At 47.4% G+C, this 103,315-nt stretch overlaps 4 protein-coding genes across 10 annotated transcripts; 2 read left to right on the top strand and 2 right to left on the bottom strand.

Moving 5' to 3' along the window:
• Positions 1–10,349: 10,349 nt before the first annotated feature.
• NKPD1 (NTPase KAP family P-loop domain containing 1) lies at positions 10,350–33,503 on the top strand. 4 transcript variants are annotated; one of them, XM_083753819.1, is made up of 5 exons: positions 10,350–10,617; positions 20,261–20,747; positions 22,273–22,543; positions 29,595–29,726; positions 30,646–33,503. In XM_083753819.1, exons 2-5 carry the CDS (start codon positions 20,703–20,705, stop codon positions 32,373–32,375), a joined length of 2,178 nt encoding a protein of 725 aa, XP_083609945.1. In that variant the 5' UTR covers positions 10,350–10,617; positions 20,261–20,702; the 3' UTR covers positions 32,376–33,503. The 4 variants fall into 4 exon arrangements, with proteins under 4 accessions (XP_083609945.1, XP_083609942.1, XP_083609943.1 ...); XM_083753817.1 differs by lacking the exon at positions 10,350–10,617 and adding an exon at positions 14,400–14,765; XM_083753816.1 differs by lacking the exon at positions 20,261–20,747 and having other exon boundaries at positions 10,351–10,617.
• A 5,386-nt stretch (positions 33,504–38,889) lies between these two features.
• On the bottom strand, positions 38,890–88,654 carry PPP1R37 (protein phosphatase 1 regulatory subunit 37). 2 transcript variants are annotated; one of them, XM_083753672.1, is made up of 13 exons: positions 86,265–88,650; positions 60,086–60,183; positions 58,545–58,590; positions 56,980–57,080; positions 54,807–54,926; positions 52,340–52,490; positions 50,397–50,552; positions 49,317–49,429; positions 47,058–47,199; positions 46,763–46,929; positions 43,136–44,111; positions 42,771–42,861; positions 38,890–41,864 (listed from the first exon to the last, which is right to left on the bottom strand). In XM_083753672.1, exons 1-12 carry the CDS (start codon positions 87,019–87,021, stop codon positions 42,779–42,781), a joined length of 2,910 nt encoding a protein of 969 aa, XP_083609798.1. In that variant the 5' UTR covers positions 87,022–88,650; the 3' UTR covers positions 38,890–41,864; positions 42,771–42,778. The 2 variants fall into 2 exon arrangements, with proteins under 2 accessions (XP_083609798.1, XP_083609797.1); XM_083753671.1 differs by lacking the exon at positions 42,771–42,861 and having other exon boundaries at positions 86,265–88,654.
• A 381-nt stretch (positions 88,655–89,035) lies between these two features.
• Positions 89,036–102,239, top strand: GEMIN7 (gem nuclear organelle associated protein 7). 3 transcript variants are annotated; one of them, XM_083754454.1, is made up of 2 exons: positions 89,036–89,274; positions 101,818–102,239. In XM_083754454.1, exons 1-2 carry the CDS (start codon positions 89,269–89,271, stop codon positions 102,196–102,198), a joined length of 387 nt encoding a protein of 128 aa, XP_083610580.1. In that variant the 5' UTR covers positions 89,036–89,268; the 3' UTR covers positions 102,199–102,239. The 3 variants fall into 3 exon arrangements, with proteins under 3 accessions (XP_083610580.1, XP_083610582.1, XP_083610581.1); XM_083754456.1 differs by lacking the exon at positions 89,036–89,274 and adding an exon at positions 100,745–100,899; XM_083754455.1 differs by lacking the exon at positions 89,036–89,274 and adding an exon at positions 100,787–100,937.
• Positions 92,603–98,258, bottom strand: LOC310851543 (bone morphogenetic protein 4-like). Its single transcript, XM_083754075.1, has 3 exons — positions 98,021–98,258; positions 96,271–96,611; positions 92,603–94,946 (listed from the first exon to the last, which is right to left on the bottom strand). The coding sequence occupies exons 1-3, from the start codon at positions 98,047–98,049 to the stop codon at positions 94,051–94,053; spliced, it is 1,266 nt and encodes a 421-aa protein (XP_083610201.1). The 5' UTR covers positions 98,050–98,258; the 3' UTR covers positions 92,603–94,050.
• Positions 102,240–103,315: the final 1,076 nt, after the last annotated feature.

Raw genomic sequence — 103,315 nt, forward strand, 5'->3', positions numbered from 1 at the left:
CACCGGAGTGGTACCTATTTATTTACTTGCACTTTGACGTGCTAGGTTGGCAGGAGCAGGGACCGAGCAACGGGAGCTCACCCCGTCACGGGGATTCGAACCGCCGACCTTCTGATCAGGAAGTCCTAGGCTCTGTGGTTTAACCCACAGTGTCACCCGCATCCCAAATAATGGATTACCTGACCCCCAACTGTAATTTTTCACATTAAGAACTAGTTCATGACTGTTTGTTTGTTTGTTTGTTTGTTTTTGCTTGCTTGCTTGCTTGCTTGCTTGCCTGAAGCATTTCTAGGTAGTCTTTCAACAAAGTTCCCAGGGTGACTAACATGAACAGAATATAAAACCATTACACACACACACATCACACATCACAGAATAAAAGCAGCAACAATCATAAAATGTCACCCAGAATTACAGGGATACATATACACACCTGTAATTCAGGACGATATTTCATGCATCTGGCAAAGTAATCTGTAATCCATGAGAACTTTTGCCACACACAAAAATTGTTGGCCTTTAAGCTTCCACAGGACTCTGGTCTTTTTCAGAGGACAACTACTTTATCGAGAATTAGTCTGGATTTGTTTGCACGTTTGGAAGAGGTTAGATGACATTGGCTGTTTAATGAAGGTGAATGCTCATAGGTGAGGTTACGTGACGTCAAAACAGGTTATCCCACAAGTCCCAGCGCATTTCCCCATCACTTTCTCTGTTGCAAAAAGTCTGATCTTTTGAGGAAGGAGGTCTGTTGCACAAGAGTTCCAAATCGACTTCAGTTGTTCAGCCTGAATTTTCCAGTGTGTGAATGAATCCTAGCCAGGGGGGTGGAAATGGTCTGGAAGCACCCTTTGTTGTTTTTAATGCAAAAAAGTTAAAAGCCCTGGACTGGATTACCCTAGGGGTCCCTTCCAACTCTGCAATTCGATGATTTGCTCTCAGCAATTCCATTCCATGAGTGTCTCTCAGGTACTATGGTCACCTTTCAGCCTCATCACCTTTGGGACGTGGGTGGCGCTGTGGACGCGGGTGGCGCTGTGGGTTAAAGCACAGAGCCTAGGACTTGCCGATCGGAAGGTCGGCGGTTCGAATCCCCATGACGGGGTGAGCTCCCGTTGCTCAGTCCCTGCTCCTGCCAACCTAGCAGTTCGAAAGCACGTCAAAGTGCAAGTAGATAAATAGTTACCGCTCTGGCGGGAAGGTAAACGGCATTTCCGTGCGCTGCTCTGGTTCGCCAGAAGCGGCTTAGTCATGCTGGCCACATGACCCAGAAGCTGTACGCCGGCTCCCTCGGCCAATAAAGCGAGATGAGCGCCGCAACCCCAGAGTCGGCCATGACTGGACCTAATGGTCAGGGGTCCCTTTACCTTTACCTTTGGTTAAGCTTCAAGCATCAAGTTACACTGAGGCTGAGAGCACTGCTTTAATGTTCAGCAACAAAGACCCTTCCTATCTTGAGACTGGCCTCCTGTGGCATTGTGCATCACCTCGGCTGGCTACCACAACTCCTCTCCCCCCCACCCACCGGCCATAGCAAACCTCACAGATCATGGGGGCAATAGGTGCCTTCTGCCAGCTGCTTAGCAGTTTTCCTCAGTCAGCTCCCAACAAACAAAGGCTGCCCCAATCAAGGCTATGAAAACTGTTCCTTTCAATCCCCTCCTCCTCACACAAACACTCACACACACATTCGGGCTGGTGGGGTGTAACATGTAGCTGGGATCCATTATCAGCGGCCATCAATGGACATAAATTCCTCTCATCCAGGTTCCTGGCTGCCAAAATGCACAAGAGCTATTTTACATAACTACTAAAGACACGGGTAGCGCTGTGGTCTAAACCACTGAGCCTAGGGCTTGCCGATTGGAAGGTCTGCAGTTCAAATCCCCACGACGGGGTGTGCTCCCGTTGCTCAGTCCCTGCTTCTGCCAACCTAACAGTTTGGAAGCACGTCAAAGTGCAAGTAGATAAATAGGCACCACTCTGGCGGGAAGATAAACGGCGTTTCCGTGTGCTGCTCTGGTTTCGCCAGAAGCGGATTAGTCATGCTGGCCACATGACCCGGAGGTTGTCTGCGGACAAACGCCGGCTCCCTCGGCCTATAGAGCGAGATGAGCACCGCAATCTCAGAGTCATCCGCGACTGGACCTAACGGTCAGGGGTACCTTTATCTTTACTAAAGACCTCAATGGCAACAATTTGTTACAGCGGGGGGCAGGGATTCAAGCCGAGTGTGTTGCTCCCCCCAAAAAAAACTTTCCTTGACTTCCCACGTGTACCTCCCAAATCAATCCACATGGATTATCATTGCTCAGCGCCATTTCAGGATGTTTGCAGGTCTCAGTGTGAAAGTGTTCCTTGATGGTTTCGTGGTTGAGATTTGGCGAGATCACCTTTGCAGACCAGAATTGGTTCGCAGTCAGGAAATGGCAACTCAGGGAAGGGGCTGTAGCTCACTGCTAGGACGCAGGGCTGGCTCCAGACATTTTGCCGCCTGAGGCAAAGGGCAAGATGGCGCACAAACATAACCCATTCCACGTACAGATGCTGACTGGACTCACAGCTGAATCTTACTTCAACAATTGAGCTACTTTTGCCCAGATTTTTTATTTATTTATTTTTGTATAGGAGGAAAAAGCAGCTGGAGGGGCATGTTTCAGGTGAAAAAACAGCTATACAGCCTCTTCCCTACTCACCTTTCCTCCACTCCTGATTGTAGCCTCCAAGAGCTGCTTTCATTTAAAAAATAATAATCAAAGGAAAAATTACGCAGAAATCTGGGTAATGTGTGGTTTGGCATCAAAGCACCTCTCTAAGCAGGCTTTTGAAGAGGGGTGAAAGTTTGGATTTATGTCGCCACTCCTGGTTTTATTTGCAAATTGAACTCTCCATTTTGTTTTATGTTGTTTTAATGTTATTGATTAATGTTGGTTATATTGTGTATGTCTCCACCCTGGAACCTTTGGGTGAATGGTGGATTAGGGATACTTCAAATAAAGCAAACAAACAAGCAAGCAAGCTATGCTTCATACCAGGTGACTAGCGACCGGTCAGCTTGATGTTGATACCAGGAAAGGTCCAGGAACAGATAATTAAAAGGTCGGTGTGTGAGCACTTAGGAAAAGATGCTGTGATCACTAGGACCCAGCTTGGGTTTCTCAAAAACAAGTCATGCTGGACGAATCTCTCTCTCTCTCTTTTACAAGTTTGGTGGATCAGGGGAGTGCTAGTGCCAGGGACTGGCAGGGTGCTGGTGTGTGCGCAATGGGGGAAGTGAGGTTGGAATCTGACTTGGGAAAGGGGATCTGTGATTTGTGGGGAACTGTACTGGCCAGGAGGCAAAGGTCAGAAGCAGGGACAGCTTAGGATCAGACAAGTGATGGGACAAGTGCGTCCCCACTTTCTCCTGCACCATCATCTCCCAGAACCAGGAGGGGTTTGAAAAGCGACGAGCAGAGGACATTGCCTCGCAGGTGTAGTCTCTGGCTGTGTGTGTACAGTTCATCAGGGGAAGGTACATAAACTGGTTGAGACGGAGTGGTCCCGTTTTTGCAACTGCTCCATAGAGTGTGGACCGGGGAATAGCTGCTCAGATGCTTGAATAGTGTGGATAGGTATCTGGAGATGTAGAAATGACTGTGTTATCTTTGACAATAAAGAGCTAACTATCTGCTGTGTGCATTCCGTTGGCTCGGGAGCATCCTTGACAGCTGCGGTCTCTTGATTTCAGCAAGGCTTTTGACAAAGTCCCCCATGATATTCTTGTGGAGAAACTGGTAAAGCTGGACAGGGCAACCGCTAGGTGGATTTGCAGCTGGTTGACTGACCAAACCCAAAGAAGAAGAGTTTGAATTTGATATCCTGCTTTATCACTACCCGAAGGAGTCTCAAAGCAGCTAACATTCTCCTTTCCCTTCCTCCCCCACAACAAACACTCTGTGAGGTGAGTGGGGCTGAGAGACTTCAGAGAAGTGTGACTGGCCCAAGGTCACCCAGCAGCTGCATGTGGAGGAGCGGGGAAGCGAACCCGGTTCCCCAGATTACGAGTCCACCGCTCTTAAGCACTACACCACACTGGCTCTCCAAAGAGTGCTCACTATAGTTCTTCGTCATCCTAGAAAAAAAGTAACAAGTGGTGTGCCACAACGTTCTGTCCTAGGCCTGTTGTTGTTCAACATTTTTATAAACGACTCTGATGAAGGAACTGAGGGGACGCTCATCAGATTTGCAGATGACACCAAACGGGGAGGGCTAGCTAATGCCACTCGGAAGATGGAGAAAGTGTGTTTTCTTTTGTGAAATAAGACTTTTGCAAAACACTCCAAGTTTAGTCATCTGGAGAAGATCCTTCATGGTTACAGGTGAATAGGTGAGTAGCTACTTGCTACCCTAGATTCAAGACATTCGCATTATTTCTGTATTAACCGGTCACATGAAATACCTTTCAAGAATATATAGAAGCCTATGGTTGTCAACCCAAACATATTTACTTAGAATCAACTACCACTGAAACCAAGAGGATTTACATCTCAGTCAACACACTGACTGTGCAGTCTTAACCATGTCTACTCAGTGGGTTTGGGAATGCATCCTTAGCCTGCTAGTCAGTGTGGTCTAGCAGTTAGAGTGCTGGACTAGGACCTGGGAGACTAAGGCTAAAATCCCCACTCAGCCACGAAGCTCACTGGGTAGCCTTGGGAGCCAGTTGCTGCCTCTCAGCCTAACCTACCTCACAGGACTGTTGTGAGAACATAATCAAAAAGGGGGGAAGAGAACCCTGCACTCCTCCTTGAGTTCCTTTTCGATGCTTTTCGAGATTCTTGTTTTTATCTGTAAGCAATCTTGAGTCCTGTCAGTAATAATAATACACACAACAGAAAGCTAATTGTTATTCCCAATCAAGTCCATGTGCTTTTACCACATCCGCCTCCTACATATGGGCACATTCCAGGTGATTCCATGAGTCAAATCTGCAACTTCCCCCTTCTTTTGCCAATCCTGTAAGTCAGCAAGACAGGGCAGTTAGCAGAGGCACCTCAGCCCTCAAGTGTTGCTGCTGGAAAATGAGTGTTGGAGAGGCTTGGCTGTAGAGTTGTGTAACATAACTTTGGTTCTTTAATGCAGTCTCCTTACTCCGCCAACATGCTTTACATTTGCAAACCAAGAGTGCATAACTCAGGAGCTCTTAACAGTGAAAGCGTAGCAACTCACCCGTTAAATGATTCTGAGCGATCTGTTGTTGCTTAAGGGTAAGGCTCGAGATCAAAGTCCCACCTTCCAAGAAATGACTTGCAAAAGGCCAAAAGCACTTCCAGAATGACACTCTTTTCAGGTGGGATTCAATCACATACCAGCAAATTGAGGCTACACGGTTATAGTTGCTTTGCTACTCGAGTGCAATAAACCCACTTCCTCAAAATACTGGGCTCTAATTCTGGTGCTGGAGGAGACTCTTGAGAGTCCCATGGACTGCAAGAAGATCAAACCTCTCCATTCTGAAGGAAATCAGCCCTGAGTGCTCACTGGAAGGACAGATCCTGAAGCTGAGGCTCCAATACTTTGGCCACCTCATGAGAAGAGAAGACTCCTTGGAAAACACCCTGATGTTGGGAAAGATAAAGGGCACAAGGAGAAGGGGACGACAGAGGACGAAATGGTTGGACAGTGTCCTCGAAGCTACCAGCATGAGTTTGACCAAACTGCGGGAGCAGTGGAAGACAGGAGTGCCTGGCGTGCTCTGGTCCAGCGGGTCACGAAGAGTCGGAGATGACTAAACAACAACAACTACACACAATAAGGGAAGTGAGGGAGAAACATGCTAGAAAGTGCAGGATAACTGTTGCCTGATGAAGTCATGTAACCTCCTTGCAAACAAATCAGAATGGATGCTCAATAAGCCATGTTGTATAACAGGTGTTGGGAACCCTTTGCCCTCCGGACGTTGCAGAACTGGCCATTGGTCATGCTTGCTGGTGCTGCTGGGAGTTGTAGTTCAGCAATGTTTGGAGGGCAAAGGGTTCCCAACACCTGTTGTATAATCTGCATGCAAACTTTGCACAAATTAGTGTGAATGCTCAATGAGCAGGATGCCTGGGAGACTCTGAGAACCAAACACAAGCCTGCTGGATCCTTAAAGTCCTATGTGGCCTAGGACACTCGTACCTACAGGACCGCCTCTCCTGGTATGCCTCGCAGAGGACCTTAAGGTCCACAAATAACAACACTTTGGAGGTCCCAAGCCTCAAGGTCTGGGATCTGGAGAGCCAGTGTGGTGTAGTGGTTAAGAGCGGTAGATTCATAATCTGGGGAACCGGGTTCACGTCTCCGCTCCTCCTCATGCAGCTGCTGGGTGACCTTGGGCCAGTCACACTTCTCTGAAATCTCTAGGCCTCACTCACCTCACAGAGTGTTTGTTGTGGGGGAGGAAGGGAAAGGAGAATGTTAGCTGCTTTGAGACTCCTTCGGGTAGTGATAAAGCGGAATATCAAATCCAAACTCCTCCTCCTCCTCCTCCTCTTCTTCTTCTTCTTCTTCTTCTTCTTCTTCTTCTTCTTCTTCTTCTTCTTCTTGGAGGTTAGATTGGTTTCAACTAGGGCCAGGGCCTTTTCAGCATTGGTCCCAACCTGGTGGAATGCTCTGTCACAAGAGACCAGGGCCCTGCGGGACTTGAGATTTTTCCGTAGAGCCTGCAAGACAGAGCTGTTCTGCCTGGCCTTTGGTTTGGACTCAGTCTGACCCATGTTTTCCTCCCCTTATGTTTTATCAGCTACTTTAAAATGAGGCTGCATTTTAAATTGCATTTTAACCTGTATTTTAAATTGGGGGTTCCCCCCTTTTTTCCTCCTATTATGTTTTTACTGTGATTTTATTGGTGTTAGCCACCCTAAGCCTGGCTCTGGCCGGGGAGGGTGGGGTATAAATAAAATGTATTATTATTATTTATTATTATCAGGTCAATGGCCCACATAGTCCAGCATCCTGCTCTCACAGAGGAAACCAAATGCATGTAGGAAACCTGCAAGCAGATGTCTGTAAAAACACACAGAGAGAGACGCATTCGGTTTCCAGCATCTGATATTCAGAACCATTATTTTCTCTGACCATGGAGGCAGGGCATAGCCATCCTGAAAGCAACCAAAGACATTTTTTTAAAACCAATAATGCTCCAACTCATGACCGTACAGTTTGAGGGAAACTTTGATTCAGAAAAGGGACATTTTTATGCTCAGGGAATATACCTGTGGACACTAGTTGTGGTCAGGAACTCAGTGGAACGGAGGCAGATTCCATGTTTGTGCAACATTAAAATTGTCAGCTTTTTTTTCTGGCCTGCTCCTATGCCGTTAGAAGCAGCCTGGCATGCAAAAATGTAGCAGGTGAAGCTTTTCCTAGCATAAAGATAACAGGACAGGAAAAGTCTTGCCTGTTGCATTTCTGCAAGCCAGGCTATTGCTAAAGCGTATTGGAGAGAGTTGTAGTTAAAAAAAAAAAAGTCTGGCAGCCATAGGTGTCTTGCAGCTAAGGGGTGGGGTGGGGCACATTTAAAGTTGAACCTGCCTAATTCACACTTTCCACAATAACACACCAACTGAAACACAGTAATTTTGCAATGCAGGTCTTCGCATGCTGGAGTGACCTTGTTACCATCCTTTTACATTCAGGTAGGTAGCCATGTTTGTCTGACACAGTCGAAATAGATATAAAAATAAAAAATTGTCCAGTAGCACCTTAGCTACAGTGAGGGGGGAAGTATTTGATCCCCTGCTAAATTTGCCCATTTGCCCTCTGGCAAAGAAACAACCAGTCCATAATTTTAATGGTAGGTTTATTGTAGCTGCGAGAGACGGAATAACAACAGGAAAAACCCCAGAAACTCAGAAGACAAAAGTCAGAGATTGATGTGCGTTATAATGAGTGAAATAAGTATTTGATCCCTTTGCAAAATATGACTTCGTCAGAGGGCAAACAGGCAAATTGAACAGGGGATCAAATACTTCCCCCCCTCACTGTAGATTCAGGTAGGTAGCCGTGTTAGTCTGACACAGTCGAAATACATATATAAAAATAAAAAAATGTCCAATAGCTAGATTCTTATTACCATCTGTCTGCCTCAAGAGACAATGGAAGAGTGTACCATCGGGGGCGAAGTCTAACTATTGGAGATTCACAGTGCCTGATGGGACTGTAAAGGCCAATATGGGAGAGACATGTTTTGTTGCAGCTGGGGCAGAAGAAGGCGTCGGGTTTTGCTGCTATAGATGCACCATAGCATTTCTTCTCTCTGCCCTCCTCCCAGAGGTCACTTCTCCCCTGGTCACTGCTATGGGTGCATGAATTGTCTTGTCTCCAAGTGCTGCGGTTAATGCTGCCAACCTCCATGTCACATTTGCAGACATCTTTGTAACACAGAGTTCTGCCTGAAGCCAGCTCCCCATAGAGCACATCCCTGAGGAGCCCATCTTCAATTCTGTGGACATGACTAAGCCAGTATCGGTGTCGCTGAGGCAGGAGTGTGCACAGGCAAGGAATGTGGGCATCTTTCTTTGTCCTGCCATATGATGCCCCAATTCTTCCCGACACAGTGCAAATGGAAGGCTTGGAGATGTCGCTTCTGTTGGGTAGAAGCTGCCCACAATTCGCTTCCATAGATATTTAAGCTCTCCCAGAATCAGAGCCTCTCTGCAAATGTAGTAAGCAGGAACCTGATACTTTGGAGCATATTTTCTTTTCTTGTGATACTGGCATTTATGCCAGAAGACAATTATTAGAGGCCTTACAACTCAACAGGCTCAATTCTATGCTACCAACGGTTCTGGACCTGCTCTCGGACAGGAATGATCAAATTACTTTAATAGTGGCTGAATTTTTGAGTGCCGTCCATGTAGAAAGACTGGGCCATTTTAAAGAGATTTAGTGGTTCTTAACTGATCGGTGATGTGGTAGTGTTGTATTGTATTATTTATGCAAATTGATTTTCTCTGGAGTTAAAGATCTGGCTGGGAAAAACCTTGTTATGTTGAGCTCGTATTTTGCAAAATTTGTATACAGTGTCTGTTTGATAATGTGTGGTTTGCTATGCCTAATAAAGGATATTCGATTGGAATTCGCTTCCATAAATCTGTGCTCAAGCCGTATGGGCCTTGATATTGGTCATCAGCATCACATTCTCCCATACAAATGCACGTATAGTGGAAATAGCGTCAAAATGTCCAGTAAATTAGGGGAAATTGCATTGCAAAATATGTAATTAGGAGAAATTACATAGAAACATGTGCATACAGTATTTGGAGAAATTCACACTAATGAGCTGTGAATTTTCAGGCATTCTGTTTTTCTCATGCAAGTTGTTTAGTCATTTAGTTGTGTCCGACTCTTCGTGACCCCATGGACCAGAGCACGCCAGGCACTCCTGTCTTCCACTGCCTCCCGCAGTTTGGTCAAACTCATGCTGGTAGCTTCGAGGACACTGTCCAACCATTTCGTCCTCTGTCGTCCCCTTCTCCTTGTGCCCTTTATCTTTCCCAACATCAGGGTGTTTTCCAAGGAGTCTTCTCTTCTCATGAGGTGGCCAAAGTACTGGAGCCTCAGCTTCAGGATCTGTCCTTCCAGTGAGCACTCAGGGCTGATTTCCTTAAGATTGGAGAGGTTTGATCTTCTTGCAGTCCATGGGACTCTCAAGAGTCTCCTCCAGCACCATAATTCAAAAGCATCAATTCTTTGGCGATCAGCCTTCTTTATGCTCCAGCTCTCACTTCCATACATCACTACTGGGAAAACCATAGCTTTTACTATACGGATCTTTGTTGGCAAGGTGATGTCTCTGCTTTTTAAGATGCTGTCTAGGTTTGTCTTCTTGTGCAAACTGATGCAAAAATATGGAGAATGGGAAATGAGAAACAAACGTGGACAGCTCTGCCCATTCCTAGATTCAGCTCAGCCCATTAGGCGTCCACACATCCTGCTCACGGTTTTGAATGAGTCGCTCGTGGTCATTCCAGTGTTTCTTGCATCTACTCCTGGACATTGAGAGAAAAGAAGTATCTTTTATGTTGTGAAGTGCCCTGAGATCCCCGGATGAAGGGCAGTATCATACAAATTTAATAAACAAAACAATAATTTAATTCTTTGCTGGTATGACAAGGGGGAAAATATGGGAGTCTCCGAACTCTGAATCAGTGAAATAAATGTCTTCTTCCTGACTCACATTCAAAGGAAGGAAGATGGTTTCTTCCCCACCACAACCACCACCACCTCCTCCTCCTCCTCCCTCTTCTGCAAGCGTCTAACTCCATCCCTCGCCGAGCTTGAATTTCTACTTGACACCAAGTAATTATTATTTTGATTGGAGAAGGTTCCACTTTTAACGCGGCTCAGGGTGTTACTCAGAGCATTCCACCCCCTGCAAACTCATGGTAGCAACCAAAGGCATGTGAGGGATTAAATAAAGAAGCCAAATGGATGTCTGCACGTGTGTGTGTGAGCCAGCAGAGCAGGAGGACACAAGAAGAGCTGGGGAAGAGGGATCTTCCATGAGAACAGGAGGACAGTGACAGCAAGGATCAAGAGGTTTAAATGAATTCGGAGCGGAGGAAAACCCAGGCAGAGGCGATCACAAAGGTAGGAACATCCGCGACTTTATCACAAAAGACCTTGGAACAGCCTTGGCCAATCTGGAGCCTTCCAGGTGTTTTGGACCGGCTGGGGCTGATGGGAGTTGTGGTCTGAAACATCTGGAAGACCCCAAATGTTTGGCAAAGGCTGCATTTTTCACATTCTGTTGCAAGCGGCTATGTTTCGAGCAATCATATACCTAGCAGTTTGAAAGCACACCAAAAAGTGCAAGTAGATAAATAGGTACCGCTCCGGCGGGAAGGTAAACGGTGTTTCCGTGCGCCTCTCTGGTTTCGCCAGAAGCGGCTTAGTCATGCTGACCACATGACCCAGAAAAACTGTCTGCAGACAAAAGTCGGCAATAAATAAAACAGATTTTAAAAACCCAGAAATCTGATACTGAACAGTTTCAGGCTGTTTAGGGTTTAATATCCAGCGTATTTAAAGAAAGAATGGTTTATTCTACCAGATGCTTACAGGTGAAATATTCCTCCTAGCTCTATTAAAACTGATGGGCTTTTGAATGACACTTGAGACTTCAGCAATGAATGAATGCTCCCATGCACTTTCTTCAGATTAACACAGCCCTAATATATCAGTACAAATTGTCCTTATTTATCAAGCGAAGACTCTGCATTGTTTACAACGCTGCACAAGCTGAGTTTTGCTCTTACAACAGGACTGCTTTTCTTCCCATCCCACTGTGTGGCACCCAAATCTGCTCTTTGTGTGTGGGTGTCCTCCAATCCCCTGGAGTGGATTTTGAGGGGCTGGAGGGGAGGGGAGTTGAAGAAGACGGTCTGTTGCATGAACATATGAAGCAGAACTGCAGAATTGGATCAAACCCCTTGTGTTCTGATACCTACCTGTGCAAATAGTACTGTTATACTTGTGGCTCCTCAGATGTTGCTGGACTCCCAGCTCCAACCACCCCTGACCACTGAATTGTTCTATCTGGGGCTGGAAGGAGTTGATGGCAGCTGGACCACCGGTTCCTCATCCCTACAATATATTGTTACGTCACTAGGTGGCACTGGACTACAGACAGTGGCCTCAAAGTTGGGCAGCTTTCAAAGGGGATGAGTCAAAATTCCTGGAGGAAAAACTTTCAGTGGCAACTAATCATGTAAGCCTCCTGAATCAGAGGTAGTTGTACAACTGTACAGTAAAAACCATTTTTAAAAGTTAAAAGCAGACATGAATCATGGTAGAAATACGTGTTCTTAATTGCCTGCATAGGCCTGGAGGAATAGAAAAGTTCCCAGCAGGCGTTTAGAAGTTGAAACGTTTGAAATATTTATAAAAACCACCTTTTCTCCAAAGGTGTTTGGGGAGACTTAAAACAAATATATATAAATATCATAACACAAACAGTATAAGCAGGATGCCTCTGAATGTCGATAACTGGAGGGCAGCAGCAGGGGGCGCCGTTGTGCTCATACACTGCTTGGGGGATTCCTATGGGAATCTGGTTGTTCGCTATGGGAAATGGGATGTAGGGTCTAGGCTGGCCTTTTTTCTTATCTAGCTACAGGATCTCCTTTCTTTTTTTACATAACTGACCAAAAAAAATGATGTTTTACAAAGGGACGCTTGCTTTATCACCATATGTGATTAACATTCCCCTCCCGTCTTATGAGTTTGCTAATACATATGATACTAATACTATTAAATTATTACAGACTGAATTTATATCCTGCCCTTCCTTGCGAAGGAGCCCAGGGCAGCTTTACTTATCGTACAAGCGTCCCCTCACTTATGCAGCCCCCACACGAATAAGTGAAATCACGCCTAGTGGGGAGAACCCTCTCTTCAATCTATACCAAAAATGCTGTATCCAAAATTACCCGCAACTAGAATCGAAGCTCTGCGGCTGGCAGGAGGCCAGAGGATGTGCGGGAAAGAGGCTGTGGCAGCTGCGCTACCCCGCACATCAGCTGTTAGGCAGGGAGGCTGAGCAGTGGAAACAAAGCTCTGCTGCATCTCTGGTCTCTTCAGGGCTTCCTCTGCCCTCACTGACGTCTTCTTCAAGCTCCAGGGAGGGTCTCCTCGCGAGCCACGAGGACTCTCCAGCTCTCTCCTGCCGTTTCCAGGCTTAGGTCGAATTATTTCATTTCTTTCCCAGTGCCGTGAGCATAAGCCAGCGTGTGTAAGCGCAGGGGGCGGGGGCCTGTAGTCACCAATGTATTTCTGATGGCTTGATGAACTTACTCACAACCCTGGTATTCAAAATAAAACCATAAAGCTTAAAAAAAAATCTCAGCCAATTCAGTGTTTCGGCCAAGGACACAGCCCCTTCGATTCTTCCTTTTGTGTCAGATGGCAAAGTAACAAGGAAGACTTCCGTAGATTAAAGCAGGTGTGGGGAGCTGGATTATGAGCTTTGATAGGTGTGGGTGGCACTGGCCACCTATCAGTCACCTGGTCTTACAATGACATCCGGTGACCTTTTTGACCTGCTGATGATCAGGGTCTTGTGAAGCCCCTTTCAAAGCCCTATCCCAGGCACCTCCAGGCAAGGGGCTGGAAGTTTTCCCTCTTTGGAAAGTCAGCCAGTGTGGACATTGCTGAGCAAGATGGACCAATGGTTTGGCTCAGTGGAAGGCAGGTTCCTATGTTCCTATCTTGGCTTATAAAGCCAAGTTATGATTGTCCGGATGCGGCCGCTGCGAGAAGCCTTGAAAAATGAAGGCGCCATATGAGCTGCTTCTCAGATCAACGGTGGAATGAGGCAGCCATTTCCATCCAGTAATGCGTTTGTCACAATCAGTTTTGCTACAGGTCAGCTTCCGCCAAAACCTAAATTATTCGTCTCGTTATCCACTGTTTCTGAAACTAGCGTTATTTGTGTAATTAAGCACTTCAGCGGAGGAGAAACATAAAAACCAATGCAGTAAATAATGTAATTATTTGCATAGCGTTTGCGGACTAAAACAACAACAACACCCAATTATACCATGCATATTCAATCGGGCAATTTCCAGTACTGACCTCCATCAATGGTTTGCAATTTGCGTTCCTGTTTCCATTTCCCCTCATTCCGGGAATTTGAAAGTTGAAAAATTCAATGCGCCCCAAGTCTTACGGTCTGCTGTGGCATAGTTACTAACTTACGAAAGTTCATGTAAGTTACCTTGACATTAAGTTATTCCACCCCGTTCATTTCAGCGCAAAGGAAACCCAATGCATTTGGGGAAGGGGGTTAAGCACAATCAATTATGTATCGTTTGCTTATGATTGGCATGTGCCAAATAGATTGATTTCTCTTTGGGACAGCTGTTGGGGTGCCTGGGTCCACACTACAAATTACAAGGAGGCCTAATGAAAATGACGCGGGTGGGACTATGGGTTAAACCACAGAGCCTAGGGCTTGCCAATCAGAAGGTTGGCGGTTCGAATCCCCGCGACAGGGTGAGCTCCTGTTGCTCGGTCCCTGCTCCTGCCAACGTAGCAGTTCGAAAGCACGTCAAAGTGCAAGTAGATAAATAGGTACCACTCTGGCGGGAAGGTAAACGGCATTTCCGTGCACTGCTCTGGTTTGCCAGAAGCGGCTTAGTCATGCTGGCCACATGACCTGGGAGCTGTACGCCGGCTCCCTCGGCCAATAAAGCGAGATGAGCGCCGCAACCCAAGAGTTGTCCACGACTAGACCGAATGGTCAGGGGTCCCTTTACCTTTACCTTTAATGAAAATGAAAGCTTCTTCTTTAGAAAGATGCGTATTAACACAGGAGACTGAAATAATCACAGAATTTGGCAGAGGCTGGTTTCCTGCCCTCGGGCACCACGGCACTCGCGTGAACCCCATGTCCCTTACCGGCGAGGCCAAGTCCGCCCCCACATTCCCCCCGCCTGTTGCAACCCGGCCCATGAAAACAGGTCAGGGGAGGTTTGAGGGAGCTCCTGCAATCCTCAGCCCGCAGAAGAGGGGTGGAGGCTGCGAGGAAGGAATGTTCCCCAACTGCCTGCCTGCCTCCTCTTTAAGTACCAGGAAGGCTCCTGAAGGGAATAAAGCACGATTCCCTCTCAGAGCTGCGACAAGAGCATCTGGAGCAGCCTTCTCGGCACTTCCGAGTGCCGAGGCCACATGAGGATTTTTAGACCCCGAGAAAGTTTGGCTCTGCTGACACCCAAAGGCCCTTGATATGATCTAGGGTAAGTCTGGAGATGCTTCTGGGTTTGCGGCTGTCAGATGGGAAATTTGGTAGGACCTCAGATACACCTCGCCACATATGCCCTTTGGGCGAGTGAATGCAGCTGGCCATTTAAGCGAGGCGTCACCCTCGGAGGGCAAAAGGGCTGGTCATCCAATTCGGCAGAGTGACGTGCCCACCCTCAGGCACAGTTTGTGGTGCTGTCCAGAAAGGCGTGAATAATCGGTTATTAAGGGCATCCTATATTTTACCTAGGGATGCAGGTGGCGCTGTGGGTTAAACCACAGAGCCTAGGACTTGCCGATCAGAAGGTCAGCAGTTCGAATCCCCGTGACGGGGTGAGCTCCTGTTGCTTGGTTCCAGCTCCTGCCAACCTAGCAGTTCGAAAGCACACCAAAAAGTGCAAGTAGATAAATAGGTACCGCTCCGGTGGGAAGGTAAGCGGCGTTTCCGTGTGCTGCTCTGGTTTGCCAGAAGCGGCTTAGTCATCCTGGCCACATGACCAGGAAGCTGTCTGCGGACAAACGCCGGCTCCCTCGGCCAATAAAGCGAGATGAGCACCGCAACCCCAGAGTCGGTCATGACTGGACCTAATGGTCAGGGGTCCCTTTACCTTTACCTATATTTTACCACTGGGAGTGGATACACCACTCGGGTTGGAGGACTGTCACCAAAATGTAATGGAGAAGGGGCCCCTGGGTAAGACGGTTGTTCACACCACGCTGGCAAACAGAGAATTCAATTTTACTGCGCTCTAGCTGCTTCCTCACATTTCCGGCCAGGCGCCGAGAGGTGGTAGAATTCTGCCCACAAGACCAGAAACACGGAGTAGTAAATTCCCCTTACTCTTTTCGGCAAGACGGCACAGGGCGACCAGATTACCACCGCATGGGAGTTACGATACGATACGATCATCTTTATTGTCATTGTCCCATACAGAACAACGAAATTGAAAATCTACATCAGACATTCAGAAACCAACAAGCCTGCTATTCCAGCCTGGTTAGCCCCCTAAAAACTCTGATACCCCGTAATTAAATACAATATACTCCCACAGAAACTACCTTACACTGGGTGTAAATGGTCATCTCTTTGCACCCAGCTGTGACCTTGGCTTGCAGGTTAGTCTGCTGCTGCTACTGCTGGCAAAATGGCTTTTTCTTTCCAGGTGTCCTCCACACCTCAGCCAGCCGCAGCTCCCATTAACTTGTGAGCAAGGTCATAGAATCGCAGAGTCAGAAGGGACCACGGTGGTCATCTAGTCCAACCCCCTGCAATCTTTCGCCCAAAGCGGGGCTCAAACTCACAACCCTGGGATTAAGAGTCTCATGCTCTACCAACTGAGCTAAATGAAATGAAGTTTCCCCAGCCAGTAACGTGGGGGAGAGAGACTTCACCTGCTGTATTTCTGCCTGTCCCACAGCTGTTTAAAAGCACAGGCCAGCCTGAATAACGGCTAAGCCTGAGCCACTCGCCCGGTGCTTGTAGAGTCAGGTATGCAAATGTAATATTTGTTATTTTTGTATTCTGAATGTTTCCTTGCCGCTTTTCAACCTCGCTAGCAGTAGAGGGCAGCAGAGGAGGATGAGAAAGCAGGAAATTCTCTCTTAATCGATAAGCTCTCGTCACTGGTAATTAAAATCCTGGCGTCCCATAATGGCCCTGAAAACTGGGACGCCTCCTCCGCAGCCTTAGTCATGCTCCATTCTTCCCTGCTGGAAAGGAAAGACAGCAGCTGAGGAGTGTGGCTGCCACACCTGATTTTCTGAGTGTTTTTCTGTCAGTCTGTAGCATTTCCAGCTGGTGCAGTTAATTACGCCTTTGCATCCTTTTACATCACCCAGCTCTGATGAGGCCCTGCCCACTCTGAGCACTCAGAACTTCCTTTGCCTTTTCCCTTCTCCTTGCCCTTTTCCCTTCTGCTCCTAACAGGAGCATGAAAGCCGTACTTCATTAGACTGACGTCCCCATCAGTCCCTGTTTCCTGTTTCCAACAGGGGTCAGCTGGATTTCTCTATCTCTCTCTTTTTGCTAGTTTTTTATTGGTTTTCAAATTATTATAGAACCACAGATATGAACAATTAAAACAAACAAACAAAAACCATAATATACTGTATTTTTTGCTCTATAAGACTCACTTTTTCCCTCCTAAAAAGTAAGGGGAAACGTGTGTGAATCTTATGGAACGAATGCAGCCTGCACAGCTATCCCAGAAGCCAGAACAGCAAGAGGGATTGCTGCTTTCGCTGCGCAGTGATCCCTCTTGCTGTTCTGGCTTCTGAGATTCAGAATATTTTTTTTCTTGTTTTCCTCCTCCAAAAACTAGGTGCGTCTTGTGGTCTGGTGCGTCTTATAGAGCGAAAAATACGGTATCCAACTAACAACAGGGCACACATAAACTAAGCGTATTAAGTAGTAACACCTAATTTAAGATCATGACATACTTGAAAACCTGAAACTAAAACGATATGTCATAAAGTCCCACAATGTTGAGTAGAAATGAACAAAATCTACCTGTCCCTTAGAGACCTGTAACCTATGCGCTATTTTATCTCTATTGGATCCTGGCAGCTGTGGGCATCCATGTCAGAAGTTCATTTTGGTGAAATGTCCACATAGCATCTGTCCACATATTTATTAGGGGTAACTGAGGAGAAATTGAACATGTGTTTTAATCATCTTTGATGTCTCCTGATAGATTTCATTACAGAATAAGGCACCCTTTGGGCATTCCCAACAGAGATGGAAAAAAGTCCCTTTATCCCCCCAGCCTCTCCAACTATTTGGTGATGTATTGCAAGCAATATAAGATAGTTGAATGGGTATGCAATGTATAAGATTTAAGGAACATTCTCTCACATGTGCAGATACAGTGGTACCTCAGTTTAAGAACAGTCCTGTTTACAAACAATACGGTTTACGAACTCCGCAAAACCGGAAGTAGTGTCCTGGTTTGCAAACTTTACCTCAATCTAAGAACAGAATCTGAACAGTGGTAGGACACCGGCAGCGGGAGGTCTCATTAGGGAAAGCGCACCTCGGTTTAAGAACGGTTTCAGGACTTCCGGAACGGATTAAGTTCATAAACTGAGGTACCACTGTACTTAATTGTGTAGCTTATTATTTAAGTGGGTTAAAACAACAACTAGTCTTCTATTTGTTTTTTAAAGATCCTCAAGGTAGCATATAAGAAATTAAAAATCTACTATATTTTTGGGGAAAGTTGTTTCTCTGTTTGTTTTTGGACACCAATTTTTGCACAATGGTTCCTGAGATCAAGGACCAGGTTTTCGTCTGTGTTCAGATACAATTGGATGCCATTTTGATTCAAGATGGAGGACTGAACTTTTAGCCACTGGTTTCAAAACTGCACTGATATGTTGGTTTCTTAAAATTCCCAAGCCATGCCTATTACAATGTTGCTAGTTCACAATACACAATAAAATAAGGTATAGACTAAAATGAGAATAAAGCAGCAACACAGAATAAAACCAGCAAATGATGTAAAAGTCATGACAGTTAATGTCAAAGATCAGGAATTTTTTATTTTATTTTGGGGGGGCTGGAGCCTATATGACAATAGTAGTTGACAGAGGGGAAGTGTCCCTCAGGAGGGAATTCCAAAGCCAGGGAGCTACCACAGAAAAGGTCCCGTCTCTCCTGTAATCCCCTGCCTAATCTCTGGTGACAAGGGAACTTGGGCAAGGGCCTCCGTTGCTCAAAAGCCTACAAGGCAAGGGGCATCCCCATTGCTTGCTTTCAGCATCTTCTGTTTGCAGGTTGACTGCCTCTCTGAGTGGAGGTTCCACATGGAGTGATCATTGCCAATACAGCTGTTCAGTGGAACCCCCAGGGTGAGATGCAGTTTACCTGTCTGAGTTGGGGACAGTTGTCACCCACCCTGTTCTGTTTATGAGCTCTCCGAGGGAGAGACTTCACCAACTGGGCTGGACGCTAGGTTATGTGGATCTTTGCCTGATCCAGCAAGGACTTCTCATAGCCTCCGATGTTCCTCAAAAGGAAATAAAAGCATTTCACAATCTGATCTCAGTGCCTCACGGGGCCTTGCCAGGCAATTCACAAACACATGACGGTCTCACCACTGCGTTACTCACTGCGCAATTGCTCCACAGCGTTTTTTCACTGCACAATAGAGAGTGCCAAGTCATTTGAATACCTAGTACAGCAAACTAATTGATTTAGGGCGCCAGCAGATTAAATACAAGCTTCAGAACACTCTCAAGCCTCATAGTCGCTGCCAGGCAGTGAAGTCTGCACCCAGATAGATGTCTGGACTCGTATCAGGCAGTTTCCCATCTGCCTAGCTGGCCAAGTCATTGTGATCTCTTCCTTCACCTCTCGAAGGAACAAAGTAACCCCCAGGACTGAGCTGTGGGTGGCCAGCCGGACGCCGCAGCAGCAGGGAAATAACAGCTCAACTGACTTGTTTAATTCCACATAGAAGAAAATGAAAAGCAGCCTCCAGCCTTTGTGGAAATACATAAGATAAATGGTGTAGTCAGGATTCTCCTCAAGTGCCAATAATACAATTAAATAACTTAACAAGGCCACCTGTTATTTATGTTCTGGAAGTTCCCTGCTCCCTTAGGCACACTCAACACAAAACGGATGGATAACAGGCCTTAAACGGTTGCCTGAGATAGTGGGCTGCTTCCTTCTCAGCTACCTGAGCTGAAAGAGGCGTAATATTCTGCTTTAGACAACCGGTTGCAGGGGGTGGGCCAGTGGTGTGGGAAAAGTGTGCATACGAGTGTCAGATCAGCTACAGTTACACAGTCCTTGAAAGGATGCTCACAGGAAGCGGTGGATGAATGACAGTTTTGGTTTCTCTCCGTTTCTCATTTCTTAAACCTCCAGTTCCACACATTTGCCCATCAGGGTGCACTAAAAAATAAATAATTAATAATAATAATAATAATAATAATAATAATAATAAGGCCCTAATGAGAACTCATCATTGTTTTAGTGGGAGTTTCTACTAATATTCACATGTTTCGATGCAATGTTTACCAGATATACACTTAAGTAAAAGCAACTTCCTCATATATAATACATTTCTGCACATCACTTTAACATATATATGAGCCAAAACGTAGAGGCAGCTTCTCCAGCTCCAGCCCCACTCTTGCACAGCTCCCATTCATTTCAGCGGGAACTTCTCAATGGTCTGTGACGCGCAAGTCGGTGTTAGAAATGCGACAGCAGAGATCATTCTGCGTGCAATTTAAGGGTTAAATGTGGTACTCTCAACTAGCCGGGGGGGGGCAGGAGGAGCTGTTGCTTAGCAACCAGTCAAAGTGTCATCATCTTTGTTGCAGTAGCACAGGCTCGGATTGGCTGTGTAGTTCTGAGGGAGATTTAGCTCCGCATGCTTTGTTGAATGTCTCACTGCTTTGTACAAGGTCTAATGTAAGGAAAACAAAACCTCTCTGTCCTTTTACACCGGTGTTTTCTGTTTGTTTGTTTGTTTTCCAGTTCCCTCAGTAAAGTGTTATCAGGACTTCTTTTCTCTCTGGACTCCGCCTGCGTTATCTAAGTGACTTTGCTAACCGCCCGCGCTGCCTTTTCCCCAATCTGCCAGCGCCGCTCTTAATGACACCCAGTATTCCTTGCTTTAGCCAGAGGCAGCCCTCCTGTATCTTAAGACCCCGGGATCCTTCTCCAGACGTTTGGAAAGGCCTCGCTGCCTTGAGAGATCTCAGAGCCTTTGCTCCTTTCTGCATCCTATCCGTTCCTTCTCTTCGTCACAAAATAAGAGCACACACAAAAAAACACAGATCTCTGCAAAGCTCCGCAGGACTCCAAGGCCTGGGAACGAAGCCCATCTAGGAAGAAGCATCCCATTTGGGGAAAAGAGAATTCCAGAAGTTTCCAGACTTGTCCATAACTTAGGCCAGGTTTTGGCTAACTTTGCCACATGCAATTCACGCCTTACACTATCAAATGTTTGCCCAGAGTTCAGGTATATCACCTTTTCTCACCCAAATTTTTTTTGTTTGAGGGTGGTGGGGTGTGGCAAAGCAATAGGAGAGAATCGTGACAAGCTTTTCTTCCCACGTTTGCTTTTAAACCATTTTCTCAAAATGTCATTAATTCTAAGTATGTTTTGGGAGTGGGGCCAGTGGCAGTTGTTGAAGGGTGAGAGAAAGGCTTTCTTTACATGCACGTGGGGACCTTTATTTATTATAGACCATTAATTGAAACATATCTCGTTAAATGGGGCTGAAATGGAATGGATGTGGCCTATAGGAGGAGGCGGGGCTTCTAAGTCTGGTAGTACCTGGGAGAGTGATGGCTGCTTATATGGCTGGGTCGGATTCAGTCAGGCTCTTCTCGTTAAGTTTATATGTATAAGTTCCAATATTGTTAAGTTCCAATGTCCTGGTTCATACCCAATTATGACAGATGCCATTGTGGCTCTGCTCCTCACCCAACTCAACTCCCTTCTGTCCCCAAGTCCTTCTCAAAGGGTCAGCATTTTTGAAATCAAAAGCCGAGTTGAGAGTAGCTATTTTGAAGAAAGGACGGCCGCCCACGGCAGTCACCCTCAAAAAGGACATCACAGCGAGCCCTTTTGCCATTTGCCAAAAGCTCTCTTCCTCTCAGACTTCATATTTTCTGTTGAAAAGCTCTCAATATTCACCAGCGGTTTGGGCTGCTAGTTCTGGGCCAGATTTCCTTTAGTCTCGCTCGGCCTTTTGAGTTGGTGACTCCCGGCGGGTTCTTGTCCTTAGAGGACTGGGTTTGGGCCCCGGGGTATCCAGTGGCCGATTCTCTCCTTTAACAAGTTTGAATTTTTGCAAGCGGAGCATAATATAACCAGAGAACATCCAAGGCACTCTGCCTTCAGTAGAAAGGAGATGAAAGCAGGCAGCAAATGACATTCAACAAATACTTTGCTTGCTTTCCGTAATACATCGTCTCTCCTAAATGCACCAGCCTTTTTCAATGTATTGTTTAAAAAGAAAAAGGCTCTCTCTAGTTGATACGAGAGCAGGGTTGTGTGGCCTTCCTTGACTCAGCCCTCCTCCGTCACATTCCCACCTCTTAAAAAACCAGTCACCAACCACCTAATGCGCTGAGGAGCCATTATCTTTCTCAGGTGACTGAGATATTTGTCTTGCTAATTTGTTTTGTTGGTATGCGAAGTCAGATTTCAGGATGCGTTCCAACTTTTTTGCCACGCCTGCTGGATATTTCGTTCCGCTCGGTTTTTAACCTTTGGGTAGACTGAGGAAACGCGTGCCGCCGTTTCTGTTTCGTCGGCTGTACCTGCCCGGACAGGTACATCGCCGGATTGCTTCCCTTGGGCTTTTTGACAACAATTCCACCACCCCCCCCCCAAAAAAAACCCAAAATCGGGTGGGGAAGAGGGAGAGAATTACAGCCGCATCGGGACACTGACACAACTGCCTGAAATACAGTTTTGGAAAAGAAGTTTAGCTGCCAAAGGCACCAGCTGAGACCGGTCTCTTTCTCTCTTGCAGGGTCCCAACTATCTAGGGACTCTGGTGAGTTTGCCTCCTGCAGCTCCACCACCTCCACTTCCACCTCCAGCTCCTGCTCCATCTCCACCTCCTGCTCCTACTTCTGCTCCAGCTCTAGATCTAGATCTAGCTCCAGCTCCAGCTCCACCGATGAGCTGCTGCAACGACGAGATCACAAGGTTGAATCGCTGCGAAGATCACCATGACGGAGGCTGCCCATGCTCTGGCGAGGGCTCGCATTGCTCGAACGCAGAATGCCACAGCCGGAAAGGTAAGCCCTTTCCTGAGTCACGGCAGCTGGGTTTGGGTGTAGTATGGGAGAGAGAGGGTCAGGTCATTCCGTTTCTTTATTGTTGCGTTTGTACCCCGCCTGTCCTCCAAGGTACGTGTTGAGTTCAGGTGCCTGTGGTTCTCCCTTGCCCAGGTTTATTATCACAATGACCCCGCGAGGTAGGTTTGGCTGAGAGGAGGTGACTGGCCCAAGGCCACTCGGTGAGCTTCGTGGCGGAGAGGGGGTTTCAAACTAGGTACCCCAGCTTTAAATCCCGTTGGCTCCCCATTAAAAGGTGTGTTAAAAGAAACAATATACCGTACTTGTCGCTGTATAAGACGCACCAGGCCATAAGACGCACCTAGTTTTTGGAGGAGGAAAACAAGAAAAAAAATATTCTGAATCTCAGAAGCCAGAACAACAAGAGGGATCGCTGCGCAGTGAAAGCAGCAATCCCTCTTGCTGTTCTGGCTTCTGGGATAGCTGCGCAGCCTGCATTCACTCCATAAGACGCACACACATTTCCCCTTACTTTTTAGGAGGGAAAAAGTGAGTCTTATAGAGCAAAAAATACGGTACTCTAAAAATTGAAATGGTAGGAATTGTTTTCGAATTTCATCTTCCAGTTGTTTAATCTGAGCACCAACAGGACTTCTGTTCTCCGTATTTTGGAACAAAACGTGTATCTCTTTACCACTTTCTTCAGATCCCCAACAATAGTTTTCTTAAACAGAAACTGAAAAAAGTTGTTTATACAGTAGGCTTCCCACTCACCACCTGAATTTAAAAAAAAAACAATTCTCAGAAGGTTAACTGCCAATTATAATTTGTGTTTTGTTGCAGCGAACAATTCCTGTAAGTAGGAAGTTAATTAGCACTTACCGCCGAAACATATTTGAATAGATATTTCATTAATTAGCATAATATGTCAAGCCTTCAGTTGCTTAACAACTTCGCCTTCTTTTTCAAATACTTTGCAACAAGCATTAGGGCTGCCATTCAGAAGTTATGAATTAATTGCTAGATTTTGCTTCCTGATGTGGCGCTTCAGGTTATGTCAGAAACAAACTCAGAGATAAGTTCCTGAATCCAACTGCCATCGTTTTAACAGCTCAACAATTCTCTTTGCAGATTTCCTAAGAACACTTTTTCTATCTTAATTACTTTACACCTTCAACAATTCCCCATCACATAAGGAAAAAAGTCCTTGCATCTAGCATGGATACGATAACCTTGGGAGTAATATCTTTTAAGGAATATTAATAAAGTAGCCCCATTTTTATAAAATTGATGCCACGCTTGCAGTTAAAACTCTTGTTCTTAGATCTATTTCTTTTTATATTTATTTCACAATATCCTCAGTAAGAATTTTTTTTCCAAAAAAAAAAAGAAGCCCTTCATCATTTGAATTCATAGCTGTAATTACTGTATTCATTTGTGAGCCACTTTCTGGTCAGTTAGACCCTTCTTTGAAGCCTATACCTCATATCCCTAATGTGAAAGAAAGGTTGATGTTCCTGCACTTGAATTTTGCATTATTTCTGCTTGATTTAAAAAACAACAACAGCAGAAACTGATGCCCAGTTCCGACACCGTCATGGGTTATGCTACTTCAGACTACAGAGAGGGGCACATATAAATAAATGCACTACATGGGGGGGGAAATCCTTGCACAAAAAACCTAGCCTAAGCTTCCCCTGACATTCTAATTTTGTGTGTGGAGGGAATTATTGCTATGGAAGAGCATTCAGCAGTGTGAATCTTTTCCTGCCGTTTAGAATAGTACAGTCCAGACTCCATACACAGACTTGACTTTAGCCAGTTCTTATGCACTAAAGTTCCTATTTCTTTGAGGAATAACAGGCTCCATCTGGGAAAAAACGCAGGAGGAAATTGGCGATTGTGGAGCATTGCATTTTATTTTCACAACAGCCCTGTGAGGTATGTTAGGCCAAGGCGTGGTGCGTGGCCTGAGGCCACCAGTGAGAATCATGACTGGATGAGAGGTAGGATTTGAACTCAAGATCTCTCCTCTCAAAGTCTAGCACTCTGTTAATTTAGGGTCCATCTTAATACATGCCTTGGCCTGAAAGAACATGGGACAGCCGCTTTGTTGAAGCTAAGCAGTATGGGTCTAAATGGAAAGCCTTCCTTGCTATCTTGTTATTTTCATCATGAAAGTGAGACAGAATATATTGGTGTTTGGAGCGGTAGCTCTTTTTCTGAGTGGGGGGTGTCGCTGTTACTTTTCGCATGCCTGTTTGCAGAGTGTTAAGGAAATTCTGGAATGTAGGTCACACCTGAATAGTAGCAATGTAATTTATGTGTTTTAAACCATTACAGAGGGTGGCGTGTGCGGAAGGAAGGCCTGGATGTTACAGGAACACCCGGGGGAGGAAATGCTGTTGTGCATCTTGGCATTCTGTGGACAAGAGACGCATTTCACTCCCGCCAGGGCATTCTGTAATGGTTATATGGGGTTGCTCGTGCGTAAGTTGCCGCCACTCCTGGCTAGGTAGCCTGGTTAAACCTTTCCTGGCTGGACAACCCTTCACTTTGTGGCTGTTCAGTTGCTAGCAGAATCCGTCAGTGGGCGTTTCTCGAACTTCTTCCAGCAAAGAAGTTCTTTGACGCCAAGTCTCCGCCTACTTTCCCTGCGCAGAAGTCTTCTGCGCAGGGTGGGTGTGGGTAGCGGGGGACCTGTGCTCTCCCCGCTGGTCTCCAGCGAAGACCTGGAGCCCTCTCTCCGATTCCCCCATCCGCCCCCCTTTATCCCTGGTGTTACGCTGATTTCCTTCCCCAGCTGCTGAGTCCCCTCTCTCCCTGCTTGGCCCTTCTCTGGCATCGCTTGGGAGCCCTGCCTCCACTTCTGGCTCCGATGTCAGTTCCCTGACACATTCCCTGTTGACGGAGGCTTTACTACCCACTGCCAACCCTCAAGTATGCAAAAATAGGCTTGGATGCACGTGGACCATTGCTCTAGGGCAGGTCATAAAAAACTTTTTTTAAAAAAATACCTGCTCCAAAGGTCTTATCTTACTACACTAGGGATTCTATAGCTATATCTGAAATTTCATACTGTACTTAACTGGTCTTCTAGAGTTCATCATTATTTTCACTCCAGACATATCTGAAATTTCATGCATATCAGTTAATATCTTGACCCTCCTCCACGAAAATAGCTGTTTACTTGGCTGTTTTCCTACATCGTGAAGGCGGAAATTTCAATTTGGTGGAGCAGGGTCAAGATATTAACTGATATGCATGAAATTTCACATATAGCTATAGAATCCCTAGTGTAGTAAGATAAGACCTATGGAGCAGGCATTTAAAAAAAATAAATTAATTTATGAACCGCCGTACTATTGCTCTGTGGTGCAGCAGGTACTTTATGTACAGAAAGCCCCAGGTATGACTCTCAGCTAGAACTGGGAAAGATTCCTGCCTGAAACCTCAAGGAATGGGCTGCCAATCAGCACAGATAATTCTAAGCTAGATGCAACCGAGCTGGTGTCAAATGATATAGTCATTTGGACAGCCCTGGACCTCTATATGTACACTATCCAGGCTTGCAGCCCAAGGAGGTCACTGCTGTGCTGCTAATGCATTTCACCCCCAGAGGTGCACTCCATTTACTCTCAGCACAGACAGGTGCCAGCCAGATGGGCCAATGGGATCCACTGGTATAAGGCAGGTCCCTGTGCTCTTCTGATGGAGAATACCTGTGCAGTGTCCAAAGCCTGCGTGGCTGGGTGGACATGGGGAGTGTTGCCGGACTGGATTTCCCAGAGACAGAATGCCAGACGCCCTGCCAGGTTTCTCTTGTCCTTGAACGTCCTCATGATTAACAGGACCAAGTGGGAGATGCAACATGAGAAATGCACTACACCCTCTTGTGGCAGAGGAATATCTGGGAATGATGTCAAGCAGCCGGAAATTCCAGAGCCAATTCCGCTGTAAGGCGGAATCGCGGGAGATTTAGGAGCCTATCACCCCATTTCTTCCATTGGAATGCATCTGTGCCATCCCAGAGTCAAAATAATCTTAGGGTGCTTTTGTTCTTTAAAAATGTTTAGGGGTACTCTCATTCCGACTCAAGAAAAATCACCAATGGGGGGGGGGGAATAAATATAGTAAATGGACAAAAGTACAGAGAACATGCATTACCTCATGATGGTGAAAAATAGTAATTTTCCTACTCATCTTGAAATACTGCCCCTCAGGGAGGCCAAACTTTCATCGGTAAAACACCACACATCCACAATCCACACTGCTTCACACATTAAACACTCGCTTCTGTCCGAGACTCAGGAAACACCGTGACAGGAAATGAGGCCACCATTGGGGGTAGCAACGGAACCGACGATTCACCGTGCTAGAGAAGAAACTAACATTTTTTTAAAAAATTAGTTTCTTCTCCTGTTAGATTCACAAAATGTTTAGGGGTATGTGTACCCCTGCGTCCCCCCAGAAAAAAAGTACTGGGGCTATGCGCCACAAATGACAAAAATTGTAATGAGAAGCAAAAATAAAACAAAAGAAGCTATACTCTATTTTAGTACATTTATATTTAGTATACCTTAGTATATCTAAGTATTAAATATAGAAATATTAAGTTTTAATATTTACTTTTAGCAGATGTGGATTTGCTGCAGTAAGGTGACAGAGTACTTTAGTTGTACAAACCTAAATGTCTGATATGCACTTGAATCCCCTCTGCAAAGTACTGACTGTCTGGAGGCAATATTCATCTTGGTCCTGAATTTTGAACCAGGAATTGTCTAACCACATGTATCCCTTGCTCACAAACCTCATGGTTGAACTCCACCAATCAGTAAAAGTAAAGGTAAAGGGACCCCTGACCATTAGGTCCAGTCGTGGCCGACTCTGGGGTTGCGGTGCTCATCTCGCTTTACTGGCCGAGGGAGCCGGCGTACAGCTTCCGGGTCATGTGGCCAGCATGACTAAGCCGCTTCTGGCGAACCAGAACAGCGCATGGAAACGCCGTTTACCTTCCTGCCAGAGCGGTACCTATTTATCTACTTGCACTTTTGACGTGCTTTCGAACTGCTAGGTCGGCAGGAGCAGGGAGCGAGCAACAGGAGCTCACTGAACTCCACCATTCGGTACACAACCTAATTATGCTGGAGAAGAAATCTCCAAGAGTCTCTAACAATTAAGGGACTTTAAAGCTCACCTCAGCTTCCTGTTCAGTCACTGAATAGGCAAATAAAAAGACTTATAAAAAGCGCTTACAGTTGCCATTAATTCCACTGAATAACTATCTAAATTTCCAAGACGGTGATGAGGAATCTTTTTTAAGAGTCCTGTAAAAATGGTTCCTCTGTGCTGATCTGTGGGCCCAGGAAACTGGTGTGGATGGAATAGAGGCTATCCAGCATTCCCAATACAACTTCATTCACCCTTCTCTTTCATCTTTGTATTTTAATAAAACATTCCAGTAACCTAACTACTGTGCTTGCTCTCACTTAGCCATTACGGTCCTACCTCCTTTAGTCGGAGGGCCCGGGGCTGGCTAAATGGGCAAAACAAAAGCTCTTATGCACGTAGCCTTAATCAGAAGAGTGCAACTGGCATTTTACTGAACTGAGAGTCAAATAAGAAACTGAAAGTAAAAGTGCAAAGTAGGTTACAATTTAAAGGAACAGTATTGGGGAGCAGTGTTTGTCCAGTGTCACATTTTTCTGCAATATCATTAGCCATGACATTAGCAATAAGCTTTGGAAGAGATGAGTTGCCAGATGAAACCTTGCAGGAGCTCAGTGTTTGAAATTAGCCAGGCGCCAGGCACATTTTGCACCTGGCTTTCAACCACTTGCAACCAAGTGAAGATGCCTGGGAGCCAGGATAGATGGTGCCTGACATCCTTGCTGACCTGGCCTGTTTTCACACACTAATACCCCAGTTCGAAGAATTCTATCAATTATATTTCCTCTGCACAATCAGAATGAATTTCTCGAACCAAAATGCTTTTTCTGTGCAGGGACAGTCACTTTTAAGCAAAGGGGGTCAGAAAATGCCAATATATAGGTGGACTATCCCTGGATCAAGTGACTTTTCTTCTTTAAAGTTCTCAGAGTTCTTGACCAAGCTCAAGATTGTCATCTGAACTAGTCATACAGTCAATCATAGTCAATCCATCGAATGGCAACTAGATATTCTGTTCTGGGGACTCTAACCTTGGTTTAAGGAGACATTTGGCACCTACCTTATGTATCTGAGTTTCTAACACTACAGAAACTGCTTTGGAAGGGGGCAGTTTTCATCCCTGCCTTTTCTAGAACTGCAGGCTTTCCTGTTCCCACAGCTACCATTAAAACAGGCTGCCCAATTATGGGCGCTTCCAAGCGGTCTCTATTTTCAGCAGGGATTCAGTTACATACTGGCAAACTCGCGTTGGATGGTTAAAGTTGATTTGCTGCTCTTGTGCAACAAACCTGCTTCCCTCTTCACCGCACCCAAAATCTAACTTTTTGCACTAAGGAAAGAGTCAGCAAAATGCACTGGGAAGTGTAGGGTCACAACTGTTTCACACAACATCACCTACTGGTCTTCAGCTGGTCTGATCCAAGGTGGGTTGCAAAGGGGCATTAACCACCATGCAAAATATATGGGGGGGGGGATTAAGAAATGGGTCCCCAAAGGCATGTCTGGCTTAAAAGTAGGTCTGAAAGGTTTGACGATACCTGATCTAACCTCTCCGAAAACAGATTGCTCAATAAACAGCCAACATTGTCTGACCTCCCTGAAAACTTTGTGCAACCCCATCAGGATGAACGCCAACAGCCAGGTCACCTGAAAGCCACCCCCCGTTATCTCCTGCTCAGTGGCGTAGCGTGGGGGGTGCAGGGGGGGCCGGCCGCACCGGGCGCAACATCTGGGGGTTAGGGGGCGCAACATCTGGGGGTTAGGGGGTGCAAATTACTTGCCTTGCCCCGGGTGCTGACAACCCACGCTACGCCACTGCTCCTGCTGTCATATCTATGCTGGTCCACAGTTTATGAATGCTGCATTCCTTTCCTCTCCTCAGATATCCTGACGGAAGATGACATTTACTGCTGCTCCCTTTCCAAGACACTGTGCCACACCTCCACACCCGTCACAGTGGGCTTCTACTCCCCTTGTGGAAACCGCCTGCATTCGCTACTTGATCATATTGGAAGTAAGTCCCGGGCAAAAAAAAAAGCATCAACTGGGTGGAAGGGGTGGGGGAGGAATCCAAGTTTCAGTATTCAGTAATAATAGGGAGGAAAGCCCTGCCCCTGTGCCTCCTAACATGGATTTTTGCCATAAACAGGCCTTTTTCTCTAGCTTGTCCATTCAATCAGGATTTTGTTATTTAAGAGACAAGCACAAATGTATCGCTCATTTGCCAATCAGGCTGTCCCACATGCACGGACCATAAAAGTACAATAGGTACATGCATAATGCATCAAGCCACGCTAAAATACGGATTAAAAATTATACAATTACAACTGGTTTACGTGTATTAACATAATATTAACATCTAAAGTGGCTTGTAAGTGTTTTCCACTTCCCTCAAGCCAATTTTACAAATTGCACACTCCTAAGTGCTGTGTTAGTAATCTGCTCCGGCCAACTCAAAGAGAATTTTTGCTTGACGGGGGAAGTTAAACAGATTCTTCCTGCAGTGCTCTCCCCGGCAATAAGGGGCTCAATTTAACGGCTTCTCGGATCTAAATACAAGGGGCATTCTGATTAAAAAAAAGGCTACCAGGTTCTCTACCTTCAGGCATGTACAAAAGAGTGATGATGAGTGAAGGTGTAGAGTCATAAAATTGTAGAGTTGGAAGTGAGCCTGAGAATCATCTAGTCCCACTCCTGGAAATGCAGGAATCACAGGTAAAGAATCCCTGGAAAATGGCCATCCAACCCATTAAGAAACCTTCAGTGAAGGGGAGTCCTCCACCTTCCAAGGGAGTCCGTTCCACTGTTGAACAGCTCTCACAGCCAGAAAGTCGGAATCTCCTTTCTAAGTTGAAGGGAGGAGGGATAGTAGCTGGTCCCGACATCTCACCCCACTTTTGAAAGGCTAATGCCTTTTTGTTCCACTTTGGCAGAATGCATGCACAAGGAAACCATCCGGAGAGAAGAAAACGAGTACAGGAGGACACATGAGAAGCCCCGGATACCGGAAGGATGGAACTACCTGACCCTCCTATGGTACCTGGTGTTCTATGAGCCAGTCATCACAGAGGTTCATCTCAGGAGGAAGAACATTGACTTCATGTTCATAAGATTCAGCGCCTGGGAATACGCCGGCAGTGACAAGCTGTGGGCTGGGCTGGTCACCACTTTGTGCGACCGCATCCGCCACCAATTCGGGCCTCTGCCTCTGAGCTTCTACCACGTGGTGGGGAGCAAGCCCCACTTTGCCTCTGGGTTCAGCCAGCAGGAGTGGAGGCTCAAAAAGAAAGCCTCGTTTGCTGCCGGAGGGTTCCTGACCATCTTGCTAGCTGGCATTGGCCTGGCCACAACCGCGTACCTTGTGCCAGGGCTGAGGGATGGCACCGTCTTGAAGATCCTCGCCGCCTCCTTGGCCAGCGTTACCGGTTCAGGGGCCTTGGTGGCCATTGCTCCGGTGATTAAGCACCTGATCATCAGCCAGAAGAAGAAGATCGAGAGCATGACCAGCAATGAGAAATTCACCAGCCACCTGGGCTTCATGAGCGCTGTGAAGAGAGAGATTGCACTCCTCACCAACTTCGTGTATTACATGGAGATCTTTGAGAGGCGGCGGCTGAGGATTGTCTTTGAGATTACCAACTTGGACATGTGCTACCCAGAACGAGTCATCGGGGTCCTGAACGCCATCAACACTCTGCTTTCAGACACCAACGCCCCCTTCATCTTCATCCTGGTGGTGGACCCTTGCGTCATCGTCTCTTGCCTGGAAGAAGCTAGCTGCATGAAGGGCATGGCCGACAACGGCTACCTCTACCTCAACCGCACGGTGACACTGCCTTTCTCCATCCCGGAAATTGGCCAGAGGGCAAAGCTGCGGTTTCTGCATGAGGCCTTCCAGAGCCGGGAGGACTTGATGTACAACATCATCACGAGAAACGTGGAGCAGGGAATCAAAAGGGCCAAAGGGAAGGACAGGGCCTTGGGAGACATGGAAGCATCGGCAGAGATGGACCAGCAACAGATTGACGCTCAGGCCGTGCAGTACATCCACGAAGCTTTCCACTGCTTGCACGACGAATTCGATTCCCTTTACAGGTACATCCCAGACAGTATTGTGCAGATGAAAAGGATCGTCAACACCATCCCCATCACTATCCGGCTTATGGCCCAGCAGCATGTCTTGAGACATGCCATCTGCCCCCGGTCGGTGGCGGCCTGGGTCGTCATGGCCAACCAATGGCCTTGCCGCTTGAGCTGGATACTGCAGTGCATGGAGGACAGGCGGCAGTGCCACACAGTGGGCGAGGACGGCGAGGAAACCATGTGGCACGTCTTCGCGGAGAACTGCAAGGAGCTCTTCTCTCATCATACGGAGCTTCACAACATCATGGCGTTGGACAACGACCCCGAACTCTTCGAGAACTTCTTGTGGCACGATTTCCCTTTCACCGTGAAGGAAGGGGAGAAGTATGTGAGGTACACGATCAACCTGGACCACTCCATAAGGTATCGGATGGGGCAGCTGCGGTCCCTGGCTTCCCTGGAAAGGGACTACCTCAAAGAATTAGCTTCTCTGGAAAAGGAGAAAGAGAAGGAGAAAGAAGCAGCTTCCTTGGAGAAGGAGGAGGGCAGAGAAGCAGCCAATTCAGGCAGGATGGTGTAAGAGGGAGGGCTTACAGGGGTCTGTTGGAAGGTTATCAAACGTTCTGTAATAAGGTATGACCAGTCATGGTGGACAAGCTATTTGAGAGACGATTTTGCCTGCGTTGCCCTTTTATCCCTTTGGTGTGGATCAGCGAATGAGTGTCGGCTGTGTTCCCAGGGTGGGGTTTCCCAAACTGTGAGCTTCACCCAGGTGGTTCCATGGTGTGTCAGTGGATTTCTGGCACAGCCGTCACATTTTCAACTGTACCTTTTATTTATTCCTTTGTGTTTTATTGCACTGCAATTTGAATTCTGTGAAATGCGGCTGTGACACAACAAAATACAGTATGTAAGAAATGAAAGGAAGCAATAAAAATGCAATTAGAAAAACATACTGGACCACAGCTGCTGAAACGGCGGAAAAACCAGTCAGTGCCCCCACCCCAGCAATTCGCTGGCTTCAATGCAGGGTGATGGGGGAGGCATAAACATCCCAGAATCCTCTGGGAAAGGCACTGGGTATTGTGGCAGACAAGTTTACGGTGGGAAGTGTTTCTTGATGTCTGGGAAGTCTGAAAGCCAATTTACCATCAGCTGAGGAACGCACATCAATCTGCAGCGGGAGACGGGATTAGGAGAGACTTCAGGCGTTCCCACATGTGATGCTAAATGGGCCACATTTGAACTTCCTTCTGTTCTTTTTGCGAAACTTAATGGAAGCTGTGAATACAGGAACGAATGTGAAGAGAAGGGAAATGAGTGCTGCTGTAGCCAATGAAGGATTTAGATTTGCGCAACAAGCTGATTGAATTATTTAAGGTGTTTAAATAAGTTTTGTTTGTGGAGGGGGGAGAATATGGATGCTGAGTGACATCTACAGCAGGGCTGTGTGTATCTCACAAATGGAGAAATAGCAGTTCTGTCTGGCAAGGGCTCCAATTCTCTCTCTCTCTCTCCCCCTCACCCCCTCATTTTTGGGCTTTCTGACTTCTGCCATATCAGTCCCTTTGGACACTGCTGGCAGGTAGGGAAGGGGTCAAACCAGTCTAATTTCTTGTCCATGCCACTTTTGTACTGATTCTGTGATGACTCTGCATTCATCTTCTTTAAATAAAAAAATAAACCTGTGCAAGAATTTGCATTTAAATATGACGTTTTGAATGTATTTTCTCTCAAAGCACACATTTCTACTGTTTTGATGCTGCTTCTTTTTTGAGCTAACAAGTGCACCAGAACATTCAGGAAGTTTAAGAAAAAACTAGTGGATAATCCAGTTCAAACCTGCACATTAGTCCAAGCAGTGAGAATCAAGTCTGGTAATCTGCAAAGACTGAATTCCTTAAGCAGCAGCAGCATACATTATATCAACCCATACTTTATTCAGGTTCCAGCATTTGCTTTCCTTTGCTGTAGAGTTTCGGTTTTTAAAAGGCAGATAAGCACACAGCCCTGAGCTCTGTGTGTGTAAAATTTTAAAATGATTGCCTTATACCCAGTTAGAGAGCCAAGCCTGCAATCCATTGAAGTCAATGGGGCTTCTGACTAGACATGTATAGGATTTTGCTGCATGTTACATTTGTTGGAATTTCAACAGCCTTTGCTAACCTGGCTCCCTTACAGATGTTTTAGACTACAACATCTGGAGGGGGTTAGGTTGGAGAAGCCTGGTCTAGAATGAAGGAGGGAAGGAGTCAGGGAGGCTTATGGATTTAAGGCTCAGCCTACTCTCCCAAGCAACGCCTCAGCAAATGTTGGGGAAGAACCGCAGCTCAGTTGCTTAGAGCACCTGCTTGGCATGCAGAAGGGTCCCGATTCAATCCCTGGGATCTCCAGGTAGGGCAATGAGAGCCTGTCTGTCTGAAACTCTGGACAGAGCAGTTGTCCATCAGTGCGGATAATACCTTGCTAGACAGACCAATGGTCTGACTCAGGAAAAGGCAACTTCCTGCTGCCGAAAGCTCGCTTTTCTCGTCTCCCAACCCAATGAGTTATGAGTGCTCCAAAAAAAAGCAGCAGCTTCACTTAATTTAGGTAGCACCTAAATATGGAAACAGCCGCACTCGGGTTGTCGATGACGACATCGCCTTGAGGGAAAGTGGGTGAGTCTCCTGCAATTTGCACCGCGGCCAGTTCCACAGGGCCAATTATATCACCAGCTTGCCTCAGATTCATGTCTTGGGCTTACCCCTCGACACGAGAGCAAAGTTAGCCAGCTCCAGGGGCAAAACTAGGCTTTCTTTCACCTCAAAAGTCCTGCACCTCCAAGAATCAACCCAAGGTAGATTCTTTGCCCTGGAGTAACCCTGCAATACATACACACCATTTTACTCATCATTCTGCTTCGACTGTCCGCACAGGATGTCCACACAGGACTGTCCACAGGATGTGAGCGATCTCTCATCGGATCTCCGTATCATTTTATTTTCCTCGCAGCATCGGGAGTGAGATTTGGAGCAGAGCCACAGCTCTGGGGAAGGAGTGTTCACCCTTTCTCCCAATGGATATTGAGCCTTGGGGCTCCCAACTCTACAATTCTATGATTGATACGTTTAGATTAATACGGATGTATTGGTGGTTATTGTATTCTCAGTTTGCACTGGTGGCTTCCCCCTGCTTTTCCCTCATTAGAAGTAATAAAAAATAATAATGATATGTGAAAGTGTAAATAATAATGATCACCATTCAGGCAGAACAAGCAGCAAGTTGATAAAGATGGAATGATACCCATTCAGTAATATGGAGGAAAGCAAATGCCTAGGCTACTGAGGGCTGATGGTGCTTGTTCCTGCCACGAACGATACCTATGTGGATTCAAGAGCAAGTTTTGCACACAAGCCAGACTGTAGCTAGTTTAACTTATCCCACAGAATTCAATGGGAGCTGCTGAGATGGCTCCATCTGCCCAAGAGCTTCGCCCTGGCCTTGTGTTTTGGTCCTGTGGCTAGAGAATGACAAGCATGTGGCAGAAAGCTGGAAATCTCTCTCTCTCTCTCTCTCTCTCTCTGTGTGTGTGTGTGTGTGAGAGAGAGAGAGAGTATATATGTGTGTGTGTGTGTGTGTGTGTGCGCGCGCACGCGCGCATGGGTGTTAAGGTCCTCAACACAAAGGGACATTGTGTTCTGTGTTTCCTGTTCCTTCTCAGAGCTGAATAATTTTTTTTTTTTCAAAACTATGTCTCAGAGTCTCCCCTTTCACCAGCAAAGCCTCTGTGTTTCTGTGGGACACTTCTCAAACTAAGATGATCCAGCTTCCATCAGAATACCCACAGAACAATGCACAAAAGAACACAGGAGAAAAACCTTACCAATGCGTACAGTGCTGGGAGTGCTTCTGCCAAATTAATAATAATAATAATAATAATAATAATAATAATAATAATAATATCATCTACTTGAAAATCCAAATCAACAAACCTTTCTGCCAGAGAAACCTCTGGGATTGGGAGAGTGGGTTCCTCCATCCGAGGCTGTCGATATGTGCAAACCTAACCCCCCTGAGAGTAATAATAGCGGAAACAGGGAAACGCACAAGCCCAGCCTATGTCAGAAGGGAAACTTTATTTCAACCGAACATGGTATAAATAGTTAAATGCATGAACACAGATTCCCTGGGATTTCCTTTCCTTGTTTAATAAATAAAACTAGCTCAGAACCAAGGGTGAGCTTCCCCAAAATCAACAGGAAGAAATTATTCTCTCCTCCCACCAAAGTGCTGGAATGACAGTTTTGGTATCTACAAAAAAGAGAGAGAAGATTCACTGGTGCTCTGGGACATCCTTGATACCCACAAAGCAATCCATCAGTGGGACACCGGCAAGAATCGAACCTTGTTTCATATCCCACCTCTCCGCCACGCAGGAATTCAAGGTAGCTTGCAAGCGTATGTTCGGCCAAAGGCATTTCCAGTTGTAACGGGGGTGGGGAGTAGGGAGCTTCCACATTCGAATCCTAAAAGAGAGAGGGGAAGGGCCTCAGCTCAATGGTAGAACAGCTGCTGCCTTGCATGCAGAAGGTTTGAGGTTCAATCCCCTGCGTCTCTAGACATGGCTGGCAGAGACTCCTCTCTGAATGAAATCTGGAGAGCTACTGCCAGTCTGTGTGGTTACTACAGAGCTACATGACCTGATATAGCCTTCCCATCTTCCAAGCTGCTCCCCTACCTTGTGCCCCCCTCTGATGCCTTCTCAGATTTGGGGGACGATGAGCAAGCCCTCCCTGCAAGCCCCCGTCCTCTCTAGGCCAAATCCAGGAGCTGAAAACATCAGCCACGTCAGGAGGCTGGAGTTGTTTCCCACGGACAAGAGTTAACGTGCCTTTAAGAGAGGATCTTCACTGAGACAAATCATAGAATTGGAAGGAATAAATGAAAAACAGGGGAGCGTATGAATACCATATGAGAAGTCAACTAGAAGACAGAATAGGATCTCTTTTTAAAAAACAAACAAACCACAAGTTTGTCCCATGCTCCATGAAGGCTGGGGGCAGGCGAACAAATGAACTTTCTCACATGGCACTTGGTTAAAACTATGAAATTCGCTCCAGTAAGATGTAGTGGCCGCCTCCAGCTTGGATGGCTTTAAAGAGGATTTTGACATATTCATGGAGGGAAAGGCTATCAAGGGAAAGGCTATCGATGGCTACCAGCCAGGATGGCTATGCTCTGCCTCCCATGCCAGTTGCAGAGGAATCACAATTGTGGAGTGGGGCAGTGGGGCATTCAGGTCCTGACCGGGTCCTGCTCCCCATTGGAGCATTTGGTTGGTCACTGTGAGAACACGACATTGGACTATATGGGCCTTAGGTGCGATCCAGATACAGGAGTCTTCTTGTATGCCCCAATCTCCTGAGCATCTGCCTGGACACAGAATAGCTGGAGCTGATGAATCTTGCTCTGCTCCAGCTAAGCAATGTTTTAAGTCCTTACTCCTGCAGTAAAGGTAAAGGGACCCCTGACCATTAGGTCTAGTCGTGACTGACTGTGGGGTTGCGGAGCTCATCTCGCTTTGTTGGCCGAGGGAGCGGGTGTACAGCTTCCGGGTCATGTGGCCAGCAGGACTAAGCCGCTTCTGGCGAACCAGAGCAGTGCACGGAAACGCCGTTTACCTTCCCGCCAGAGTGGTACCTATTGATCTACTTGCACTTTCGAACTGCTAGGTTGGCAAGAGCAGGGACTGAGCAACGGGAGCTCACCCCGTGGCGGGGATTCGAACGCCAACCTTCTGATCTGCAAGCCCTAGCCTCTGTGGTTTAATTCACGGCGCCACCCTGTATATTTCTAGGCCCTATAATTGTGGAGTTGGGACCCCGAGGATCATCTTGTCCAACCCCCCGCAATGCAGGAATACACAGCTGTGCCATACGGGGATCAAACATGCAACCCTGGCGTTATCATCGCCCCACTCTAACCAACTGAGCTATCCAGGCAGTGGCAATATTTTCCTTTTTTGTGGGGGGAGGATTTACAAAAAAAAGCAAAAAACGAAACAGGCTTGTTTATTTCAGAATGCACTTTTAAAACATGCATCAGAGATAAGCACGTGAGCAGGACCCCACCTTTCTGATGGCAGGAAGAAGTTTCAGAGTTTAAAATAAAATAAAAACTTAAGCTTGCATACGAGTATTACTACGTCACGAGGAATTCACTCTGCCATCTTTTCCTTTGGCTTCCTGACAGTTCCACCTTTCTCACACCAGAGGGTGCTAGTCCGGTAGATTATTGCTTTTATTAGAAAGGGAAGGTTGGTTTCTGTAGGAAAACTCTACACCTTGCCTGCTGATCTCTTCCTCAAACTGCTTTCCTGGCGTCTCTCGTCTGGCAAGTAAGCACCCCGCCCCCTTTTACTTCCTTCCCTCGGAACTGCGCAAGTGCACAATGCGTCCCCAGCTTCAGAGGCATCAATTCCTTTGCAAAGGGTCAGGGCTCATTGCTCCAACCCCTAATCTCTTCTCAGACCTATTTGCCCATGAAGCAACCAAACGCTAACAAGCAAAAAAACCCCAAACAACTGCAGTGCTCGATAGGCTTGGAAGCAAAAGTTCAAGGATGAATGTGGATGCGTAACGCGGTTGGGTGGAGGGGGAAATAGCAAAGCTGTTGTGCAGCCAGGCGATGAAATTGCAGCGTCTCTCCAAGCTTTTGGGAAAGCCAGAGACAAAAAACAAAGTTTCTTCTGAAGCTCATAGTTTAACCTGCAGAGTTCTCTCATTCTACACCAAAATAAAATCTCAGTATGCACAATTCCTTTCCCTTCCTCTCCCATTGATAAATTATGCTGGAAGATTTTGAGGCCTCAGGCCTCTCTTTTTTTTTTTTTTGCTTACATCACTCTGTAAAAGCACATTGTCACCCAACGGCAATACATAAATAAGGAGGATGTTGTGCAGAGACCCAAGCCAGCCTCGGCACACTTTTCAATTCACAACACCACTCCTTTGGCGTCCGTTTTGCTGGCAAAATGTGACTGCGACATGGGGCGAGAACGCAGGTTGTGCTTTGGACCCCCTTCCCCAAAGAGACCGAGAGAAGCCACGTGATGAATGCAGCTTTTCATTTAATAGAAGACAGTTTCAACAAAAATAAAACTCCACACACACACACGAAACAGAAAGGAATGACAAACTTTAGCCAAAAAAAAAAAAAAAATGGGGGAGGGAGGAAAAGGAACACAAAATCAAACTGGCGCCATCTTCTTTTCTGTAAATGTAGTGTTAATGCAGCAAAAACTCCATGTGTGTCTGTGTGCCGGGTTGTGTGTGTGTGACAGAGAGAGAGAGAGAGAAAAAAGGAATCATGGTCAAGCAGATGGTGGGCACACAAAGTTTTTGTTTTTCTCCCTCCTGCCTCTCCAGTCTGAATTTCCATGCAGCAAAAGTGCCCTCTCAAGCTCCCTGATAAGATTTTTATTGCACTTAAGAAAAATAATAATAAAGTAAAAAGCATAAAGTTCTAGGTCTACCCAACAGCTGCCACCCTCCCCCCACCCCACATTTTTAGAGGGTGTTGCGGCGGAGAAAACGGTTCCTCTGCTAAGTCTATACAAAAAAAGAGGGAGATTCCTTTTCCTTTTCGTTTCATTTTCAGGGTTAGTACCGCAAATCTCCTGCGGAGATTTCGTTTCGTGTCACCAGGAGGAAAGTAGTCCATCGTGTAGGGGGAGAAAAGCGTGTTTCTTTTTCTTCCTTTCCTGCTAGATACCAAGGTTAGAGTCGAGTGATCCCAGCGGGATTTCGTGAGAAAAGAATTCAAGGACCCAAAGAGAGGGCCTACTCTTCCTGCCGCACCTAGGCTCGAACCAAAAAAAGATGGCCGCTTGTTTTTACACCTGTCGTCCTACAACACAGACTTCCCCATGCAAGGGGGCTGGTTGCCCCGGCTCTCGTCCTACTGGCGACATACAAAAGCATCAGTCCTGGTTTCCCATCTTGGCAGGCAAGCTTCTTCTCTTTTGGAAGAAACCTTGCCTATCGGAGCTAATCTCTGCGGCCATTTGAACCTGGTCTTTGCGGAGCTTCCCGTAATAGCCTTTGGGATCTCTTCCGCTGGGTCTCAACGCACCACCGGAGGAGGGGGGGCAGGGGGAGGGACTGCACTGTTGGCTCCACCAGCTTCCCCCGCAATCCCAGGTATTTTTTTGGCTGCAAAAAAGTTCTTCCCTGAGAAATAAAATAATCAACCCCCACCCACCCTCTAGCAATACACTTTATGCAGCAACCCGCCTCCTCCCCGCTTTCGGCGCTGAACGGCCAGCCAGGAGACCCACAGAGCCTGGAGCACTTCCTCTGTGGAGCAGTTCGCGTTTCAACTTTTACCCCCTTTTCTCAAGGAAATTGAAGTTCCAGGGAGTGGGATAAGGGGTGCTGCTGTGAGGGATTCGACCTCCTTCTGCAAAAGTAGTGATTTTGGACCACGAAAGGCCCTGGTGATAGCAAAATAACACGCTTATCAGTGCAGCTGGGTCCTTGTCCACAGCTGATGTACGCACAGGAACTGTGGGAAAGCCTACAACTTTTTGAAGAACAAAGTAACAATAAAAGATGAAAACTGCCTCAAAAATCAGCAGCATCCTAAGAAGTTTCTCATGTCAGTTTTATCGTATGGGGTGAACAAAACGGGAGGTGGGGGGGGGAGAGAACCACCCTGCCCTCTTCATAAACGTGCCATTTATGTAGTTTTACGGTCAGTTAAAATATTCGCTACTTCAACAGTCAAGCCATACACAGTATCACCCCCATCGTCCAAAAGTTCGGCATGGTATGGCTTTAAGAACAAATCTTGATAGGAGAGATGCAAGGAGTTTGCCTCGTTCTCTCTGCTGAAGGACAGGAGAACCCGGATCAGTCAAAGCCACGGCAGTCCTCTTATTGGTGGGCAATGGGCAAAGGTTGCCTATCAATGCACAAAAAGGCATCTCTCTCACACACACACACACACACACACACACACACACACACACACACAGGGGCGCTCTCTCTCTCTCTCTCTCTCTCTCTCTCTCTCTCTCTCAGCTTACTTCAAACACCTTCACCAGGGAAAAGCAGCTTCTTGGTGGCTTCCCCGATTCGGTGCACTCTGCAAATTGGGAGGAAGCAGAGATCCTTTTTCCTTTTTTTAAGGTGGTTGGAGGTTAAAAGGCGGGAGGAAAAACTGTTCCCATTCTGTTCAACAGACACCGAAGAAAAGACAAACAAACAAGGAGACGCAAGTAAGGGAGGGCGGTGGGTGGGGAAAGAGAAACTGGAAAATAAAAATAAATAGTAGTCTGTGCTGCGGCTTAAACAGCCTCAATAGTCTTGCTTGGCAAGGGAGCTACAGCATTACGGCACTCTCAGCCAGCGGGACCCAGGAGAGGCCTGCTCCTCTCCAAGCATTCGTGGAAAACTGGACCTACTGGGACCTGCGGCGCTCGCGACACACACAAAGCAAACACACAGGGCCCTGTTCATCTGTAGTGTTCGCCCTTTTCCTTTTAAAGTTTCCCAGTTAGACTGGAGAGAGGCTGTGCCAACGATCCGAGTCCGCAAAACAGCCTCTCTGCCTTGTGAAATCACTTGCAAGGGGCATTCCCCTTGCAAAAGGAAAAAAAAAACGAAACAAAAACATTGTTGAGTTCCTGCCCCCCCTGGCAAGAGTTCCAGGGAGACAGACCAAAGCAGCAAAAGATGTCAAGAGTTCGCCCTGAAGGAAGCTCTTCTCCTGGGTCAAGGTCTCCTCGGCTCTTCTGTTTCCTGAATCCCGACCCCCCCCCCCCCCAAACAGAACATCTTTTATCAGAGGGAAGACTTCGAGAATGAGAAAAGGGGGGGTGGCAGCGGCGGCGGGGGAAATGGTCACAGTTGGAAATGGATGCCGTTCGGGGGAACGGGATGGGCGGCGCTTGTCACGTTGCCTCTGTGTGGCAGTCAGGGGGGCGGTGGTGGTGTTGTTTTCGGAATCACATGGTGAAGGGAGGAGGTAAAGCTAGGCAGGCGCTTCCCCAAAGAGACCCCATTGGATGCGGAATGGCCCAGAACTGAAAGAGAGAGAAAAGGAGAAGGTGGGGAGGGAAGCAAGAAAGATGTCCGGGAGACCAGAGTGGGAGGGCAACGCAGGCAGATACAGTCCCATATCTAATTATAAAATCACCGGCTTCTTACCAACTCATAAAAATGGCACAGTGCTAAATTTTCAATGTAGCTGCCTTGAAAGGAGGTGGGGGGGGGAAGGTTTGAAACCCTTAAAATAAAATTTCATTGCAATTCTCTTCAGCCCCCTTCCATTCTTAACTTTCTCCCTTCAATTTGTCCCGGGATGTTAGCACCGCGCTGACTGCTTCTGCTTCCCCATCCAGCAATATATTGAATAATAAGTATGTATTTCAGGTTATCCCTATCTAGAAATACTACTACTCTAACAATAGCTCAAGTACCCGGCCCTCCCCATTCTCAGCCCTCACAAACACTTCCCTACATTTTAGGTAAATATATTTACCTGAACACCACCCAGATTTGTTTCTAACGCCAGGAGATTGAGAAGCTTGACTAAACAGGCACACCAAGCTTGAATTTTCAAAATGCTCAGGGTCTGCTAAAGCAGTGTTTCCCAAGCTTGGGTCTGCAGCTGTTTTTGGACTACAATTCCCATCATCCCTGACCTGCTAGCTAGGGATGATGGGAGTTGTAGTCAAAAAACCCAAGTTTGGGAGAACCTGTGCTAAAGCTTACTTACTTAGAAAGTGAAAAACTCACTGAACCCAGCGGGACCTGATTCCTGCATAAGTGTGTTCAGGATTAATATTTTCTAGGTGCCATTTTGCTGGTGCAGCAATGCAGGGATGAAGAGCTCCTGCCCCGCCCCCCATGTTATCCTTCCTGGAGCCCCCCCACCTTTTAGCAGACAGCATATTCCCTCTGCCCATTTTGACATGCAACTCCCTTACCTAAAGCGTCACATTGGCTCCTGCCCCATCTCTAGGCTTGCTTCCAAAAGTAATTCCTCCAGCTCCTTCTCGTTCTTGGAACAGTTTAGCTCTGGAAAGCAGAGTGGAAAGGCAGAGAGTCAGCCGGGTACTTGCCCTGCTCCCAAGGAGTGTCTAAACCTGGCCTTTGCTTCTGCGTTCAAAATCCCTGTGAAATCCGTAGTCACCTGCCTTTTAGGAGGCAAGACGCCACACGGCTGAGCCCACCCCACCCACACAGCTCCCCCCCCCCAGGGTTTCATTCCTTGTCACAATAAGAGTAGGGTGGAGCCTGTCTGGTACCTCTCCCAGAATGCAAAGCATGCTCTCTCTCTCTATGTGCTTACCATGTTCTACAGAGCAACTGTCCATTTTCCCATCATGCCCTGAGGGAGCATCTGGAAGTGCATGAACAAACTGCATCCTTAGTCCGTTGGGCAGCAGAGAGCTGTGAACAGCACTCTCACATGGCCCAGAGTTCATCTTTTCTGCCCCCAAAACAGGGCTTGGTGTGGAGGGGCAGGTTTCTGAGCCAGCTGCCCGCTTGGGAACAGCCTCAGTCTCTTGTCCATCTGAGCATTCAGTCTTTGCTGGCTGAGCCTGAGGGGCTGGAAGGTCGCTCGGCTTTGGCGGAGAAGCCTGCGGAGGAAGAGGGCTCCCCTCTTGCCGCGTATCGGCGCCCCCCGGCGCTGCCTTCTCCGGCAGGCTCTCCACCCGCGTAACGACAAATATTTTGTGGCCTCGCCCAGGACTGGAGACCGCAATCCTCCTCTCGTTCCCGGGAGAGCTGGCCTGAGCTGGAGGCCCACTGGTGACTCCCAATCGAGATTCACATTTTATTTCTTCCGTAGTGTTCAAGGGGGACAGCACCCTGCTTTCGGGGCTAAGGACACCGCTGGTCTTTGGGGGGGAAGGTGGCTTGGGCAAGTCGCCCGCATGATCAGGGCTGCTGAGCTTCTGAGGCGACGGCGGGAGAGCCTTCATCACCAGCTTCTCATCCTCTTCTTCGTCTGTGTCCGAATCGGAGTCTGAGGACTCCTCGTCGCCACCAGCTCCCTTGTCGGCCGCCCCATTCTCCTGGGAGGGCCCTGCCTCCCTGATTTCCTCCCCCTCCTCCGGCGTGGGCGCCATGTCGCCGTTCTGCCCCTCGTCCTCCACCGGCCCCTCCTCGAGGGGCTCCGTGATGGTGATTTCCGGCATGGAGGCGGACTGCTGGAGCTGCTGCTCCTTCTCCTCCTTCTCTTTGGCAAGGACAAAGTTGCGCTTGCAGCCGTTCTGGATCTCCGTCAGTAGGGCCCTCTGCGTCTCGATAAAGCTCTTCACCTGCAAAAGGGAGAAAGGCACAGGGGCGCCATTTATTGTAAAGCTGGGGTAGGCAAAACATTTTTCAGCCTGAGGGGCCCACAGCCTCCTGGACAACTTGGGGGGGGGGGGGGAGGCAAAGTTGGCAAGGCAAGGAACGTAAATTTTATCTTTCAATGCCAGGTTAGTTTTCTCACATATTCACGCACCTCCTCTCCATCTTCCATGCAAGCAAGTATTGTCAGAGCTCAAGGACATTTTCCAGCTTAGGCAAAACATCCCAGGAGGAAAGGAAATGGGGGCACTAGGGGATAGGCTGGGAGAGTTGTGTGTGGTAGAGGGAGAGTGGCATGGGGCAGACTGAAAGACTTGGGGCCCAAGAGTCTGGGGGTCCCAACCACCGTTGTGAGGGAAGCTGGCACAGAGCCCGAAGGTGGGTGTTTTGATGAGTTCGGCCTTGCCTGCTTGAGCTCAGATGCTGCATGGGTTGGAAGGAATCAGAGCGCTTTTATGCTGGAGGGGATCAAAAGACCACTGCGGCCCCGGACAAATTACACACACAGAAGCCTTGCAAAGCATGGACCTTCATGGGCAATACAGAGGGAGGAGAAACACCCATCAAACATCATACATTGTGGAATTGGAAGGGATCCTGAGTGTCCTCTAGTCCAACCCTCCTCAACGCAGGAATCTCAACTAAAACATCCACAACAGATGGCCATCCAACCTCTGCACAAAAACCCCCAATGAAGGAGGGTCCGTTCCAGTCGGACAGCGCTTACTGCCAGAAAATTCTTCCTGATTTTGCTGATGTGCCTCTTTTCTCCCTGCAGCAGGTTTCAGTGTGGGGGTGCATCTCTCAGGGCCCTCTCTGTGGCTACAACTGCCTCATCGAGTGCACACCTGGCAGTAGCTGAGAGACGTCGGACTGACAGATCTGCATTTTCCTAACTTGTAGGTGTACTTTTGACAATAAAGAGTTACTAACTTACTCCAGATATCCCTTGCCCAACAGTACTATGACAGGCCACAGGAAGCTGGTCTGGCTACTGGTGTACCTAGATCAGTATTGCCTGCACTGACTGGCAACAGCTCTTGCCAGGGTTCCAGGTGGAGTCTCTCCCATCTCTACATGGGCGACGCTGGAGGCTGAACCTGGACTCCTCCGCGTGCAAATCATGCGCTCTGCCATTGCGCCACAGCTCTTCCACACGGGGAAGGCCTTCCACAAGTGGGAAGGGACAAAGAGAAGCCAAATGCCTGACACAACTGGAGTTTTTCTACCTGCCTACAGCACACCTGTGACGGTGCCAGGCACTGGGCCTCTATTTTTCCGGAGCGGAAGGTTTATCAGAGAGGCAGTAGGGTTACCTGGCTGGCTGCGCCAGCACGCGCCATGTGCAGAGCCAAAGCTACACCAGCAAAACCGACCTATAGCAACGGAAACGTGAGATGGCGGGTATCGAGTGGCTTGGACAAAGGCTTTTACTCCCTGGCGGGCGGAATCGTGTTACTGCCTCGCGACACAGAAAGCTTTTACAAAGAGGCATTTCAAATGAAGGCAGCTCAGCGGCAACAGCAGTGGACTGTCGGCGAGGAATGCCGCTCCGAAGTTCGAGCTTGAGGGGCCTGGAAATACACATCGCTGGGAACAGGAGACAGCTGCCCACACAAAGGCATTTGCCACCAGCTCCCAAGCAGCTATTTAGACACCTGTAGACATCAAGAGTGTTTATGTTTTTGGTCGTGAGGGACCAGGAAAGCACATGGCTAAGCCATTCTGTTTCCATGCAGAGAACACTGCTGGGTAAATGCTAAGGTGTGTGGCTTCCGCCCTTTATAAAACACCCTGTTCCATCTTCATACCATCTCCTGCTCCCAGCCAAACTCCTCCCCCCCCCCCACTTTTTCAAAAGACCCTTTTTGCTTCTGCTTTGATGTTTCTATCCCAACCTGTCTTAGTGGGACTCAGGGTGGTGTACACAAAATCATCCCATTTCGTGCAAGGCTGAGAGCCTTGACCCACCACAGCCTAAAAAGTGAGTTCTGGGCATTTAAGAAGGATGTTGACGAACTGGAATGTGTGCAGAGGAGGGCAACCAAGATGATCAAGGGTCTGGAAACCAAGCCTGATGAGGAACAGTTGAGGGAACTGGGTATGTGTAGCCTGGGAAAGAGGAGACAGAGGAGATATGATAGCCATCTTCAAATTTCTCAAGGGCTGTCACATGGAAGACGCAGCAAGCTTGTTTTCTCCTACTCCAGAGGGTAGGACTTGAACCAAAGTTACAAGGAAGGAGATTCCTACTAAACATCCGGAAAAAACTTTTTGACAGTAAAAGCTGTTTGAGAGTGGAACGGACTCCCTCGGAAGGTTGTGGACTCTCCTTCTTTGGAGGTTTTAAAGAAGAGGTTGGATGGCCACCTGTCATGGATGCTTTAGTTGAGATTCCTACATTGCAGGGGTTGGACTAGATGACCCTGGGGGTCCCTTCCAACTCTACAATTCTATGGGCTAGGTGGGGACTGAAGCCTCCAGGGGCATCCCTGGTGGTTCAAGCACTCCCTGCATACCTAATATGAGCAGAAAATCAAACTAGGCCATCTCAGGAGGGTTCTGACTTTCCCAGCCACTTCCTTCGGTCTGCAACAGAAGCACAGCACAGACTCACCGATTCCTTTTTGGGCTCCCTGTCGAGGTCCAGCCTGAGCAGCGAGTGATTGACTTTCAGGGCTAAAGACAAGGCCATCAACCCTCCGGTCTTGATTTCGTTCTCCCGAAGGTCCAGCCGAAGTAGCCGGGGACTCTCTGCGATGAATTCCGCCACTGCCACAGCGCCTGGGCACCAAGAGACACAGCCAGTGAGTCCAAGCGAATGCAGGGGCCAAGCCTGTGGCGGCTGCTCTGCCCTCGGAAAAGACAGAGCGCCGCCTGAGCACCCGGGGAGGCTGCGTGGCCTGGCTTACCCTCACACGTCAGCTTGGTCGACGCCAAGCCCAACCTCAGCACTGAGCGGTTGCTGATGAGCCCGTTCTTCAGGTTGCGGACACCTTCATTGCCGATGGGGTTGTGTCCCAGATTCAGGGTCTCCAGGCTCTGGGTGTGAGGCTGGAGATGCAAACAGGGAATGTTGGTTTGTTGCTTGTTTACTGACTGCCTCTGGGGGCTTAGTCCACTCCAAGGCAGCTCACAATGGCTCAATTTGCACACAACACTGACCCAAACCAGGGATCAGCCCAGTCCGGTGAGTCTGCGAGCTCCCGGAGAGAACACTGCAGTTGCTTTGTCCCTCCTCTGGTCCTGTTACTACTGCGAGCTATGCCACGGTTTGAGGATTAGCATGTTGTCTGAACCTGAGCTCATGCTTTGTCTCCTTCAGGCAAACCATGAACTGTAAATCAAGAAAAACATCTTGGTAATGACCTTGTGGTCTGTCTGGAGTGAGACGAACAATGAGTCGAGCTTTGAAAGACACGCTAAGACAAACAACGGCTTAGCTCCCAGCAACAGAATCAAACAGAGGACTGAAGAGGCTGCAACTGCCTGTCCAGAAACCCACATGCTCACCTGTTCACACAAAGTCATGGTTTCACTTAGCCTCACCCGTGAACCGGGCCTATGGTCTAAAGACACAATTCACACAACAGATTTTTAAATTGATAATGGCAGCAGCATGGACGTGAGAACCACCATACAGAATTCCTGCATACATACAGAGCTCTTTTAAGATGAACGGCTGTTCTAACAATGAAGGCTTTATGTGTAGAAGGTACAGCCCAAAATAAGTAGTTTTTAAAACCCACATACAAGTTTGGGGGCCAAATGCACCTCTGTGGGAAGGGCTTTCCACAATCTGGGTTCTGAGTCACTCTGTCCTCAGGTCTGCTGGTGCTCACATGGCCCGAGAATTTGCAAGGCTCTCTGTGCAGGATTCTGGCCACCCAAGTGGGAAATAAACCCCGTGTTTCGTAAGAGTACTGGCAACTGGCCATCCAGCAGGGACCTCATCATTCCTCCCTACTCCCAAATCCACAGCTGTGAGGAGGGTAGAAGGCAGACCCACTGAAACCCAAAGCAGGTCCAACATACAACAGAGTTGTATGAAATATTTTCTGTCTCTTAACTACAGCCAATCCAATTCACCAGGTGATGAGAAAGGGACAAAACGTTCTCTCCACACACTTGCAGCTAAAAGCAAACATTAGCCGTTCCTTGGAGGAAAATCCTTGAGCCCCCAAGCCAGTTTAGTTGTCCTGTTCAGCACCTATTCTGGGAAGGGCTGCAGCTCCGTGATAGAGCACCAGCCTTGCATGCAGACAGTCCCAAATTCAATCCCTGGCATCTCCATGTAAGCCTGGGAAGGACTTCCTGCCTGAAACCCTGGAGAGGCACAGCTGGTCAGCACAGACAGCAGGGAGAACCCATGGTCTGACTCAATCTAGGGGATAGCCTTCTTGGGATAGCTCCACCGGCAGAGCTCAGACTCTAAACCTCAGGGTTGTGGGTTCGAGTACCATGTTGGGCAAAAGATTCCAGCATTGCAGGGGGCTGGACTAGATGACTCTGGTGGTCCCTTCCAACACTACAATTCTATGATTCTAAGGCAACTTCCTGCGTTCCATTACCCCTTTTTTCCTTCTTCTTTTTTTAGACGGGGCAGCTGAACGCAGTACAGGCAGAGAACATTTCGCATGGGGGTCCCGTTCTCACCCTGGCTTTTTCTGGGTGCAAAAGGACCCGCGTCAATTGGACGCCCCTAGAATGGTCACCGCCTGTATTCTAAAGATGGCAGAAGCAGCCCTAAATTTATAATGGCTTTTGGTAGCTGTCTGTTGTTTTCAATACTGGGAAGGAGAAAAAGGAGGTTCTGTTTTCAAGTTGGGCTGGATGGGTAGGAGAGAGAGGGGGGGCAGCGAGCGCAGCTGCCTCTGGGCTTTCCAGCTCGCAGTGTGCTTTGGTGACCCCCCCCCCCCCCCGGACAGCACCAGGCCAGATGTTCCCACCCCTAACATGGGAGGAGGATAAAGCTCAGTGGCAAAGCTCCCATGCTGCACTCAGGAGGCCCCAAGGCCCAAACCCCAGATAACAGATCAGCTGGGCAGAGAGGGCCAACATGTTGCCCAACAAAGCTCCCACAGAAAAGGGTCGGGCTGGAGCTCCGACTGGCCTCTGGCTCCCGAGCCAGAGAACGAGGCCCCAGGGCAGCAAGGCTGCCTGTGACTCACCAGCGTCATCCCCATGTAAGCCATGCCGGTGTGAGTCAGCTGGTTGTTCCACAGCACCAGGGTGACGAGGCCTTTCCGCTGCTCCTTCAGCCCCTCGCAGATGTACGCCAGGCCTGTGAAGCGAATGACGAGCAGTTGAGGGAGGGAGGATGGGAGTCCTTTTTCGCAGCCCTCATTAGACGCGACACCAGCTCAGTCGGACACAAATACCCAGGCACCATCGGCTTTCGGAGGCGGCACTTTCCTTGTCTCAACTAATCCCCCTCCCCTTTCTCTCCCCCCTCGCTCCGCCAACTCGGCTGTCACAGTGGCAGCCGGGAAAATTTTGTGCGCTCGTTGGATTTGTGTTTAAAAGGACAGAAGAGAGTACCATAAGAACACATTTGCATTTTCTCTGCATGTCCGATTCAGGGAACAGCTAAATCGGTTTGCTCATCAGATTTATATCCTCTGACGGCAACAGCTGGGCAAATTCCCCGTGTTAAGTTCAATTGGTTCTTTTGGTTCTAGTTAGGAGGGGGATTTTTAAGAAGGGGGAAACTGAAGACGGCAACTTTTTATTTGGTTGTAAATATCCAACACCGCCTTCCGTTATGTGCAAAAGACACCCATGTGAGGTTCTGGTAAATGCGTCACGTTTTATTTCAAATTAAATGTGTTCAAAGATTTAACCAGTTGATAGGCAGATGATCAGAGCCAACCAAACTCATTTAAGTAGCCGACGGCTCTGTTCTTCCAAATTAGAAGAACTTCTTGCTGGTGAGTAGTTTGGCACAGCTAAAATAAAAATACATTAATATATTAATTAACACACCAGACATTATAAGCTTCCCGATACAGGGCTGCCTTCAGGTGTCTACGGAAGGTTGTATAACAGTTTATCTCTCTGACATCTAAAGATGTCAAATAACATGTGTTCAAACAACAGAATCCGACTATTTCTTGGAAGAGAATTTGAGCCGCCCTGGCCTAGACCGCAACTACTGTCTTTCTTCTTAAGCACACTGCAGAGACACAGCCTGAGCCCTCCTCTCGGTTTCTCAAAGAATTAGGGGGGAGACCGAAGCAGGGATCCCTCACCTGAGTCCAGGATGTGGTTGTTCCTCAGGTCCAGAATCTGTATGAAGCAATTGAACTTCAAGAGGTTGCCCAGCTGAGCCGAGTCCTGGAGGCTGTTCAGCTTGTTGTCAGCCAGGTAAAGCTCCCGCAAATTCATGTTCATTTTAAGAGCCGTTGCTGGAAAGCAGACAAAGGGGAGAATAAAATTAAAGAGAAGTGGCTGCCTTGCTAAGGAAACCAGCCCTGAGTGCTCACTGGAAGGACAGATCCTGAAGCTGAGGCTCCAATACTTTGGCCACCTCATGAGAAGAGAAGACTCCCTGGAAAAGACCCTGATGCTGGGAAAGATGGAGGGCACAAGGAGAAGGGGACGGCAGAGGACGACATGGTTGGATAGTGTTCTCGAAGCTACCAGCATGAGTTTGGCCAAACTGCGGGAGGCAGTGGAAGACAGAAGTGCCTGGTGTGCTCTGGTCCAGGGGGTCACGAAGAGTCAGACACGACTAAACAACTAAACAACAACGGCTGCCTTGCTGAGCCTCCCAGGTGACAACGAGATTTCTGCCTGCCCAGCTGGGCAGTGGATGTGAGACCAGGCCACAGACCCCCTGTGCGACTGATGCATCCCTTCACAGGACAAGCCCTTGGCTTCGGCCTGTTATGAGTCTGCCAACAGCAAGTAAGGAGGAGAGATGGGCCTTGCCCCTTGATCTGACCTTGGCCTAAATTAGCCCACCAGCCAACTGGCCGACCGTTTGAAACCAACAAGTTAAATAATGAGGTCTGCTGTCTTTCTCCAGTTTTCCTCAGTGAGACAACTCCCCGTTCCTGCCCACAAGACGAGGTGGACAAATCTAACTGGCTGCCCCATGCGGATGGAACAAGGAGAGGCACAATCCACCAGACCTTCTCCTGCTAATTTATCCACCTCAAGACGTAATAAGTGAGTAAAGAGGAGATAAGCTGGGGTTGCTTCAAGGGCAGGTAATGTATGAGAAAATGGCCGCGGTGTCTTGGAAGCCTACGAAATCTCAGGAGGGGAACTGCCTGTCCTGCCCAGTACAGAGAACTGTCTGAAAGCCATGAGTTCTCATTCAATCACCTGCCTTCTGCCTGGGGCTGCGGAGAGACCACAACTGGCTTGCAAAGACTGACTACCCAAGAGGAGGAAGAGAATGGAATTTAAGAACCAACCCTTCCCTGCTCTTCATTTATAGACACCTGGAACTGAAAGCACAAGGTCAGCCGCAGCTGGGCATTTGTCACTAGGCGGCACGTAACTGAAGGCGACTGTCTTTCAAACTTCATCCATTATTGCTAGCATTCTTTAGGCTGGCTCCTGTTCATTATTAATGCCTTCAGCAGGATGCAAAAAACCAGGTGAGGGTGTTTCGTTCTCCCAAGTTTAATACTGCTTCTCTTGGTATCTCTCACCTGGGCTAATCTTAAAAAATGACGCCTTTGGGTCCAATGTTAGTGGTAAAGCCTGGATTTCATACTCGGAAGCGTCAGGATGAACCAAAACCAGAGCATGTGTGGTTCCGGTTCCTATTCAATTCTCCCCTATATTTTACGACACCTCCCTTGCTCCCCCATCATGGACTCTGCATGTGGATCTGGGAGCTTTGGCAAGGCAAGTGTGCCCTTCGAGCCTCCACACTGCACCTTTCAAGGATCTAGGCAGACTGAAGAGCCCAGGGATGAGGGAAGGCAACAAGGGAGCTTCTGCCTGCATCAGTGGGGACCGCTCTGCCCCTCATTATGACCATCAATGCTGGCACATTCGCAGTGCTGCAGAGGGATGCCTCTGGCAGGCAAGGAGCCCTCGCAGAAAAGATGCCTGCTAGCAGCAAGCTGAGCTCTCATCTCAGTGGGGAATTAGGAAAAGTGACAATGGAAGCGGAGGGTCAGCAAGAAAGAAGGGCATTTGGCTGGATACACAGAGGGCAACTCAAGCTGTTCACCTAGCAACATCAGGGGCCGCCCCGACAGGCTGGCGTTCTCCAGGTGCAGCACAGCCAGGCTGTTGCTGATGCGCAAGGCGCGCGCCACAAACGGTGCCGAGTGATCAAGCAGAGGTGTGTTGCGGGCGTCCAAGTACTGGAGGCAGTTTGTCTGCAGAAGGAAGGAAAGGTTGAGAGTCAGGTCATAGAAAGGTATGAACGGTGCTGTACCTGGATATCAAGAAACGTTTCAGCTCAGAACGCCCCTGAGCCAGAGGTGCTCTTAGCCAGCACCTCAAGGTAGGTTGTCGCGCAACCAAGTCAAAGGGCTGGAAGCAGCCAGAAGAGTATGCAGTGGTCCAGACATGCGCAGCAGGAGAGAACAATCAGTATACAGTGGTACCTCTGGTTACAAACTTAATTCGTTCTGGAGGTCCGTTCTTAACCTGAAACTGTTCTTAACCTAAAGCACAACTTTAGCTAATGGGGCCTCCCACTGCCACCACGCCGCTGCTGTGCGATTTCTGTTCTCATCCTGAAGCAAAGTTCTTAACCCGAGGTACTATCTCTGGGTTAGCGGAGTCTGTAACCTGAAGCGTCTGTAACCCGAGGTACCACTGTATTGAAAGTGAAACCCGTGCTGCTCCTGAGTTCTCATGCCACCAGTACCCGGCTGCAGCCCGTGGCGAGGGACGCAGCTTGTGGTTTCACTCGTGATATAGCACTGGGTGAAGCAGCCATCTCGCACTGGCCCTCATACCGCTGAGGGAGAAACAAGCTACATCGGCCAGGCCAATGTAGCTTGTTCCTCCCTCGACTGCCCACACAGGCAGGCGGCTTGTTTCTATTTCTGCGTTGAGGGGCGCATGGCTGCCTGCTTGCACAAGCTGGAGACGGGGGTGGGGGCTCTGGTAGACGTCTCCATTTAGGAGCTAGCAGCCGCACACCCGCGCTCCTGAACAGACAAAGAGTTAGCTCACAGCCCCTGCACAAGCGAAGGGGCGGGCTTCTCTGCTGATCAAGCCCACAGCCTTCGGCTCGCACAGGGTGGGTGGGTTAGCTCTTCCTCCCGGGAAGAAGTGCTGGGGCTGCCTTATGCCGCCATTGGGCTCGGCGCTTGGCATCAGGCAGACCTGCTCCACAAGATGTGGATGGGATGCCTTGTGGGGGGGGGGGGGTGCCGAGGCTGCTGCCGCTGTTTAAAGAGAAAAAACTTTAAAGAGGCTTGTGGTAAGGGTGAGAAGTGTTAGCCCCTGCCCAAGATTCCTGTCTGCTGTGCAGGCTTTGCATAGCACTCCACACTGGGGAAACTATTCTATTTGCAGCTAGGAACAGCATGATCAGTAAGCCCGTTAAAGCAGGAGATTATCACTGAGTTCCTGAATTAACAGAGTGCAGGTGTGAATAGGGCTGTGTGTCAATCTGAACTTATTCTACGGTTTATTACTGCAGATCATGACGTAAGTAAAAGGACTAGCATAACTTAACAGGAAACGAGATTCCCCACTATGAACCTTGCTTGATCCTGGAACCAGCTTTATCACAATGTGTTCCGAAAGCCATTCAGGAAAACATCCTGAGCTCCTCATGCCTGGTCAAGGCCAGCACATCACCAGCAAAGTCTGTTTCAACACCTGAATGGATGCCATCAAGATAACAGTGAGATAATGCTAAGCTGGGAGGCAGACGAAAGGATCACCAAGGTTTAGTCAATTGCACATGGGAACAGATTCTTTCAAGCTTTTGTAAAGCAAAGCACACAGAGTGGGAAGCAGGCAGGAAACGATAAAATAGGAAATTATACGAATTGTTCATCTCAAGGCCCTCCTCCCTTTCCCCGTGGAGGGCATTGGCTGAAATCAGGATTTTTAAAAACCCCAGTCAGTTCTTGCAGCGCCAATAGCTTACCCAGCGCTCTCAAGGAATCGGCACAAACCCACTTTGCCTTAAGGACACGTATATCTCCCCCTCCATTTCTGCCTTACTTTTAGTGTGAGTTCTGTGGCACAACACATTTCTATGGATTTTAAAAAATAGTTAGGGAATCTTTTACTCTTCAATTCAAGGTGCGTATGTATGGTAGTATTTGCTGCCTGCTGGAACATTAATGGAGTCTGTCCTACTGGAGTCCCTATGTCTGCCACTGGCACCAGAGAGTACAAAATTCTTCCACCAGGGAAGTCTACAGCTGGGCCCATGGAATTGTGGAGAACCTGTCAATGCTCACTCTTAAGGAGGGAAAGTCTTTTTCTCTTGGCTGGGGGGTGGGGGGTGGGAGAAAAAAAACAATAACACCACCCCAGAAATGTTAACTTGTGGCATTTCCAGGCAATGGGAGCTGCAGCTTGACCGTGAAACTGGGCTGGGGCATGAATGAGGACACGGGCTCAATGCTTGCCCTCTTTTTTCAACACTACTGCAAGCAATGCAATTTCGGGGGGAGGCAGGGAAAGAAGAGGGGAAATGCTATCTAATCGTGAATACAAACCTTCCTCATCATGTGCGCAGCTGCCTGCCAACCTCGTGTGCCGATGTGTTTGTTAAATGAGATGTTGAGGTGTGTGGCTGACTCATAGTATTCAATCATATCAAACAGCGCCGAGGCACCCTGGCAAAAACAAAAGAAGAAACACCAGGACTGTTAGCAAGGGTGTGGCCGCAGCAGCCTGTCCTGGGTGTGACCCAGAGAGGGCGCAAAATGGGCAAAGTTCATGCAGCAATACTGATATCTTTTAAGACGACATTACACAATGTACAAGTTCTCTTTGCCGTTTGAAACGAGGTGCGCTTTTTCAAGGCGGTGGATCCAAACCAAGTATCAGCTTGCTCACAGCCCAAATCTGCATGTGCCTACTTGGAAGAAAACTCTCACTGTGTGCAAATGGAGCCGACTTACAGAATCGCAGCACACCTTGCGACAAAGCCTCACTGACCCACTCCTGCAGCCTAACACAGTACAGCACATCGCTCAGCTCGTTAGAGTGTGGTGCTGATAATGCCAAGGTTGCAGGTTCGATCTCTGTATGGGGCAGCTGAATATTCCTGCATTGCAGGGGTGGGACTAGATGATCCTCAGGGCACCACTACTGAATATTACTGATGGGAGAGGAAGGAAGGGCCAGACTGTCTGGAGACAGCAAGCAGGTCTTTTGCACAAATTTCAGAGCAGTAGGAACATGGAAACTCCGCAAGCAGTAAAGGTCTACAAAGAATCAAATTTAAAACTCTTTCAATTTGATAATCGATTCATGAATGCACCTGCTGTATTTGTTCATCGCTACTTCTCAAATGCCATTTCTGGTTCAGAAGTTCTGCAATGAAATGTATTAAACAGAAAATACCCCCAGAAGTTTTGTTCGTCTGATTTGTATACTGTGGAGCTCAGGGCTAGTGGGAGGGGGAAGGAGACTGGGAGGCTGCCCCCAGGGAAATAATTGGCTAGTCATAGCACTGAAAAACCAGTAAACTAAGTCAAGGAGACAACACAAGACCTGTCTTGCTCTAGGCTTCCAACCACAAACTATTTGTTCTTTCGCGTTGGGACTTGCTTATCAACAAGCCTGTGAGAGGAGCAGACTGAACTGGCACGATGTACTCAAATGCAACTCCCATAATTTGCATGAAGAGGGAACCACAACACATCGCTGATGGCTGTGTAATTTAAGATGAGACACTCAGGGTAGACCCACTGAATTACTTGCCATGACTAGCTTAGGTTCATTCATTTCAACGGGTCTACTTTGAGTAAAAGTTTGCTGACTACAGCCCCAGGTTTATACTTTTTAGCAGGGAGCGGGCAGGGGGAGAGAGGGAGAATTTGGAGCTGGTCATCCATCACTTTCAAGTGCCTAATAAATGAAGGGGTCATTTTTATTTTAATGCTGGATGTACATCTTAACAAAGTGGGCCATAAACCTTGTCCACAGATGAAGTGGGAAGACATGGCAGAATCCCAAGGTGGAATTGTGGTGAATGGTCATATTTAAGTCCTCATGCAAGAAGAAAACAAGCACATAAGGAGGAAGTTTTTTAACCCCACCCATCTCTCAGCTGTGCCAATTCTCCACTTGCACCTTCCAACTCTACAAGTCTATGATTTAATGTGCAGATCAGGCCTTAGACAAGGTCCAGGGAGTGATGAGAACAAACCTTTGTAAGGCCACCTCAACCTGCCACCACTCTCCCCCTACATGACCAGCAGCAGCTCAATAGGATTTTAGATTTGCACACCCTGCCTCTTTCAAATTAAGGGGCCTCACTAAAGTGTCTTATGAACAGGGCCCCCAAAGCCTAGACAGAGCCAATACTAGCCAATGTTAGGAATCCACTTTCAGGAAGCAATTTGCTGCAGTTTTTGAAGAGCAGTCACACCATTTGGAAGGGCCCGTGATCTGGTAGCAAAGCTCTGTGTGCACAAGGGCCCAGGTTCAATCTCCAGCCACAGGCCTGGGAAAATGCTTTGCCGAAGATGCCAGAGATCTGTTGGTGATGGGAACAGACAACACTAGGCCACATTCCTTATTTATAAACACTCAGCCCTGAACCGTAAGTTTCTCCATGTTAGAGAACGGCAGGATTCAGCTCAGCTGACTGTTCACAAGGGGGGGGGGGGAGGCGGAGGAGAAGAAAGGCAGTTCTTTATATGTTACATGCAAACCTACATCTTCATCTAGGTTCGTTTGCTCCAAATCCACTATTTTGAACTGGAGGCGCTTAAAAATCTCTTCCAGGGCCTCACAAGCCTTGTAGTCTAACTTCTCGCCTGGAAAACAAGAGACAAAGTAAATCTGCAAGCCTCCAGCATTTAAAAGGGTTCACTGGCAAGCACAGGATGCATTACATCAGTGTTTCTCAAATGTGGGTCCTCAGCTGTTCTTGGACTACAACTCCCATCATCCCTAGCTAGCAGGACCACTGGTCAGGGATGATGGGAGCTGCAGTCCAACAACAACTGGGGACCCAAGTTTGAGAAACACTGCATTAAATACTGGAAAACAACCGGCTATAGAGACCCAGGCATTAAGGTACAACTTGGTGGGGTACAAAAATGATTTAAACCAGGGGCGGGGGGGGGGAAGGCTGGTTTAAACCAGACTTTCTAATGACACTTCATCATCTATTGGTGCAAGTCTAAATAGGAACATTCTAAAAAGACCTGCTGCATGAGAGCTAAGAACTGGCACTCTAAATATTACAGGAAAGGCAGAGTTATTTCTTAAACATATTTCCCACTCCCTCCTCCAAAGGAGCCCAGGACATTAAGCTGAATGTTTTGCACCACGAAGCATCATTGGCGCTGTACTCCAAATATGAAGAACCACTGCAGGCCTGGGCTTCATTTCTGCTAAGGAGCCAGCAAACCCAAAGTGGCAGCTCTTTCCCCTCCTCCTGCCCAATCACATACCATCTGCTCAGCCACCGCTTTGCTTTTCCACTCCAATGAAGTCCCCACCCTTGTATGCCTTGGGGCCTTCACAATCTTCTCCGCCCTGCCCACTAGGACTAGCCTCTCAACGGCAGCAGAAATTTCACAGGCAAACTCTGTACATAAACGTGCCCTGAAGTCAGCAACCTGTATCCGCAGTACGAACAGGATGCTCACTCGTTTGTTTGCAAGGAGCGACTCGCTGGTTATGAAATATGAAACCAGGTGAGGGAGTGGGAGAGGCGAGGGAGGGGATGACCCCACGTAACCCCTAATCAAGGCCACGTGCACATCTAGCATGGAGTCAGCCGTGTTCCGTTTGCATGTGCCAAACATGGTTACACAATCTGGTTCGTTCCCAAACATTTGCGGGCTATTGCAAATGTTAAATCTGGGACCAGAGAAAGGATTTGGGATGTGAACAAAATGGGGTGCTGTTGGGGGGGGGGGAAGGGTTGGAGGAGGGTGTAGATGCATGCTGGCAAACCTCTGAAATAGTGAGCTGGCTTCAGAACGCAGGATTTCCATTCATTTGCCAGCAAAACAAGACCTCCGAGTTTATCAAATCTGCACATGACACTATGTTGTAACACCTGTGGCCTAAGCAGAATGATCTCACATTTACAACACTGAACATTCCTTCTCCCCAACCCCTCCTAATCTCCAAAGGGGACCATTTTCAAGCACAGACTCCCAGATAGAAGGTTTGAGGGATCATAGTCACTGAGGAATAACCAGAGTCGGCAAGATGATTGTGATCTGCACTGTGTCAACAGAAGACTTGGGAACGGAAATATGTACCTTTCAGATCCAGGCACTCTATCCTGGGAGTCAAGTCTTTATATTCCTGCAATAAAGCAACAGCAAATTACTACACACGGAAGGGAACGGCTTAAAGGTAAGATATAATGAAGAAGAAGACCTAAAGGGAAGCATGGACAGCCCAGTCTTTCATCTCCCAATCTGATCCAGGCCCAGCCCAATTTGGTTCAGATTCAGAGTTAGGAACAGGTCTGATCAGAGGAGATATCCCGATATATAGAAGGGGTGGCTCCTTTCTGCAGGATTGGTTTGGGCTGCTCCTGGGTCCAATCTGGAGACTGGCCCTTTTTAAACAACACAATTTTCTTTTTTCAAAAAGAAATGAACAAGACAGATGTACACACATTTACACGCACACATCTAATAACAGATTTAATAATAAATTTCCCCAGCTAATAGAAGGGCGAAAAGTTCATTACACCAATGTAAACAATGACTAGGGATGCACATAATCAAATCTGTCATTCCAGAAACTGATAATAGCTGGCCACTTCATAACAAAGAGGTTTTCATTCATCGGCCCAAATATACAATGCAAGTGTGTGTATTACATCACAAATCCTGCAAAACAAGTAGAGGTGGATTCATTTTCTTGCCCTAGTTCATGATAATTGACATTCTGGTTGCTACTGGTAATTCTTCAATCATCTCAACATGAGCTGAAAGCTCAGTTGATGATTTTTTGTCCCAAGCTGTTGTTTTCAGAGAAGGAAGGGTTTCAAATCAAAATAAGGGGCCAAAATTGTCCTCCCTCTTTCACACCCTGGGTGTGTAAATGGCACCATTCTGAAGGTTCCTGGGAACCCAAACACTTGAAGGGGGACATCTCCCTCCCTCAGCCTGCCCAGCTCTCACGTTCTGCAGAAGAGAGGGCCTTCGTCTTGTCCTGCCCATGGGTGTCGCCCATTGTGCAGTGATGTCCCATGTCATAATGTCCCCGTCTGTGGAACCCCTGCCCTTTGGAGTAGGTCTCTGATTCTGAATTGGAATATATTGTTCCTTTCCCTTGTCTCCAGCAACAGAGAGAGCAGCACTTCCTAAAACCACCCAAATGGGAAGGAGGCTAGGAAGCTGCTGGTTGGAGCAGGAGTAATGGGCTCTAGATCACTGTTGCCTGCATGGATAGATTTATCCCTGTATGCTTTTAGGGAGGGCCCCAAACTCAGCATCTTCAATTACTGTGTGAAGCACCTTCCAATGTTCATAACCTTGCAGACTAACTTAGCTCTCTGGGCTCTGGCCCAGTTCCCTCTGTAGGTTAGTACAGTCATCTTGGAAGCAATGGAAACACACACACACACACACACAAACCTCGTCCTTGTTTAGTGTTTGCTGTGCTACATGGGCCTGGGCTGCAGCTTTTGAAATACATGTGACCCAACTTCAAGAGAGGACTTTTTTTATTACTGTTCAGTTCCAGCAACAGCCAGCTTTCTTCAGTGTTTATAAAAATCCATCTCTGCCTTTGACAGACAAATCTGATAAGCGGTTCTGCTGTGCACTTAAGGAAAGGCACATACCTGGATCTGCTTCAGTAGTTTGGGTATCTGTTTACAGTTTAACTTCTGACAGGCTTGCTTGTAGGCGGTGATAATTTCTTCCACAGTCACATTCTGAGCTGAAAGAGAGAGAGAGGGAGAGAAAGGATCACACTGATGGTTAGCAGTCCATTTGATTTATGCCGCCTACACACTGGAAGGAGCCTTTGGGGTGGGACAGGGTATTTTTAAAAGTCAAACAACCAGATAAACAAATACACATAAAGTAAATTTTCAAAAGCCATATTGCAATTTCACAGGTCACCTGTCATTAGTGGTGAGTGCTAGCTAAAACCTTGCAACCAGATTATAATACAGTGCTCTGTCAAATTCCACTCTTATTAGCAGAAGAGTGGGATATATAAATATTAAATAATAATAAAGAACACTTGCTTGCTTGTAAGAGCCACAACGTGCACAGGGACCAATTCTCCATCTCTTCATGAATTAGAAAGTTGCGGAAAAGAGTAATAGGGGAAACTGAGGCGGCAGAGAGGGGAATTGGCGTGATGTTTTTTGTGTGTGCCAATGAAATCAGTTGCAGGACTAGTCATAAGGATTTGGCCCCTTATGCAAACTTTTATCCTCAAGTGTTCAATACCTGAAAAAAGAGATTGGGGGTATTTTTTCTAACCTAGGTGCCAGCATTTGGTTTCTAGGATTTTTCCAGCCCTGTCCAAGCAGCCAGCATTTTTGCTGGCGTTAGCAGATGTTGCATAATGAGATGATTTGCCAGAATCCCGATAGCAGCCACAAAGCTTTGTTCACTGGAGCAGGGAATCGGGTACCTCAGGTGCCAGATAGTCAAATTGATTCAAGCAGCAGAATGCAGATGGCTGAGCTCAGAAACTGGATTCTTTCAAAGCTGAAAGCTAGAATATTTAAGCATCACCTCTGCATTTCAGGTGTTCAGAGCTCCTTTAGACACATTTGCTTACGAAAGAGGTGTAAGGGGTGTTAGGGGAGGGAGACACATCATGCTCTTTCTGAGGCAGTTTGTCCGCCTTTGGTCCCCACCCTGGACTTAGCTCTCACTTGCGGCTCCTAGAAGGTGTCAGCACGGAACAGCGGGCTAAACCAGGTGAGGGTAGCCAATGGGCATCAAAGCCTCAGTGAGTTAGGGACTTCTACTGCATGCAAAGACAGGATCCAGCAGATTGAGCAGACAAGACCAAGAGCACGTCCAACAGTCAAGAAGGCAGATTCTGCAAGTGCTGTAGAGGGAAGGGCAGATGGGCTTGTCCACCTGGGAAGGGAGCCCATCTAGGAGAAGGAAAACTCTGGTCCTCAACCTCTGCTGCTTTGCAGAATATCTTTGGGAGAAGAAAAAGGCTAAGGAGTAAACCAACACAAATCTGGAGTGGAGTCCCTAAGACGATTGGATGGCGTCTTGTATGCCTCCTTCTGGCAACTCCTGCAGCCAAGCTGATACTGAATGTATTGCTCTGCTTTCCTTTGGACCACATCAGTGAGACCAAGGCGGGGTGTGTGTGTCTTGTCTTCTGGGCAGTTCAGGACCTCCACAACCACTGCGCCCAGAGAAATCACTTTGGTGCTGCTAACCCAGCAGTTAGACTTTGCCCCTAGAGGTGCACTCCATTGGTTCAAGACAGTCAGATGCTTACGAGAGCTCTGAAAAGTGATGCCAGCATTTACACCCCCAAATTGCATGTGGAGGTAAAGGCCAGGATCCAGAGCATCACTCTACATGTGCACACAGGATTGGGCATGCCCAGTGGGAAGCTTGCCTTTATAAAAGTAAAAACCACCAAGAGAGTTTGATCCCAAATCTATCAGGCTTCATTACAGATTAAAGAAAATGATCCAGCTAAATGGACAGTTAATTTAAAGCCTCACCTATGACCACTGGTGAATAAATTCACTACAGTCATCCCTCATGTTACGTCTCCTTCATGTTATGTTCTTTCAGGTTACATCCTGAGGCGACCAGGAAGTACCGGAAAGGGTTACTTCCGGATTTTGCCGCTCCCGCATGCGCAGAAGCGCAAAATGACATCACATGCATGCGCAGAAGCGGCAAATCACAACCCGCACGTGCGCAGATGTGCCGCTGTGGGTTGCGTTCTGCTCATGTTGTGAACGGGCCTCCAGAACGGATCCCGTTCGCAACCAGAGGTACCACTGTAGTGCTTCCCTCTGTGTGAAAAGTATTTTTAATTGTCAAAAACAAATGGGAGGGGCTCAGGTGTATGCTGGAAACATGGAGGGGAAAGGATAATTTTGCTCATTGGTGGTGGTTCTGTTATTAAAGCTATAAAATGTATACTAAATCCTATTAATGACACGCTGAGAGGTAAAATTAACACAGGATCCCAAGATGTTTTTATTAGCAATTTCCACAGGAATTTTATTATTTGATTTGACCACGGCCCATCAAGATTCAGCATGCCCCAAACTTGAAACCTGCCCCCCCCAAAAGTGACACATAACAGCACAGGATTTAGCAGTACTCGGGCAATTAACTGGAGCTATCTGGGGAATGACAAAAGGTATGTAATCTCAATTGTTTTGAGAAAGACTGAAAGCATTGCAAACTTTATTGCAATAGTAGACCAAACAGAATGACTGGAAATTCTTTTCCATTACTGTAAATTGTATTAATGAACTGTTTTGTGATTCTCTCATGATTTCAGGGCAGGCTACTAGCACATTTTGTCCTTTGAAACAAAAAGACTGCACACCCATGATGACACACATCACAAAGAGCAGCTGAGGTGACATTTGAACTGGGGACTTCCTAGTGCAATGTGTGTTTTGGGACGGACAACTCTTTCATGAGAATCTTGGGTCTCTGTTTTTAAAAAGCAATCTTCTAGAGCCTGTTCTTGCAAATATTGTTATTGTTGTCAGATACATTTCTGGTTCCTTTATTCGTGAAAAGTGACCCAAAACGGCTTAAAAAATACTAACACTAAGACAAAGAATAAAAACAAAAGCAAACCCTAAAAACCAACCATAGTATATAAAAAGGCAGAACTAACACAACCCAGGGATGTGGGTGGTGCTGTGGGTTAAACCACAGAGCCTAGGACCTGCTGATCAGAAGGTCGGCGGTTTGAATCCCCACGACGGGGTGAGTTCCCGTTGCTCGGTCTCTGCTCCTGCCAACCTAGCAGTTCGAAAGCACGTCAGAGTGCAAGTAGATAAACAGGTACCGCTCCAGTGGGAAGGTAAACGGCGTTTCCGTGCCAGAAGCGGCTTAGTCATGCTGGCCACATGACGCGGAAGCTGTATGCCTGCTCCCGAGGCCAATAAAGCGAGATGAGCGCCACAACCCCAGAGTCGGTCATGACTGGACCTAATGGTCAGGGGTCCCTTTACCTTTAACACAGCCCACCCCACTAAGTTAAGAGGCCACAAGTACACCTAAAACCCTTCAAATAAAGGACATAGAACCTAGCTGAAAATAAATGTTTTTGCCTGGTGCCTAAAGATAAATATGATGTATCAGGCATGTCTCCTGGGGGAGAGCCTTCCACACGCAGGGAGCCACCACTGAGAAGGCCTGTTCTCAATTTTCCACCATCTGCACCTCCCTCAGAGGTAGGCACAGGGAGAAGGGCCTCCAGTGATGAGCACAGTGTCTGGCTAATTCACGTGGGGAGAGGTGGGCCTTGAGGTCCTGAGCTACTTATGTCTTTCTAGGTCAAAAGCAGCTCGTTCAATTGCGCTGGGAACTAATTGGTGGCCAGTGCAGTCGTGCCAGAATTAGTTTCATGCTCAAAAGCGCATTAGCAACATTTGCAGACATTCCCAAAGCCAGAGGAGCTGTGGAATTAAGCTCCACAGATGCCAGAGCTTCAGCACCTTGTATACGCCAGTGCAAAATGCCTTGCAAAAACTTAATCTGGCGAAGTCTGGAGAGAAGGAAGTCTGCCAGTGTGAGGAAAAGAAGGCAGGGCTGGGAAAGGACAACACAGACGGTCTTACAAGGCATAAGGGTAAGGTAGAAATCAGGTGCAACAGAACAGTAGCAGCAGCTTTGGAAGGAGGGAACTTTGCTCCCAGCCTTCATCCACAAACCACATAGCAGAGGCCAGAACCAGTCTCTTTGATTCAGAGGGGCTTGCAGAGGGCCTGGATTTCTTTGCTCCCCCTTCCCAAAGAGCTCCTTGCCCCTCCCAATTGGCTAGGAGAAGCTATTGCAAAGCAGGAGAAATTAGAGGAAGGGCTTTGAAAAACTGGGCCCTGTTAAGGCAGGATTTGGGGGTACCTTGCAGCAGAATTTTAGGGGGATTGCTTTAGCGCAATGTACATGCACAGCCCCATTTATTGCCAATTTAAATTACTTGTGCTTCCCTAGGAAGGAGTCCTCCCCCCCCCCAAACTCCATTGCCCCAATCATCCCTCCAAAGGAGGCAGATAGCAAGAGGCCTGTTATTAAGGCAAGAAATTCTGGCAGCCCTTAAAAAGCTGCCCTCAAAGCGTCATTTTTACACACCAGAACAGACAGAGACCGACTTGGAACGCTCCGAGAGCAGCAAAACAAGTGGCTTGCATCACAAAACGGAATTTGTTGCGCAGGGATCCAATTACAACGTTGTAATCCGGTCTGGATTACTGAAGCAGAGCGATCTCTCCACCCCCCACTCCAGGCTCAGTTCGGAGAAAGGATAATTCCACCACTAACGTAATTATCAGGGAAGACCAGAAATTTCCAAGCTGCGGCAGCTGCTGCACACTTCCACTTTAGTTGCTTTATTGTGCGGGCCAGGCGCTCAGATATGCGAAGAGAAAGAAGTCTTTCATTGGGCATCACATTTCGTCCTGGGCTTTGAAAAAGGATCCTAAAGGGAGTTCTGTAGCAAGCCCCTGGCCAGCTTCTCGAAGTGAGAACCTAAGGTTGCAGTTTATTACTCAATTCCGTGTGTGAATTTAATGTGCAATGCACTATCCAGTCTGTTTGTTTAGTCTAAACTTTCTTTGAGTTCTGATGGTGGCAGTGAACAAACTATAAATATGACAATGCTCTTTGAGGATATCAGTGGAGAGTGGGTACCGTATTTTTTGCTTTATAAGACTCACTTTTTCCCTCCTAAAAAGTAAGGGGAAATGTGTGTCTTATGGAGCAAGTGGAGGCTGCGCGGCTATCACAGAAGCCAGAACAGCAAGAGGGGTTGCTGCTTTCACTGCGCAGCGATCCCTCTTGCTGTTCTGGCTTCTGAGATTCAGAATATTTTTTTTTCTTATTTTCCTCCTGCAAAAACTAGATGCGTCTTGTGCTCTGGTGCGTCTTATAGAGCGAAAAATACGATAAATAAAAGTGATTACTGCCTTCTGAAAATAAGGATCAATGAGCCAAGAAATGTGGACTATCAGACCTTATTGAAAGCTCCAGTACCTTATCTGCACTTCCCTTGGATGTTGTCTCCCATCCCTAATCAGCAAACCCTTAAGCTACTAATAAACTCAAACTACTAATTGCTGAAGGAGAAATGCACCTCAAATGGCAGGCATTCCAGCTAAGGGAGACTTTCCTGCAAAATTCAGCCACTGGCAGAGCAGCCCATTAGCAGAAAAACATTATCAGTTTGGGGTTTGCATGGAATTCAGCTGAATGTAGGTATCACAGCCAGGGTTTTCCAGAATGATGGAAAAGAGGCTACACACTGGGCAGACCTTTCTAGCTAGTGCAGAGAAGTTGAGATAGGGTGGCCAGAGTCAAAGAAGGGGAGGTGGCAATCATGTTGACCAGGTAATTGCAGCAGGTACAGCTTCTCTTTTGAACTGCAGTATTGGGAGCCCGGTTCTCTTCCACTGTTATTTGTAGTTTTGGCTCTTGTTTTTATAGGGAAGCGGGGTATAAATCTAAAGTAGACTAAAATTAACTTAAAACTTTGGACTAAAAATAAGAGCAAGTGTGTTCAATTTATGAAATAAATCTGCACAGTTGTTGCTGATTTTCCTAATACTTCCTTAGCACAAAAGATAATTTGTTGTTTATTAATAGTCCCGCCCAAGAAATTCCACATGGACTTTCAGTGTGCCAGAGGAAGGCTGCTCTAGATTATTACTGATGTATTAATCGCCTTCACAAGGCAATGTACATTTAAGATCATTAAAAACAGTTAAAAACAAAAAAAAGCAAATACATTTAAAACAAAATTAAAGGTAAAGGTAAAGGTACCCCTGCCCGTACGGGCCAGTCTTGACAGACTCTGGGGTTGTGCGCCCATCTCACTTAAGAGGCCAGGGGCCAGCGCTGTCTGGAGACACTTCCGGGTCACGTGGCCAGCGTGACAAAGCTGCATCTGGCGAGCCAGAGCCGCACAAGGAAACACCATTTACCTTCCTGCTGGTAAGCGGTCCCTATTTATCTACTTGCACCCGGAGGTGCTTTCGAACTGCTAGGTTGGCAGGCGCTGGGACCGAGCAGCGGGAGCGCACCCCGCCGCAGGGATTCGAACCGCCGACCTTTCAATCGGCAAGTCCTAGGCGCTGAGGCTTTAACCAACAGCGCCACCTGCGTCCCGTTTAATGATACAAATTAAACACCATTTAATGATACAAATTAAACACTTGTGGTAAAGACACTTTTATGCTGTTCGATATAATTTACATAGATACAATTTAGACGTTATATATGTATGTTGTTCTTATAGCTCTGTTAAGCCAAGAAAGTCTATGGGTGGTGCTTATCTTGCATAAAGCAGAGTCGCTTGGTCTAAACTTAGATAAATTTTAATCCTGGGAGTCTCCCCATTTCCAGCCCTTTGTTTACTGTAAGAAGAAGGCGTTTTCTTGCCAATAATTCGCACACAGGGTGTAATACACTGTACAAAATATGTATTGTGAAATGTCCGGTTTTAAAAAATAAGCTCAAAAATTGCGTATGAACAGACAGGCAGTCTTTGTTCCAGCAAATCACTAAATATTATTCACACTCAGTGCTCGCTCAAGATATTTTGGTGCCTGAAGTGGGAAATCCAAATGGTGACAACTCTCTCCCTCCCTCATTCACAATGCACAGCTCAGCCTCCCAAATGAAAGCAGTGCACACAAATGTATACGTTGTCATAACAAAGTATGCTACTAAAGCCATTTGTTTCCTTTACGTTCCATCTCCCAATCAGAGTTTATTCTCATTTTACAGAACGGAACATTAAGACACTTTAAAAAACAACCTGCAATCGCCTACAAGTATAGCAATCATAATACTAAATTAAATAATTTACAACCTGCTGCCCTTTAGGTTCTCAAAACCAACCCCCTGGAGGCAACTGCATCATTCCGGCTAGTGTTGAGACTGGGATTGCATTTACTCTGTATTTTTAATACCAGAGAGGTCCTTTCAGCATCTAAAGCACACTGAGTGTCCTTCTTTACTCATTAAGTAGCACAGCCACCCTGTGAAGTAAGCTGCCCAGACCCATTTTACAACTAGAGAACTGAGGATGTAAAAAAGGGAGAAAAATGAGGCTGCCCTGTAAGCGAGCACACCCTGAATATGTAGCACCTTTTTTTTTTTTTTTACTCCACCGGGCCCTTTTTTTTTTCATGTCGTGCATCTACGCCTTTTATTTTCTCATAAACTGACCCCTACACACATATACCAAAACCGCAGGTTGTCAACAAGCAGGAGCAGCATTAACAAAGTCTATTCCAATGTTTAGTTCTGAAGGTCTGGCTATCCAGGTGCACATACCCTGATACCCTCGTAAGGCTACTCTGCTTTTAACATGGGCCACAGATTAAAACTGAGCAAGGGCTGAAGGTTGAGCAGCAGAGTCTCCAACTAGTGACTCACGTGGCCTTAAATGGGCAGTGTCAGGGCAAAGGGGTGTTTAACCTTCTCTTTGCCTACATGAAGCTTTGGCAGAACTCTCCCTTTTTTTAGGCACACACACATACCCTTAAACTCACTTGCCTATTTTTTTTACAGAAGCTGGATAATTTACTTTGGACTGCACAGAATTACTTCTGCAAGTTGTTTAAGAAAAAGGTGTCTCTACCAACTCCTGGAAGTCCTAATATCATTTCTGTGATATGGACGGAAGCTCAGGTGCTGGCCAAGCGGGTCCTAATCCCAAAGCACCCATTTTCTCCTGGCTCAGCTCTTTGACCCACCCTAAGCATGAACAGCAAAGAGACTTTGGCAGAGTTCCTCCCTCTTGCACCTCGGAAGTTTACTTTCACTCCTTCCCTTGCTTCACACGGAGATGATGTGGGAGGGAAACCCATTCACGGGTAACATAGTTAAGGAACCAGAGAGAAAGAAGCTCCACAATAAGGGGGGGGGGGTATGAAGAGAAAAAGGGAAGTGGGTGGTGCTGTGGTCTAAACCACAGAGCCTAGGACTTCCCTATCAGAAGGTTGGCGGTTCAAATCCCCGTGATGGGATGAGCTCCCGTTGCTTGGTCCCAGTTCCTGCCCACCTAGCAGTTCGAAAGAACGTCAAAGTGCAAGTAGATAAATAGGTACCACTCTGGTGGGAAGGTATATGGCATTACCGTGCACTGCTCTGGTTCGCCAGAAGCAGCTTAGTCATGCTGGCCACATGACCCAGAAGCTGTCTGCGGACAAACGCCAGCTCCCTCAGCCTATAGAGCGAGATGAGGGCCCCAACCCCAGAGTCGTCCGTGACTGGACCTAACGGTCAGGGGTACCTTTACCTTTACGAAGAGAAAGGATTTTGTCTCCCACTCCACTCTACCTAATCAAAACATCAGTTGAATAAATCCAACCATTATTGTTTAGAAGTCCCACTCAATTCAACAGGGCTTTCTCACAAGTAAGCATACGCACAACTGCAGCCTTCACTGATTAAATAATTTGCTTTATAACTGCTCAATGAAATGCACCTCAACATCAAAACTTCAATACAGTGTTTTGCTTTTAATGGAGGAATTATATGATTTAGGCACACACCCTCAGAATAATCACAAGCTCACGACTTTGGGGTGGGGGGAGGCAAATTTCGTTTTCTTCTTTTTCATTCATTTTTACAGTAACACACCAGAACCAAAATAGCTTCAAAATCATACTAGGTTTCTCACCTATTAAAATTTGCAATAAAGCTTCGGTTGACAGATTAAAACTTGCAGTCTTGGTTCACTACAAGTGCAAACACGTAAAAGTAAAAATGCTGCAGGAAAGCCGTGTAACCATCTCCACTACAAATGCGACACCAATTTAGAAAGCCAACTAATAAAGGTTCAAGCAGGATTTTTTAAAAAACAAAACCAAAAACAGCTCCAACTTATTTATTCCCAGAAAGTATCACAAGTGCCCGACACATCTTTTGATCTTTTTAAGCTCCGGGCAAAGCTAACAACTGAGGACATCTCTCTGCGAAAGAAGGAGTCCTGTGACAGACCAGGCTTGTTCCCCCAATTGAAGTAGTGTTCTGCAGGAGTTGGAAGGTGGGGAGGGGGGACGGAAGAGGACAGATCCGCTTACTGTAGCTGGCTGTACTTGGCTGCCAGCCCAGATCAGCTCAGCAATATAAAGCTTGCACTGAAGTCCAGAGCAAACGCAGGATTCTGCCTCCGCCCCCCCCCCCAAATAAAATCCCTCCCCAGAGGGCTTAAACCATCACAGTATTTCCTTTTATGTCTGAACAGGGTAATTTTTGGCAGGCCCTGGTGGTAAATGTGTTTACAGAACAAGAAAAAGAAAAACGCCAGAAGAGGTTGTTAGGATCTGAAACACACGAAAAGCAGGGTCAGTGAGAGAGGAGGAGGAGGAGGAGGAGGAGGAAGGAAAGGAAATTCTCTGGGAGGCTGTGACCACAATTTCAAGGAGAGCAAAGAAACATGACAAATCATACTCTGAACTGATTGGGGTAGGTAAGGCATGGGGGACGTCCTCAGTGTCATCTGATGGAAGGATCCATTTGGTTACAGAAATACACAAATAACGGCTGGCTACAGCATCAATGTCCAGATGGGAGTGAGGGTGGCAAGCTGGAATTCTCCACAAAGGGGCCAGAGCAGCAAAGAGGTCAGGGGGTGCTATGTGAGCTGCTCTGGCTTCCTGGCACAAACCGACTTCCTTGGCTGCTTTCTCTGCAGTTCTCCAATGGGGAGTCCCAGGGCATCAACCTGTCGTATATCCTTCCCCTCTTGCTGGATATACTCAGCAGCTCTCTCCCCGGCTGCCTGCCTTTTGTCATCTATATGCTTCCAGCCCGGTACCCCAAAACCATAAGCCAGCCTCAGTTTGCTAAGAGAAAGCAGCTTCCAGCTGGGTATTGGTGCAGCTACAACAGATGGCTGAAACCAATTTCAACGGAGGAGTTCAAAAACGGATTCTTCAAAGAGCCAGCATTGTGTTGGGTCCCCTTAATGCTCAACTGCAGTTGCGTCTGTATGTTGCTTAGACGGAAGAAACAGACCACCTGGACTTGAACTCAGTCGGTCCTAACTTGGGACGTTAGGCAGGGGTTCGGCTTGTGTGTCATCACCATGCAGCTCCAGCCAAGGGAAGGAAATGCCCAGCAAGATCCCCCAAAAGCCCCATAGCAAGCATTGGCCAGAGTAGATCAAATAGTGCTCTTTGAGCTCAGTGCCTTGCCAGTCTAAACAAAGAGACACTGCTACTAAGCACCTTCATGATTACCCAACTTGAAAAGAGCAGAGTTTGGCAAGAATTCCCTGGGAACAAAAAAAGTGGTGATGTGCCTCTAGAAGACAAAAGTGTACGGGAACGAAAAGGTGATAGATCAGGAGTGGGGAACCTTTGGCCCTCCAGACCTTGCAGAACTAGAACTGCCAACCGCCCTAGAAGCATGGCCAAAGGCAAGAGATGATGAGAGCTGCTGCTGTTGGCATCCAACTGTCTAAAGAGAGACTGGAGTGTGCTTCCAGAGGTGAAGTCAAACTGCTGTGTTGGCAGCACCAAAGTGACCTCCCCAGGGCATAATCCTGGGTTATGTGTATGGAGGCCCTGGGCTGCCCACATGACAAGACCCCCTCTCGGCCTCACTGAAGTGGCCCAAAGGTAAGCATAGCAATACATTTGGTGCCATCTGGGCTGCAGGAGTTTCTGGAAGGAGGCGTACAAGGCACCATCCAACCATCTTAGGGGCTTCGCTCTGGATCTGTGTAGGGTTTACTCCTTAGCCTTCTCTGCTCCAGAAAATATTCTGCAAGGCAGCCAAGGTAAGAAGGCTTCCTTAGAAAACGGAAGCCTTGTCCAAATGAGACCAAAATGGAACGCAAAAGATATGTACCGTAAGTGGACATTAAGAGATGCTTAAAAACAATTTGAAGAGCATGTTGCTGAAACATAAAGGTTAACAACAAACGGTTCCTTAAATACATTACTAACAGGAGACTAACAGGAAGGCGATTGTAGGATGACAAAGCAATAGTGCCTTAGGTGTGCTAACGGAGGATAAGGAGATTGCAGATAAATTGAGTGAATTACTTGCATCTGTCTTCACAGTGCAATACATGATGCAGAACAACTTCCATATGTGAAGAGCCTGAAGAACTAATGGAAATAGTGTTGACAAGAACATTCCAGGCCTTATAGACAAAATAAAAACTGACAAACTGATGAGTCCAGATAGCATTCGCCCAAGAATCCTTAAGTAACTCAAATGTGAAATTGCTGCTCTTCTAAGAGTTGCAGTTCAGCAATATTTGGAGGGTCAAAGGTTCCCCACACTTGTGACAGCTATTTGGAACATGTTGGTCTTAGTTCTATGTGAAGGCACATTGCCTTGAATCCCACAATAAAGACATGGAAGTGAGAAATGTAAAGAAATATGAATAAGTAACACTGGCAGGCCCAACACAATCCATTTTTTACCATGCTAATTTATTTACATAATTTATATCTCACTCCTTCAACACAGATTTAGACTCCCAGGGTGTGAGAGATGTAAAGTACAACTTAAGGCGGGCAAGCTTTTAGCAGAAACAGCATGCACAGAAACGAATTAAGGACAGACTACAGCAGAGCCTGTAGGAAGCGACTTCATTAGGCGGCTCTCCCCATGAAAACTAATGACATCATAATTATTAAGAAGTGCCAGGCAACAGAGAGCAAGGATGCAAGTAAAACCAAACATTGCCAGTTCCTGCAGCGGCTCTTGATCTAGGGAGCTTTCTAGCCCCCGAGTCCACAGGCTCGGCTTTTGACATTTCAGCTCTCAGGCAAAAATATTGTTTGTTCCTGCACAAAGCCAACTCATTTTCCATCTGGGACTTCAGCCAAGAGTCACGACCCAGACATTAACCCTTTCCCAGTCTCTTGCTTTGGCAAGCTTGCCAAGATTTGTCTTTCTCACAAGCAAACAAAACCGTGCCAGAGAAAAGAAGCACTGCAAATTGGACAGACCTCTCAGTTCTGACCCAGAAGCTTGGGGAGGGGGGTGGCAGGGAGAAAGAGAGAGGGGGGAGAGAGAGAGAAAAGAAGCAACTAGCCTAGGAGAGGAGAAGCAAGGAGTTGAGTGAGCAGGCTCTAGCCCAAACTTTACACACGAGAGGCAGCCTAAGCATGGAAGGTCAAATTATGAGATGCATGGGGCTCTTGCCAAAAACAGCATCGTTGTGGAAAGTTCTGCCACTCTGTAACATGTAGTAAGATTTACCCCATGCCCTGGTCTCAGCAGGCTGAACGTCCACATCAGTGGCCGGTGCTGGTAGGGGAACACAGAACCCCATAATTTCAGGATTCTGGCTATGTTTTCCTACACGTTAGAGGGGAACTGGGAAAACTTGGGTGTGGAGCTGCCCTTATTTCTGGCAACCCAGTGTTTCTTATAACATACAGCTCCATCCTTAATATTTAGCAGGATTTAGACTTGAATGGCTTGCCAGAAGGCGGGCAAAGATAGTCCTTGCATCACGTCTCAGCAGATTTTGGCAGAAAGAGACCTTGTGCAGTCCAAGGAACAGGGGCCAAGTAAGAACTGGCTTCAGTGGCAGAGGACACACTTGGCATGCCAGAGACCCCAGGTTTGATACCCACCATTGCCATTTAAAAAACAACCCCATAGGCAGCAGAGCTGCTGTCAGTCAGAATAGACGAGGTATAGCCAACATGGTGCCCTACAGTTGGGACTGTCATCTCCCATCATCTGTCAGGAATGAGGGAAGTTGTGGTCCAACCACATCTTGAGGGTACCACCATGGAGTAGATGACTCAAATGGGAGAGGGCCTGTTGGTCAGGCCAAAAGGTCTGACTAGCCCAGTGATTTGTTTCCACAGCAGAGTACTTCTCAGAAAACTTACAGCAGGGCACAACATCAATAGCCCCATCCATTCTGCTCCTAGCATATCATAACCAAGGGTAGGCTGTTTCTGACAATACAGAGATGCCATTTACTTTTCGTGGTTCAAGGCCCTTGACAGATCTACAGTGGTGCTTCGGGTTAAATACTTAATTCGTCCCGGAGGTCCGTACTTAACCTAAAGCTGTTCTTAACCTGAAGCACCACTTTAGCTAATGGGGCCTCCTGCTGCTGCCGCGCCGCTTGAGCACGATTTCTGTTCTCATCCTGAAGCAAAGTTCTTAACCTGAAGCACTATTTCTGGGTAAGCGGAGTCTGCAGCCTGAAGCATGTGGAACCTGAAGCGTATGTAACCCGAGGTTCCACGGTACCTTCCATAAAAACTGACTTGACAAAATGAGCCAGTGACCCGATTCAGATTTTTAAATATATATATATATATATATATATATATATATATATGCTCAGTTTCTGCACAAACCTGGAATGAAACCCCAGGCCTGAGTCCAGGAGGCAAGCTGTGGTTGGGCTGTGCTGCCATTTGGGCACTTCAATGCCTGATGCTCTCAGGCAAACCATTTCCCTCTCAGCCCAGCCTATTTTCATAAGGTTGCGACAGTTCATCTGTCATGCTTAGCTACTTGGAGGAAGGGTGGGATAATAACATAACAAATAATTTAGGACTGCTACCCAATTAAACAAATCTTAGTGGATTGATTATATTTACATACAAGTAAAACCAGTGTTTTGGGAAGCAAAATCATACTTTATTTGTGTTTTGATTATGCATCATCTTAGAAGAGACATTTCCTTCTGCATGACAGGTAAAAGACAGTGTTTCTCCTAAGATGTTGCTTACCATCTGCAGTTTCTTATGAGTACAGTACTTGTTTCTTAAATGTCTCTCTGTGTTTTAATTTGCACATTTTGGTCACTTAAAAGCCTGACTGATTTCCCAAACTTGGGTCTCCAGCTGTTTTTGGACTGCAAGGCCCATCATCCCTGGCATCTTGGTCCTGCTAGCTTGGGAAATCCGGATCTAACCAATTAAAATTGCAGCCCTAACATGTCTAGCCTCTGAAACACAACAAGCTATAAACAGCTAAAAAAAATAAAATAACGCACAACAACTTTTAAAAGCAACTTTATTCTGATCTAGCTTTGACGGTCACAACATCTACCACTGTCAACCAGGAGGTTCAATTGGGGCTATACATGAGCTTCCAAAGTTTGTTCTGCAAGTCCACAGACTCCACAGGTCCTCCGAGTTGAGCAAGTTGGGAGCTGCTTGCTTACACAAGGCTTCCCAGGAAAAACATTAATCGTCATGACCAGACATGACTCAGCTGAGGTTTTAAAGGCAAAAGGCCTCTGGAAAGGCAACGCTTCAACTTGCGCCAACACAGTGAACAAAACCACATCATTATATGCACCAGAGCAGGCAACACACAGCCACCAAGCAAAGGCAGTTCCGAGATAATAACTGGGAAAGGGAAGGGTGGGGAGGGTCCCCCCCCAATAACCCAATGTAAACCTTCAAAAACTGTCCTTGTTAACCTACAATTAGAGCCAGCTTCTTGCTAGCAAATGTTTCCTACAGTGAGGAAAGGGGCGAGGGGTGAAGGGAGAGAATCATGCTTGCCTGAGGTAGAGCCTACACAATTTATGACACAACCAACCAAGTAAACACCCCACTTCCCTAAGGCTGCAAATAATGGAGAGGGCTTTGCCAAGCTCCTGGGAAGTTCCCACATGGGGCTACTTCTGGCTTCTTGTGTCACAGGCTGTGCAGGCCTGGCCTAGCTCCACCCCCCTCCTATCCCCTGCCGCCCATATCACTCCTTGCCAAGCTCCCAGGCCCATCCCTTCTCCAGCAACAGCGCCTGTGCTGGGCTCCAGTTCTCCAATGAGCTGAAAATACTCCCAAATCTATGGTACTCAGCCGAAGGATCGGAACATACAAGGTGGTTATAATGCTTTAATGTGGGTCGCACCACCCACTGGCATGGGTGGGTGGGTGATTTCAAGGACTTTGGGAGGGTATGAGAGACAAAAATGGGGGAAGAAAATGTAGGGGCCAAAACAGGGAGTGGGGAATGTCCCTGAGCTAAGAAATGCCGACCAGAGGAAGCAGTTTTAATAGGGCAGTGTGCTCTCTGCCACACTTCTGCAGACACTAGAAACTTTGCTTTAAATGAACTGATCTGCAATTCCCACTGACCATACAAACGTGACTTGGTGTCCAGGCTCTTGCCCACAACATTTCAGCAGAAGCTCTTAGGTGTGAGTAAAAAATTATGCTTGAAAGACCTACATTGGCTCCCGTTTCCAAGCACAATTCAGTGTTGGTGCTGACCTTTAAAGCCCTAAACGGCCTCGGCCCAGTATATCTGAAGGAGCGTCTCCACCCCCATCATTCTACCCGGACACTGAGGTCCAGCACCGAGGGCCTTCTGGTGGTTCCCTCACTACGAGAAGTGAGGTTACAGGGAATCAGGCAGAGGGCCTTCTCAGTAGTGGCACCCGCCCTGTGGAACGCCCTCCCATCAGATGTCAAAGGAATAAACAACTATCTGAAGTTTAGAAGACATCTGAAGGCAGCCTTGTTTAGGGAAGCTTTTAATGTTTGACTATTGTATATTTTCTTGGAAGCCGCCCAGAGTGGCTGGGGAAACCCAGCCAGATGGGAGAGTATAAGTATTATTATTATTATTATTATTATTATTATTATTATTATTTTCTTAAAACTTGCAATGGTACAAGTCGTGGTGCAAATACAGTTCATCTAAGGCAGTAGCCTTCAACTTTTTCAGACCCAGGAACCACCTTTAACCCAAACATGCATTTGGGGGCCCACTTAATCTATTGCCATATATTTGCATGGTGGTAGTGCAGCTATTGTGACCCAGCCTGGATCAGTTGAAGATCCGCAATCTCAGGAACAGGACCCCAAGAGGGGTCCAAGACTGAATGAAAGCTATGAAGATGTCTCAACAACTGGTCATGCCATCCCAAGAGTTTTTAAAGGCGGAATGGCCACACTCATTTGCAAGACTCTCTCTCCTTACAAGGTTGGAGGCACACACTTCTCAGAGGGGCATAGATCCACTGCCAACATGAGAGAGGCAGCACAAAGGGGGGAAAGCTCCTCTGGCTCCTCCTCCCGTTGCTAGGGAATGTCTCTGCTCTATGGGCAGGGCAGCTGCAGGACTGTCTCCCCTTCCTCAGCGTCTAAAATCAAAGGGGGAGATGGGCCCTTCCTGGGCAGCTCCCCACCTATGGAATCACTCCCGCTCTACACCTCTTGTTTCTCACCTGAAATCAACTGCTGCCCCAGCCCCGAGCTAGTCGGGATTGTAGGGCTCACGATACCCAGAGGCTCCATGCAGCCCATACACCATTATATTACGTCACCCTGCCAGAAGCAATTTAAATGCTTTCTAACCAGTTAGACCAGTCAAAGTGCCAAAGTACACTAAGAAAAGGTCACCGTCCTCTCTTCCCATGTGTAAAGGCCACGAAAATGATGCAAGCTAACTGTGAATGGGAAGCAACCACCAATAACCCATTCATTTGCTCTATAATTGAATGATTTCATGGCTGATGCTGATCAATGGTTAGCAGCTTCCACAACTGGCCAGAGACGACTGTGTCAGACAAGTCTACTCTCTTGCTGTGGTCAGACAGCTGGACAGGCAAGGAGGAGCTGGAGGGTCATGCTCAGAGCAAAAGGCTGCCCAAGGCCAAGAGATCCTTTGCAACAGTCAGAGATCTGGGCCTCCTTAGGAGCTGATGTGGAGCACAGCCTTACCCAACCTAAGTGCCCTCTGGATGTTGTGGACTACAACTCCCATCAGCCATGGTGCCTATGGCTGTCGCAGTCCAAAACATCTAGGGCATTGCTTTTTTCCCACTGTTGGGTTGCAACCTCACCAGTAGTAATAGGACAGTTCTGTGGAGGAAGGGCAGCAGGGGAAGAAATTAAGTTTGACTACATAAGCCGTACATGCATTCGACATCAGCAAAGACTGACTTCCAGACCAAAACAAAAAAAAAAATTCCTTCCAGTAGCACCTTAAAGACCAACTAAGTTAGTTCTTGGTATGAGCTTTCGTGTGCATGCACACTTCTTCAGATACACGTGTATCTGAAGAAGTGTGCATGCACACGAAAGCTCATACCAAGAACTAACTTAGTTGGTCTTTAAGGTGCTACTGGAAGGAAAAAAAAATTTGTTTTGACTATGGCAGACCAACACGGCTACCTATCTGTTCCAGACCAAAGTTGTTATAATGTTGTTTGCACATCCAGATTGCCATCCTTTGTATTGCTGCTACTGAATGATGGATTTGTGGTATGGAACAAAAAGTCATCCTTTGTAACTGGATTAAACTGCCTTGAATAAACAGGCTTGGGTAAATGGTACAAATACTTCGTTATTAGACTGTGCGCTTGCAGGGAGGGTCTGTCTTTTTTTGATCTAGGCAAAGCTCTTCATTTTTGGAGGGTAGTGAGCTGCTGTTGTTTTTTGATTAAGCACTGCAAAAATGTTAATAGCAGTAGTACTAACAGAAGCCTGTTTGACGGTTTGAATCAAAGGTGGACGCTGAATCCAGTCAAACCTCACAGATAGATGTGACAAAGGTGGGGGGGAGGGAATGCACCCCACATTTCCCCCTGGGCTTTTACATCTTTAGCTACAGGTGGATAAAATTAATTTTAAGTGGGATGATAAGGATGCACAAATAAGTCTTGCCCTGACCCAAGACACTTCACACCAGCTGGCACCATTATTCTGTTTTGCAATAGCTTGTTTTTGTTTTTGCTTTTGGGGAGACACAGAGGCAATCAGATGCAAAGAAGGACAAGCCTTATGCACCCTTGAATTGCTGGTAGAAGACAAAATTTTGGTAGGTGCAGCTTGCCATGCTGGGAGAAACTATCAGAGTGATATTCTCTCTTTTTGTATGATTAAGGGAATTTGCTGCCACTGGACAGTGCCGTAGCTGTGTGCTTAGAGGCTTTAAAAAGAGATTAGGCAAATGTATGGAAGTGTTTCTGTGGCTATTCGCCACAATAGCTAAATGCAGCCTCTAGGTTCAGAGACAGAAATCACAGTCCCTGGAGTGGTCTGCTGCCTTCATGGGCTATGGGATTTCCTGAAGCGTATGACTGGAGTGGCCACTCTGGGAAACAAAATGCTGGACAAGATGGGCACTTCATTGAATTTGGCAGAGCGCTTCTTATGTTCTGATAAGACAGAGGAGCCCTGTCTTCCTTTTCAGCTGGTCACCCAGAAAGAGGACAAGAAATGCTAACATCTACAGTCTTTACCTTACAGTCAAGAAAAGGCAATTCATACATTGCAGGCTGGAATTAAAAAGAGGACAGTGCATCTGATAAGTCTGAAGGCCCTGGGTATACAAGCACTGTTGCACCAACAAATGACATTCACTTCCTGCTCTGATCACAGCTGCGAAAAGGCCCCAATTTGGGCCTGGGCTCAACTGCTGTTGTGCAACAAGCGCTGCTGGTGGACAGTGCCTGTGACCAGACCCGGCCTGCACAGCCTCTGACCCACCTAGCCAAGCACAGATGTACAGTAGCCCACAAGGGGCTCATAAAGCTTCCTGGTTGTCGGGTGGGGGCTGTCATGCACCTAGAAGACCATAATGCTTCCTTAGCTAGTTGATCATAGGATGGTGAGTCTCAAACCCTGCAGTCATGTGTTCAGCCAACTAATGTCCACAGTGCTAGAGAAGACTATCTGAGGGCAATGTGGGTGCTGTGTAAGCATTACATACTAGCAGTAGCAAAGTTCAGTATTAATCCAGCAGCTGACATCGGGGAGAGTACAATATTAAGAAAAATTCTGAGCTCCCTTAAAGCTCATGCAGTAAGCTGGCTTTCAGCTTTAACATCCTTTCTAGTTAAATGTGGCGCAAACACACACACACAAACCCAGACATTTTCTTGGCTCAGACAAGCAGCTGTGCCCTTACGGATGGGCAATGATTATCTGGATAACAGGACCTGACAGGTGTCAAGGAAAACAGGACCCAAAACAGCGTAGGCAACGCATACCACAGGCGCAATCAGAAGGAACAGAAGAAAAGTACAGCGTTTATGGAGATGTTTGGATAAAGAAATCAGCTACAACAACACCGAGAAACCCGAGAATGATACTTTTCAAAGAAAATATGTTATCAGCTATCGTTTGGACAGGATACAACCCACCCACCCACCCTGCTTCAGTGGCAGTCGCCTAGTAGTCTCATTCCCAAATGACACCATGAGAGGGGCACACTGCAGGGGAAGCTTTGTGCCTAGCTGGCATGCTGTTGATGAACAACCCATGGCACAGGTTGCATGGGTAGGATGTATGACCTGTGTGCCAATGTGAAACCAACTGATGGATTTCTGGATACGCCCTGAGTGGAGACGAACACATGAAAAGCATACTGCTTTCTTCTTGTCACATATCATTTGCATAATGTGCCAAGAGGATACCTCCCCTCTCTTGCTGAAAGCAACTGAAGGGTGTGGGAGTGTGAGCTGAAGGTTTGTCTTATAATAGGAAGCAGTGAGAATGCATAATGAAAGGAAGGCTGCTTTTCTCACAAATCACCTTGCATGCATGTGACTCGGTGTCCCAGCTCAGCTTTTGCAGGTTAGGTTTGGCAGGGATGGCCACCCACTTATAGCCTAGAGCCACCACCCACTTCTTCTGCTACCTTCTCCCACTGCTGTGTGTCAGAGGCAGAAGCAGCAAAGACTTAGATACTGCTATGGTTCTCCAAGTCATAAAAGACAAATGCATGCATATGGTACATCACAGGGTTCAAAGCACTTCAGAACAATACCCAAGATACACTTGCAGCAATCCTGTAAGGCAAGACAGTATCTTCAGATGGTAGTTGAGGGGTGCTGATGGTGAGGGGACTTCACCAAGAAAATGCAGTGAATTTGAGACAGAGGCAAAATTTGAATTGAGGACTTCAAATCAATGCAGCAGGTTGGACTAGATGACCCTTGGTGTCCCTTCCAACTCAACTCTACAATTCTATGATTCTATGTTTCTAGTTTTTATAGTTGCCCCTGGAGAATTATTACACCAAATGTACTGGCAAATTTATCTTATGTGCACGTTTGAGGTTCTTTTTTCCCTCTTTCAGTCCTGCATTTTTTACTTTCAGCCCAAATATAAACATTGCAAAACCATATAAGAGGTTAAAACTAGCATCAGTGAAAACAGACTGAAACTGGAGCGGGTATACAATTAAGAGAGGGAGAAAGTTTTCCACAAAAACAGATTATGCACACAATGTTTGACTACCAACAGAACTGTTGGCACATGCAAATAAAATACATTGGTTTTCAAGAAGGCAGTGCAGAATCCGTCAGAGAACAAGCCCCAGATTCCTGAACTGAACAGGAATTTATAGCAAGGGGCTCTGAAATGCCATTAACCTGAGCAAAGGCTGAACACAAGTGTTACGCGCATGCATTGCTGCTATAATCCGATTTAAAGGGGCATTTGATATTGAAAGCGAAATTAACAGCTCCAACTGTCCCTGTTTGAATCAATCACTGCTTTTACATGACAACCACTTCAATTAAGCCACACAGCCATCTGCAACAAAGCACCATGACCCACAACATATGGGCATTGTGCAACACACACACACACACAATCTCTCTCTCATAATCACTAAGAGCTTTGGGGCTTCTTGATACACACACAGTATTCTCACAGTATTTTCCTGCTCCACTTCTAGAGGAAGTGGCTCAGATCACGAATAAGCACAGAGGAATAAGCGCAGCAAACTGCTGTACCAACTGGGAAGGCCATGGCTACTGTAGGATCTCTGTGTACACACTGCAACTCCTGCATACCTCATGAGACCTTATGAAGGGCGGGCAAGAAATCCAATAAACAAGCAATAAAGCAAAAAGAGCTGCAAGGGAAACTTGATCTACTGACTTCAATGAAACCAGAAAATCGCCTAGCCCAGGGTTCCTTATATGTAGGCACAGACAACTGGATGGCTCCACTGAGTGATGCAGGATGTAATTGTGTTGTGACTGTATCTGTAGCCACCAGGCATGTCTACTAGCAGAACAGGGAACTACTGCCTCAATGAAGTCCCACCAACACAAGCGGCATTTCCTTGCGGATAGGTGTCACTCTTTGTTATAGTGTTTAAACCATATGCTTATAAAGATGTGTTCAAAAAACTAATTGGTGGCCACTCAAAAGAGTCAGAAACAATTGGGGGAGGGGAATCAAGCACATCTTGTCATTTCTGTCTGTTGTGTTTTCTGCCTAAGTACCGTAAGTGGCTTACTGTTTTTTAACACTCCACAAACTCGCCATCCTCAACCCAATGCACAACTGAAACATTTGTTATTCTTATTACGTTAATTACATTTGTATACCACCCTATACCCGCAGGTCTCAGGCCAGTTCATAAGATAAAATCACAATATAAAAACACAAAACACATAACAAAAACAAGAACAACCCAATAATCCCCCCTCCCCAACACATTTTAAAAGGGCATTTGATATCAATCAGCCAAAAGCCTGTATCTGGTCTTACAGATACAGACAACTCTAATAGAATACAACATTGTTGATACAATTATGGTCTGCAGCCTCCCACCTCCCCCTACTAAAAAATAATAATAAAACCACATTTGACAATAATGTAAAATCATGACCATGGCTTACTTCAGTTGTGACACCGAACTATGGTTTGCACCATGAGAAGGACTCTTGTCCTCTGCACTTTCTTTCATCTTCTCTGCTTCAGCTAGTTAACTTCTGCAATTAGTTAAGTATTGCTCTTATGTACACTTTTCTGATTATGCTATGTATATTTTATTTTCTACATAAAATAAGTACTGGTGAAAAACATTACTGGTTTGTGTGAAAGAGGAAATAAGCAACTGAGGAGTGAGAACATGAAGGGAGCAGTGAGAATGGTAAAATAAAGATGCAGCTGCAGTTTGGCTTTATTCATAAAGCAATCAAATGTGCATTCATTCTCCAGTATGCAATGCGTTTACTATGGAAACTGCCTAAAAACTATCATTTCAAGTCTTGTCCTACTGGCCAAATGTTAAGGGGCTCATTGAAAGTAATATAATTTATGAGACCACAACTGTTCTGTCACATGCACTTTCTCCCAAGTTACCTCAAACTTGCCACAAATTAATTTATAAAAATCCACCATCTGGTGTGACCCCATCAAAACTGCTCTCTAGGGGTCTTAGTAGACCACAAGCTGAACATGAGTCAACAGTGTGATGCAGCAGCAAAAAAAAGCTAATGCTATTCTAGGCTGCATCTAGTGTCCGGATCAAGTGAAGTCGTGGCAAAGAGGAGACAGAAGAGATGTGATAGCCATCTTCAAATATATAAAGGGTTGCCACATGGAGGATGGCGCAAGCTTGTTTTCTCCTGCTTCAGATACTAGAAGCCAAACCAATGGATTTAAATTACAAGAAAGGAGACCCTGGGCTAAACATCAGGAAGAACTTTCTGACAATAAGAGCTGTTCAACAGTAGAACAGACTCCCACGAGAAGTGTTAGAAACTCAGATATATAAGCTAGGCACCAAACAGCTCCTAAAAGAAGAGTTACAGTCACCAAAATGGAATGCCTAGTTATCATTTTGGGGGCAGACAGTTCAAACGACCTATTTTCCAATACAACTTTTTGGTTCCTGAAATTCATTCTGATAACGCAGATAAAATATATCAGATAGAATTGCACAGGATAGGGTATTAGTGTGTGAAAACAGTCGAGATACAAAGGATACCTAGGCATGCACCTCCACATGGTGGAGACCTCAGGCGCCAACCTGGCGCCTTGGCACCTTCACTTGGTTGAAAGTGGCCAATAAAAAGGTAAAGGTACCCCTGCCCGCACGGGCCAGTCTTGACAGACCCTAGGGTTGTGCGCTCATCTCACTCTAGAGGCCGGGAGCCAGCGCTGTCCGCAGACACTCCCGGGTCACGTGGCCAGCGTGACAAGCTGCATCTGGCGAGCCAGCGCAGCACACGGAACGCCGTTTACCTTCCCGCTAGTAAGCGGTCCCTATTTATCTACTTGTACCCGGGGGTGCTTTCAAACTGCTAGGTTGGCAGGCGCTGGGACCGAACGACGGGAGCGCACCCTGCCGCGGGGATTCGAACCGCCGACCATGCGATCGGCAAGTCCTAGGCGCTGAGGTTTTACCCACAGCGCCACCTGCGTCCCTGAAAGTGGCCAATAGCCAGGTGCAAAGTGCACCTGAAACCTGGCAAATTTTGAATGGTGATTTCGGTAATTCTCCTTCCTTGAAGGTTCTTAAGCAGAGTTTAGATGTCTATCTGTTATGTAGGACCTAGCTGAGATTCCTGCATTGCAGGGGGGTTGGACTGTTTGACCCTCAAGGTCCCTCCCAACTCTGTAGTTCTATGAATCTATGATAGGTAAGGCAAACCACGCACTTGGGGACAGAAAAATGACTACAGGGTCATTCTCCTTCTCCTAACATCTGTACATCCACCTGGCGTTCCTAGCAAAAGTATTTACACATATTTTCCTTTGAGCTCAACAAGTGTAAATGCATTCAAGTTTACTTTCTTAACCTGCATTTATCTCTAAACCTCCACTTATCTCAAAACAAAGGCTTCAGGGAAAGTAAAGGGAAAGTTGGGACAACTTTACATTCCTGTTCAATGTTCAGTTCAATGGGTGGAATTACAGTGGTGCCTCGCAAGACGAAATTAATCCGTTCCGTGAGGCTCTTCGTATAGCGGTTTTTTCGTCTTGCGAAGCAAGCCCACTGACAGCTTAGCGGGTTAGCGCTATTACCGGTTTAGCGGCTTTTAGCGGATCAGCTGATAAGCGGCTTATCGGCTTAGGAAAAGGGGGGGAGGGGAAAAAACCCGCAGGAACTCGCAAGACATTTCCTATTGCGAAGCAAGCCCATAGGGAAATTCGTTTTGCGAAGCGCCTCCAAAATGGAAAACCCTTTCGTCTAGCGGGTTTTCCGTCTTGCGAGGCGTTTGTCTTGCGGGGCACCACTGTAAACATCACACTATTAGGATAGTTCTGTCAGTGCAAGCATTTCTCTTTGCAGGTGAAACACTCTTCTCTCTCCTCCCCTACCCCCATGTGCTGTTATGGGGATTCTTCCAACAACCCCTCAGAGACTATGGGACTGCAGGTGCTAGTGGGACTTGCTGCGTTGACTCCTGCTTGCACAGTTATTAAGTTGACTCTGACCCTATTTCTCAGTTCTGGAAGATCAGCACAGGTATTGTCAAAAATATTTAAAAATTTTAAAACTCCAAATACAACCTTAGAAAAACTAGAGCGAGTCAGATGCTCTTACAACTGGGGGGGGCAACAAAAAGAAAAGTGCTTTGTAGGGAGATCAAGAGCTCCCAATGCAAACATAATAATCCAAGGTTAGACAGATCCTTTGAAAAGGACATCTTAAAATGGCATACAAAACGTGCAAAAAAAAAAAAATGTTCTCAACGCACTTGCACAGCATGCATACCTGCAACACAATTCTAACATCATGCTCTGCCACAGAACACTTGTGGTATACACCATCCAAATGTACCCATGTGCTATCCATAAGAAATCTTAGGATCAGGCTTTTAGATTCCAAGGAATGTGTAACTTGAAAGAGGAAAAAATACACATGTAATAGGACATGCTCAGGAATGAAAAATTCTTATCACCAATGTAACATTATTATCAACCAGGCATTCATAAACTTTTCAGTCCTATGCATAATACTATAGTATTATTCATTATTGAAAAATGCTCAATGATAATGCATTCTCAATAATGCTAACTAGTGATATGAATTATCAATAATAATAATAATACTTCACCATTTAGCTTTTTTTAAAAAGTAATCTGAACCTAGATACTGAATTTTTAAACAATGGAGCCATCAAAACTCCACAATGCATACACTACGGCAGTGTTTGGATGCAATACTAAACCATAGTTTAGCACTACATACAAGAATAAGCCTAATTTCTCCCACCCAGGGTCACATGCTTCTTTCCTATCCTAGCCTCCTCTAGCAGACAGAAAGATGGTAAACTTCTGTTTTAGATCAACCACACTTTTAACTATATTGTCCAGGCCCTAAACCATGGTTTATCCTAACCACTGTTAGTGACAAGACAGATTTATGCCTGGAAGTTTGCTTGTTTCCATTATGCAGAGTTTAGATGAACCAGTTTGTCCAGATTTAGACAACATGGCAAGCTGTGGTTAATCAAAAGCAGAAGATTCTGTATTTCTACTCACAGTCTACTCAAAGAAGGGGGCGAGTGCAAATTAGTTTGGCATTCTGTCTGAACCAACCTGATAAAGGTCATTTATGCAGGACTACTCTGTGCTTAGAATATCAGAAATGAACCAGGAGCCCCAGATTCAATTCTGTGCTTAGTCACAAATTCAGTGAGTGACCTTGGAAACAGTTCAGTTCTGCAGCCATAAAATGGGAACATTAGAAGCATGCCTGCACTATCTGGGGCTGATGGGAATTGTAATCCAAAATATCTTGAGGGCACCAGGTTGTGGGTGGCTGTTCTAGAACTGAGTCTGACAACTGAATTATGTTCCTGTTTTCAAGAGCAGGTCAGTGCCTATTGCTTTGTTATTTCCTAGTTCATCTTGTTGTATCAGCTTTCTGCTTTTATAGCATGCACTTACTTTTAATTGGATTGCATAGCTTTGTGTTTGTAACCCTTGATCATAAGACACATTGAGAGCTTTTGGTAGATAAATGACTAAGAAAGATAAAAGGAAATATTCAGTTCTCATACTATAAACCAATTGCCGATCCTGTGAATAAAGGCACTGGCTTGGACAAGTCCAGTCCAGCTGCAAGAAGAGAAAAAGGTCTCTAGAGAAGTTGGAACTTGCTTACCATGACGCCAAGGATCTTTGGGTTCCACAGCCCCAGACACAATGTCTTCATCGGAAGGAAATGTGACATGTTTTGCACCAGGCTTCAGTTTCCCATCATCAGCAGGCAGAGAACCATGGGTTGTTTGGTCATCTTCTGGACTCTCTCTACTTGTTGCTTCCAAGCCTAAACAACAGTTCTGCGAAGAGGAGTCCAATTTTTCCTGCAAACAGTTGTTCTGTTGAGAACATTTTTCAGCAACCGTAAGGCATTCTCCGGAAGCTGTGGCCAAAGGAGGATTATTACAGGCCACCTTATTTGCCAGCGACTCTTCCTGTAGCGGATGGCTCAAAGTCTCTTTCCCCGATGGCTGCAACTGCTCCTCTGCCAGATCACAGCGCTCAGTATCTTTCGAATCCTCCTTTGAAGGACATGCAGTAGAATTGCCCACCATCTCTCTGCCAGGATGGCTCCCTAGCGTGGGAGGGCTGTGCATGAGGTTTTCTGTATTCTGAAGATGTGCTGAAAAGTCCAAAGCCTCTTGAAGTTTTGTCCCACCTTGACTGCTGTCCACTCGAGAGACAGCCCAAGGATCAGAAGCCCTTAGCAGGCCCTCCTCTTCCTTCTGCACAGCAGGAGGTGGCAGCAGCAGCATGAGGTGGTCCCCCTCAGCAGCTTTCCCTTGTTGCTGCTGCATGGGGGAGACTTGTACACACTCCATGGCCAGGCAAGCGTGATAGGTTTCTGTCAGGGAGAGCTCTCCTTCTTCCCTTCTCATGGAGTCATTACTGAGGGGTCACCTCCTGTCTCTTTTTCACCTTCACTCACCTGGCAAGAAAAGGCTCCCAAGGTCTCCAGACCCTTTCCTCCCAGCAATGGTGCAATGAGACCATGAATGATGAATGGGATCACCTGGAGGAGGATGCAGGAAGGACCCCTGCCTTTTTGGTACAAGAAATAGAACCTTTACTGAGGGTTGGAGGAGAGCGAGCAAGACAAAAAGGGCACTACTATAACTGGGCTTGGGTCAATTTCTGTGAAGATTTGGAAGGGCACGGAAATATTTTGCTGGTCTGGAAAATGTGGAATGCTCCCTTGCCCGTTATGTTTTTACCCAGTAGGGGTAAACAATGGAGTGTTAGTATACTGGTTGAAGGACTGATTGGAACTAACACCTGCAGAATAGAAAAAGGTCCAACAGAAAAGGAACAAAATGGGGCCAACGTCTGTTCCAGAGGCCCAGGAAAGGAAATGCACAGGTTCCTTGTGAAAGCAAGAGCTATCGTAACAGGAAACAGTCCCGTCTGAGTAGTGTGGGAAGCTTATGTGCGTGTAGACTAAAAACACCTGCAGCATAAACAGGAATAGCTAGCAGAAGAGGGCTAAAAGGACTAGAGTCAAGCTGCAGAGGAAAATAAACCTCGCAGCTGCCCCGCTTTTACAGAAACGGGTGCCTGGGTGTGCGTGGTAAGAACCAGAGAGCAATTAATACCTCACAGGTAAGTAGGGACTCTCTGCCAAGCCTTTAAAAGGAACAAGGTGAGTGCCCGCTCTCTTTTTTGGTGTGCGTGTGCTGGGGGGAGGGATGGCAAAAGGTATAAACAAACGCTATCCTTTCGGAGGAAAGGCGATGCCTGTCAAGATATCCGGGCTAGGGGTGGGGTAGATAAACCGTGATTAGTAATGGAAAGTCGTAGAAAGGCTCTTCGTCGGCTGCTGAGGGGTAAGAGGGCCTTTGCTGATCCTCTGGCTCAGGGCTTTGGTGGTGGTGGTGGCAGGCTCGGAAAGGAAGGGGAAGAGGGGAGGGCTGGCGGGGCTGCCTGAGCCGAGGCAAATACGCACCCGGCGAGGCTGCAGGGGGAAAGAAGAGAAGAGGGAGCCGGTTCTTGAGTGCCGGCGGGGCCGAGGAGGGAGAGCAAAGGCGCCACACGGTCGGGACAGGCAGGAAGGGATGATGGAGGGCCGGGCAGGTGCGCGCGCGAGAGAGAGGCCCGTCCCGAGCGAGCGGCCCCCTCCCGCGCCGCCGCTTCAGCCAGGGACGGACCCGAGAGAAGCCTCCTCGTAGTCTTCTTTCGCCGCCGCCGCCAGCAGCGAGTGCGCCAGCGGCCTGCGCATCCGTCGAGGCCCTTTCCGCGCGTGCGGGTGGAACAGCCTCCTCGACCACAGGAGCCTCCGCGCGGGGTTTCTCCCTCCCTCGGCTAACCCAGCGGCGGTGGCGGCTCTACCTTCGTCCCCCTCAGCGGCGGCGGCTCCTCTGGCAAAACACCCACCTCACGCTCGGAGCCGACACGGTCACGTGCCCCCGTTTCCGGCGCTCGGATTGGCTGGCCGGCGGACGGCGGTGGTTGTTTTTTTAAAACGCAGCCAAGCTTGCCCCCTCCTTTCCTTCCCACACTCACTTCTCGGCCCCCACCTTCCCTTTCGCCAGGCGACAGCCAGCTGCTTTTCAGCTACGGCACTTTCGACAACAGCGTCCTCGAGTGAGGGGGGGGCGGGGCGGCGCGGGATAAACCTGCCAGTGCTGCTTTCCGCGTGGGGCGGCAAAAAGCAAATATTATATTATTATTATTAATCGTGTTCGCATCCTCCTGCCCAAGCGGCGAAGAGGGAAATGGAAGGATGGGTGTCCTCGAATGTGCTGACGGCGAGACAAGGAATGGCGGAGCACAGTGGGCCTCCTGATCATGACGTAACGCTCACGCGCTTCCCTTTCACCTTTCATCCCACCAATCGCAAGGAGGAGCGGGAGGCGGGGTGCAGGCACATGGGCCAACGCCGCTCGCCGCCGCCTAGGGGCATACAGGGCAGAGTCATAGAGTTCCCAGTCCTCCTATTACCAGAGGGGACCTTTAAAAAAAGATAAGGGAAGAACGGCTTGTCGTCCGCTCATAATAATGTACTTCCGGGTGAAGAGGCAGCTTCTTCCTGTCCCGGCCGCCAACGTGCTGAGTGCTTTGAGGCCCGCAATTTTGAGCAGAACGGTTTGGGGTTGCCATGACGACTTGAGGGGGCCGAACCAAGACCTATGCAGGTTAGTCGACGCTAACTGAATTGTTTCATAACTGAGAGTCAACATTTATGGCCAGAGAGAGGAGCGTCTGTTTTCAAAGAGTTTTTAGCTTAATACAGGGTGTGGGAAGAAGCGTTTGGGCCTGGCGTCCTGACCAGGCGAAGCTCAAGGCTGCTTTCTGGGGAGCTCAGTCATGGAGCGGACTGAGTGAAGGCGGTGAAGGTCCTGTGTGAGGCGGTTGGAGGATGGATGGCGGCTAACAGATCGAGGTTGAATCCTGACAAGACAGAAGTACAATTTTGGGGGGACAGGGGGCGGGCGGGTGTGGGGGACTCCCTGGTCCTGAATGGGGTAACTGTGCCCCTGAAGGACCAGGTGCGCAGCCTGGGAGTCATTTTGGACTCACAGCTGGCCATGGAGGCGCAGGTCAATTCTGTGTCCAGGGCAGCTGTTTATCAGCTCCATCTGGTACGCAGACTGAGACCCTGCCTGCCCACAGATTGTGGTGCATGCTCTAGTTATTTCCCGCTTGGGCTACTGCAATGCGCTCTACGTGGGGCTACCTTTGAAGGTGACTCAGAAACTATAATTAATCCAGAATGCGGCAGCTAGACTGGTGACTGGGACCATATAACACCAGTCTTGAAAGACCTACACTGGCTCCCAGTACGTTTCCGAGCACAATTCAAAGTGTTGGTGCTGACCTTTAAAGCCCTAAACGGCCTCAGTCCTGTATACCTGAAGGAGCGTCTCCACCCCCATCGTTCAGCCCGGACACTGAGATCCAGCGCCGAGGGCCTTCTGGCAGTTCCCTCATTGCGAGAAGTGAGGTTACAGGGAACCAGACAGAGGGCCTTCTCGGTAGTGGCACCTACCTTGTGGAACGCCCTCCCTTCAGATGTGAAGGAAATAAGCAGCTATCCTATCTTTAAAAGACATCTGAAGGCAGCCCTGTTTAGGGAAGTTTTTAATATTTAATGCTGTATTGTTTTTAATACTTGATTGGGAGCCCTCCAGAGTGGCTGGAGAAACTCAGCCAGATGGGCGGGGTATAAATAATAAATTATTATTATTATTATTATTATTATTATTATTATTATCCAGGTGCATCTCTGCCCCCACCCCTGACATCACATATGTCGTGAGGTATGGGATAGGTGGGGGCGGTTCGGAGGGAATGGCCACTTGGGTTGAGCCAAATTTGGCCCACAGACTAGCAATTCCCAACCCCTATTTTGGACTATAACTCCCAGCCTGGTGGCTAAAGCCAGATTATAAACTAACCCATGTAGGAGATGGAGAAATATATTATATCCAGTGCTTTTTTTCTTTAAAAAAATGTTTAGGGGTACTCTCATTTTGACTCAAGAAAATCACCATTTAATAATTCAAATTGGAAAAAATAAATACAGTAAATGGACGAAAGTGCAAAAATTCACAAAATGTTTAGGGGTATGTGTACCCCTGCGTCCCCCCAGAAAAAAGCACTGATTATGCCTATCATTCATTCATATATATATATATATATATATGCAGGTTTTGGTGTCCTCGGGTGTCTTCCCGTGTAAAAGTTGGGGTGTCTAGGCGACGTTTCGACGAGGTCTCACTCGTCATCTTCAGGCTGGTGCTTTCGGCTTCTTGTTACTGGAACAGAGCTCTGTTCCAGTAACAAGAAGCCGAAAGCACCAGCCTGAAGATGACGAGTGAGACCTCGTCGAAACGTCGCCTAGACACCCCAACTTTTACACGGGAAGACACCCGAGGACACCAAAACCTGCATTCCTGTACCCGTGAAAATCTACGAAAGCAAATATATATATATATATATATATGTATGTATATATGTATATATGTATATATGCATATACATCCTAAGGTATGTGGTTATTCGCTACGGTGCAATAGGAAACTCACATTAATCAAGGCCCATTGTGCCCATTATGTTGGTTAACCTTCATAATAAAATGCTTTCCTCTTGGTTGCTTTTAATACTAAAAATAGCCTCAAGCTATATAAGAGAGAGGGCATGATTCAGATTTAATATATGTCTGTATTCTTTAAAGTTTAATAGTAAGAATCCTGTTATTCAGGTTTCATTTTAATTTTTAATTACAGCGTCTGTTACTTTTCTATTATTGATTGGATCTACCCAGCTTCTGATTCTCAAAAGCTCTTCCCACGCTATGTCTTCCTGGGTCTCTGGTTAATTTATTTTTCTCTTGCCCTGCTCTGCATTTGGTTTAGTTGCTCACTTTGATGTGTTTTTGATAGTGTGGTTTTAGTGTCCGCCCTTTAGCGTTCGTAGCTTCCTTGGATGTCTTGATGACAGGAAGGTGGGGTAAAAGTGTTTAGAGGTGTTTTCTTGCTGTTCATCCTTGCATCCTGTCCTGCCCGTTTCAGACCTGTAAACTGGAATCCACCCACATGATACTGGCTCTGTGTCTCTACATTACTTACTTTGGAGTGCACTATTAACCCTGACATCTCTTTCATAAAGCTTCGATGTTGCATCTTAGCCCATTTTCTTACACCCATATTTCATCTTTTTTTAAAGGAAGAAAAACATCAGCAAAAGCTGTACAGTTTATTTCACCATTGTATACATTTATTTTTTTATGGACACAAAAGTAGAAATATTGTGCCCTTTGAAAAACTGGCCTCCAGATTTTTCGGATTACAACTTTCACCATCCCATTGTAGTCCAGCAACATTAGGCGTGGGTGTGTGCCAGTTTGGAGAAGGCTGACTTAAAACAATGCACTAAAATGCACCATATTCCTGTTGAGTGCTACATTTGTCACCACCACATTCCTCAGAGCTTTTTGTCCCTTTCCATGCTATGAAGCAGAACTTATTTGCCTTGAGACACCAAGTAGGGGCTTAGAAGCAATGACTAGCAAAGTGCGTTTTCAGTGTATGTAGTGAGAAGCAGCATGGATAAAAAGCAATGATTTTTTAATTTAAAAAAATCAGAATTTTTTTACATGTATTTAAATTGGATTTTTAAAAATTTTGCTTTTAGAGGAAAAATCTTTCTAAAGGTGGTTTCCTGTTTAAGTTACATTATAGTCCAAACGCTATTCATCAGGAAATAAGGATTTGTTTTTAATTATGTAGCATGAGGCTTTACATGCAATGTTTAAATTTTTAGGTAAATGAATTCCATTAATCTGTTCACAATGTCATGCTCATCCAGAGCTTTCTGTAAGATTATTTGGGGCAGCTTTTCTAACGAGAAGATATTATCACAGATGCTTGTTTTTGCAGCTCTCAAAAGGGTGAATTTGTGTCTGCAGAGATAACATGCCTTCTCTTCACAGGAAAAATGTTATAAAATAAACATACAGAGTTGAGGAAACAACTTTAATCCCATTGTTCCTTTGCAAATTTATATACACAGAATCAACCCCTTACCAAATCCTAAGTTCCAAGAGGTTCAATGAACAGATTTGTTTTGAATGGAATAGATCTGCATAAGTAGCTAAGTGTGAAGCAGTAAAAATGAAAGTGCAACCTTGTGAGCAGAATACTCCGCAAGTCTTGGGATCTTTGTGTAATAATTGTGCAAGTCAGTAATTTTTGATAAAACTGTAAAAAGCACTCTGAAAATTTATTATTCCAAAAAATGAAACCTTCATCTCGTTGTAAATATTAAGATTATACCACCAAGAATAAGTCTTTCTGTAAAAAAAAAAAAAATATGATTTAAACCAAGTCTTACTGACTAGTGATTTAAATTGATTTGATTTAAATCAAATCCACCCTGAAGAAAATGCTGACTCTCCACCAATAAGCTATGGACTGACACCTGCTCTCTTGTGTCAGTCTCTTGCTGCCTTTTTGTCCACACATTTGGTGCAGTAAGGTTTATGATGCCCCTCTGCTTAGAAACAACCCCCAGGGGTATTAGACACTTAATGAAGGGGTGGAGAACCCTCAGCCCTTCAGGTGCTGCTGGAGCACACCTTGTGTCATTCCTGACTAGTGGCAATGATGACTGGAGCTGATGGAGATTGGATTGGAATCCACATCCCTGCTGTAAAGTGTTAGGGAGGGCTTCATGTTTCACACAACAGCTGCTGGGAGCACACATCTGTCATTTTTTCACCCAAAATGTCAGTTCCAGCAGAATTGACAACCACTGCTCTCCTCTACTGGATAAACAGTCTGACGGAGAGCTTCTATTTTAGAGCAGGAATCGGGGAAGCCTGGGAGTCCAGCAAGTTTGAAGAGCCACAGGTTCCCCATAAACAGTGTGTGAAAAGTCAGCCAGCTCTCCCAAATCATCTTTTCAGGCATGTCTGGTGCTGATTCTCTTTGGTCATGTGAATTCGCCTTTAGTGGCAACCAGACCGTCACACAGTTTTCACCTTGGTTTAAGGATGCTCACTGTGACAGGCTTGGTAGCTTTCTCATTTATTGCTCAACTAAAGGTCATCACAGTTTAAAACAACAACAGCAGCTATTCATCGTATAGAGAACTTGATGAGGCGTGATAAGAATATGAGAATTCTGCCTTGTTGAATCAGAGGCAAGGTACATCTGTCTCGCACAGCAGGCTGGTGATAGCCTTTGCCTGTTTGCCTCTGGTGTTTGGTGTTAAATCATATGCTGCCTCTGTGCCCAGATATCCCATGTTTCTCATAGCTGAGCCATCTAATCTTCTGGCTGTCCCCCCCCCCCTTGTGGTAGGAAGTTCCATACATTAATTCCATGTTGCCTGAAGAAAGACTCGTGACGGTGCCAAGCCCTCTGCTTGGGTTACCGGAGAGGAGGCTTATCCCTGCTGTGTGGTTTCTACCGGCACCCACAGCCCTCCACCACCATGTCCTGGTACGTCTTCAGGACCACCATGTCGTGTTGGTCCAGGTAGAGCATGGCGATGGGGCTGAGGTCCGTCGGGACGCAGCAGGCCTTGGGCACCCTGGAGTTCACCGAGCTCAGCATGGTCTGCACCACAGCGTGGCTGGAGGAGTTCATGTGGTCGGCCAGCGGGAACCGGCACTCCCCGGAGCAGTAGAAAGCGTGGTAGCCGCTGGGGGCAACTATCCAGTCGTTCCACCCAACCTCCTTGAAATCTACAAACAGGCGCTGCCTCCGGCACCTTGCGCTGGCTTTGGTCTTGGGCTTCAGGCCTTTGCGTTTGCTGCGAGAGGCTGGCCCCTTGGGGGCTCTTCGGCCTCCTTTCTGGGTTAGTCCACCCGACTGGCTCCTGCTTTGTCTCTTCCCACGAGTCAAAGGCTGCCCCCTCCGGTCGTGACTGTAGGTGACCAGCAGAGGCCTTTCTAGAGCCCACTGGGCCTCCTCCTCTCCGGGAGACCGCCTCGCGCGAAGCGGAGCCTGGTGCTGAGGAAGCTCGTGGCCGCCGTTGGGGTGCTCCACCTCAATGAGAAACCCAATGTGGGGCCTTTGGCCTTCGGCCCTCTGGAAAGCAGCGGTCACGTCAAAGCTCTCCCACTTGGGCTGCTTGGGAGCCAAGAATCTGCGAGCCAGGAGGAGACTGCTCTTGTTTCCGGAAACGGGTAGGGGGCCCATTGTGTGGTATATGTTGATGTGGAAACCCCTGCTTTCCTTCTGCGAGTGGTACAGGCGCAGCTCCAGGGCAGTCAGCTCCTCTTCCACGGGCAGCAAGCTCAGGTTGAACAGGAAGTAGAGCGAACCATCTACGGCTTCAGGGGTGTTTTCCAGATCCTCTAGATGTGAAACAGAAGCCGGAAAGGGATTGAGGACTGAGTGTTTGGGGCTGGTGTGAGGAACCTTTGGCCTTGCAGATGTTGCTGAAGTACAGCTCCCATCGCCCCTGGCCTTGGGCCAAGCTTGCTGGGTCTGGTGGGAGTTGTAGTTCAGCAACATTCACAAAGGCTGCCCATGCCAGGACTGCAGGAATTGCCTTCTTGCGTCCAACCAAGTGTCCATCTAGCCCATCTGTGTTTTGCCCCCCTGCATCCAGCCAGATGCTTCTAAGAAGCTCCCAAGCAACAGCTGTTCCCTGTCAATTGTCTTAAAGTTATTGCCCTAACTTTTTAAAATAAAAGAAAATACTTATTTGTGGCTATTCAGTGTGCAGCACTTTTTTCTTAGACTGTTTTGGGATTTTTAAAGAATCAGGACTGTATTTGGCATCCCTTTCTGTGAAGTAACATGGCCTTGCCTGAAGTGGTGCCGGGTTCCTGGCTCTGCTGATAACACCTCCTACCCTGTGTGTGGCTCTGTTGCCTTGCTTGCTCTGCAGGTGGCGCTGTAACCCAAGGCAAATCATACACCTCCCAAAACCCAAGAGGAAAAAAGAAGAGATCTTCCTTAAATATGGGGGCATTCTTGAAGTATCCTGGCATTAGGGAGCTTTGCTTTCCTTCCTCCTCGATGAAGCGTGTTTGACCCTCAGAGTCAAAATCAGAATTGTAGAGTTGGAAGGGACCACAAGAGTCATCTATCAGTGCAACCCCCTGCAATGCAGGAATCTTTCAATGTGGGGTTTGAACCCACAACCCTGAGATGAAGAGTCTTGCGCTCTCCCAACTGAGCCTTCTACCAGGTCAGGCTATTTGTCAGCCTCTTATTGTCAGCCATGGCTGGCAGTTGCTCTCCAAGGACCGGGGCAAACAGAGAGTCTTTCCTTTTAACTGGGGGTGTCAAGGATTGAACTTGGGGCCTTCTGCATGCAAAGCAAGGTTCCTGCCTGCTGTGCTACCTCTTTTTCCCTTTACGCAGTGCAGCCGCTTATCTACAGCTTTCCACCTCTCCTTCATCCCTGTTCCTGGCTCCTGGTTTCGTGCAGTCACTTCAAGGATGGAGAGCCTGTGGCTGTCTCTAGTTGGACTCCAGCTCCCATCAGCCCCTGCAGCTGGCATGGCCAATGTTCACGGAGATGATGGGAGATGTAGTCTAGCAACTCCTGGAGGGCCTGGGTTAAATTTCCCCACTTTTCTCCCCTCTGCTGCCACCCCAACCAATTTTTCAAGGCCCCAGCCACCCCAACGGCCCAAACGTGGAATCTGAAGGCAATCGCAAGCTCACCAACATGGTGGAAGGTGCGGATGGTGTTGGCTCTCCCGGCTTGTTCCTCCAGGAAGGGAAGCTCTGTCTCTTTGAGGGAGGAGGGAGCCTTCCCCAAGCAGAACTGGTACAGGTCCAGAAGATATTGGGGGACCACAAGCCCCGCCCTTGGCTCCGGGCGCCGTTGCAAGCCCAGGCGTCTCAGCAGGATGGTTTGGAGGGCTTGGATCGGGACCTCCTTTGAGGAGTCATGCTCGCCAGCAGTTCCTGGAGAGGCCGCTAGGAGGCCTCCAGATCTCCAGAATTCAAGAGGTATAAGCAGGACCACCAAAACAGCCAAGTTACCAGAAACCATTGTGGAACTGGGGAAGGCAGAGGGAAGACATAGACATGGTTGGTGAATGTGGCTTGTAGACAGAATTGGATTTCCTGGGTTGTTTTTTCCCTTTTCCTCTCCACTCCCAGCCATCACCCCCCCCCAAAAAACCCCAGAAAATCAAATAATGCATTTGACTTGGAATATGTAGATTAAAGTATAGTTAAAGGGAGCCAGTCAAAAAGCTGGGTTGCCTTTTTAGCGTCGTGCCCCCTGCTGGTAGTGGGGTGAATTACCCCAGGCTGCACATCAGTATAATTTGATGCAGTTCAGTTAATTCTGTGGCATTAGGATATAGCCTCAGAGAGTGTATGCGTGTTAAATTTCTCCCAGACCGTCTCCGCAGGATGCTGCAGGAAAATTGCTAGCAGAGGTCTTAGTGAGTACGAAAGAAGCCTGAAGAAAGATGCCTCTGCGGAGACTTTTGAACAGAGCAAAACCCTGGGGAGTTCAGATCCCTTTATTTTATCAAGTGCACATTTTGCTTTGCAAAAGGGTTTCAGTGCCAAAAAAAAATGTGTTGCGAGAAGGCAGAGGGGCTTCTTGGAGCAAGCGAGTTAGATTATTGAGAGTGATGTGTGCTGCGTTTTTTTGTTTTTGTTTCAAGAGCATGTCTTTTGCCTTTGAAAGAATTCTGCGGTAGATAAGAGAAAGTCCTGGCCTTTGTTAATGTCTTGACATCCCCGCTCTTCCTTGATCTTCCATTTGCCTAGGCTTGCCTCCCAATAGCTTACCACAGAGGAAGTCATCCTCTGTCATCCATAGAATTGTAGAGTTGGAAGGGCCAGCGAGGGTCATCTAGTCCAACCCCCTGCAATGTAGGAGTCTCAGCTGAAGAACCCCTGGCAGATGGCCACCCAATCTCTGTTTTAAAACCTCCAGCGGAGGAAAACCCACCAATGAAGGAGAGAAACTGAGGCACAGAGAGCTTGCCCTATAACACCCACGAAATGGGCACAGTTTGCTACAGGCCGACATTTGCGACTAGCCTTGACCATAAGCACTCATGTCAGCTGTACCCCGGAGATTGCACAAGCCCTTTGAGGTGTTGTGCAGATGAATGTGGGAAGATTCTGGAACGGTGGCTGTAGCCTTGCCCTCAACGTGGCACCATGCACTAGTTGGGTGGGGTTTCTGCCAGAGGTGGGCAGGCAGACTGGCAGTGGGTGGAGCTTCTCATTAGGGCATCTTGCTGCAGCATGCTGTCTTGAGACCCTCTTCACCAAGCCTCGGTTAATACATGTAAAATTAGCAGAGCTAGCAGGGGGCCCATCCAGGTCACTACCCACAAGAGCCCTCTAAGCACGTCCACAAGGAGGGTAGTGTTGCTTTTCTGAAGTGTTGTTGACAGAGTGGATGTCCCGTCCCCCCCTCGCCCCGCTCAGAAGTACTTACTTGCAAAGGTTGAGGCTGTTGGCAAGCATCCATTTTCCCCACTCCTGCAAATCCAGCAGCTTTTCCTTGCCATTAGGTCTCTCCCAACCTTGCTGCTGCTGCTTCTCTCGGGTCACCCAAGCCAGGGAACAGCCCGCACTGCCCCATGGCCACCCCACTTCTCCCTGGCGACCTCCGTCGTCCTTCCCTCGCTCGTCAAGTGAGCCAGAGGCCGGCCAGCCTCCCAGCTCTTCTCCAGAGCGCTGGGGCTCTGCCCACCCTGCCTGTGGAGGTGCCGTCCTCGCTGCCTTCAGGATGTGATGTCAATCAGCCCAGGAGGCCGAGCCAGAACAAACAAGTTTGTTGTGAGTTGTCGCCTCTTCGCTCTCTCCAGCACAGCACGGTGGCCCATTTTCTGGACTCGCCACTCGCTTCGGCCCTGCCAGGAAGGCGAGAGAGCTATGCCAGCTGTGATCCCAGGTGGGGAACAGGAGGCGAATTGCATCTCCACCCCAGAAAATTATGGGACATCTGCTTCACCAGTTAACAGCTGGGCCAAGGACACGAGGTAGCCAAATTTGGCCGACTCTTCATCTCCCCACTGCCCAGTTAGCAACAAGGCCTTCAAAAACACCCAGAAGGTGCTGCTACCATGAGCCAAAATTGGTGACTTGACCCTGTTTGAAAGCCGACCCTTCCAGTCTGAAATTTGGGCTGCCTACCACCTGGAGCTGACGTTTATCAACCTGCTACTAAGGCACACTGAAAAACAGGGACATGGGACTTCGCTTGGCACGGGGCTAGTTTTCACAGCGTTTCTGCTGGCAGCCCAATTTACAAGCCTGCAAAGTCAATGCAGGCTTTTACATTGCAGCTTTGACTGCCCCCCCCCCCTTCTTCAAAGCAACACGTGCGATTATTCTCAGGTTGCGTTCAAACAGAAGCTGGTGCCGTCCCAAAGGCACGAGCCTCGCCAGAAAAACAGCCAACCCGCCCACTCCCCAGGCCCCGTTCTTCCTGGCGTGCTGCCCAGGAGTGCAGGAGATCTGGGCCAGGTCCTTATCAGGCCAGAGGAGGAGAGGGCTTTCAGGGGCCAGCGCTTCCTCCACCCCCAGACAGCACGCGCCGGGAACGAGCTGTCTGTGGAAAGAGCGCGTCAACAGGGCCTGAGGAGGAAGCGCTGCGGTCATCGCCCAAGGCAGACTCTTGGAACAAACACACGGTGCAGGAATGTGGCCTCGTTGGGGACCTGGGTGAGGGGTTGGGGAGAGGTAATCTCCAGCAAGGCTGAAGCTTGCGGCATTCCCTCCCAGAAGCCTAAGCTTGGCTGCAGGCACACATTAAGCCAGATTGAATACGCAGCAGTTCGGCTGTCCTTTCCCAAGGCAGAATTGCAGTTCCTTAAGCTGGAGGTGGCTGCTTTAGTTGAGATCCCTGCATTGCAGGGGGTTGGACTAGATGACCCTCGGGGTCTCGTTCAACTCTACAATTCTGGGATGCCTTTTCTTCATGTTCGTGCTGAGGACCCTGACCACTAAGCAAGCCACCATCATTCCCAAGCAGCAACTTGTGCTTTGAGTCCACCACCGACACCAGGAAAATTCTGCGGGAGCTTCCATGGTATGTGGTCCTTTTGAACCACGTGAAGGTTTCCTCTGGCGCTCCAGAATTGAAAAATCAGGAGCGTTTTGTCTCCCACCAGGTGGTTCAGAGAGCATGCTGAACCTGTATGTGTTCTGGCTACCCACTTGAATGACTTTGGGAGACGATGGAGTAGATTCATGGAGTGTGTCACAGCACTGTCAGGCAAGGAATGTCCAGAAGGAGGAGTTAAATCTTTATTGTCAAAAGTACACTTACAAGTTGGGGAAAGGCATGTTCACCCATGCTGCCTCCCTCAACTACGCCCGGTTTACACCCGATGAGGCAGTTGCTGCAACAGAGAGCCCTCGCCCCCAGTTTATATATACTCCCTACCCAAGTTTTGCACTGGCAGGTGCAGACTACGGCTGTGTGTAACCCGCTTCTGCTGCTCCCACTTCAATCCTCTTCTAGTCCTGGGACGCAGAGGGCAGAGATGCAGCAAGTAGCCTCTTCTGGGGACAGGCAGCCCTCTTGCAATCACACCCATGGCAGAACCTCACCCAGTGGCAACTGAATGGAAGGAGGCAAGATGGGCATGACAAATTGGGCAGAGAGGTAGCAGAAGGGCTGCTCTGTGGCTGGATCCTTTGAGCCTAGAGGACTGTGAATCATGCTGCTTTCTCCCAAAGCTAGTGCGTACTGCCCTGCCTTTTTGGAATCAATCCTCCTCTGGGGGCATGTCTCCACTAAAAACCCAACAGAGGTCAACTGTCGCGGGTTTTCCCGTTGCAAGGAACTTTGGGAATTCCGAATCAGCCCAGGGGTTAACCGCCTCTTCTTCAAGCTCCTATCCACCAGGGATGCCGTGGAGAGGAAGCAGTAAATTCATTTTAGGTAACCAGAGTTACCTAGCGTTTGCCTAAAAGTCTAAGCTTCTGGATTCAGCAGCATCCATTCCTGGCCCAGGCCAACCCCTCTCGCTCTCCTCCTTGCACCAGAGTTGTCCTTGGCTGCCGGCGACTGTTTCTCCAGCTCGCTGTGCAAAACATCCTCTTCGTCGCTGACCCTGGGCTTGGCCGCCCGCCACAGAGGATGTTGGCACAGTGAGGGAGCGTCAAGTTGGTGCCGCCACAGTCCAGAGGGGAAAACAGGCTGTCCTCGTGCAGCAGCACTTCCTGTTTACAGGCCCCCATAAGCCTGGGCTTAACCCTCTGCTGCCTGAAGACCAGCAGCCATGGCTGCTGCAGAGGGCAAAGAGTTCCCAGCTGGCAAGAGTTCTGCCCTTGCCACAGGGCAGAAGTGACCCAAAATTCCAAGTCAGTGGCTCACCTCTCCCCTAAATCTACAGCACAGGGTGGGAATAATTTTTCATTCTCTTATGGGTAATGGGGGGTGGGACACAGAACAGCCATGCTGCGTACCAGTGGTGGGCAGGGCCAGAGACAGACCTGGGCAGAGCAATGGGTGAGACTTTTCCTTTTGTACAGTGTGCTACATTCCAGCTGTGCGAAGGTCAGAGGTTTTCTAGCAAGAGGCATCATCGCCATTGTAGGACACAGCCCAGGCAGTCAAAAGCACTTTAGGGGCAAGCTTGACAGAAGAGAGTAGCCTGGAGGGAGATGCAGGGGCTGGAAGGCTGCTTTTGCTCCAAGGTTCCCAACCCCCCAATCTACCACCCACCTGGAACAAAAAGTACATTGCTTACCTAGAGCTGGTTGTCTTCAACCTTCTCACACCCCATGACCCACATTTAACTCAAACACACATTTGGAGACCCATTTCTTGAATCTTCTATTTGCACAGTGGTAGCGCTCCTGTTGCGACCCACCAGTTGAAGACAGGATGTGTAATTTGTGGCCATCTTGATCAGGCGTGAGAAATCCGAACATTAAGGCCACGGGACCTAGAAATCTTTGCAAGTCTGGGGGTTTTTCTCTCTCCTAGCGCAGAATCATAAGGTTCTTTTAACATACAAGCTTTTCTTTCAACATTAAAATGGGCTCATACCTCTCGTGATTATGGAACACAGCAACAAGAGCAAAAAATCCTGCAGTCTATTTCAAACACTTTGAACTACAGAGGTAACTTGGTCTGCTAAGCAAGGCGAATAGGAGGGCAGAATGTATTCTAAGCCATAGAAGCACCTACCTCCTGAATTACCCTTAAGAGTACCTGCTGTGGCTGACACAAACAAGGCACCAATTGTATAACGCATTTCTCCTCTTTCCCAGCAGGGGTGCACGATGAAGGTGCCGGTTGCGGTCATCCGCCTGCCCCACGGACCCGACGGGTCAAGCCGCGGCTTCGATCCCAACTCTCCCCGTTTTCAGGCCCTTGGTGCTGCCAGCCTCTCCTCTGGGAGCCCAGCAGACCTAGAGCAGGAGCAGCAAAGTCGTGTGACGCTTCGAGAACGCTACCTGCGCAGCCTCTCAGCCATGGCTGGGCGGCCCGTCAGATTCACCATGTACGAGAGGGTCAAGGTCACAGCTTTGTTTGGCGCGTCCGACATTGACATCCTGAACTTCCAGGTCTCCGAGCTTCAGACTCCACTGGGGATACAGAGAGAAGCGCTGCTCCGATGTTCGGACATCATCGCGTACTCCTTTGAGCTTTGACAGATCTGCCTTTTTACTATTAAATCACCCTTTATAAGCAAGTGTTCAGTCCTTTGTGAGTCGCAGAGAGCAGGCTCCGTTTATTCCTAGCAGACATGTCCAGCGGGCTATAACAAATTAAGGAATGAGTTTGACCGCAGAGGAGGCTGCCTGCTACATCTCTTCATGATTCACTGTTCTGCACGCACTGCCTCCCACTCTGATTCTGGGTCTGTGTTGAAAGTAGGAGCTGTAACAAAATGTCACAGTATGAGGTGCTGCACCCTACCGCTTTCCTGTTTTGTTTCCCTAGTATTGCCAACATTACAAGCTCCCATTTTTGCTGTTTCAGGGGTCTCCCCCTAAGCCTAATTCCTCCTTCTTGTGGGCAGCCCCATTTTAACTACGCTAGCAGTGACGCAGCATCAACACTGTAGAGGGAGTTATTGTATTTAAAAATGGGGTATCAGAGTTTTTAGGGGGCTAACCAGGTTGGGATAGCAGGCTTGTTGGTTTTTGAATGTAGGTTATGTAGATTTTTCAATTTCGTTGTTCTGTATGGGACAATGACAATAAAGATTATCATATCGTATTCTCTCATGCAATAAAGCATTGCAATACAGCAAATGCTGATTCAGCAGCTGCTTCTAAACAAATGGCAGGACTTAAAACCTTGCCTCCCTCATCCCTGGAGGGATGGCAGTTGGCTGCAGATGTTTGCTGCTGGGTCTCCCGTGTCCTTTGGCATTTACCTGAAACTAGCCGTGCAGTAGAAATTCTCAGCTGCTTCAGCTCAGATGAAAGTGAATGAAGGGGCCCTTAATTTTTTAAAATATGCATTGCAGCTCAGTTCAAGCTCGCACACAGGCCTGACTTTTTTGTTTATCCTTTTGAGTTTATCATAAGCCATCATGAAATATCCAGTTAGCCTACTGACCGCTGAGGACTCCAAGCCTCCTTGTCCCAGCCACGGTGCTTTGATTCACACTGAGTTGCACACACAGAGAACAGGACGCTTCCCTAGATAGGCTTTTGATTTGATCCAGCAAGGCTTTTGTGTCCAGAGAAGGGACCCCCTGGGTCATTTGTGCCTGCCCTTGGACTTATGTCACTATATTTCACTCTAGCACCTTGACTA

Source organism: Podarcis gaigeae, assembly GCF_964106915.1.
Source record: "Podarcis gaigeae genome assembly, chromosome: 8".
NCBI lineage: Eukaryota > Metazoa > Chordata > Lepidosauria > Squamata > Lacertidae > Podarcis > Podarcis gaigeae.

Bases quoted from the DNA above. Each gene is read 5' to 3' on its own strand.
- NKPD1 (XM_083753819.1), top strand. From the start codon at position 20,703: ATGCAATTCACGCCTTACACTATCAAATGTTTGCCCAGAGTTCAG. The intron at 20,748-22,272 runs GTATATCACCTT...TCTCTCTTGCAG, and splicing joins AATGTTTGCCCAGAGTTCAG to GGTCCCAACTATCTAGGGAC. The intron at 22,544-29,594 runs GTAAGCCCTTTC...TCCTCTCCTCAG, and splicing joins AGAATGCCACAGCCGGAAAG to ATATCCTGACGGAAGATGAC.
- PPP1R37 (XM_083753671.1), bottom strand. From the start codon at position 87,021: ATGAGAAGGGAAGAAGGAGAGCTCTCCCTGACAGAAACCTATCACGCT. The intron at 46,930-47,057 runs GTAAGCCAGGCC...CTTGGTGCCCAG, and splicing joins GACCAAGCTGACGTGTGAGG to GCGCTGTGGCAGTGGCGGAA. The intron at 44,112-46,762 runs GTGAGTCTGTGC...TCCCTTTTGCAG, and splicing joins GGGAGCCCAAAAAGGAATCG to GTGAAGAGCTTTATCGAGAC.
- LOC310851543 (XM_083754075.1), bottom strand. From the start codon at position 98,049: ATGCTTGCCAACAGCCTCAACCTTTGCAA. The intron at 96,612-98,020 runs GTAAGTACTTCT...TGCCTTCCCCAG, and splicing joins AACAGCCTCAACCTTTGCAA to TTCCACAATGGTTTCTGGTA. The intron at 94,947-96,270 runs GTGAGCTTGCGA...TTTCACATCTAG, and splicing joins CCGCACCTTCCACCATGTTG to AGGATCTGGAAAACACCCCT.